The sequence below is a fragment of the Eretmochelys imbricata genome, chromosome 10 (genome assembly GCF_965152235.1).
Source record: "Eretmochelys imbricata isolate rEreImb1 chromosome 10, rEreImb1.hap1, whole genome shotgun sequence".
Taxonomy (NCBI): domain Eukaryota; kingdom Metazoa; phylum Chordata; order Testudines; family Cheloniidae; genus Eretmochelys; species Eretmochelys imbricata.
The window spans coordinates 77790847-77935025 of NC_135581.1; the positions used below are offsets into that span (position 1 = coordinate 77790847).

At 43.5% G+C, this 144179-nt stretch overlaps 4 protein-coding genes across 6 annotated transcripts; 3 read left to right on the plus strand and 1 right to left on the minus strand.

Moving 5' to 3' along the window:
- Window positions 1-10118: 10118 nt before the first annotated feature.
- On the plus strand, window positions 10119-41600 carry ANKDD1A (ankyrin repeat and death domain containing 1A). Of its 2 annotated transcripts, XM_077828061.1 has the most exons (15): window positions 10119-10239; window positions 19513-19616; window positions 21445-21543; window positions 22122-22220; window positions 24349-24453; window positions 26041-26139; window positions 27128-27226; window positions 29763-29861; window positions 30460-30558; window positions 31882-31980; window positions 32748-32846; window positions 35252-35347; window positions 37494-37695; window positions 39565-39696; window positions 40194-41600. In XM_077828061.1, exons 1-15 carry the CDS (start codon window positions 10206-10208, stop codon window positions 40253-40255), a joined length of 1527 nt encoding a protein of 508 aa, XP_077684187.1. In that variant the 5' UTR covers window positions 10119-10205; the 3' UTR covers window positions 40256-41600. The 2 variants fall into 2 exon arrangements, with proteins under 2 accessions (XP_077684187.1, XP_077684185.1); XM_077828059.1 differs by lacking the exon at window positions 10119-10239 and having other exon boundaries at window positions 19416-19616.
- A 144-nt stretch (window positions 41601-41744) lies between these two features.
- On the minus strand, window positions 41745-57968 carry SPG21 (SPG21 abhydrolase domain containing, maspardin). Its single transcript, XM_077828058.1, has 10 exons — window positions 57754-57968; window positions 53803-54002; window positions 53607-53700; window positions 48609-48770; window positions 46277-46357; window positions 45333-45478; window positions 44586-44694; window positions 43563-43670; window positions 42805-42945; window positions 41745-42417 (listed from the first exon to the last, which is right to left on the minus strand). The coding sequence occupies exons 3-10, from the start codon at window positions 53667-53669 to the stop codon at window positions 42295-42297; spliced, it is 933 nt and encodes a 310-aa protein (XP_077684184.1). The 5' UTR covers window positions 53670-53700; window positions 53803-54002; window positions 57754-57968; the 3' UTR covers window positions 41745-42294.
- Window positions 57969-70311: 12343 nt separating this feature from the next.
- Window positions 70312-103094, plus strand: CLPX (caseinolytic mitochondrial matrix peptidase chaperone subunit X). Of its 2 annotated transcripts, XM_077827685.1 has the most exons (14): window positions 70312-70478; window positions 77438-77598; window positions 79151-79268; window positions 85475-85629; window positions 86198-86357; window positions 86780-86821; window positions 88226-88402; window positions 92386-92550; window positions 92907-92995; window positions 93590-93754; window positions 94659-94958; window positions 96965-97057; window positions 97331-97437; window positions 101833-103094. In XM_077827685.1, the coding sequence occupies exons 1-14, from the start codon at window positions 70406-70408 to the stop codon at window positions 101921-101923; spliced, it is 1896 nt and encodes a 631-aa protein (XP_077683811.1). In that variant the 5' UTR covers window positions 70312-70405; the 3' UTR covers window positions 101924-103094. The 2 variants fall into 2 exon arrangements, with proteins under 2 accessions (XP_077683811.1, XP_077683812.1); XM_077827686.1 differs by lacking the exon at window positions 86780-86821.
- Window positions 103095-107022: 3928 nt separating this feature from the next.
- On the plus strand, window positions 107023-116550 carry PDCD7 (programmed cell death 7). The gene is made up of 5 exons (XM_077829339.1): window positions 107023-107874; window positions 110661-110799; window positions 112982-113218; window positions 113834-113921; window positions 114947-116550. Exons 1-5 carry the CDS (start codon window positions 107023-107025, stop codon window positions 115062-115064), a joined length of 1434 nt encoding a protein of 477 aa, XP_077685465.1. The 3' UTR covers window positions 115065-116550.
- The last annotated feature ends 27629 nt before the right edge of the window (window positions 116551-144179 follow it).

A 144179-nucleotide genomic window follows, 5' to 3' on the forward strand; every position in this document is an offset into this window, starting at 1 on the left:
TCAGGCCCATAAGTCATAGCGTAGAACGACAACCGGGACAAGGTGGATGCCAGATTGCTCTCCCCAGCGAGCAAGGTCTCACCTGCTGCTCTCCCCAGCCCACGCCACAACGGTGGCGGCAGGTTAAAGCATCGCCGTGCAGGAAAGGGAGTGGCGAAGGCTCCATTAGAGCAAGTGAAGGGGTGGATAACAGAGGGCGTCTAGACCGCATCTGCATCCCCCGGGTGCTCTGTACTTATGTGAAGGCCCAGTCCCAAGTTAAAAGAAAGAGGCCCCAATTTTCACAGGACATCAGCGTAAGAATCAATATGGGAGAAGATCTTTCAGCGTCTGCTGGCTCTCATGGGGCCGATGCAGGAAACCCATTAGCATGCCCCAGGTCGGAGCTGGGGAAATTATTGGTGAATACTCCGTTCAAAACTCAAATCTTTCATCCAGGGCTACCCCAGACCCTTGCCTTCCACAAGGCAGGCAGGAAAATCCGGAGAGTACTGCAGTTACTATGCAGATCCACCAGATGGCCCCAGGAAAGGACTCATTCTGCAGTACCTTTCTAGGGTACCTTTCTAGGGGGAGCGTAAGTGAAGATCTTAGGAACAAGAAAGAGGGTGACAAATAAATGGGGGCCCCGCTGTACACAGCGCACAGAGCACCCCTGGGGAAGGGCTATATGTTCTTGCAAGCTCCTCAGGATTTCAGTCAAGTTTTAAAATGAAGTGTTGGAAGGTCACTGAACGCTACAGATTATACCTGGATGTGGGGCTAACGCTCACGGGTGTCCGAGCAGGCCATTCATTGGGATGCTCACGGGAATGCTCCACAGAGATGGAGAAAGAAAATGATGTCCCCATCCTGCCCAGTCTCCCATGGAGACTTGCACTTGCTCTGGGGAGGAGAGGGGAAGGTCGCAGGGTGTCTGACCCTCCCCTCTACGTGGATGATCCATATGCAGCTCCCTGTGTTTTAATCTCTAGTTGGTGCAGTCCCCACCCCCATTGCCTGTGATCATTAGGACTCACTGATTTGGACTGGAGCCTGCTCATGACAGAGACTTCGAGGGAAATCCACGAGTCTGGTGCTGAGCCTGGTGCAGGGACTGAGAGGGGAGGCAACACACATCCCTGGTCCACTGGAGTTGCACTGACCTACACCCTGGCAGCAACAGCCCCTAGTGGTCACTCAGGCAGCACGGAACGGTCACAGTATAGACACACCCCAGTCATGATTCTTCCCGCCCCTGTCCAGAGCCCAGTGGCAACTAAGTCAGCTCAGCACCTCCAGGGATGCCCCCTGGGACATTCCCCAGCCTTACATCTGCTTTGCAGCCACATTTCTCCAGCACACCAGTCCAAAGCAACTGCAGCACAAGAGGGAATCCCCTACCTCCTCATCGCTGCCCTTGCACACAAAAGCTACCATACAAAGGACAATCATTAATACTGCTGAGTGGCAGCACATGTCAGGGCCCTGCAAGTCGCCTTCCCATTGGAGAAGAAATTGGTGACATGAAGCCTGGGTATTATCTTAATACAAGATGTTGCATTTATACTATGGACACCAGTCCTGGAACAGGGGCGATCACAAACAGCACGAGGGCAAACGTCTCTGTCAGAAACAACAATGCTCGGTTCCCAGGGAACAACCCCAACCCAAAAGTCAACTCTAGAAAGAATATGGCAGAAAATCAGCTCCCTTGGTGCTTGTCAGAGCTCCCACAAAGCCAAACAACCCAGAACAACAGTACAGCACTTCTCCAGAGATTACACACTGCTTGCAGACCAAGAAAAATAACCTGTGGGACCATGGGCAACAATAATAGATGCCATTGGAGGCCCATTGAAAACTAAATCCTCACCTACGAGGAAGTGGTATTCAGCATCAATATCTCATTCTGCTGTTCTTTGTCACGTTAACCAGTTATTCTGCCATTTCTCCCCATTTGATCAGCTATTCTGAGTGTTTCCCTTGCTGTAAAACACATGATGATGTCTTTAAGACAAAGTCAGGGAGAGTTTTAGCTAGATACTGCTTATATCCACAGGCAGCATTGTGTAACACATTTCTGGAGTGTTTTCTGGTACCACACAGAGGGGCTGTCACTGCATAACATTGTTACAATGTGTTTCGCATCAATACAATCTCCCTTGTACAGCATCACGTGCTAATGTCCCATGCCAATGATGACTTCATGCTTTGCTTAAGCAATTGTGATATCTTGTCAATTTGATACATTACTCCAATACCAGGAACAGCATTTTCTGTAAGCTGGGCAGTATGCTGCCAATTGGCCGGCAGGCATTCAAAGACTGGCAAATGTGAGTAAATTCCGCACACTAAGTCTTCCCAGGGTACAACGGGAACCTCCATTGTGAGGCATTCAATTCTGCAGACCAGGGATAGTAAGAAGGGCCCAATCCTGCAACCCCTTGCCCATAGGATTAGTCCTTGCTCATACAAGTAGGACCATTAGGCCCGATTCTCCTCTCACTTACCCCACTTCTTCAGGCTCTTTTTCCTTCTCTGATCTCAGCTCTGGTGCTACCTGGCTCCTCCCCGTACCTGTTCATGTTAAAACAGAAAAGAAAGTTAAAGGCAAAACCAAAAATAGGGCCAGCAAGTGTAACAGGAGAAGTGAGAACCCTTTGGGCGTGGCACCTTTCTCCCAGGGAAATCACTGGGAGTTAGGTGCCTAAATACCCTAAAAGGTCTGTCCCCTTGGGACTAGTGAGCTCTCAAGAGCAGTGGTCCCTTGTCTTCTCTTCCTTCTTAGATTCTTCCTGTCCCCATCTTATTTTTATTTCTCATCACATAAGCAATATGGATGGGACTGTACGACCTTTAGGACTCAGACATGTGGTGAAACCTGGCCCCAGTGAAGTCAATGGCAAGCTCCTATTGATTCCAATCGGCCCCTGTCTTTCATCTCAGTTCTCTCAGTATCTCTGCTCTGTTGGGTCTGGGTGAGCAATGGCAGATTACATTATGGGGGGAACCAATTTCTTACTGTGCTTCCCCCCTAGACATCCCCCATCTGAACTGTCTGGGCAACACTGGGGCCTTCAGCAGTTGAGAGGAACTCCTGACTTTACAGCTTAGCCAGTCCTTCCTGCGGTTGCCTCCTGGCCTTGGGAAAACAAGTGGAGCATTTCTGAGCTATAAGGACATTCACCAGCTGCAGACACATGGCCAAATTCTTACCTGCAGCAGTAAAATTCCACAGTATCACCACAACCATCACTGGGCTTACACAGCCCCCCATTCCCCCTTAGTACACCACTCACCCTCTTCATTCCTCAGCCTCCTCAGCAACCACAAAACCAAATGAACAAACCACCACACATGAAGCAGGTTATCCTCTAAATTAGGTCAGCATGAACTCAGCCTTCCCCACCTCCTGAGCTGGCTAGTCCCAGGGCTTTTTCTCCACCTGCAGGGAGGCCGGTTCTGTCTGATCAGTGAGCACTAATGAAATGCACCTGACTCAGCAATGGGCTCACTGTGTATCTCCATGCTGGTGTTGATCTATCTGCCCCTCAGAGAAGTGTAAAAACATAAGTGCCATAGTAGGTCAGAGCATGGTCCTCCTTGCCCAGTATCCTGTCTCTGGCAGCAGCCAACACCAGGGCTTCAGAGGGAGGGTACAGAACAGGGCAATTATCAGGAGATCCACCCTTGTCTTCCACTCCCAGCTTCTGGTAGTCAGAGGTTGAGGATCACCACCAGCATGGGGTGAGATGGCGTAACAGAGCCTGGGTGCCCTGCCACAGTCTCACACTGTGGGGCTTATGATGATGCCTAATAACAAACAAAATTACACCAGGGAGATGTGAACAGGAACAAGCCTCTAAGCATTTGACCTCTTCCAGACTGAAGGTCTCCCATGGGGGGCAGGAAAGGGTGGGAGGAAGGCAGTGTGGGGGATCACCAACAACACAGGATTTGGCTGTGGAAGGCTGTTCTGTGCAGGTGAAACGGGACAGAAATTGTAATTTACACATTCAGATCACAGTTGCCAGCTCTCACCATTTTATCCCATGGCTCACAGTACAAATAATCCTTAACTCTTATCTGGCACTTTTAATCAGTGGATCTCAAAGTGCTTTACAACAGAGGGCAGAGTCACTATCCCCATTTTACAGATGGGGAAACTGAGGCATGGGGCAGTGACACGCCGTGCCCAAAGTCAACCAGCAGGCCAGTGGCAAAACTGGTAATAGAAGCCAGCTCTTCAGAGTCTAGGCCATTGCTCTATCTGCTAGGCCACACTTTTTCCTTAAAGCCCCAGCTCTTGGAGTCATGTGATTATGTGAGAGTCTCAGTTTGTTTTAAAAAAAACAAAAGTTTCTAGCCCTTGACATGAAGACAGGACTCCAAAAGGCTCAGAAACTGGATGGCAAATAAAAAAATCCCCATTTTAAAAATAAAATCTCTCAATTCTTAAGACAATCTCATAATTATTGGGGGGGGGTGTCTGATACATAATTTTGAATGCTGGGGGCAGGCAATGTTGAATTCTTATCTGTACCTTATCTCAGCGTATCAGCCTGACTTGTCTTTGTAGATTGTTAGCTCTTCAAGGCAGGGACCATCTTCTCTTCTACAGCCTCTATCCTGCAAAGATTTAGGTCTGTGTTCACTCCACACACTGGGATTATGAGGTCAATGGGTCTACTCCTAGCACATAGTTTTAAACACATGCATCGCTCTCTGGAGGATCAGAGCCAATGTTTGCACAGCACCTAGCACATAGGGTGCCAATGTTAGCTGATAAACCAGAGAAGAAATACAACAAAATTACCCTTGCCTAACCGTGATACATCTTAAATAAACTCCCTGAACTAGATGTTCTGAGCCACAATGGCAGCCCCAGGACAAAAAGTTCAAGCAAAACAAGCTCTTCACTCATCACTGAAAACATATTATACAAACTAATGAACCCACACCAATGGGCCTCCTAGGAACTTCAAAGCTGCAGTGATTGACTTTGTATCAGAAAAGAAAAATACCTTCTCTCATAAATCTTTATTCTCTGACGAGTCAAGGTCTCTAAGTTGGCTGACTGAAGTTTTAAAGAAATGGCTATGTTGGGTCGCTCCAGTGAAATCATGGAGCCGCACCAGAATGAATTTGCCGACTGGGTCTATTTTCTCTTTAAAAAAACAAATCATAGAATCATAGAAGATTACGGTACGAAGAGACCTCAGGAGGTCATCTAGTCCAACCCACTGCTCAAAGCAGGACCAACACCAGCTAAATCATCCCAGCCAGGGCTTTGTCAAGCCAGGCCTTAAAAACCGCTAAGGAAGGAGATTCCACCACCTCCCTAGGTAACCCATTCCAGTGTTTCACCACCCTCCTAGTGAAATAGTGTTTCCAAATATCCAACCTAGACCTCCCCCACTGCAATTTGAGACCATTGCTCCTTGTTCTGTCATCTGCCACCACTGAGAACAGCCCAGCTCCATCCTCTTTGGAACCCCCTTTAGGTAGTTGAAGGCTGCTATCAAATCCCCCCTCACTCTTCTCTTCTGCAAACTAAACAAGCCCAGTTCCCTCAGCCTTTTCTCGTAAGTCATGTGCCCCAGCCCCCTAATCATTTTCATTGACCTCCACTGGACTCTCTCCAATTTGTCCACATCCTTTCTGTAGTGGGGGGCCCAAAACTGGACGCAGTACTTCAGATGTGGCCTCACCAGTGCCGAATAGAGAGGAATAATCACTTCCCTCAATCTGCTAGCAATGCTCCTACTAATACAGCCCAATATGCCATTAGTCTTCTTGGCAACAAGGGCACACTGCTGACTCATATCCAGCTTCTCATCCACTATAATCCTCAGGTCCTTTTCTGCGGAACTGCTGCTTAGCCAGTCAGTCCCCAACCTGTAGCGGTGCATGGGATTCTTCCCAATCCTCCAATTTGTCTAGGTCACTCTGGACCCTATCCCTACCCTCCAGTGTATCTACCTCTCCCCCCAGCTTAGTGTCATCTGCGAACTTGCTGAGGGTGCAATCCATCCTATCATCCAGATCATTAATGAAGATGTTGAACAAAACCAGTCCCAGGCCTGACCCGTTGGGCACTCCACTTGATACCAGCTGCCAATTAGACATCGAGCCGTTGATCACTACCCATTGAGCCCGACAATCTAGCCAACTTTCTATCCACCTTATAGTCCATTCATCCAGCCCATACTTTTTAAATTTGCTGACAAGAATACTGTGGGAGACCGTGTCAAAAGCTTTGCTAAAGTCAAGATATATCACGTCCACTGCTTTCCCCATATCCACAGAGCCAGTTGTCTCATCATAGAAGGCAGTCAGGTTGGTCAGGCATGACTTGCCCTTGGTGAATCCATGTTGACTGTTCCTGATCACCTTCCTCTCATTCAAGTGCTTCAGAATGGTTTCCTTGAGGACCTGCTCCATGATTTTTCCAGGGCCTGAGGTGAGGCTGACTGGCCTGTAGTTCCCCGGGTTCTCCTTCTTCCCTTTTTTGAAGATGGGCACTATACTCAGGGCCGCTGCGACCATTCGGCAAACTAGGCGGTCGCCTAGGGCACCAAGTGGTTGGGGGCAGCGGTGGAGCGGAGGTAAGCTGGGGCAGGGGGGCGCAGGGACTCTACATTTGCCTTTTTCCAAATATATCTCCTAACTCTTCCCTCTCCTTAGTCCATGTCCTTCCTGAAGCTCTTCTTCCGGTCAATGGCAAGGACTGGTATAGCCACCAGAGGGGGTCTGGCTGGACTGCAGCGTGGCTGAGTTTTAGAATTCCGTCATAAGAATTTTCTTAGACAAGAAGAGGAAGGAACATGGAGAAGATATGGGGGAGAAGAGAGATTGTAAGAAGACAGGCAAGAATAGGAAGTCATGTGATCTCTTCCAGTCAAAAGCCTAGTTGGGGAAAAGTTGGGGGAAGCAACAGGGCTGCAGTTTTTTCAACATTTTGCCGTGGGGGGGGGGAGGAGGGGTGTAATTAGAAATGGGTCAAAAGCAGGACCTTGAATCCAAACCCCTTTGAATACTGGGGTTGGGAGGTGAATTTGAATCCCCAGATTTAAATCAGGCATGATGGTTTGGGATCTTGAAGGATTCTAAAGTGCTTCACGAGCTACTATACAAACCCTCCAAAGCAATGATTTAATCCCCCGTTGAAATGCAGCCACCTCTGCGATGGCAGTTGACTAACAGCATACAGCAGCACTGCTCAACAGTTTAGGACAGGAAGTGACGATTCCATATCTAACTGAAACTGCCGAGGCAATTTAGAGAGGTAGGATGCAATCACCAACTGTGACTTGGCCCCGAGGTGGGTTAACAGCTTTGTTCTTCCAAGAAGTGCCCTGGATCCTTAATGACCTCCATTAGCAGAGGATCCCCTTACAGTAAGCAGGGGTATTGGTTCAGAGGTTGTCTACTGAATCAGCAGTACTCACAGCACTACCTTATTCCCTAAGGGTCTCTTATCCAAGTATCAACGCAACCTATCCTGTCGGGTCATTTGGCCCATCGTTGACCTCTGAGATAATATGTGGCAAGAGCAACTGTACACAGCAATTCTAGGACCGAAAATGAATTTTTCCAAATATTTGATGAATCAGAAAGTCCAAAAAAACCATTTTAGGTGAAACAAAACGTTTCATTTCAACAAAATCAAAAGGTTTCATTGCGATTTCAACCATTTCAAGTTGGTTTAAAAAAAAAAAAATTAAAGACAACTTTGAAACCAAAAATTTCAAACCTAAAAATCCAAACGTTTTGTTTAGAAAAAGGCTACCCGAAACATTTTGATTTTCTCTGATTTTTTTCTTTGTGACTGAAACAATTTGGTGAAATTGAAGCAAATTCACAAAAGGTTTCAGAGTCACCAAACCTACATTTTTTGCCAAAATCAAGCTTTGGCCAAAACCATTCACCCAGTTCTAGTGCAGTGCTTAATTTGTAATGAAAGACGTGCTGGGGCTCAAGCAATTAGGTGCCAGGGCTCAAGCAATGTTTTTACCTTCAGAACAGACGCAGCAAGCCCAGAGGTGCACTGCTGGGGCTATGAATTGCCAAGCCGAGAGGTGCTGAGGCTCAGCCCTGGCAAGCCCTGGCACAAATTCAGCACTGTTCTAGTTTCTAAGGCATTAAACTCAGAACAGCATGGAGAAAAACAGGCACTCAGGCAGGTACTGATGGATTCCTGATCCTGCAAACACTGATGTACACAGGTAAGAAACCCATTTAGTTCAGTGGGGTACTGGGCTCTGTCAGCAGGCTCAGAAGCGAAAGAGAAAGCGTACGAGTATGCTTGGCAGAATCCAATTTTTATATCTTTATCGTTTTGACAGAAAATCCTGGTGTTTATTTTTAAGCATTTTTGTTGATTTACATTGTCACAGTTGCAGGAAATTATGAGAGAGCTGTCAGGCGACAGGTCTTTCCTGACAGTTGAGATATATAATCCTTAAAACACCGAATCACCAACATCCCACGTCAAAACAGACAAAGCGCTTGTCTTCATGACGGCGCTAAAGCGGCGCTGATGTGGTCTGTCCGGCAGAGGTGAAAGTAAGCCGGTCCAGTCCGGCGTACTGGCAAGAGCCCATAAGCCGTGCAGGACCGGACCGGCTTCCCCAGGTGGCGCTTTAAAGGGCCCAGGGCTCCAGTCACTGTGGGGAGCCCTGGGCCCTTTAAAGTGCAGCCCAAGCCCCATTGCCGGGGTAGCAGCAGCAGGGCTCCGGCGGCGATTTAAAGGGCCAAGGGCTCTGCTACGGTAGCGGCGGCTGGAGCCTAGGCCCTTTAAATTGCCCCTGAGCCCCGGGGCTCCCAGCCGCCTCTGCAGCTGGTAGCTCCGGGGGTGATTTAAAGGGCCCGGGTATTTAAAGGCCCCTCCTCTTCCAGCTGAGGGCATGCCCCCTCACTCAGGACTCCGGAGTACTGGTAAGTCCTTTAAGTTACTTTCACCCCTGCCGCCTGGTGAAGACGCACCGTGTAAATGGGAGAGCGCTCTCCCGTCTCAGGAACGACTCCACCTCAACAAGAGGCAGAAAAGACGTTGGCGGGAGAGCGTCTCCCACGGGCCTATCGCCGTGTGGACACCACTTTAAGGCGGTGTAACTTATGTCGCTGCGGGGGGTGGTTTTTTCACACCCCGGAGCGACGTAACTTTTTACGCTGGTCGTGTAGACCAGCCCATAGTACATGCCCTTAAATCAAATGCCAATAAGTTCCGGACACAGGGTGACCAGACAGCCAGTGTGAAAAATCGGGACCGGGGTGGGGGGTAATCGGAGTCTATATAAGAAAAAGACCCCAAAATCGGCACTGTCCCTATAGAATCGGGACATCCGGTCACCCTATCAGGACCCAGCATTATTCTGTACATTGTAATTATTATGGATGGAAATATTTCCCCTCCCGTTTTCGGTACGGGGAAATCAACGGTTACCAACATTTACCAGAAAGGAAAGGAGTACTTGTGTGGCACCTTAGAGACCAACATTTACCAGTAAAGGCCCAATCTTTCCAGGCGGGCGGCCCAGCTGCCGGCTTGGCTGGGCTGGGCACAGGCCTTGTGGGGGGAGGAATAGCTCAGTGGTTTGAGCATTGGCCTGCTAAACCCAGGGTTGTGAGTTCAATCCTTGAGGGGGCCATTTAGGGATCTGGGGCAAAAATTGGGGATTGGTCCTGCTTTGAGCAGGGGGTTGGACTAGATGACCTCCTGAGGTCCCTTCCAACCCTGATATTCTATGACTCTATGACAGGGCCAAGCTCTCCTGGAGCCTCCCATTCATTCTAGGCCGCCTGCTTGGGGCTCCTGACTTCTTTGGCTCCTGGAGGGAGGAGGAGAGTGACCCGGGATGGGGCCACTTCCCAGCCACCCTCCGCTGGAGCCCGGCACCGCTGAGCCAGCCGCGTGGGGGGGGGCTCGGCTCCGCAGCGCGGCGCGGGGGCTGATTTTGGGGCGTCTCCCCCGGGTCTGGCCGGGGAGGAGCCCTCAGCCCGGGGGCGGGGAGGGGGGCACGGCTGGAGAGTGTCATTTGACACCATCTTAGCAACAAAGCCGCTGGCGGCTGCCGGGCTCGAGCGGCGCGGCGGACCCGCATCATGCCGGGGGCTTGAGGGCTCGCCGGGGCTCGGATCCCCTCGGGGCGCCGCCGGGACCCGAGCGATGCCGGGGCGCTGACCGGGGAGCGCAGCCCGGGCGCTCCGGCGGCTGCAGCATGGAGGACGGGCTGGGGTCCGAGGAGGAGACCTGTGAGTGGGACCCGCCGGGCGGCGAGCGGGCCGGGCGGCGGGGCTGGAGCCGGCCGGGCGGCGGGTGGGCTCGGGGCGGGGGTGGTGGGGCCGGGAAACGGGGCACGGCTCAGTGGAGCGTAGGTGCAGAGACGCTCCTGCACACTCAGCGAGCTCACACTCACGTTCACACGCGGACACGCTCAGCCAGAGCACACGCAGGCACACGCAGCAGGCGCACCCAGGGAGACACGCACTCAGCGAGCTCACACACACGTTCACACAGAGACACACACTCAGCAAGAGCACACACTCATGTTCACACACAGACACACTCAGCAAGAGCACACACTCATGTTCACACAGAGACACACTCAGCAAGAGCACACAGACAGAGACACACACTCAGCAAGAGCACACACACATTCGTTCACACACAGACACACTCAGCAAGAGCACACACTCATGTTCACACACAGACACACTCAGCAAGAGCACACAGACAGAGACACACACTCAGCAAGAGCACACACACATTCGTTCACACACAGACACACTCAGCAAGAGCACACACTCATGTTCACACACAGACACACTCAGCAAGAGCACACACTCATGTTCACACACAGACACACTCAGCAAGAGCACACAGACAGAGACACACACTCAGCAAGAGCACACAGATAGAGACACACACTCAGCAAGAGCACACACACATTCGTTCACACACACTCAGCAAGCTCACAGAAACACATACATGCCGACACACTCAGCAAGCCCCCACAGATACAGAGATGCACACACTCCCGCTCTTATTAATTCACACCGACACTCAGCAAGCTCACACCATCACACTCAGCAAGCTCACAGACACACTCAGCAACAGCACACACTCATGCTCACTCATATTCATTCACGCCCCGACACTCGGCAAGCTCACACAGATACAGAGAGACACACACTGAGCAAGAGCACACAATCATATTCACTCACACACAGATACTTAGCAAGCTCACACACTCAGCAAGCTCACAGAGACACACACATGCACACTTAGCAAGCTCACACTCGTATTCACAGAGATTAACTCAGCCAGCTCACACACTCATTCACACACACACTCAGCAAGATCACTCAAAGACACACTCAACTGACACGCACACACACAGAGATGAAATCAAATAAAAATGGGGGCGGGGGGAGAGAGAACCCATCGTTATCAGGAAAGGCAAATATTTTTAAAACTACCTTAAAATAAAACCCATTTGGAAGAGGATGGACTCTTTTACTCCTACACAAACTATTGTTAGTCTTTAGGTGGGAAAGGGAACGTTGCCAAAGTTGAGACTATGGAAATTACTTAAGAAACCTGCCCTTTGGGTTTCATTCATACATGAATGAACATGAAAATAAGACCAGGGATTGCTGTGCGAGGGATGCCATTTTTATTATTATGTTCCTGTTTGTCATTAGACTGTAGAAAATGGAAGTGAATTGTCATTATTTGTAAATCCATTATTGGGGGTTTTCTATAGCGCCCATCATCCTAGTATTTGAATGCATCCCAGGTAAATCAGGTTTGCATGTTGAAGTCCCTAGGGATTTAGGATGTTTTTTACAGAGCAGGAATTTCCCTGCAGTTTCTATTTTTGATGCTCTTTCAGAATGGCTCTTCAAGAGTTCCGGACCAAATTCTGCCCTCAGTTATGTCAGCATAAATCTGCACTATTTCCTTTAGAGTCAAGGGTTTAGCTCTAGATTGACTGTACACTGGGGTGATTTAGGGCAATTGGGCCCACTGGGTGAAATCAGGGAAGTTACTTTTTTAATATTTTATTTTTACAGGAAACGTTAGAAAAACGGGTCCATTCTTATGGGCTTTGTAGAGCACCCTGTAGACACTGAGTGCTCCATGCATTTTAAATAACTGTGGCATTCCAAATATTAAAGTAACACTCAGGGTATGGCTGAAAGCCAGAGACAATTAGACAGGAAATTTGGAAGAAATGAAACTCAAATCTTAATTCACCCCATTGTAGCAAGTGGGGATTGCATACATCTTTTATATGGAATTGGGTAGGTTTTGCGATCATTCTCAGTGCATAAACGGTAAGGCAAGTGGACTACAGTTTTAAATTTTCCTCACTCCTATTACTAACATATTAGACTATTGAAACAGAATTTTAAGCACCTAATTTACTTTGCATAATTTCTTTTATTTTCTTACTTTTGCATTTCTCTCAGTTTGGCTACTGAAATAAAACTGGTTAGTTTTCATTTTTATTTATAGTCAGTGTCAGCTTTTGGATCTTAGGTCTCCAGTAAAGCAGGTAATGGTTTGAACTAAAGAAACCTCAGAAAATTCCATTCATACATAGGCTTTGTAAAATCTGGACAGGGATCTTTTCTGTTTTTTATTTTCTGTAACGCATCATGCACTTCTATGATGGTAAATTTAATACCAATCATCATCCTATTTTCATCACATACTAATTCATGATCCCTCTAAGCACAGCATGGAGTGATGGTAACACTGCAAGGCTGAAGCAACCAGAATAATTGATCTTCTTTGTGTTCCACTGATTTAAATAGAACAAAGACCGTTATTTTAATACATTTTTGCCCACAAATTTCCTTTGCTGTTTTTCAAAATCTCTTGCCCAATAAGCTTTCTGCAAGTGATACTTTCAAAGCTGGAGGGGGGGAGAAACAAAGGGCCTGTGTCTGTCTGGGTGATGCTTTTGCCGGGGACAGAACTGGAATGGAGTCTTAGAACTTAGTAAGTAATCTAGCTAGATATGCGTTAGATTATGATTTCTTTAAATGGCCGAGAAAATAAGCTGTGCTGGAGGGAATGGATACTCCTGTCTTTGTGTCTTTTTGTAACTTAAGGTTTTGCCTAGAGGGATTCTCTATGTTTTGAATCTAATTACCCTGTAAGGTGTTTACCATCCTGATTTTACAGAGGTGATTCTTTTTACTTTTTCTTCTATTAAAATTCTTCTTGTAAGAAACTGAATGTTTTTTTCTTCTTGTAAGAAACTGAATGTTTTTTTCATTGTTCTTAAGATCCAAGGGTTTGTGTCTGTGATCACCTATGTAAATTGGTGAGGATTTTTATCAAACCTTCCCCAGGAAGGGGGGTACAAGGTTTATGGTGAGGATTTTGGGGGGGAAAGACGTTTCCAAATGACTCTTTCCCAATAATAAACCCGGTTAGATGTTTGGTGGTGGCAGCGAAAGTCCAAAGGCAAAACAAATAGTTTGTACCTTGGGAAAGTTTTAACCTAAGCTGGTAAAAGTAAGCTTAGGAGGTTTTCATGCAGGTCCCCACATCTGTACCCTAGAGTTCAGAGTGGGGAAGGAACCTTGACATATGACGATTGAAGCTAGTGCCCAAACTCCCCTTGTCTTCGGTGGGAGCAGCAGGGCCGTCCCCTCTAGGATACTACTGTTCCCCATTCAGCTTTGTGTTAATCGTGGCTCTGTTGATGGAAAACCTTGGCAAGGTGTTTTGGGAGATGGGGGGCGGAGGGTCGTGGAAAGGGAGGAATGAGCAAAAGGAAAGTTGAAGTTATGTCTCTGCCACTCATGAAGCCTGGCATATGGATTATCAGAATGTATGGCAAAGAGTACACAGTTGATGCTTAATTGGTACTGATAAAGATATAGAGAGAGTGCATATATAAACACACACTATGCACCCTCAGCTGATGTAAAACCACAGTGAAGTCAATGGAGCTACATCCATTTACAGCCACTGAGGATCTGGCCGAACAAATCTACCATCATCATGTGCCTTTAAAATCCCCAGCGCTCATCCATGCAGCAGATTTGTCAGGTCGAAACCATCCATCCAGTTCCGCCATCTGCCCTGCTATGCATCTCTTTGGCTTGACGGTCAGTTAGGCAAGATGGGGTGAGAGGGCAAGCTCCTCACACACATTCGCCCAGGTTACATCATCCCACCCAAAAGCATAGCTCTGAAGATCACACTGCTTCCTAAAAAATGGGTTTTGTCCTGCCCCAAAATAAGCAAAACCAGAAAGCTGAAGTTCTTCATATGCTGATTTGGAACCAATTTCTGATGTGTTTATAGCAGTTTAGCCAGTAGGGCACTGTCTGTCTCGCTCATGTGTGACTTTGGAAATCTCTCAAACTTTACCCTCAAACGCTGTCAGACACGGAGTATTAGTTTGTAACAATGAAACTGACCAGTTACTGTTTATTTCTTGTATTGCAGTAATGCCCAAAAGCTCCAGTCAGGATCAGGACCCCACTAGTTAGGTGCTGTACAAATGTAACAGAAAACATCACCCCTGCCCCCAAAGCGTTTATAATCTAATGTAAGACAAATTGCTTTAATAAATAGATGGGAAGGGATTGAGAGGATGAAGGTAACCCCGTTAATAACATACAGATACACTGGCTAGAGATCTCTTGCTGATTTGTTGCTCTCGGTTTCATTATATAATGGCATGTACATTTCCCCAGACTCCTGGTTTTATTGCATTCATTGTAAGGTGGATCATAGCTTTCTATGAAAGGCAGTACAGCTATATTAAGCTACATACTCTATTACACACGTAATGGTGACATATGGTAGGTGACGAATACAAATATTGCATAACTGTAGTGTTTGACAACATAGAATCACAGAATAGAATCATAGAATATCAGGGTTGGAAGGGACCTCAGGAGGGACCATCATCTAGTCCAACCCCCTGCTCAAAGCAGGACCGATCCCCTATTAAATCATCACAGCCAGGGCTTTCTCAAGCCTGACCTTAAAAACTTCTAAGGAAGGAGATTCCACCACCTTCCTAGGTAACGCATTCCAGTGTTTCACCACCCTCCTAGTGAAAAAGTTTTTCCTAATATCCAACCTAAACCTCCCCCACTGCAACTTGAGACCATTACTCCTTGTTCTGTCATCTGCTACCACTGAGAACAGTCTAGAGCCATCCTCTTTGGAACCCCCTTTCAGGTAGTTGAAAGCAGCTATCAAATCCCCCCTCATTCTTCTCTTCCGTAGACTAAACATCCCCAGTTCCCTCAGCCTCTCCTCATAACTCATGTGTTCCAGTTCCCTAATCATTTTTGTTGCCCTCCGCTGAACTCTTTCCAATTTTTCCACATCCTTCTTGTAGTGTGGGGCCCAAAACTGGACACAGTACTCCAGATGAGGCCTCACCAGTGTCGAATAGAGGGGAACGATCACGTCCCTCGATCTGCTGGCAATGCCCCTACTTATACATCCCAAAATGCCATTGGCGTTCTTGGCAACAAGGGCACACTGTTGACTCATATCCAGCTTCTCGTCCACTGTAACCCCTAGGTCCATTTCTGCAGAACTGCTGCTGAGCCATTCGGTCCCTAGTCTGTAGCGGTGCATTGGATTCTTCCGTCCTAAGTGCAGGACTCTGCACTTGTCCTTGTTGAACCTCATCAGATTTCTTTTGGCCCAATCCTCCAATTTGTCTAGGTCCCTCTGTATCCTATCCCTACCCTCCAGCGTATCTACCTCTCCTCCCAGTTTAGTGTCATCTGCAAACTTGCTGAGGGTGCAATCCACACCATCCTCCAGATCATTTATGAAGATATTGAACAAAACCGGCCCCAGGACCGACCCTTGGGGCACTCCACTTGATACTGGCTGCCAACTAGACATGGAGCCATTGATCACTACCCATCTGTTCTCTAACCTTTTGTAACTTTTCTGTTATCTCACAGACCACTATAGCCAACTGTTTAATGGACGCCATAAAAGCAGGAGTCCAAGAACTCTCATCCATCCACAGATATAGTGCTGTAAATGACAAGACAAAGAAACTTGCTGGTGTTAAAAGCCAGGGATGAGTTTCTAGGTGACGCCTGAACAAATATTGACTAGAATGAATCATAAATGACATTGTCCATCTGAAACTCTGACATTCCCAACAGCTAAGGAGTATGACTTGAGAGTTAGTTATGGGCAAGGTAGAAATTAGATTTTTCTCTTTCCAAATGTGATGCCCAATTCTTCAAAGCAGGTCATGCCTGAGAAGTCCTAGTACAGAGGTAATCCCATGACAGTCAGTAGGATCGCCCAGGAGAGTAAGGATAATTTACCTGAGTAAGGGCTTCTGGGATCCCCCACTTGTATGTTTATTCTAACTATTGTCTAGGATCCTCCCTTGACCATCACTTCAGGGCTAGCTGTTGGGACCATGCTGGATTGTCTAACATCCTATTATACTTTGGACAATGCCGTTCAGAGACTTAGAAAGGTGATCATTGCTGTCATAGGTAAAGCAAGAACTAGAAATCCCCATTTGTATTTGAAAGCCAGAATGAGGCACATTGTAGGAGCAAAGAGGTATAATTCACAAACCACATAAAGACTCAAGAGTGGGTTAAAATCTGACCATGCTTGATTTGACTAACAGAAATGTCAGAAAAACCAACCTTTCACTGGTTGGTCAACACAGATCTTCCCAAAAATTAAGCTGGACACTGGGTTAGTTACATGGCCCTTGTGCTGCGCAGATGCATCAGAGAATGTCACACTTCCTTGGGTGGATTCTTGAACAGGCAAATACTGGCCTATCACATCCTTCATCTTCCTTTTTTCTTCTTGCTGACATACATGTCCTGAGTCCGCTGTCCATTGTAAGAAGTCAGGGGAAAGTAGGTGGAAAGACAGGGAAGGAAATGGTAACATCCCACTAATTGTGGTGGAAAATCTAGTCCCAAATTCAAGGTTAAACCAATTTGGAACAATGGAGATGGAACACATGAAAACTTGAGCCCAGAACATATTCCCCCAGAGAAAAATCCATTGATGAGCCAAAGTTACGTAGAAAAATCTACAGCCTCTAGACCTGGTGTGTTCAGCGGGGGCATGGATTGGCCAGCTGTGGATTGGGCAGGGGCATGACTCTCCTAACCCTTGGTGTATCCTGAGTTCCATGGGGAAATCCCATAGATCAAGAGATCCTTGCAGACTGGGAGGCCCAGACACCCTGAGCCCCGCATCCACTGGGGCTTCTTCACTGGTATCTGGTCTAACATCACTGTCCGGGGGGAGGAGGTACAGAGTGGAAGCTGATACTCATGGCTCCGTCCCATTCCTGCTCAGCCAGCTAGCGGGACTCGAACAGTGCAGAGTTCATGGAAGGGGGGTTTTGAGGGGAAGCTGCTGTACAATAGATTTGAGGTGGATTCCTTGTCCATCAATGTCAGAGGGGATAATCTGGCCTCTGACAAGGAAGTTCAGGAGGCAACATCTGCATCTGAAGTGAAAAAAGCGGCCCCCAGAAATCTGTAATCCCAAATGGCAGAAGGATGGCAAGGGTGGGCCGTTGAGACCATCACTCTATACTAAGAATTCTCACTTTAATATTAAGGGGCAAAAGTAGAGCAGTGCAGAGCAGCCAAGATGGATCCACAATCTGCTGAAACAGGTTTAGTGTCTGAATTAATAACTTGTCAGAGGAATTCCCCTGGAAGAGCAGCAGCACAGACAGAATGTGATCGATGAAAAAAATCCCTCTGCAAAATGGCCAGACATGTTTCCTCCTTACAAATCCAGCTGTAGAGCCTCTCTGTCAAACATGCTGGAAAGATGCAGAGTCCAGAACTGGGGTTTGATCTCATTAGTTAGCAGGAAGGTTTATTCAACAAAGCAGGGAACTGGTGTGATGTGTTAACCCAGTGCCCCATCTGAAAAGTAAAGTCATTTAACTCGCTCCTACCGCTGCAGGATTAGTGCAGTTATTCTTAGCAGAAGTGATGTTCACAATAACCATAGTCTATTAACGTATTTAAAAACTAGTCCCTGCCCATGCTGGGAGATACTTAAGGAACCTCTCTATACTATGCAACGCTGCTGACTCATGTTCGCCCTAAAGCAGTTACTGCTTAATTAAGACAAGGGGCCAGATTCTTATTAACACTAAGGCCCCTTTACTTTGCTCTGGCCGTATAAAGAGGCCTTAAAGTGAGCATAGCTGTAATTTACACTCACTTTAAGACCCCTTGACAGCAGTGTAAAGGACCCTAGGTGTAAATAAAAACCAGGCTCTTCCTATTTTAATTACATATGAAAACCTCATTCAAAGAACATCAAGGTTGCAAAGTCAAGCACTCAGAGGTTAGGATACGCCAGTATTAAGGTTGCCCATGCAACCTTAATTCAGCCCCTACATGTGCATATGGATACAATCTTTAACTACATCATTACATTCAAAGGCACATCCCTGACACCAAAGTGACCCCCGGCCAAATTCCAAACCCCTGCTCCAAAGCATGGAGGCGCTAGATGTTCTCAATCAAATGATTGTAAGAATTTTTTGAACATGGGCAAAACACTGTATTTTTGCCCCCAATCTCATTCTCAGAGCAGCTGTACTGTTCTTGCTGAAACTTTCCCCAATATATTTCAGTTTAAACACTTAAAAGTTTGGCAAAGTTCTAAGCAATTAGAAACAGGGTCTTCTAATGGGAAGTGTCAGACAACCTTCCTGTAACAGAGAGAAAAGGAAGCATGGGGTTATAGCGGATATATGGGACTGGGGATGAAGAGGGGAGGAGGCTTATTTCCATCTCCGCCGCTGACCTGCTGAGGTGACCTTGGGTAAATCACATGAGCTTTCTGTGCCTCAGTTTCCTCAGCAGCAAAATGAAGGTAGTAAGACAATTACAGAGGGACGGAACAAATACCAGCAGAGGGAGAGTAAGATAGGGATGTGTAGGAAAGAGAGAAAGGATGTGTTTGCAGCTGAGGTTTGCAAAGAACGGGAGAGCCAAGAAGACAGAGAGGTGGAGGTGACGTGTTCTTCATGGCAGGAACTGCAGAGGAGAAGGCCCTTGCGCCTACAGGGAGGAGACTGTGTGGAGGGACAGAGGAGGCCAGTGCTGAATGACAGCGGGAGCGAAAGGGCCACGGGGAGACAAGATAGGCAAGAGCAAGTCCATGAGGCAGGTTTGGAAACCAGGAAGGCAATTTCAGTCTGGCTCCTGAAATGGATGAGAAGCCGGTGGAGCTGGAAGAGGACTGGGGTGACGCAGTCATGCTCCTGTACGTGTGGGAATGCAGGGAGCAGCATTGTACACACTGAAGTCTGGAGGGCTGGGACTTTAGCAGGCAATAGAGGAGGTAGAAGCCTAGCCAGTGAATTATCCTTCCTAAAGCCCATTTATGATGCGTGAGTGAGATGCAGGAAACATTCAACAGGAACGGCGATTACTTCTTGCTTCTGCTCAGCACCTCCACTTACCGTTCTGCCTGTCTTGTCTTTTCTCGTGCTTCAGTGCTTCATTCAGAAAAAGAATTCCACAATGCAGCAAAGCGGAACGACATAGCCAGGATGCAAGAGCTCATCAGGACAAGGGTTAACGTCAAAGCCAAAAACAATGTAGGTGCCTTTTGCTTTCTAGCTGCAGAGGGGACCCTCGGAGCTGCAGCCAGCAGAAAGCGTTAGCTTCCAAACTGTGTCTCCAGACATAAAAGAAACGTTACTCTCCTCATTAGTTGCTCCTCTGGGCAAAGCGTAAAAGCATCGACCCAGGGCCAAGTAGTCAATGGTAGAGCACATTCTTCACCGCATTGAAATCCAGGGAGTTGCACCCTGTATCAAAGTTGCTTCCCCAATGCAACCCCTCCTGGCTGGATGCGGCATTGCAGCATCTTTGCCTCAGTTTCCCCCCACTGTCCTTTGGCCTACTGCAGCCATAGCAGCGTCCTAGCTCTCCGGCCGCAGCACTTTGCCACAGAGTCCTTCACCGAAGTCCAACAAATGTAAACAGAACCAAATCTTTAGCCCAGCTGGGGTTAGCTGATAGCCATCTTGTCACAGACGTGCCGCTGCTGTTCTGTGCTGGCCGTCTGTCTAGCCACAGGCTTCTGTGCCTTGGTCAACCCCATGGGCTCAGGGGCTGGCACACTCCTCCCCTCACTCAAGAGTTCAGGCAGGCTACAGCTCCTCAGGGCCCCTGGCCCCAGTCAGGCTTCCGGCTCCCCCGCTGGAGTAGCCTGTCTGCTCCTCTCAGCCTTCCTTCGGGCTGCTTCCCAGAGAGAGGAAACGCTCCACTCCCCCTCACTTCACATCTCGGTCTTCCCCCTGCCAACTGGGCTCACCCAGTTTTTCGTGGGCAGGGGAAACAGTTCCCCTCTCACCCAGCTGGCCTTTATCTCTAATTAGTTCTGGCCCATTCTCCTGGTTAATTGGCCTCTCGGGCCCATGTTCACCCTTTCATGTATGGCGCAAACACCCCATGGCCTAAAAGGATTTGAAAGCTGTAAACACTGCGGAATGAGAGGAGTTGATTAGGGTGATTTTGAGGGGACATAACTAAAAATGACGTCGAGTCTCAGGATGTTTTCTAATAGTGAGGGTCATGTCAGTCTCCCTGGGTGATGACGCACAGAGTATGTTGCAGCTACAAAGACAGACATTGATCCCGGTACAGAACTCCCCCTGTACTGATCAGCAGAGCCGTGGGAAATTGGGGTGCACAAGGAATTCAGACTTGGGGCCATACTTGAAGATTTGTTCCATCCATCCCTTTATCCAGGTGCCGCCATAGCTCTCCTAAGCGCAGAATCTGAGCAGCTTGTTCTTTGGATGGTACCACTCCTTTTATGGGCTGGCTTTTCCAAGAACAATGTGTTTGCAATATGTGTCCAGTCCCCTATTCCAGAGCAGGTCCTTGCGCAAGAACCCATTGTACTTACTCACTGGATGGGGCGCTTCATGAACAAATGGGTCCCTCCCAAGTATTTACAGAAGTGCTTTGGAAAATTATCCCTGAAGGCCATAGGTTGAGATTGTCCCTCACTTTGTTTCCCTTCAGAGAGATCTCATGCATTTACCGTCAGTCCTACTTGCTTCCAACTCACTCTGGTTTTTAAAAGAAAGTGTGTTTCCCCACAATATAGAGCTATATGGCCCAAAGACCCTAGTGGCTCAATCCTACAGTCCTTGCATTGCAATGGGAGCTTTGCCTGCATTTAGATTCCGGGGTCTGGCCCTGAACCTGCAAAATCCAGGGTGTCCACTTGCCCTTCGTCCTCTGTTTCATTGCAGTACCTTATGGTGCAAGCTGCAGAGTGGTGCGTGAATACGCACTGTGGGTGACATCCTGGCCCCACGGAGGCAATAGGAGTTTTGCCATTGACTCTGCTGCACTGGGATTTCACGCTGTGCTTGTATCCACCTTCACTTTCCCTTTCCTCCTTTCCAGACAGACAGGACTGCCCTGCACTGGGCCGCTGGAGCTGGGAACGAGCAAGCCGTGCGACTGCTGCTGGAGCTCGAAGTCCCGGTGGACGACAAAGACAGTGTATGAGTGTGACTCTCCTTTGTAGCCTGTCTGCAGGGGTTGGGGGGGGTGGGGGATTTCTCCTAAATTTAATGTAGTGCTGGTAGAAGGCAAGGGATCCGCATCAGCCAAGCTTCCTTCTGACTGTCTCAAAACACTAGGGGTGAGAAGGTCATTCAGGGTCAATGAAATCCTTCACCTCTCTGCTGAGGCTGTGAACCAGGCTGCAAGGGAGGACCAGCTGGATGGGTGGTTTGTGGGACTCATCCGCTCGGTAGCGAATGGAGCCCAGCAAACCAAGCCAGCAGATGGGAACAACTTTCTGCCAGTGGGTATGAGATGGTAGCCTCAACAAAAGGCTGCTTAGCGGTCGCTGATGCAGCTCGCACCCAGAGCCGGGGTCCTGGTGATGAGACAGGAAGCTGGGCCAGAAAACGGGGAAACACTGAAACATTTTATTTATTTATTTAGTTATCTCCATTCAAATTTCCTTTGACAGCTGGAAGAATGACGACCCGCTGCAATGTCGGGGGGAGCGGGCGGGGCAGGGAAGGGCTAGTGCAGGAAGGGTGGAAATGGCTCTGTTTCCTTTGACACAGTTCGGAATGAACGCACTTCTCCTCTCTGCTTGGTTTGGCCATCTGCGCATTCTTCAGATCCTCGTGAACGCCGGTGCCAAGATCAGCTGTGTCAACAAGGTGAGGCAGCTTCCTCATGCACCCTGATATCAGCTATTCATTGCCAGTAGGTGACAGGGAGAGAGAGAGGAGAGAGGTAATTTCAAACTAGTCTTCTGTGTGTAATTACAGTGGGGAAAACCTGGGAGTGCTGAGAAAGCAGGAACCAGGAAATGACTAGGAAACCTGACCTTTGTAAGCACTGCGGGGCTGTCTACATTGAGGACCCTGTTGCAGGGGTTGCTTTTGAGCTTCCGCACAGAGCATGATAGTTGTACCCGTACCAGTGTCTTCTGAAGCATCTGTCTCATAGTTCTAATGCCATTAGTCCTCCTCTTACATGATTCCATGGCTGTCTGGGGGTGTGTGGATCTTATCATTCATTTCTGTAATATTATAAGAAGAATATACCCATGGGCTTAAATTGAGCTATAGCCCTTCCTCCTTGCCATGGGCAATAAACTCCTCCAGATCTCTCAGCAGTCAAATATGTGTAGCAAACCCAGGGGAATATGACGGTCCGTATTCTGTGCTGTATCACTGCTTTTGAGAGACGTGATTGGGTGTCGTATCGCGACTTCACATTCCCCCACACCCAGACTCATGCCATCTGTATACATGACATTCCTGCTGAAGGAAGGTCACTTCCCAGAGGAGTGTTATAAAATTAATTCTTGTTACATTATGTCACGGTTATGGTGTTTGCACAGTCTGGCTGCTCTGGTGATGAGGGTGTGACACGCAGGAGCATCTGTAAGAGGTTGATGGTTAAAGGTTATTACCTCCCGTGACATGGCAGGGGCAGCAGCCAGCGATTCCAATAGCTGCTGTTCCCTCTGCGATATCTGACATTCGACTCCATCCTCTCTGAAGAGGATCTGGCCTGGAGAGTGGACTTTTTAGCCAAGCTGCAGGGAATTTTGGTGATTCAACCTAAATGAGTTGAAGTGGCCTTCCCAGTTTGGAGCTGTTCTAATCTCTGCTGGAAACCTTTGAAACCGGCATGTCTGTGTGTTGGGAACTTGTATTTTTATGAGAGAGGTCCACAAGCCAGTACACCCACCCTGCACAACAGAGAACACGAACCTTTCACTAACAATGAAATCAGAAGACTTGAGCCATTTTTATGGCAACTATACAAAACAGCTAGACATAGACAGTGAGTTTATTATCGTGATGGGACAGCTTCTTTGTGTTTGTACATTTTTTGCCCAGTCTATGATAAACACATGCTGTAAACCCCCCTGACTGTGTAATGCAGGGAAAGATTTACATGGCATTAAGAAGAAACATTGCAACACTCACTACTATTATCAGCTGCTTTAGTCCCTCTCATCAGCTGTTGGTATTCTGTACTAATTTTAGAGAGGAGATACAGTATAATGGTTGGAGTGGGGGAGTAGCTGTCCAGGTTCTGTTCCTGACTCTGACTCAGTGTATGGCTGGGTAAATTATTTCATCTCTTCGCATCTAGGTTCATCTGTAAAATGGCTACAATAATTTTTGCTGCAAAGCTGTATACGGCTTTATCAGCTCAGGTTTGTATGGCACTTTGAAAGCGTAAAATGGAAGGTGCTATAGAAACGGACAATATTACAGTTGAATCTCAGAGTTACAAACACCTGGAGAATGGAGATTGTTCGTAACTCTGAAATGTTCGTAACGCTGAACAAAACATTATGGTCGTTCTTTCAAAAGTTTACAACGGAACAGTGACTTAATACAGCTTTGAAGCTTTACTATGCAGAAGAAACATGCTGCTTTCCCTTTACTTTTTTAGTAGTTTATGTTTAACACAGCACTGTACTGTATTTGCCTTTTATTTTATTTTTTGGTCTCTCCTGCTGCCTGATTGTGTACTTCTGGTTCCAAATGAGGTGCGTGGTTGACTAGTCAGCTCGTAACTCTGGGGTTCATAACTCTGAGGTCCTACTGTATTAATAAATAAGCAGTAGATGTGTTTAAAAATCAACCTCAGGTGGGCCAGAGCACGTCTGTTCATAGGAGCAGTGAACAGCCATCTGCAGCACATTCTGACCGAGCTGCTAGGTGGTGCCACCCAGGTTTTCTAACAGGAACAAGCTGTTAAAAAAAATCAAGCAATTCAGTTGTCGATTCAGTAAAGAAGTGTGGTTTCCTCCCTCTGCAGAACGGCAGGAACCTGCTGCACTGTGCAGCTCAGAGAGGGCACATCAATGTGATGGAGTTCATTATGGAGGACCTGGAGGACGTGCATGTGGATAAGACAGACAAGGTAGCAAGATGCTGGACCACTTCCAGTTTCATAGGGCCTGATCTTGCTCCATTGACATTAATGGGAACATTCCCATGGACTTCAACAGGAGCAGGATCAAGTCCTCAGGGCCAGATTTTGCACTCAGATGCACACAGAGGGCAAATCTGGGTTGTAGCTTTAAGAACATAGCAGGGCTGACTCCTCATTCACACCCAGATTCTTGATACCTTTACTGATGTTAAATAACACCTCACTCTAACAATACTGCATGCCTATGAAAGTCAATGACGCCACTCATGGAGTAAGGTGCTAGACAACATGGGCAAGGGAAGCAGTGTAGCCTAGCACACAGGACACTTGACTGTTACTGAGGAGATCAGGGTTCAATTCCCAGACCTGCCACCGGTTTGTTGGGTGACCCTGGGCAAGTCACTTCCCTCTCTGAGCCTCAGTTTCCTCATCTGTAAAATGAGGATAATGATACTGACCTCATTTGTGAAGTGCTTTGAGATGTATGGATGAAAAGTGCTATGTAGGAGCTGGGGATTATTAATATTACAGGTATCACACTCCAACCTCTGGTTCTCAAGCAAAGGCCTGCAGCAGGAGGTGAATCTTATATCCCACCAGGGCTTTGGAGCTGTGCTCTGGCTCTGCTCCAGCTCCAGGCAAAAACCTGCAGCTCCACTGCTCTGGAGCTGCTCCGCGCTCCGGCTCCTGGCTCCGCTCCAAAGCCCTGAATCCCACCTCAACGGTGATTTGACTCTGGCTCCAATCAGTAGAGAATTCTACAGCTAACACCCTCTCTCCCATGCTAGTCCCTTGGAGTTTCAATCCAGGTTCCATTAATTGAAGCCTGCTTCCCTAACATAGCTGATGCAGTGGGGCATGGGTAATAGTTTCCTTTTCTTATTACTGTATCTCCCACAGGTCTTTTACTGATTGATTGCTGCCGACGTGTTCAAGGTGCAGGCCTTTTTTTCAATCTGTTAATAAAGAAAGCACTTGCATTCACAAGGCACAACTCCAGCACCACATCCTGCCCTCCTGCACACAGAACCCTCACTGATGTCAATAGCAACCCTTTCTTTCCTTACCACACAGTTCCTGTAGTGATCCATTCGCTTTGCTGCTCAGAAAAAGTGGGTTGAACATGCAAATTACCTTTAGCCGAAACCTTTATTAAAATAAATGACTCACCAGATAATTGATGCTGCAGATCATTTTCCTTTTCTCTTTTTTAAACTGTAGTTTCCTTGTGATAAGCCTTTTACTTTCCCCTCTTCCTGTGAAATAAATATTGAGATTAACTTGCCCTTTTATTGTGCCAGATGAAACCAAAGTACACCAAAATGTTCATACCCGGGCGTGGTTCAGATCAGCTTGTTTCTATAGGATCGCCTCCAAATTTAAAACAAAAAATGTTTTGATACTGGTGATTTATATTATCACCTTTAAGTTACAGCACTAATAACTGGGGGTTGAAATACAACCAGCCTGCCAGGATATGAGTATTCACAGAGACATTATTTTTGGGCCTTTAGCAAAAATCATGGTGTTTGTGCTTTCCCAGTTTTCCACATTTCTCCTTTCTTTTACCTAAAGATGGACAAGACGGCGTTTCATCTGGCTGCAGAGCATGGGAGGTTAGAAGTGGTGGAGTTCCTGATTGGGTCAGGTTGTAGTCACAGTGTTAAAGACAAGGTATGGAAAGCAAAAGCCATTGGACAGGGCCAGAGAAATGTAACCAGGGACTAGATGGCTCGAGGGACTGTTAATGGGATACGGAGCTGGGTGGCTGGCTGAAATCTAGCGCAGGAGGGTTGTGAGCATAAGCTCATCAGCTAGTCGCACAGTCGTCTGCAGTGTCTGTGCCAAGGAAATTTCCGCCCAGCTGTTTGCAGTCCAAGTACACCACGGTAGTGGTGTAGTGGGGCAAGGACAGGGGTGACACGCTTCCCTGAGCTTTCTGGATGTCATAACTCTAAGGTACATTGTGATGAAGTTGCAACCTGACTCTACCAGAAAAAGCCGTCCCATTGGCTTGTCTGCAGGTAGATGGTAGGCCCCTAGTGGGGAGAAGGACACAGTGGGATTTCTATGCTTGGACCCAGACTGAGAGGAATGACAGATGAAAGGATCATCTGTTCAGTCACCTAGATCAAGGAATGTACATACTCCTATGATTTGCTGAACATTAGGGGCACTCCTATGTTATGGTTATGGGAGATGTCTCAGTAACTAGACAGATAAAGGAGACAGAAGACATTTGCCCCATTCAGAGAAGGTCCACGAGACCAATGCACCATCGCTCATGAGGGTGAAATCTGAGGCATTACTGACACTACAGTGATAACAAGATTCTGCTGCAATGGGGGACTGATACGTGTTCCATAACAGTAATAATTCACATCACCTAGGATATAAATTTGGGAATCTGGGAGAAGCATATTATTGTTACAAAGTAATGTTCTATGTATATTAAGAGACTCCTAGACCTCCCTTTGATGCACTAAAGCATTTTCATCAGAATTTGATAGTTTTTTTTCTTAAATGATGATTAGTAGATAAGAGAATGACTACAGGAATTGCGGTCAGACGAAATCACCCTAAATATTGGTTTGCAGAGAGTTGCTTTGTCTGGGTACTTGATCATGCAGTTTATTTACACCAAAGCAATGTTTATTTGCAGGAAAAGAACACAGCCCTACATTTGGCTGCTAAAAATGGGCACCCCACAGTGCTGCAGAAGATTGTGGAAATTGGACTGAGCCTAGAAGAAAAGAACATGGTGAGTGCAAAACAAACCAGACCAGAGCCTCCCTTTCATCCTTAGAGGTGATCTCCCACGCCAGCTGATTTAACCAACCCTACTGGCCAGGACTGATGGGGACTGTAATGAGGTTAACCGGGGCTTGTCTCTCTCTGGGGCGGCGGGGACCCCCACTGCCTCATTAAGTTTGGGAGGAGGTCTAGCAGGGAATTAGTCCGGCCAAAGGAGTCTTCCTCCACGGCCTCTGTGAGGGCAGAAACAACACAGTTAGTTGGCAGCCCAGGTCCTAGGTCAGGGCGGGGCAATCGTGAGTCAGGTGCTCAGGCCCTCTGGCTGGGGCTGGGCAAGAACAGTATATAACCAAGGAGGCAAGGTCCTAGGTCGGGGCAATGGTAAGTCAGGTGCTCAGGCCCTCAGGCAGGGGCTGGGCAAGAACAGTTTATCCACAGCGAGCCCAGGCCCTGGGTCCAAAGGCCTGGGAGAGGGGGAGATGGCCACCCGCGAGTTAGGGTGGCAGGGGGGATGCAGGCCCTCCCACTCCACTGCATCCCAGCCCGGGGCCCTAGCAGCAGCAGAAGACTGGCTGTGTCAGTGGGATCCTGGCCGCAACACACTGACATGGGTTCTGGCAGTGCTGCAGCCAGACTAGGGTCGGCTGCCCCCGGTCTACTTCCAGAGTCCCCCTCTTGAGGGACCTGGGTCAGGGTGGTGTCCTCGGGGGTTCCAGCACCACGGGTTCCTCAGGATCGCTGGTGCAGGGCAGGCTTGGCCACTCCTCCAGGTAGCTGGCCTGGGGCAGGCTTGGCCAGCCCTTGTGTCTGCCATAGGTCGCTGGGGCTTCCCAACCGGGAGAGAGGCTGGAGGCGTTTGGTCTCCCCTGCGGCTGCTCTCTCAGTGAGCTCTGGGGTTGGGTCTTTATACTTCTGCCACGCCTGACCCTCTAGGGGGTGAGCTCAGAACTCCCGGGCTCCGCCCACTCCGGTGTCTGGAGGGGCTGGTCACTCTCTGGGGCAGCGGAGACCCACACCGCCTCACTACAGGGACTGTATCTCGAACAAGTTTATGTAGCTATCTGGTTTTATTTAAAATGCACTGATCCAAAGTGCTGGGCATGTGTACAGAATATTGGTGAAAGACAAAATACCTGTTGGACCAACAGCCAAGACCAAAATCCCTCATTGTGACGCTTGTTTATCTTCTCACCCCTGCACATTCGGGATGCCTAAGCAGCTAATGAATTTTGTTCTAAAATAAATCTTGCTGAAACAATGTTGACTTAATCACTGAACAAATCACCCTTCTATCTGAGATCTTTCTCTCTACAGACGAACATCGAAAGTGTCTGTGATTGGAACATAGTTAAGGCTTTCTGGTTTTTTGAGGTTTATGCATTTCATTTTGGGTGTTTATTTTCTTAGCAATTTTTGATTTTTATGTAATGTCCAGAAATCGGGAGATTCAGGGATTTCTCTTTGAATATACAGTAATATATAGTGTAATGAGTAATCTCTTTGTAATGTTCCCTAGTGCAAAAACAGTACTGGTTCAAACAGCACTACGTTAAAGCACGTTAGGGAACCTTTAGTGCACACCAGCAGGGTCTACCTGGACCAATTAATGTGCAACACATTAACGTGCTTCAGAAATCATGCTCCCGTAGTCTGCATTACTGCTCCATGTAGACAAGCCCTTAGATACATGGAAGCATTTCTGCTGTTTATTGGACAAACAAAAACAAAAACAAAAAAAAATCAGTATTGGGGATATTTTGTCAGTTAAAACCTAAAATCAGAAGACCTAAACATAGTTAAAACCCTGGATAGCAAATCCTGGCTCAGTAAAGTCCTTAGCAATTGCAGGGCACACTACTAGTTAAGTTTATCAGCGTTCCCCTTATACCCTATTTAACGCTCTCTTTGCGGAGTAAATAAGATTCTGGTAAGGTGACATTTGATACTCCCTGGGAGTACATGTTTTAATTATTTTATTATAGTGTGTTCTTGTTGATGCACAAAAACATCTTTAGATCACATTAAGATTGTGACCTTGTTTAATCAAAGCTAGTAAATTACAGGGTTAGGCATGGAGTCCTTTTCAAACTCACTCTTTTGTACCTAGGTAGAATTGCACTAGCTAATACGTGTGGGTAAAATCACTTTGCTTACAGACCCGGGGGCAGATGGATTAAAGAACAGTGTATTAGATATGACTGATCAGAACATTCAGAGTCCCATGCTACATGCAAAACTGCCACTGCAGTCAGTATGGAGCGAGGATGTCACTGTATTGTTAGCGTGTGTGTGTTAATTTCCTTCCTTTTTCTAACTGTAGTCTGGAGGGAGAATGAATCCCTGGTCCTTAGAACCATGATTTTAACACATCAGGGGTTCGGAAGACAAGTTGCCAAAGAAGCCCAAGTTAATGAGTGGATTCTCCCGCCCCACAGCTGTGGCTCGTCCTTCCCTATGAAACAGAGAGTAACACTTGCTTTATTAGAGGCTCTAACAGCCTAAGCTAGCATGCCCATGTCAGGCTTGTTCTGCTGTGTTTCCAGGACGGTCTGACTGCTCTGCACTTGGCTGTGGAGGGAGGCCACTACGACTGCGTGAAACTCCTCTTGGAAGCTGGTTGTGACGTTAATGCCCAAACCCAGGTGAGCAGGAACGGTCTGAAGATGATTTTGTCTCTGAGCACCTCACGTTCGTGCTATCTGTAGCAACCGTGTGGCTGGCACAGCCTTTCACACGAGGTCAGCAATGCACACACAGGGCTAATCTCCATTCACCTTCCGGAATGCTACTCCTGTTAATAAAGTATCGGTGCAGGTGGAAAAGCCATTTGCCAAAAGGCGAGGCAAAACTCATCTGAATTTTGTATCTTAGGGAAGATTCCCTCTAAATGGGTCAGTCCTGCATTCCTTGTACCTCCAAAACTCCTGATTTCACTGCAGGGCATGGGCAATCAAGGCCATTCAACCAAATCGTTGCATTCCCATGTGAAAGTGGCTATGGCTTTGGTTGTGGAGCTAGCCAGTTGAAATCTATCATCCTAGTATTGTTGCATCCTTAACTGTGTGCACTGATTTCCTCCCTTGCTCCACAGTGGAAGGAATGCAGGGAGAACTCTTGGGGTGGCCTCTAAAACAACAGGGATCACTGGGAAGCAGAACGAACAGAGGCCCCGCTGGAAATACGTCCTTTGGCTTGATAAAAGGTCCCAACTAATATCAGCTGTGTTGCTGTCTTTCTCAGAAAGCGATGACCTGCCTTCATTGTGCAGCACTCCATGGCTATGAAGACATGGCCAGGATCCTTGTTGATGCAGGAATCTACATAGATGCAGTTAATCATGTAAGTCACATTAAATGGCTTTAAGCATTGATGAACAGATAGAGCCAAATTCCAGCTCTCTTTTCTTGGTAAAAAAATACGAGGCTCAATTCAACACTGCAAAAGTATGTATTGCTACGAGCCCGTATTGTGGCTAATCACAGCACTCCATTCAGCCAAGGCAAGATCTGCATCGGGGAAAACATGTCCTCTGATCCTGGGCCCTGCCTGAGAATGCCCCTGGGCAGCTCAGTTATGGAGTGCTTACCATACGGAGGGTCCCTTCATGTCGCGGGGCCAAAATTGGGTAGAAAACTGCTGCTCCCTCAGGCCACCCTGAGTCTGCGTGCACCTGTGTGTAGACTATCACCAGCCATTGTCAAGAGAGCTGGTTCCAAGAAAGCAGAGTTGAGTTGCTAGTTGACAACAGTAGCTGCAAGCTTGTTCCCACTGACTTCAGCGGGAAGGCGGCTAAACCTAGCCGTACATCATTCCCTTGCAGAACCTGGAACAATCCCGGCTGCAGTTTATACATTAAGCCAAAGGCTGCATGAATGGAAGTTAAGTTTCAGAAGTAGCCATTGTGTTCCAGCCAAGATGCCCTTGCTGTTAGGAACCAGGATGTAGGCTGTCTGGCCTAGTGGGCAGAGCAGGCATCCAGGTCAGAGAATGGAAGCGGGGGTAAGAGCCAGAGTCAACTGCCAAGTCCCAGAGCTAGGGGGTTGAGCCAGAGTCAGGACCAGTAATCAAAGATAAGGATCGGAGCTGGGGTCGGATACCAAATGCCAGAGCCAAGGGTGGAGCCAGAAGTCAGAACACGGGGGCAGAGCCAGGATTGGTAGCCAGCGGTCAGGAACAAGGTGAAAGGGCAGGAACTGGAGAGTGGCATGGATCAGACACGGAGCAGGAGCAAGGCGGGAGTGAGGAGCTGGTCAGGAGCAGGGCTGGATCAGAATTGCAGGAGGCAGGCAAGAGCAGGGGCCAACGTGGAGGCAGCAGCAGGAAGTCTGCACAGCTGCTCAGACAGCCCACGTGGCTCACTTCCTGGCTTAGGTAGCGGGTATGAGCCAATCAGGCAGCTGCAGGCCTTGGGGGCTCCGATAGACCGTCCTGTGGTGATTGACTTTCCAGGTTTAACAAGATGGTGCTTTGCTCATCTCCGTTGGTGCTGACAAGTTAGCGTCAGCAAGCCATGGCCCCCATAGCCCCAGGATGCAGACCTGCATCCTTGGATCCTTACATTCCCCCCCTACAAGCAGACTCCAGGACCCCAAGCTGTGTGCGAGCTAGAGACCCCAATGTCTTTTCCCCCTCATATGCAAATAATGCACCTTCTTCCCACAGCAACATGCATCAGCCATGCACATTGCAGTGCTGCAGAACTTCCCAGCCATTGTTAAACTCCTCATCGACGCAGAGTGCAACTTGGACATCCCGGATGAAGTAAGGCTTGGAACCCTTCCATCTCTGAGACGTGAACCACATTCACCGAGGTTTTAAATCAGCCAGTTCTGAGCAGGAGTGGGGAAAAGAACAACACTTTTAAATGTGGAAAACGTGGAAGTTCAGGTCCTGAAACATGAAAACAGCTGAATTGTTCACATTTTCCAAGCAAATGCAGGGCCTGGCCCTGCAAGTGCTCTCTGTGCATGGGATTCCTATTGAGTTCCTTGGGTGATCGAGACACAAAGTTTGCCAATTCAGCCCCTCACCTCTGAGCTGTACACAAAGAGAGAATTTCAGCACAGAAGGATATTTTGAGACAGTTAAGAATGACTGAAAATGGGGGGTAAGGTTGGATTTGGTAACACAAAAAGATCTTTATCACCCAGCATTTGATTTTAGTTATTATTCATTCTACTCTTGCAGTTATCTCAATGCACGCTTGCTTGCTTCATGCCTGCATCAAATTGCCACATTATTTTGTTTGGTTTCTTTTAAATTTCCTGGGATTTTCCAGAAGACCTTCAGTATGAAAAAAAATCATTACAGGGGTATTCATATTGACCTGTGGCCTTACTTGCCATAGAATGTTGATGGGAGAATTACATGGACGTTGAATGGGCATGAGGGAGTACGGAACATGCTCCTCTGTTCACACTTAGCCTTGTCTCCCAGTACTGTTATAAATGGCCATGTTTCTTCCCAACGTTCCTGGCCAGCATTTTCTCCCAGGTATTTCATCTTGCTTCTGCTTTCTTTTTACACAGAGGCAGCAGACACCACTCCATATTGCTGCAGAACACGGGAGACAAGACATAGCTGAGATGATTCTCATAGCAGGAGTTAACTTGAAGTTAATTGATAAGGTAAACATCCTTAGGGATGGGGTAGATGCGTGGGGATTGGGAGGAAAGCCATGTTTTGTTTGATCTCAGCCCATGAGTAAAACTGACAGTGTTCTTAACATACTAACATTTTCACGGCGTAAACAGTTAAAATAATGCTTTTTGGGGAGAGAGCAGAGGGTGTTGAATTTTTGAAGGGGATGTGAATGAGTCTTAGAAAAGTACAGGGTAGTTCACGCTTTGCTATGCAAAGTTCTCAGACCCAACTCCTGCTCCTGCCACATATCTTCACTTATACGAACTGAACAATGTTCTTCTGTAACAATCATAAATAACAAAGTATTGGGATTATAGTGCAAAGAAACATTTTAATGGGTAAAAAAAATAAAAGATCCAGTGTGTGTAGATCTGAAATACCCAGCATTCAGTGCTCTGCTTGCTGGGGAGAAAAAAGAAACCCCAGAACTCCAATTAACTAAAAGAATTTTAAGACGATCTGGCAAATTCTGTTCTTTGTTCTGAGAGTGTAGCTGGACATATTTGCATGTGTAGGAAGAAAACTCAAGAGCCTTCAGCCACAGGTTAATATCAGAGCTACAGTTCGCTATAAAGTTAAACAACAACAGGTTTTATAAACAAAAACCAAATCCAGTGACTTAGCCTTAGGTACAGAACCGAAATAACTGTTTATTGTTGCCACCATCTGGCAGCTCTTGGAACTAGAGCAGTGGTGCTCAACCTTTCCAGACTACTGTACCCCTTTCAGGAGTCTGATTTGTCTTGGGAACCTCCAAACTTAAAAACTACTTGCTTACAAAACCAGACATAAAAATACAAAAGTGTCACAGCAAACCATGACTGAAACATTGCTGGTGTTCTCATTTTTACCATATAATTATAAAATAAATCAATTGGAATATAAATATTGTACTTCCATTTCAGTATATCGTACATAGAGCCGTGTAAACAAGTCATTGTCTATATGAAATGTTAGTTTGTACTGACTTCGCTAGTGCTTTTTAAGTAGCCTGTTGTAAAACTAGGTAAATCTCTAGATGAGTTGATGTACCGCCTGGAAGACCTCTGTGTACCCCCCGGGGTACACGTCTCCCTGGTTGAGACCCACTGAACTGGAGGAAGACACTGCACAGAGAAAATGTGCTTGCTATATTGAGGACATTTTATCCTCGGTACAAAGTGAGAACTCTTCATTACCAAAAAGCCAACCCCAACACAGAATTCCTCTCCTGGTATGCTGCATTTATTTCTGATAGATTAGATAGATAGATATGTATTCCAGTCCCATTCCTATCTATGCACACACAGAGTTCATGCAACATACTGTTCATACATTAATAGTCAAACTGACCTGTGTCGTTTTCTAGGAGATGGTTTCTGTTCATACACGAATTGCAGAACTTTGTGGGATTACACAGATCAGTTCCGATTCATACACCTCAATGAATCTGTTGAACAAAGGGCCATAGTTTGTCTTGGACTTAACATGTAGTACTGAGTTGTGCCCTCGGAGACACGGGTGCAAGTGTTCGTTACTCCGTGAATGTCTGTAAAGTGCTTTGAAGCCCCCTATTCTCTCAGTGGTGAAATCGGAGACATTTCGGGCCAAGTTGTGGTTGCTCCTGCCTGAGGGGGAGAGGGCACGCAGAGAGGGCATGGTTGCTGTCGGAGAGAGGTATAGAGAACCTGGATCTGGGCGGGGCACCAGGCAATTAGCAAAGCTACCACTGGGCTCCCAGAGCGGAAGAGAAGGTGAGCACTGAGTGGCATTCAGCACTTAGAGTGACCAGCTGGGTTTGGAGAGTGGCTAGAGCCTGCCCCCTGCACTTAGTGCTCAGTGGTGCAGCAAGTGCCATTCTGAGACTCCTTCTCGCACCCCGTGGAGGCACTAGGCTTGCAAGGCACCCAAATCTACCTTGCCTATATAAATGTTGCTGATCCCCTTAGTTTGGCTTCTGTAAACCCTGCTCCTGTAACAACAGGTAAAAATAATTTTGCTTTATCCTCTTAAAGAGCTGGGAATAAAGTAATGGCGGATCACATTTGTCTAGCACCAGTGGTAAGTGGGGTGTTTCAGCTCCCACGTATGATGGAAGCTCCGTAATCACTGCAGATTGATGAAATGGCAGGATGGTCCAGTGGTTAACGTGCTGGCCTAGGACATGCGTTCAAGTCCCAGCTCCACCCCAGACTTCTTGTGTAACCACTGAGACATCACTTGTGTCTCTCTGGGCCTCAGTTTCCTATCTGTAAACTGGGGATAATAGCATAATCCCTACATTCAAGACTGGGAGGTGCTCAAAGACTATGGTGATGGGGGGGTCTGATTAGTCTCTTAAAGAGACAAATGGCAAATATATATTTTGGGCACAACATTTTTTTTTTTTTTTAAATCCCCTCAATTTCAGCAAGGAAAAACATCCCTGGATGTAGCTGCCCGGGGCAACCATATCAACTTGGCGGACATGATTATCAAAGCGGATCGATTTTACAAATGGGAGAAGGTAGGCATCATACACTGAGCCGAGTATCCTGAAAAGCATCCTTTCTATGGAGGCAATTCTCTGTGCTCACCGGAACGAGGGAAAGAGAAATGCAGAAGATCCATGGCAAACAGCTCTCTGTTTTCACTGCCCCGTTAGAAAAACAAACAACAAAGCAGCCCACAACTGTACCAAAGACTTTGCTTATTAATATAGGAGTCCCTGCTGTTAAATATCCCAGGCTGCACTGGGAGGAAGGGAAGCTGGATTTTCACAGATATTTAGTTACCAAAAGATCCAGACTGGTGCCTAGTGGGAGTTTATAAAGCACCTAAGCAGGTTACGCATCTAGCCCCCATTGAAAGTCAAAGGGAGTTAGACACTGTCACAACTCCCAGTCAAGTGCTCCCTCTTTGCCACTCACCAGACTGCTGTGAGGGGATCCCGCCAGTGAATCCCCCGATGTTTTAAGCCTCTGGAGTCTGAATAGATCCCATGCACTGTTCCTATCTTGGGACCCCTAGACAATGCTCTTGGTATCGTCTACCTAGCAGCCCCTCCTAAGAGCTCAGACCTCGCAGTCCAACTGCTTAGTCCCTGGAACCAATGCTGACCCCCCAAGATACGCTCATAGCTTAACACCTTCTTCCAAAACTCCTGCTGCGTGAGTATTCTGGCTATAGTTTACTGCTCGCAGGGGCACGTGCTAGGTGTAGCAGATAACGTACAGACACTCTGCACAGGATCCTAACACATTATTGCTCTTTCTTTAATAGCACGAGACACACAAAGTTCTAAAAAACAATAAATCCGACCAGGAATGCCCTGGAGTCTCCAGGAATTAAAGATCGTCATGTGATGAAACCTCCAAAACTACGTCCATCCAAAATCAGCAAACCTAGCACCTTCTTACCTCAGTTCCCCCACCACTCCAAAGTCTTCTGGGGGATGGGGCGTCTGGGGTCATCCAGCGTCTTCCTGTTGCAGTGCACGGCTTGGGTTCAGAAACACAGAGCCTTCTCCCCCACCTCACTTCTTCTCTCTTTGCCAGTCCATCTCCTTCCTTCTACCTGCCCAAAACTTCCTCTCCGTCTCCCCTCCACCCCACCATGAGTTATAACTGCCTGCTTTGTCAGCCCTGTCTCCAAGCTGGAGAATTTCAGCTCTCTCCACTCCCCGACTTCCTTCAGACCAGAGGAAGAAGTATCATTCTCCCAACTCAAACAAACCCATTGGCCCAAGGTGCTTCACAGAGTAGACCATGGCTGAGTTCTAACGGCCCAACATTGTCCCTTTCTGGGAGGTACGCTTGTCAGCATGGTAGATACACACCGACAGAGGGACATTCCTGATACCGCAGCTTTCATAGCAACACGATATCATCAGCCAGAGTTCTTAAATTGTAAATAGGTTTCCCAGATCACCCTCCCAAGCAGCACCTAACCTGTTTAGGCCTTCTTGTAAATCCCAGCAGGAGTTCTTGGAGGATGGTCTTGTAGTGAAGGCCTAGAGCCAGGCTATTGGATTCTATTCCAGGCCCTTAGACAGACTACCTGTGTGGCCTTGGGCAGACACTTGCCTCCATCACAGGCAGTTGTGAGCTTTCATTCATGTTGCTGAAGCATGTTATTCAAGAGCGTCAGACAGAAGGCGCTGTAGAAATGCAAATTGTTACCTACATGGGCTTCTGTAGCCAGGATGCCATTAACAAGATTTATTAACCCACGGAATTGGGCCAGGATGAAATAGGACAGTTAGTAAAACAGAAACATGCTGTGTCAGAATGAACTTAAGCTGCCCCAGGGGCAAGGCTGTCGGATATTACAGACCGGCCATTACAAACAAAAGCATGGTGAGTCTATTGCTGGAAGAGCACCTGGGCATTTTAGTCCAGGAAACGTTACTAAGGATGATGCTACTGCTAACAACCCAGTGTTAGTTTCCTGTTGTCATCAGAGCATCAGCCTGTGGAACATTATAGCCTCTAATCAGGTAATGCGAAGAGAGGGCATAGTTCAGCACAGCACTGCTAGCAGGAAAGTTAAATTGCTTTTTGGAAGTGAAGGGATTCATTGTTCAGGGTTGTGATATTGTGGGGGTGGGAGTGGTCTCTGACCCTAAAAGAAATGTGAAGCCTCACACTGAAACTCCTATTTTAACATCGTAGGACAGTCTCAACAGTGACTCTGACTCCTGGGTGGCAAAACACTTAACCTTTAAACAAGATCACAGGCTGGAAACGCAGCACATTCGCTCAGTGATGTGGAGATTAGCTACTAAATACCTCAAACCCAACGAATGGAAGAAGCTTGCACATTACTGGAAATTCACAGATGCACATATCAGAGCCATTGAGCAGCAGTGGGCAGGTATAAAGCAGATGGCCTCTCATCTCCACCAAGCATTTCCATCCCTTTAATCTATCTATTGCTAGTAGATAATTCTCCAACAGTGGCACTGGGCCACATGCTAAGGAAGCCACCTGGTTCAGATGGAGCAGCCACAAGATCGCGTTTGAAATGCTTTATAAAATAAATACGAAAATGTGTACTCACCTGAAAATGGCTAGTAGGAAAGTCCACAGCTCCTAAACAAGGGGCCTGCTTCCTCTCCCTGGCTGCTAGAGAGACAGCCCAAGCATAGGAGTCCTTGTCCCTAAAGGGAAACTTGATTGCTGTAACTGACAAAGCAAGAGAGGTCTGAACACCTTTCTACAGAGAGAGGGCATTTTCAGGCAAGCGGATAAACATTCCTTACTGTTCTGCACAGGGAGATCACAGACTTTCAACAGAGAGATTTTATTAGTGGTGCCCTGGTCTTAAGGGGAGCCAGCTTCCACCAAAGACCCTGGCCCCACTGGGGCGGTTTGTCCTTGGCTTGCCCCTCTGGTAATTAGGAGTAGACCTAGAGAAAAGCATTTGGAGGGCCACCAAAGAGAAACCTGCACTGCGACCCCGGCAACGTATGCCTGCCCTCCCAGGGAACAGGCAGTGTTCATTTTCCCTTTTGGCTCAGCACACGGAGAACTATGGGGGCAGTTAGAAGGGTATGTCAGGACAGACTGCATTCTGAGCTTGGAAATATCCCTGTGTTTGCAAATCACAGCTCTGAGTGGAAGCATGGAAAAGCCTAAAGAGTCATACATTTGAACAAAACATACTCAGCCAAATTCAGTCATTTACTTGCAGATGGCTTTCAGAAAACTTCCAGTTCAAGGGCCTGGGTTGCCATAAATAATTATATAAAGTCCCCCCCCCCCCTTTTTTTTTTTTTTTGCAGCCTATTCCATTAAATCTTTGACATTACTTTGGATGTGGTACCAAGGCTTTTAAGGGGCCAGATTTCTTGTTGAAACCAACCTATTTTGACCCAATCCTTTCAGCTAACCACAATTTCATTCACTTTTCCCTGAGGTCCGTGCCTTGTTTCCTACTCCTGTTTTGCCAGGGAGCAGCAGTTGTGGATTAAGAGTGTAAGCAAAGACAGAGGTGCTCTGAAATTCACACTATGAGGGTTACAAGAATGTCACTGCTGAGATATTTTCAGACAAGATGTAAGCATGACCCATTAAAAGAGACATAAATTTATCCCATCAGTAAGAGACTGTAACCCTTAGTGTGCCCAGATAGATTAGGCCAATAGATCGGAGTAGAGACCATTCTCTTTCCTGCAACTTTGTTCTCTCTTAGAAACCTTCTAAATACCTGTGCAGCTTTTGAGCTCTGTCCTTCCAGGAGAGCAGGGAATGCTGCCAGGGCAGCAGTTAAGATGTGTCCCCTCCTGCAGAGCCAGACATAGAACAGTGCAGAAAGGGAGAGAGAGGGCTCTGGTTTCAGGGACCTGAGAAAGTTATTCAGCAAAATAGCAGAACATGAAGTACTTACACCTACAAAATGCAGACTGAATCAAAGCTACTATAGCACCAACCCATTCTGTCCTGGCCGACAGCAGAACCAGTGTGCTATCTCAGTGCAGGCAGCTGAGAGTCCAAATGGTTTAAGAAGTTGGAGTTGCTGTTTAAAGAGCAGGTTTGTTTAATTTCCATCTCGGATCGCTTCAATTAAAAAAAAAAGTAGCATGGCTGGGCAGCAAATAGGGCCAAATTTACCCTCACATCCATTCACTCAGTTCCCACCACCCCTGAAGGGAGTTCCACGGGTATCACGCCAGAACTGGACGCAGTCTACGCCCACCATGCAGAGTGAAATATGGTTTCATCCATGTATCATTCTTACCAGGTACTAAAAGCTACAGGGAGCATGGCCACAGAATGTTGCTTATTTGGCTTCATGGTGTGATCGTAGCAGGAGAAAATCCAATCAAAGGACTATACGAAGGCCTGGTGGGGATTTGTAGAAGAGACTTAGCAGGTAACAATCCATCACTTTCCTTTTCCTTTGAGTAATACAAACTTAGCACCATTTGAATTAACCTTTTAATACATCTATATTTAATTTCTATAGCTGTTGCGTAATGTAAGTACAGCCAGTCCTTTTTCTAAATACAGAGTCTTAAGCTATTAACATCCTCAAAGTCCTCAGGAAGTTGTCTTTTCCCCGCCTTGTTTTATCAAGTATGCACATTTATACATACTGCTGGGCTGTTTCTCCTGCCGCTTTGTATCTCCCATTTGCCAGAAGCATTTACTAGAGCAAAAATACCCACACCCAGACACGTAGACCCTCCTTTAAGTAACTAGGATTAAAAACCAGACTGAGTAGACACCCCTCAGGAGTAAAATTAAAAAAAAAAGAAAACATCAGCACTGATGTTAAGCTGCCACTCAGCACAAAGGTACAAGTGATATTTCTCATTCTGCTTCCCCTAATGGGTGAGAGGAAAAACACCTATGATGTTTGTTTTACAGAAAGCATTAGGAAAAAGGCAAATGCAGAATCCACTTCTCCAAGGAAGTGTACAGCAATGTAACAACTGAAGGGGAAATGACTGTACGATGCTGCCTCAGCTGGTTTCCCCCTAGAACCACAGCGATTGAACCGGAATCATTGAACTATTCACTAAAAAGTGGCCATAAAACTTTTAAGGGCTTCTTTGTCATGACAAGTGGCACTTCTGCTGCTTCCACTTGAGTTCAGGTAAACGAGGAGACACATCAGCACATGCTAATCATTTTAAAACATCTTTATACAAATGTGGGGTTTATTTGCTGTTGCATAGATGCTGGTGACTATAATACAAGCTAGGTGAAGTCTCATTTGTGATACTGTGACTACGTTTCAATCAGGACTCTGATATTTTCTTACTGTAATTTGTTTACATCTCATTTTTTGTATGTATAATTTTTTTAATTTTTTTTTTTAAATAAGTTACAAAGGGGAGAACCTTTCTATTTAACATGTAGTAAGTTGTGTTCTTTACCCAAACCTCTTCAGTTTTTGTCTGTGTCACCTGTGGTTTATTGTTGGAGGAATGCTCAATTGTTTAGCTGCTGGTGTCAATACATTTGTTGTGGGGTGGGGAGGGGTGGGGTAGTTGGGGGGGGATGTTATCTGGACTGTATGAAAAAAAGGGATCAGGTTTTGGATCCCAAAGCCTCAACAGTTTCTCATTAGCTGGCATTTTAAAGGCTACAAATTCCATAGTGCTGTGCAATTTAATGTTTGTTATTTAGAATCTGCCCTTTCCAAGGTTAAAGTCATACTATAGATTTGAGCCATCTTCACAAAAATACACAATTTAGGGAAACCAAAGTACAGTTTTGTTAGAGAGTCAATACTTTTCCAATTCATTTTACCTTATATAGATGAACCACTTACTTTTTATGCTCTAAAAGTGCACAACTCAAAAGCGAGAGGGATTTGAAGAGTCAGTTCCCCTCCTTGGCACATAAACATCTGCATATTCCCTAAAGGGAAAAATGTCAGCATATGCACTAATATGTTATCACCACACAGGTAGCCTTGCCTTGAGTGCCAGTACATGGTTTACTCGATTTCGGTACAGAACAGATAATCACCTGTTATTTATACCAACCCTCACAAAGAGCACACTTTTCTTAATGAACACTCATCAATTTCTCATGTGAAGTTTTGTATTTTTTATAGTGTTTAAGGGGGAAATAAAATCTGTTCTCCAATAAACGAGAATATTTTTCCTGTAAGGTGATGGGTGATTTCTTTCTCAGTTCAATCTGTGTTTTATAAAATACTTTTTAAAATTCACATCCACATGCTGAAAACACTCTTATCCAACACAAGTAAATCAGAATTCACTATGATTCAAGTGGTTTTACTGTTCAAGAAACACCCTTAAAGCAAATCTAAGCAGAATTTAACATCCTTCAACAGACCTTTTCTGATGGTAGCTCTGCACTTTGATGCTATTTACATCCACATGCAGCTCTGAAAGATCATGTTAAGCTACAGTAATTCTATTTAGTCAATTAGAAAAAAGCCACTTGTTGAAATTGAAGTTTTATTGAAAACCATTGTTACAGCTAGCAAGAAAGTTAAAAAATGGTAATGCTTTATATTTCAGGTAGAAATAAAGTAACTAACTTGCAACATAACTTATGAAGCAAATAAGTGATGGCAACATCGGCACTTCAGCATTTTTTTAATCCAAATATTCAACAAAATTATAAATGCGCTTTTAAGTACACAACCTGCATGTGCAATATATACAGCTAAATAAAAATATAAAAAAGAAATGGGCTTCCGTTTTAAGAATGTGGTGGTGAAGACTTTGGTAGCAAAATGTATCTCAATTCTTTAAAACTGGAGTCTTCTCAAAGGTGCTTCCTTATATTCAAAGACAAGCTTAAACCAAAGTATCCTGTTACACTGCTGTAGATTACTGTTCTCGGTTGCATTACACTGAATAATATCAACCCTATTGGAGTTACACAGTGATAACCGGCTACCATAAGAAAAGGCAGATTGTAAACAGCGGATTATATACAGGAAGACAACCAGATTGGTTCACTGCTTTAACTGATCGTGAGAAAGCTACTGCTGCTCTTGTTCACTGCTGCTCTGAAGCTTGATTTTCTGGACTTCCAGTTCTTCTGCACTAACCATAGAAGGATCAATGGCTGCATATCGTGTACCGTGGAACTGCAATAAGTGTATCTGTTGGACAGGAAAAGGCACTCTGAAGCAGTAATACAGAGTTATGGGTAAGGTACAAGGTAAAAGGAAAGCAGCACTGCCTCCCCAGCCAGCAAAATCCTTGAACCGGTCCCCATTATAGTTCAGTCAAAGCACAGCATTCGTTCGTACACCAAAATTTGCTCCACCTACATGGAACACAAGAGCGCGGGTGGACTGCAGAGACATCAGGCACGGGAAAGCCAACCTCAAACCCAGGACCAATCAGCGTGGCTGCTGGGTAGCCCCGACCCCTGCTCACCAGTTGGGTTCAGTGCCTGCAGCTCCCAAAGGTTAGGGAACAGCAGCAGGTGAGGGTGTGAGAAAGATGGGACTCTGCTAGGAAAGGTTTGAATTTCAGAGGCTTACTTGGATGTAGACGTTGACTTCAGCACTTCTGCAGAGATAAGGGAAATTGCCTCCTGTTTTAAGGTGAGCTCTTCTGGCACTGGGGTACAGTTTGTACATTTCTTCTTTTGCTTCAGTTGAAAGTGCACTCTGATCAAACACCTTGAAAACAATCAGAGTAATTCTGAAGCCAGTCAAGTTTTTTGTAGCTACTTACCATAGCATACTAGAAGCGTGCTGCCCTTAGAATAATTCTAACAATCACCTCACTGCTTTCTAGCTTCTTTGTGGTGTGATATTTGCCTGACAGTGAAATCCATCTCCAAGAATAGAGCCCCCCGTCTTACTGTGTGAGGCTTTGCCCTCCAGTAATAAACCTAGGAGTGATTTCCTATATTGTTCACATCTGCCTCAGTTATTACAGTTTGACCTCAACATGACACTGAAATTGATAAGGATGGAGAACAGTTGTATCTTTAAGAGCAACTAAAATTTTATAGGCATGTCATAATCCAGAAAATTGAAGTCATGCTGCCCTAGTTTATAGCACCCTGAGCTCAGGGTGTACTGTGCATGATACCCCAATGACATTTTACATTTAATTCACAGGGTTGCATAATGAGTAGAAAGTAACATCTAACATGAAATTAGATCTTCCCTGTTTTGTTATACATAGGTGATGAAGTATTAAAGTTAACTCATGGAATAGCTAAATCCTACCCAATCCAGCCAGGTGAAGCAATAGGCTAAAATAAAAAATAAAAAAAAAAACAACTTACGTCCATAATAGTTACAGGAATGTCTCGAATTTTATGAGGTTCCACATAGGAGTTCTGGCAGTTGAGGGTAAGTCTCGAAGCTAACTCACTCTGGCTCAGGCTTTCCAGCTTTCAATAAATGGAAATAAAGACTATGAATTCAGTTTCACTTGGGGAGGTTTATGGTAACATAGCAGAAGAAATGGGCAGAACCCAAATTTTGCTAAGGAGCGGGACCTAGGTTAGGTGTCCAGTTGCCCCAAATTTGAGTGGCACTGCAACCCCAGGCACAAGGTCGCCACAACACTCCCTCAGATTTGGTCCACCGTGATGGGGGGGCAAGGAGGAGGGTGACCAGGCCAAATACGAACGAATGACTTTGCACCCTGGTGCACGGGGTCACAATGCCACTCAATTGTTCTGGCCGCCCCTCCATCATCTGGTCTGGGGGGGCCACCTCCCCCCACCCAATCATTGCACGCCTGCAAAGAAATATGGTGGCTACTGGTCATTTTTAAAAAGAGCCCTGACCACTACTTCCTTAAGAAGGGCTTAAATTACAGTTTTACATCCCTACAGTATCCCCTTCCAGGCATGAGAGGCAGACTTCAAAGCATCCTCAACTACATAATGACAGAGGCATCCTGTAGGGTCTCCAGTGTCCCAGGTGCTGCTTCTCTAGAGGATGCTAGGGAGTCAACACACTTCCACGTACATTAGCCTTCTTCTCTTGACTGGAGCTTGAACTTAACCACAGCTAGCTGGGCAAGTAACACTGTTTGCACGGCATCTTGAAAATATCAAGTGTCCCTTAAGGAACGGAGGCAAACAAGAGGCAGATCCTTAGCTGGTGTAAACGGTCATAGCTCCGCTGAATAGAGCTATGCAAAGTAAAACCAGCTCAGGGTCTGCCACTTATTGTTTATCCTTTATATTAGATAAGTAAAGATGGCAGCAGTGTACCTATAGCATAACATATATGCCATCTCTAGAAGCCAGGTTAAACATGCCCAACATTACCAGAATTAGACATCCAGGACTCACCCTATCAACCATGAAATCGATTCCATCTGCCATTACAGGATCTACAGGACCAGAAGCAAAGTTTCCAAGAACAATTTTCTTCAGCATAAATGCAGGCATTAGCCAAAAGCTGAAATATAAACAAGAGATCACATGACTCTCTTCAAGTTTAAAGACCTCCAAAAATAAAAAAGTTGTGTTTTCTGGTATGCATCCTCTCCTCTGCCCCCTCCCTGCTCTGCAAGAACACTTGTTTCATTTCAAATCAAGTGGTTTGTGCAGGACTTCACTAGGGCAATCATTACGTAAGCTTTTAAGATAACAGATGGAGCACTCAGTGTATAGGAATATAATACACTGAAAGTTATTGACTTTATCCTGCGAGAGTGTATTTTAAATGTATTCTTTGCCACACAGTGGTTTCATTCGAGCTTCTCTGTATATAGAGTTTAATATACCCAGGTAAGCAAAACAAAGATCTAGTCTTGACCCAGTCTTTCCCATGTCTGATTGTATCAGTCATCAAAGTTTGAGACAAAAAACAAAGAAACTTCTCTCCAATGTTAAAATTCCACGTTTCAAAATCCTGATTGTGAAAGTGTGCACCTTCCTTGTAACATCGCTTTTTAAAGTATTTTGCCACCTGCTTTTCCATTGCCTGCTCAGATTACCAGCAAGTAATCGTTTTTTGAAACTGCATTTGTCTAAAACTCTGACATTTTACTATAAAATGTCAATGTCAGTCTTTGACTTATCAATATTTCTCACCTGTTTGCAGTCCATGTCTGGTTAAAGATGGAAGTGTCACTGAAAGAATTACACAGGATCAGAGACTGAACTCTGGGGGATTTGTGTGTGTATTCAGCAAATTTTTGAGCCAAAAAGCCTCCCAAAGAAGCTCCAAAAAGGTGAACCTAATTTAAATCCAAACATAAGTACATGTCGTGTAACAACTTAAATCAATCCTGAATATCCATGTATAACATATTACAAAAAGCATAATAACATTACAATGCTATTCCTTTCTTTGTATCCTGACATAAACTGAAAGCTTATTAGAAATAACTGAAGTTCACAATTTTATTTTCAACCCCAAAAACCTAAAATTCCTCTCAGATATTGTAATTAAAAAAAAAAAGATACTTTAAAGACTGAAAATAAAGGCACAGGCAACATATTTGTCTCAAAAATTCAAATCAGGACGTTAGTATATTTATCATGCCAAAATCAATATGGTATGAACACTTATTTTAACCACTCTTCAATAGCTATTCCAGACTGACGATGCTGTGATAGGTCATTTACTACCATTACTTACTACGGGCATTGTTTATCTATATTATCGTAGCACCCATTGTGCCATGGACTGTCCAAACAGAATAAAAAGACTGTCTCTGCCCCAAAGACTTAAGTCATTAATTAATAGGATTAACTTTGAGGTTTTAACTAAAAAATGGAAATTAATACAAAAAAACACATGCAATTTAAAAAAAAAACAAAAACAAAAAAACAAGTCCTGACAGTAGTGACTAATGAATCAAAGCAGGACAACTTTTGGATCGTGTTTGCTTCGATTTTGAATTTCTGGTTTTTAATTAGCTTGCATCATAGCATAGACGTTTTCTGCATGTTTGTTCTTAATAAACTCTAGGCTTTTTTACCTAACATTTTTATAGCAACCCCACGTTATTTGCCAATCTCAGGGCACTAACTTTATCCAGTTGTAGGTGGTCTAGTAGTTTCCTGAATCCATCGCAGAACTCAAGGTGGTCCCAATACACTGGATACTGCAACTAGAGTAATAAAATAAATTAAACTATAGTCAGTAATCAAATGAAGCTGTTCTTTGAGCAGCTGCTCTTTCATATCTTCAGAAGCACCTTTCGGCTTTCTGCTTAAAAAAATATTTAAAGCCCTGCATATTAAAGCCTGGCCAAATAGATGTAGATAAGACGTTCAATGTGATTACTGGATGATGTACAACAGAATGAGAATTTTGCATACTAGACTGATGTTGTTTCTGGAGTTTCCATACCATACAAAATCAGCAAAACTAAAATCATTAGCTAGTAAAGATGCAGAGAGTCACTTAAAGCTACACTACTGTTTGCATAAATAAGGCTTCTACTAAAAAATTCAGATCCTCCCTGTGGAATTCACAGCAGCAGAGAGGCATCAAGATAAAGTGAGCTGTAGCTCACGAAAGCTTATGCTCAAATAAAGTCGTTAGTCTCTAAGGTACCACAAATACTCCTTTTCTTCTTACTACAACTAAGTCCTTCTAAAAACATCTTGTGACTTAATATTTTCAGACATGCTAGCTAGGCCAGTGAGTAATCAAGTTATATGCCTTTTCAGTAAACTCATCCTCTTAAGATAAAGTATGGCAACCCCTCATCTACTGTACAACTGACTTGTGAACAGGAGGCAGAGCTGAAAGGTTTCCTTCTGAAACAACAGACACTGGTCACTGCTGGAGGGAAACCAGATTGACCAATGTCTGATCCAGTAGAAAGACTTATAAATTCTACCCATATTAAAAAAAAAAACCATCAGCTTTGCTCCATTTTGAAAGATGGAAGGTGAAAGGTGCAAACTATGATGGAAGCAGACATAGAAAGGGGAATAGGACCAGAAGCGGTCAAGGAAAAACAAATGCAGTAAAGGCCTGAGGGGCAGAGACCCATAACTGCATGAGCACAGTTAACCTAAAGGCTCCAGTATGACTGAAATTACCCACTCAGTTAAATTTTTAAACACCAGGTAACACTTCTTAAAATGATGTAGATAAGCAGTGTAGTCTGGCTGTATTTTGACCAAAGTTACATCACATTATGTTGGCCTTTGAGAGAAGCCAACTAGCATGGTTATTTTCCTGACCAATATCAAGCTGAATCAGAGAGGAGCTAACAGAGATCCAACTGGAGACAAAGCAAGGCAGTGGGAAATGGTTGCACTGGAAAGACTGTCACCTGCAAACTTAGAATTCCTCTTATACAAAACTCCAAGAGAAAGTAATGAGTAGGGTTCTACCAAAATCACGGCCATGAAAACCCATCACAGACTGTGAAATCTGGTCTCCCCTCATGAAATCTGGTCTTTTGTGTGCGCTTCTACCCTATACTATACAGATTTCACAGGGGAGACCAGCGTCCTGACCCAAAAGGGGATCATGGGGGGGTTGTAAGGTTATTTTAGGTGGATTGCAGTATTGCCACCCTTACTTCTGTGCTTCTGCTGGCAGGGCGCTGCCTTCAGAGCTGGGTGGCTGGAGAGCGGTGGCTGTTGGCTGGGTGCCCAGCTCTGAAGGCAGTGCCCTGCCAGCAGAAGCATAGAAGTAAGGGTGGCAATACCATGCCAGGCCATCCTTACTTGTGCGCTGCTGCTGCCGGCGGCTCTGCCTTCAGAACTGGGCTCCCGGTCAGCAGCTGCCGCTCTCCAGCTGCCCAACTCTGAAGGCAGCACCCTGCCAGCAGCAGCACAAAAGTAAGGGTAGCTGTACCGCAAACCCCCCCCTCCCCCGACACACACACACAACAACCTTGCAACCCTTCCCCGCACCCCCCCCCCCGCCCCCTTTTTGGCTCAGGGCCCCTACAATTACAAGAACATTTAAATAGCTGAAATAATGAAATGTAGGATTATAAAAATCCTATCACCATGAAATTGACCAAAATGAACTGTGAATTTGGTAAGACCCTATGAATGAGACATCAGCAAACGTCAACTCCTGATGTTCATGGAGTAAAGAAAAAAACAGATCACAGAATTAATTCACTAGGTATAAATCTAATATACATTTTTGTATGTTTCACCTACTCATTTTTGTGAACACAGGTTTGGTTTAGGCCTAGTTTTGCTACCCCAGAATATACCTTAGTATAGGCTTCCCTGGAGTTCTCTGCTTTGATTCCTCCAAAAATTATGAACTAAATGGACTTAGAAGCTGACCTTTCCCAGATGCATCTAAAAACTTTGGTTTTATTTACTGTAATGTAAGAGCAAACAAACACTGAATTTTGACGTAGCATTGAGAATACTCACAGCAATAACTCTGTAACCCCATCCGGTCAGTGCCAAAATCTGCTGGAAAAACACATCTGCAGTTCCACTTACAGGTGGAAGAAATATGAGTGGGCACCTGATGATCTTAGGTCCTGCATCATATAGTGACCACACTTTACTGTCATCATCATCTACTATGATCTGGAAGAAGAGAATTTAGTGAAATTTGTATAAGCGTGATACCAGATATCTCCCTTTCAGTTTCTAGTAACGTTTTTCACAAACCTGTGCTACAAGATTTTTCTTTCAAACAAGTTCACCCTTTGCTCCCCTTCAGAATAAAACTTTTCACCCCTTGCCTGTTTAATAAATGTGATGTTTACACTGTATGCATACACACATCTGGTTGTGAAACAGAAAAGAAGCTGGTCAGACTATCTGATACAAGCTAGATTACTTCTGGCACTTGCACTGGACTTCAGTTGTTCAGAACATCACAAACTTCGATAAGACAGTGACTGTTCTATTAACTAAAACCATACTGTTCAGAGATAAAGTAAATTGTCAGGTTGCAGAAATTGTTTTAGGTAGGAGTCTTTTAGGTAGGAGTCTTTTCCTTACCAATATACAAGTTACATAACCCCAGCTGAGCTAATGTTTGGTTTGAGTTTACCAACTTCCTGAATCAGGCACTCTGGTCCCCTGTATCAGATACCAATTTTCATACCTAAAATTACTGTATAGGAATAAATCATGGGAACATCCCAGTAGTCTGTTTACAAACAGGACAGACTCTCAGAAGATAGTATACCATAAGTAGCAGCACATGCTTGGCCAGGAAGAAAAATCCTTCTGTGGTGTGACTAGCCCCCTGCCTGCTAAAGGCCTGATCATCTATACCACCAAGAACATTCTCCGACTGTGAAACAACATCAAAGTTCTGGTTTGGAAGGACAGCACCCTGCAACTGACTCATTTTTTCTAGGCCCTGATATATGGAGGTAGATTGGGGTGGGCCAAGAACTTGCAGCTCTGGTGACTATTCAACACTACTGTCTTAAATAGACCCAGAAAATTGTGATCACTAATTTGAAACAATGGAGGTCTGATTGTAAAACAGGGACACTGTACAGAGGATACCCAAAGTAGTACAAGCTGGAATGGGACAGAGGGAGCGGATTTACTGTCAAGGAGGAATTCACTAGAATGTTCAAGGGAGAGAAGTTGGAGAGGCAGAGCAGCACAAGACCAACTGAAGCAGTGGCTAGCTTAGACCCCGGCCACTACTGCTGCCCTTACAGGCCAAAAACCTTCAGACCCTTGTGTTCTGCGTGTCTTATGCTAGGAATTCAAGACCCAAGAATGAAAATCCTACTCAAATGCCATCTTTAAAGAATAAGAGTTTGAGAAGTCTCAATCTCCCATTTTCAGGGTTTGCTTTTCAGACATATTGCTGTGTATATTTAAAATGTTTTTTTAAACGTACAAAACTCACCAGTAGTACAGGACTATAGGCCGAATAAACTCGGTGACCATAAAACCCCCAGACAAAGCCTATGCAGTACAACAGATGCATGACCTCTCTATTTATGTAGCTGTGATCCATTTTAAATTTACAACTTATTCAACTGGTAGCACCAAAAGCTTTTTCTCATTGTCATAGCAGTACAACCCCTCTCTCGATACGCCGGGAATGCCAGATCACAAATCCTAAAATCTGCTAGGCTGACGACAAATCTGTGGTTTACAAGGAAGTCTGTACTTGAGGTTCAGGGAGCATGTGATTATCACATCAGTAGTTTTTGTAAGTTTCCAAGCAATTTAGAAAGGACTTACTGCCAGGACTTCTCAGAGCCCTGGAACTGCTAAGGAACTCACATTTCTATTTTTACATTAAGCAAAAGAAAGTTCTCCTCTGCTATGTAAGATTATTAATTGAATCTGCTCATCATGGCCCTTTGTGTTTGTGTAACAAGAGCATATCTTCATAACTTTAAAATGAAACATACCTTACACTGAGTACTTCACTTGAGGATATTAACAAGTGTTAAAGAAATGATTAAGACTCAATACATGTGATAGGGAACTGAGGTCCAGAGAGATTAAATTACTTTCCCCAAAGCCAGACAATTAGCAGCACCCAGAGTGTGGCAAGCACTTGTACCATTTGAGAGAGTCACATAATATGTAGATTTACTGTGATGTGTTTGCATCTGCAATAAATGTTGCACAGTTGAGTCACGCTGATTAACAGCTGATTCAGACAGGTTACTGACCTTCTTCTGTTCTGTTATACCACACTTGATTGATCATTGAATTTACATTTTGGGTGAAATCTAGCTCCAGTGAAATAAATGGCAAAACTCCCACTGACGTCAGAGCCAGAATTTCACCCTATGACTGTCTCAGAGCAGGATAATATTTTACAGATAGCCGGTGTGACATTTTAAAGAGACGGAACACTCCGCTCGTACAGCACCTCCTACCTGAGGCTCTCAAAGCACTTTATGAAGTTGAGTTCATTTATCCTCTGCATTCTCCCCACCCCCAGCCCCATTTTACACTCAGGAAACTGTGCTATATGCAGTTTAAATAACTTGCTCAAAGTTTTGCAAGGGCTTCCTGAATGACACAAACAGCACAAGGGCTCCTGGCTCTACCCACAAAACCAACTTTCTTCCCCACCACACACATCTGCAAGTCACAACTTGTACCTATAAAGCACTTTTCTTTGTAACACTGTAGCGTAACTATGGGAATGACTTCTCACATTTTGGAAATGCAATCACCAGTGGGATGGAAGGCAGAAGCCATTCTCCACCAGAAGTACTAGTAGCTTTAAGGAGAGGAAGTGAAGAGCCATTTCTCCAATTGGAACTGCAGGGTGAATTTTATGTAAGCAGCATAGTTATCTGCAGTGGACTTTAGCCAGTACGCCACAGTAAGTACTCAGCCCTGATCCCGTTGCACTCTTTGGTTGTTACTGATCACAGGTAGTAAGGAGTATGGCTATAAACAGATAGCATCACTCAAACTAGGATCAGAGGCAGAGTGAAAGACAGTCTTTAAAAACTGATTTAATTTTCAGCATCCCACTAAGCCTCTTTCTAGAAGGAACTGGCTTCCATGTATTTATGATCTCAGCAGGAAGGGGGAGAAGTAGCAGTGACAACACGTGACGGGTGCAGGAAAAGCAATGAGAAATAGCCTAATATCTCCAAGCCTCTCATCCCCACTACTCCACAAAGACAAACTGCGGGAGCTCACTACGTTGATCTGGTGGCAGCACAAAACAGCAGCTAGGACTGGAGGGAAGAACTAACTATGCTGCTTTCTTGCCAGCCCTGTTTACCCTCTCTCTGCGTCAGAGAACCTTGCCTCCTCCTCGCTGACCGTATTGCTAACAATCACAGGCAAAGAGGGAAAGGTCTTATTCCTAGAAACAACCCCCACAATGTAGTATAATTAAAATTGAGCTTTTTCCCGTCAGAGACCAAGACTGGCTTCTTTAGGTTTCACCCACTACCCGTATTCATCACGATGGTATCTTTGACTCTGCCTACTTCAAAATAAAAAGCGACAATCAGTCAAGAAAGTTATGCACATACTTTGAGGCTCAGATAAAACCCTCCTCACTGATTACCCTGCAATTTATACATATTTTTATCTAATAAATCAATCAGCAGCAAGTGGAGAGTTATACTTGCTCAAGAGTTTACATGCAATGCAGTTCCTGTAGAAAGTGGCACAGTATTCCATACTCACTGACTCTTATGGGTGTTATTTCCATCTCATTAAATCCCCAGTATGATGATATGCAGGCTAAATTATGACCTCATTTCACCTATGCTATCTCTCGGCCTACAGGTTAAGTGCAATTACATCTGTGCATACCCATTTTGGGCATAATCTGGAGGCAATGGGATTACAAAGAGGTAATTTGGCCTGCAGCACCATTATTACTCTTAATAATGTGTGAGATGGAAAGAATCCATAGCTTGACTGTCAGAACCCAGGATGAATTTGTGAAGCTGACAGCAAAAGTATTTTACCAATTGCAAACGGAATGAATTTGACATGGAAATCAGTGAGATACAATGAGCAGAGAATCCCACATGCCTTTTATTTAAAAAAAAGTCACTTCTTGGGGAGAACTGCACATGTAGATTTGGGACCAAGCATAAGCTGTATTTAAGAACAAAGATACCCACAGTAACTGTGGTTCAGATATGTTGTCTCTACATAGTGACCTGGGTGAAATGCAGCCCCTAGCATACTGGGCTGCAAGACTCGCTGCAAAGCAGTGTTCTTTGGGAATCACATAAACACCCTTTTGCAGCACTTAATGTCCAGAGCAGGGGTAATAAGAGGTCTGCACATCCCAAACACTTGCTCTGGGCAAGCTGGGAAGATGGTTGGATAGCGAGAACATGCAGAAGCTCTCAAATCCTCACCCACCCAATTATCGCAAATAGTGATTTTGCTCTCCAATATAGCCCATGCATCTTTCTACTTGTGGGAATCGAGAAAGCAGCTCAACCCTGAGGAAGGTGAGCTGAAACCCAAAACAAGCAACAAATCTAGATGAGTTAAGACAGTAGTGCTGTGTAAGTATATGAATTGCTGGGCATAGAGGGAAAGCCAGCCTCAGCCCCAGCAATGATTGTACATAGCAACCCTTTCAGCTCCACAACCGTTTTCTAATCTCAGCTTCAAACGTTTCTGGCCACAATAGCACAGTCGTGGCCCCCAACAGGCACTGCTTTCCAGAAGGCTCCCAAAGCTCAGGTGGCACCATGAATCTCACTAGAGGTAACACACCACCTCCAATGAAAGCTACATTAATATAAAAGTACTTGCTGAGTACTCAAATACCATGGTGATGGGGGCCATGTCGATACCTAGGTCTGCCACCTCCTGTGACTATTTTCCATTACCCACAAAGACCCATTGCTTAGGCAATTTCCACCCCTGCACCCCATGACCCTTCAGAAGTAAGATACCACTTCATAAACAGACAACTAAAACCGTACATACCTTCTTAAGAGGAACTGTACTTCTGAACCAGTTATAGTCAGGAGAGACTTTAATCTCTCCCATGATGTTTAGATGAAACTGAGGTTGCGTAAACCTGAAACACAGACATGTGATGTTTCAGATCAAGAATGTAGGTTTACACTAATCCAGTGCATAGAAGCCTCATTGTGTATACAAAGGATACGTTTGTTTTTACCTCTTCGCAGTTGACTGTCCTCCCTTGTCAGTCTTCCAACTTGTGCCGTGTTTACTTATCCTTAGTTTTAGTTATAACAACTTAGGGATAGTCAGAAAATGTAGTCTCTTGATCGAATATTACTAACCCTCTAACTAGGAATCGATGGTGTCTTGTGCAATACGAACTTTTCATAACAAAGCATTCCAGTGTAGCAGCTCCTGAAAGGAAGACAGCATTGCAGGGTTTAAGATGTTTGTCAACAGTAAGTTATATTTTAACATTTTTTAAGCCCGTTTATCAACTGCTCCAAGGTAGCCTCTATTTGAATTTGTTGGTACTTCGCTCACAGTTCAGACAATGGACTGTATAAGTAGTTATGTTTCATAGGTCTACAGTCCATTTAGTCAAGCATTCAGACAACACCTCTCATTTAAGTATAATTAACTTAAAAGCATCTTAAAACATGTTAAAATGCTCTCTTCAGATTACGTGATACCTATTGTAAAGAACAGTCGAAACTTCAGGGCTTGTCCACATAGGGAAATTGACCAGAATAACTATCGCAAAATAGCTTCCTGTGTGGATAGCATTCCAGAATAAAAATCACTTTATTCTGGAATAATTAGTGTACTTCTAAAATGAGAGTATTATTCTGGAATAAAAGTGATTTTATTCCAGAACAAAGTATCTACATGGCACTATTCTGGAATAGCTATTCCAGTCAGTTTCCCGATGTACACAAGTCTTAATAAGATTACCTGCACATTCTGAATATTATATATTCTATATGGGATCCTACTTATTTGTAGTAATGAAACTTACATGACTGACAGGGGACCCACATTTCACTGCCTGATTAAGCACTAGTTGATTAAGAACTTCCATTTGTACAGCAAATGATGCCAGATAATTTTTTAAGTTCATAGTTGTATGCTGACTGCTTGTTAACTTTAGTTTGCAAGGGAAATCCTGCTACAGTGATTCTTTTCATGTGCTTACAAGAATATAGTGGATAAGGAATGCATAATAAGTTTCCTTTTATTAATTATCATTACACAATTATAATTAATGGCCACTTGTTCATTTTTCTTAGTAGAATAAGGCAATTGCTGATTCTGCAACAGATTCTGGTCAGTTTCCCTGAGGGCTAGTCTAAACGGTGTATAAAATCCATTAAAAACTAATTCATTTTGCACCTGCACTAAAGAGTTAGTTACAATTCACTTTCATGTCTTCAGAACTCAGATGCCCATTCTCCTGCTGTTTAATGACATGTGAACTCTGAAGGAAGGGCATATTTCCCCTCACCCCACCCATCGAGAAAAATGCACACCTCTTACCTACAGTTTTTAGTACTGTAGAAAGTCTCATTTTCACTATACAACAGATTCAGAGTTTTCCCATCCAACTGTGTTGGCTGTCATTTCAATTTTGGCTAAATTACTGTTTACAGCACATATTTTACCACTTGTGCTACTCTGGATGCACAAAAAAGGTATAACAGAGGCCAAATGCCTCTTCCACCCAACAGACTGCAAAGTGCAACAGGCTCAGACATTACTGGAATGGGAAGGGCAGCTGTGCATTAGAAAAAGAAGAGTAGTTCATTCTACTAATTTGCACCTGCCAAAAGTATGGCATATGGGATGGGATGATGCAATGAAGTACAGCAAAAATAGTAACTACAAACAAAAAAGTACAATGAACTTTATCCTTTTGTACTATATTTATTATTTGCATTATAGTAGCAGTCAGAAGCCCAAGTCAGGATCAGGGTCCCACTGAGAAAGACCTTGTATGAACACATGTAAGGAAATGCTAAACAGGAAGCATTTGTTTAGTCTGTTAAAAGGAATGGCATGCTAAAGAATAATTTTGTTCACTACAAAAGGATTAGAAATCAATTATAGCTATATCAGTTCTCATCGTTCCTCTCCTATCTGTTGTTTTAGTACCATTATTAGGTGATGGTGATAGGTGCCAGTTACAACTTTGGACACAGGGTTCCTCAATCCATATCTTGGGTACAGGCAGCATCTGTTCAAACTTTTCCCTCTTATTCTCACTGTCCTGTCAATGTACCTCAACAATGACCTGAAGAGGCCCCCTCATTGGACTGATAAAGCATATCAATCTCCATGCCCATTCAACCCTTAGGATCACTACTGAGACTGCTAATAAAGATCCCAATCAATGCGTTTTGTGTAGTGGACAGCTATCTGCTAGCAATTGGATTGAGATCCTCAAACTCACGTCATGTAAGCAAGCCATCCATCAATTGATAACTAAAGCCAACCACCACCGCAAAACATTTCCCCTTAAATTTGCTCGGTTTTTAAAGTTTGCTCTGACCATGCCTGTACCCCTTTTGTGTTTGTCTCTCAAGAGTGCTTGTGCAAATGAATTTCAATGGTATGAAATTCGCTTTCGGTGAACACTCAAAGCAACATATGCAAGTGTGCACAGAAACAGAATAGTAAGTTCACACCCATAAGTATTTGTGCCATTAATGTTTGCACGCTCTTTGAAGTCATGAAACAGAAACAATGCCAGGAAAGGTAGCTGGGAAATCAACAAACCAATACAACTCATATGTAGTGAATATCAACAACTCTCAGACTAGCTAATGACCAAGCCAGTGTAGTTAGTGTATTTGAATTTTAAAAAAATGAATATTTTTAAACAAATACATGTAGGAAAATGTTGCGTGTTGAGGTACATCCCATAAGCAGAAATAGAGATTAAATGTGTCGGATACATTTTTGAGACTCATTCACACCACCTCTCTAGTAACTTTCAATCACTAATGGTCTGAAGTGCTTTTGAGCCTGTTACAGGAGAGGGAAAGCGGCATATATTCTGTGAATTGTTTGGACGTCTGTTCCCCCAAGCTGCATCTGATCTGCCAGCAACAGACCCATAGGAACCGCTACTCAGCCCACCCATCAAAATGTTTGCTCTCCTGACGTTTCTTGCTGCATCAGCCATGCTATTCCTGCTCCCATGGACGCAAAATCTGAATCAGTAAAACTTTGTCTGAAACAAACTCTGCTCACATTGGTACAGGCAGCATAGTCACAACAGCTGCAGGCGCTTTAACTTACTAAATAAATTAAAAGTGTCACCGCAGAGAGTAAACACAGACCTTTGGGGATACGAGATTACAGGCCCCAACCCTCTCCGCATTCCTGCCCCCCATTCACTCGCCTCCCGCAGCACAGGGGCCAAAAGCCTTCTTCCCCCTCTCCTCCCCCAGGAAAAAAAGGAGGACTTGTGGCACCTTAGAGACTAACAAATTTATTTGAGCATAAGCTTTGGTGAGCTACAGCTCACTTCATCCCCTCCCCCAGCACAGGGGGCCAAGAGCCCTCCTCCCCCTCTGCCCCCCCATTCACTCCCCTCACACAGGGGGGCCCAAGAGCACTCCTCCCCCTCTGCCCCCCCATTCACTCCCCTCCCCTCCCCTCGCACAGGGGGGCCCAAGAGCCCTCCTCCCCCTCTGCCCCCCCATTCACTCCCCTCCCCTCCCCTCCCCTCGCACAGGGGGGCCCAAGAGCCCTCCTCCCCCTCTGCCCCCCCATTCACTCCCCTCCCCTAACACAGGGGGGGCAAGAGCCCTCCCCCCATTCACTCCCCTCCCCTCCCCTAGCACAGGGGGGCCCAAGAGCCCTCCTCCCCCTCTGCCCCCCCATTCACTCCCCTCCCCTAACACAGGGGGGCCAAGAGCCCTCCCCCCATTCACTCCCCTCCCCTCCCCCAGCACAGGGGGGCCAAGAGCCCTCCCCCCATTCACTCCCCTCCCCCAGCACAGGGGGGCCCAAGAGCCCTCCTCCCCCTCTGCCGCCCATTCGCTCCCCTCCCCTCTCCCAGCACGGGGACCAAGAGCCCCGCTGTGGCAGAAGAGAACGGGGGGTGGGGGGGGCTCTGTGAGGGAGGGTCCCGCGCGGGCGAACCCCCCCACCTCCTTACCGGCTCCTCCCGCGCGGCGCTGCAGCGGGGGGTGGGGTGTCTGTCGCCGAGCCTCGCTCCCGCGTCCTCCCAGTGAGGAGCGGCCCAAGAGCCCGCTTCCGGGTGCTCGGCCTGCGTCCGGTGGGGGCGGAGGGAGCGTACACGCGGACCACGTCATCACACGGGTGCGCGTTCCCCGCCACCGGCGTCCATCGCTACCGAGGCGGAACAGTGGCGACACGTGACCTGAGGTCTCGGCAACGACCTCGTGGGCAGGGCTCACGTGACCGAGACGAAGCAGCGGGTCATATGACTGGTTCAGCGGGTCACGTGACCCTTGGCCGCTAACCCTGCTGGCCGAGGGGCACCCCCCACCACCCGGACGCTCAAAGAAGTGGTGACTCCCTTGCTTCCCACGTGGGCCTCGCTCACCCCAAAGTGCCCCCTGGGCCCGAGTCCAGCGACACTGGGTGGCGTCCTCCGTGGTGACTCTGGACCAGTACTGCCAGCCCCAGGAGTTCAAAACCCACAAATCAGGACCTCCCTGCAACTTATGAGATTGGCTTAAAGATCCCCAGGTTTCATAAAAAGAGAACAACTCCGGTGGTTTTTTTCTTTGCCTTTCTGGTGTTGGAGTCGTTTAGGGTGCGCTTAGGACGAGTTTTAAAGCTTTTCTCTGTCTACAAGGGCTAGACACTTATTTAATGAAAGGTGAGATTCTTACCTAATAAACAAAAAGAAAAGGAGTACTTGTGGCACCTTAGAGACTCCTTTTCTTTTTGCGAATACAGACTAACACGGCTGCTACTCTGTTACCTAATAAACATGACTCCAAGAGCTGGGGCTTTAAGTAACCATGAAAATCACTGCAAGACTCCTGATAAAATATGAGAGTTGGTCTTATTGGGCTCTAATCTGAACCCAGCCCCATTCCAGTGTCTATGGATAGCAGTTTTTTATAATGACTTTTTTTAAACTAGTGAAAGCCAGTAGAACAGATAACCTTGCAGATATTTGTGTACTCATATGAGGAACTGGAGAGGGGAGCTCCAGCACTTTTATTTCTATCAGTGAGTTCAACTCTACTGCATGGTCAATAAGAGTTAGAGCGATCACCTTTGTTGGATGGAAATCAGGGAAAATGAAATGAAAATCCGGGAAAATGAAAAATAAGGGACAACACTTTATTTAAGAGATGTTTTAGGGAAACACCATTTCCCTTAGCATATGTATTTTTCTCTCAAGTGTACATTTCTACTGCCCTCAAGTATTTGATGCAATTATCATCAGCATCAATTAAATGTTCAAAATAGTACTTACCAGTTTTAATACATTTCAGTACACAGGTGGTCACCCCAATGAAATAAGGGACCCTCCCTTCAAGTAAGGAACATGTGGTAACCCTAATAAAAATGCTCCGCTTAGAGCTATGTGAAGTTATGCTGTACAAAATTTAAGATTAAAGGCTGATTTTTGCTCTCAAATGATTATCTTGCAGCTCCTGTGGTTTTCAATGAGAGCTGTACCTGTACATCTGACACCAGGATTTAGCACAGCCAAAGACAGGGTTTTGCTGTTGTTTTTACAAAGATTCTGATGAATGTTCTGTTTTTACTCTTTTCAAAACTGGCCATTTGGGATTTGATTATAATGGGCAGAACATGATGCTTCAATTCATTTTGGGAGGTACCATTCTGTATGTATCAGATTCTGAAAAGGCCCTCGTCACATTATAAGATGTCGGTTGATTACAACAGCTGCATAATTCAAATGATGCATCATTGGGGTGAGGGGGGCAAAATATTTCCTTTGGACACAAGATACATTAATACTCTGAAAGTGGGCAGTGAATTTGTATTCTCTACCAGGAAAGCCAAGGACCTAGGGGTAAAAATCCTTTGCTATGTGTTAGAAAGTGAGCTGAAGGTGGTTGAAATGTATTTTAACAGCAAAAAAAAAAGAAGATAGCAACTGTTCCCTGACCCAATGCTGCAACAACAGGAAGTCCTGATGAAAAAGAGAGAGCCCACATTTTGGAGGGAAGTAATTAAAGGTGACCTAAGGGACCAAGGGGGGAAAGTAGGTTTGTGCCCTTTTTCTGCTTTATGCACATCTCCCATTGAACTCTGCCATGCCTCAAAGGGCAACATCTGGAATTTGTGAAGTAGAAAAGCAAATTACCAGTAAAGGCTTTCCAAACCAATGTTTACTTTATTCTGATTCCTGTGAGCCCCTCGCCCATTATGCTTGTGGAGAAGGAATAACTCTGGACTGCTGCTGCCGCCTAGAGGAGAGAGAGAATATCATTATTCCTCAATGCAATGTATTGCAATTTATATCCCTGATCATGCTCTTATGCATATGCTGACTTCACATGTGAATAGTCTCATTAGTTTTAACAGAACTACGAGTGCATACAGTTAAACGTGTTCATACGTGTTTGTAGGATTGAATCTTATTTTAGATAGTTTTCAGAGTAGCAGCCGTGTTAGTCTGTATCCGCAAAAAGAAAAGGAGTACTTGTGGCACCTTAGAGACTAACAAATTTAGCTGATGAAGTGAGCTGTAGCTCCCGAAAGCTTATGTTCAAATAAATGTGTTAGTCTCAAAGGTGCCACAAGTCCTCCTTTTCTTTTAGATAGCGTATTTCATACAAACTATCATCTGAACACTACACTGGATTTTCTGGTGACAAAAGATTTCTGAAGACGAAGCTTTGGGCTGAGGAAGCTATCATCCTAATCTTATTTCATAAATCTGGACCACTTTCCTGAATTTTATTCAAAGTTCAATTCAAGTCTAATTAAAAATAGCGATATTAATGCCACAGAAGTCCAGGTTTAGCTAATTATCTTAAAATGTCTGAATGAACTTTGGTATACATTTGGCAACAAACCTTCATGTATAAAATAGCACACATACTTGAAGCCAACAGTACCTTTCCCCCAGACCTCCATGGTTTATGAGTGCAAGTCATTCCATTTCTATCAGTGCTTTTCAGTTGTTGAAGGCACTTCCCCTGCTTGTCCCATTCCAGGCCTTTCACAAGGAGCTCTGTAGATACAGCATTAGAAGCAAACACTTGACGCATGGGACCTATCTGCCCTATGTCTGGCTGTAGATAGTGCTGTTAAACCTGTATTTCATAAGGCTCAAAATCCATCCAAAATTTTATCAGAAACTACAAAAAAGCAACTAGTATTCATGCTGCATATGGCAGTGTCTCTCTATATCAGGGGTTCTCAACCTTTTTCTTTCTGAGGGTCCCCCCTCCCAAATGCTATAAAAATTCCACAGCCCACCAGTGCCACAAAATCTGGTTTTTTGCATATAAAAGCCAGGGCTGGCCTTAGGGGGTAGCAAGCAGGGCAATTGCCTGGGGCCCCAGGCCACAGCGGGCCCTGCAAAGCTAAGTTGCTCAGGCTTCGGCTTCAGCCCAAGGTGGCAGGGCTTGGCATAGGCGTCGACTCCATGTGTGCTTCAGGGCTGGATCACACACAGGGGAAAATTGGTAGGTGCTCTGCACTCACCGGCAGCTCCCCACCCCACCCGAGCTCACGTCTGCTCCGCCTCTGCCTCCTCCCCTGAGTGCACCATGTCCCTACTTTCCCGCTCGCTCCCAGCGCTTGCCGCTGGGAAACAGCTGTTTTGCAGCAGCAAGCGCTGGGAGGGAGAGGGGAGGAGGAGGAACACGGCGCGCTCCAGGAAGACGCGGGGCTGGGGTGGGGATTTGGGGAAGGAGTCCAATAGGGGCAGGGAGGGGGTGGAGTTGGGGTGGGGACTTTGGGGAAGGGGTTGGAATGGGGGTGGGGCAGGGGTGAAGTCGGGGCAGGGGTGAGCACCCACCAGTGCTGGGAAAAGTTGGTGCCTATAGGGCTTGGGGACCCAGGCTTCAGCCCCACACAGCAGGGCTTCAGCTTCCTCCCCTGGACTCCAGTGAGTCTAACACTGGCCCTACTTGGTGGACAGGAGGCATCAGATCCATGGTTGAGAATCGCTGCGCTATATAACTCCGCTATTAGGGATGGACAGATGGTTTGCAGGTGCCCTTAACACACAAAGGGATCAAGTAGTAAGTTTCTTCTTCTGCCCCATTACTTGAGAGGAAAGTCAGGACCAACTCATTGCAGTTCATCCATATGTGGCCAGTATCACAAGCTCTGCAAGTGTTGCTCAAATGCAAAAAGGAAACAGAACCCCCCAGCATCTGTCAGAGGTAGGTACATTCTACCCAGGATAAGTCTATACCATGTATTTGGGGGTTTGACCCATGTCTCTTTGTCATTTTTGTCCATTCCTGATCAGATTGCACGTTGTCCAGGGCATGATGTTATGATTTACATCTCTTTCCCCAAAGCTGTACACAGTTTGGCCTCATTTTTTTAAATGTAAAATCTTTTATCAGTTCTGACAATCTGAGGAAAGATCTTTCTCAAATTCCTGGGTATTTTAGATATTGAAGTAAAATATATACACCTCCCCATTTCAATTTCTCTTGGGTCATATTATATTGTGTGGTCAATTCTTCCTGGGTTTTCACCGTTTACTATTTGTGTCTCCAATTTGTACCTTCATAATTATGGTTCTGTGTTTGGTAGAGTCTGCTTTAGCTTTGCACGTTTCACTGTAGTGCTGCGGGCTGGTAGAGTGACAGTTCTGTGCAAGGATTTGTCACGGTGATTTAATGACTTGAGCCACATTCCGTTTGGATTTATTGTTGGAATTTTTTTTTGAGCTACTAGTGCTTTGAGGGAAGTGAATGCTATTTCTGAGATGGCACCAGAAATTTATATTGATTGGGGAGGAGAACTGATCCAATTATTCTCTCCAGTCATTGTTGCAAGAATTGCTGTGTACACATAGTATTTGTTTCCAGAATTATAGCGGTAGGTTTTCATAATGCTACGGAGATCAGTCTGCTGTGCCCCCTATGATCAGACACAACACTGCAGGTGACCCCTGCCTCAGTTTTCCCTCAGACAGGGTATAAACAAGTCCAAATAGACCTTTGTAGTATTAAAGAGCACCTTCTTCCAAGGGTCTCATTTATGTAACAGAAAAGGACAACATGAAAACATGAAAAAGCTTCTGTCGGCTACTTTTCTGGAAACTCTCTACGTGTGGGTTAATCAGTCTTATATTTTGCTCCTCTAGCCCCAGAGCACTCTCAGGCTGAATTCCCTGACTGGAACTTGGGCCTCTTCTGGGCATTCAGCCAAATGCTAGTCTTCTCCTGCCGGTGCCTCACGCTTTGCTGAGCCAGTCTCCCGTAGCTCCCCAGGAGTTCCCATGCCCAGTTTGTTCTCCTAGGCTACTTGGGTCCTTGTCTGCAAGCACATTTTGTCTGGGCCTGTTCCTCTCTCCATAAGCCTCTGCTCTCCAGAGAGATACCTTTGGAATAGCTTCCTAACCAGCTTCCCTGAGGAGGCTCTGCTCAGGAGCGTCCTCTGTTTGGTGGCTTTCTAACTGAGTCCTAAGGAGTCAGCCCCTGAAATTTTGTCTCAATAGTGCCTGTTAAGGCTTTGTTCCCATTTAGTGGAATGGACTGAATAATTGTAAGCTGGCCCAGGAAGGACTAGTGCCCGGACCAAACTCTGTTCAGGTCATTCCTTCAAGACACAGTTTTATTTTTCATATATAAGATTCACAAATACAGTTGTGCGAGCTGGCAACACTGTGAAACCGGGGTAAATAGTGAGGTGCAAAATTTGCAGATGATACAAAACTACTCAAGATAGTTAAGTCCAAAGCAGACTGCGAAGAGTTACAAAGGGATCTCACAAAATTGGGTGACTGGGCAACAAAATGACAGATGAAATTCAGTGTTAATCAGTGTGAAGTAATGCACATTGGAAAACATAATTCCAACTATATATATATAATGATGGGGTCTAAATCAGTTGTTACCACTCAAGAAAGAGATCCTGGGGTCATTGTGGATAGTTCTCTGAAAACATCCACTCACTGTGCAGCGATGTCAAAAAAGCTAACAGAAATGTTGGGAATCATTAAGAAAGAAATAGATAATAAAACAGAAAATATCATATTGTCTCTATTTAAATCCATGGTACGCCCATATTTGAATAATGCATGAAGATGTGGTCGCCCCATCTCAAAAAATATATATTGGATTTGGAAAAGGTACAGAAAAAGGCAACAAAAATGATTCGGGATACAGAACAGCTTCCATATGAGGAGAGATTAATAAAACTGGAACTTTTCAGCTTGGAAAAGAGACGATTATGGGGGGGATATGATAGAGGTCTATAAAATCATGCCTGGTGTGGAGAAAGTAAATAAGGAAGTGTTATTTGCTCCTTCTCATAAAACAAGAACTAGGGGTCACCAAATGAAATGAATAGGCAGCAGGTTTAAAACAAACACAAGGAAGTATTTCTTCACACAATGCACAACCTGTGGAACTCTTTGCCAGAGGATGTTGTGAAGGCCAAGACAGGGTTCAAAAAAAAACTAGATAAGTTCATGGAGGATAGGTCCATCAATGGGCAGGGATGCAAAACCATGCTCTGAAGTGTCCCTAACCTCTGTTTGCCAGAAGCTGGGAATGGATCACTTGATGATGACCTGATCTGTTCATTCCCTCTGAAGCACCTGGTATTGGCCACTGTCGGAAGACAGGATACTGTGCTAGATGGACCTTTGGTCTGACCCAGTATGGCCATTCTTATGTTTTGTTATTTAGCTTATTGAAAAACTTGAAATGATTGGGTCCTTTGGCTGTTTGATGGCATGATGTGGCCAACATCTTTCTTATTTCTAATTATGTTGTATTCACACATTTGTACCTGAATATGACTTGATTTCTGTTTGTAAACTGACATAGCTATTTCTTGTATCAATTCCCCACCACCTTCCCAGTTCACTCCCCTTTCCTGCATTCCCCTTAGTTTAAATCCAAAAATAAAATACCAACATAACATATAAATCAGTCCCCAAAGACCATGCTTTGCTGAACCCTGAACTCCTGTACTCTCTCCATGAACATTTGAGAGGTACAGTCCAGAGGAGATACATTCTCCACTTATGGCACTTCAACCCTCACCCTTGGGGGTAGATTACCATCTGATTGTTTAAGTTACACAAGGGAGATTTACAGAGCCCATAAGGCCCCCTCCCCTCTCTATTTTCTCCAGTCTCTGTCACCTGTGGATCACCCCCTCCCTCAACCCATTGCCCACTTATTGTCTCTACTTTTTAAAATATTGGACATAGCTATCCGTTATAATTGTAAGCAGAGTCAGGATGAGCTCCACCCTGACACCTAGTGGTGAGGTGTGGCAAGTTGTGGAAAAGAACTTCAGGGCCAATCTCATTTGAATAGGCACACCCACCCCGCCTAGAATGAGGCTATAGCTGCCCAAATGGTCACTTTGGCTGCTGTGGGATCCCCAGTGTCTCTGTTATTGGGACAGGAAGAATAAATTGTTATTACCCTGATTATGGGAACTGTGCTTGGAACTGTACTTGGCCTTTTGTTATGATGGAGGGACTCTCCATCAACTGAGTAGCAGTCGCTAGGCAAGGGTCATGGGTTCCAAAATGCTGTCAATAGAGAAAGGTTGAGAAGAGGTATTAATACTTGGTGGCATGGGCTCCCTGGTGAGGGCCTTACATGTTAATTGTACTTCTTCCTTTCTTCACTGTGGAATATCAGAGCTAATTTTGATTCCATTAGGAGTCTAGTTAAAGGCTGCTGAGCTCATTTTGGGCTAATGGTGTACCAGCACGGAGACTCCCCTACTACAAGCTGAATTCACAAAAGAGGTGAACTGACTAAGAGCTGAAATCACTGAGTGTTGTGTTAAGTAGTGGGGGAGCTTGAAGATATATTGTGGAGCAGTTTGTGGGATGGCTGGAGTGCCTTGTGGACCGGCTGGTAGAGCAGTTCATGGGACGGTGGGAGCTGCTTGTGGGCTGCGGAGCTGAGCCAAGCAGTTCGTGGGGCGGCTGGTGGAGCGGAGCGGAGCAAAGGCCTATGGAGCTGCAGGGCAGTCAGCTTCAGATTATGTAAGGTGTCCCTTACCTCTCTCTTCCCTCCTGCCCCCATCTCCACCCAGGTTGGGAGGTAAAGCTCTGCAGATAAACTTTCGAACTCTGGGGCTGCCCTCACCAGGGACAGAGACTTTTGGGTCATTGGACTTTTGGGACTTTGGGTGATTTGGGGTTGCTGGACTCAAGAACCAAAGGGACAGGACATGCCCTAATTTGCTTGGGGTGGATTTTTGCTCATGGGTTGTGTTATGAATCCTGTTGGTGGTGTTTCCCCAACATAATGCCACATTGTTTCTCTCTGTTATTAAAAGGCTTTTTGCTACACTCAGACTCTGTGCTTGTGAGAGGGGAAGTATTGCCTCTTGGAGGCGCCCAGCGGGGTGGTATATATTTGTCCCAGATCACTGGGTGGGGGCTCGAGCCAGTTTTGCATTGTGTTATTGGAATGGAACCCCTAGATACTAAACCCGGTGTTGCTGCCAACTCTGACGGGCAGAAGGGTTACATAATCATCCCAATTAAAGCAAACGTCATACTGTTTTCTTTATAACATGAACACAGTTATTGTTCAACTGTTCATTCCTAATGACTCCCCAAAAGTCTCTTCTGGTTACTCTTTGGGTACCTAAGTCCTTCTGTTCAGCTTCACTTCTGCCATTGCCAGTACATTCTCTAGACCCTTTTGTCTTTTCTTTTCTTATCTTCCTTTTCTTGGGTTTTGATTCTTGCGTGTGTGCGCATTCTGTCTGCCTGGGGGTTAGTTGTTTGGGGAGGAAGAAGGTTGGCAGTGGGGGGGATGGAACAGGGATCTGCGCATTTCTAGACAACTCCAGCGACAGCTAGCCTAGTAGCGAAAACATCCAGAGGAGTGAAATGCAAAGGGATCTTCTGCATGAGATTCAATCAGAGGGAAACCAGAGAAAGGGAATAAACCCTTGACAGAAAGGAGAGGGGGAATGAAGAAAGTTAAGAATATGGGGGAGAAAGAAAAGGAAAGACAATAAACGGGGGGAAAAAAGGAGAGGAAGCAAACGAAAGGCTAGGCAATTGGTGCCGTGGAAATGGTGACCCTGCAAAGCAGTGTTCGATTCCTTGCACCAGTTCTCCCGGCCATCTTTTATCTTGAGCCGACAGGTTAGTGAAAGGGAGAACCCAGAGCCAGTGGAAAGACTAAACCCAGGCAGACAAAATGCATGCACAGGCAGATAGAGAGAATCAAAGTGACGTTTAGAGAATTCAGAACCAGCAATTGCAGCAAAGCCCCTCAGGCATGGTTTGGGGGGGTTGCTGTCTGGGAGCTGAGCCCTAAGATGTAGAGGAGGGGTGACCCTCTGGTACAGGGGTGGGCAAACTTTTTGGCCCGAGGGCCACATCTGGGTATAGAAATTGTATAATGGGCCATGAATGCTCACAAAATTGGGGTTGGGGTGAAGGAGGGGGTGAGGGCTCTGGCTGGGGGTGCGGGCTCTGGGGTGGGGCCAGAAATGAGGAGTTCAGGGACTGGGAGTGGGCTCTTGGCTGGGGCAGGAGGGGTGGGCTGTGGGGGAAGTGAGGGCTCTGGCTGGGTGTACAGGCTCTGTGGTGGGGATGAGGGGTTTTGGGTGTAGAAGGGTACTCTGGGCTGGGACCAAGGGGTTCAGAGGGTGGGAGGGGGATCAGAGTTGGGGCAGGGGATTGGGGCATGGAGGGTGAGGGCTCTGGCTAGGGGTGCAGGCTCTGGGGTGGGGCTGAGGATGAGGGCCTTGTGGTTCAGGAGGGTGCACTGGGCTGGGACTGAGTGGTTTGGAGGGCGGGAGGGGGATCAGGGCTGGGGTGCAGGGGGGTGGCTCAGGTGGTGCAGGCTTCGGGCAGCGCTTACCTCAAGCACATCCCCCCTCTGACTCCTACACGGAGGTGCAGCCAGGCGGTTCTGTGCGCTGCCCTGTCCACAGGCGCCGCCCCCGCAGCTCCCATTGGCCATGGTTCCCAGCCAATGGGAGCTGCGGGGTCGGAACTTGGGGTGGGGGCAGCTTGCAGAGCAGAGCCCCCTGGCTGCACTTATGCATAGGAGCCAGAGGGGGGGGCATGCTGCTGCTTCCAGGAGCCGCGTGGAACAGCCCCCGACCCTGCTCCTTGGCTGGAGCACCAGAGCGGGGCAAGCCCCAGATTCCACTCCCAAGTGGGAGCTTGAGGGGTGGTTTAAAATGGCTGGTGGGCCAGATGCTGCCTCTGGGCCGTAGTTTGCCCTCCCCTGCTCTGATGGGATTTGATCAGCACAAAGAATAACCTTTTCTATGTCTGAAGAAACCAAACTGCCCCTTGTGGACAGCGCGGAACGGAGTTCCACAGGAGCCTTGTCTCAAGGTAATGTCTGCTCTGGGGGAGGCAGGTTTGCTTTGCTCAGGACAGCTCATCCCTGCAGGGGCTAATGGAATCTGGACCTTGTCCCCAGGGAGCAGAACCTCAAAGAGAGGGCTGGAGGGGCAGCCAAATGCCCAGGTTAAGAGGTAGGGGGGGACCCCAGCCCTGCCCCATGTAATCAGGACAGCCAGAAACCTCTTGGCAGCCCCCTACCAGCTGAGAGACACAAATAGCGCCGGTCAATGATAATAACTCAGCTGCCAAGACTATCCAGCTGGAGAGGGAGCACCCAGCATGGCTGCTGCTTTTTGTTCAGCAGCTGGGACTATTCTCTTGCCTGAGCAGGGTAAGCATAGAAGTTAGTAATGGGGGGCAGGTTTAGTAGAGTCCCAAGGAATTTCCCAGCTAGACAAGTCGGCTTCCCATTCCTTGCATGGGGGTTTTGATCAGGTAACATTTCAGTGGCCAAAGGCTCAAAGACCTGTTGACAAATGTTTTTTCCTGCATCGCCCTTGCCCAGGGAGTGGTGCCTGCCCTGGTCACTAACGGTTTTTAACTTTTTACTGAGCAGAAGATCATAACTTTCCCCCCAAGGGCGTTTGTGTACCCTCCCCTCTTCCAGCTTCCCTTCCCCCATTAGATCTGGCTTTTCACCCTGTGCCCGCCACCAAGGAATCAAACTGAGCCCCAGTTATGTGCTAAGCATTTATTCTGCCAGAAGGGGCTCTAGTCCAGTGACTACAGACTTTTCCAGACTACTGTACCCCTTCCAGGAGTCTGATTTGTCTTGCATATCCCAAGTTTCACCTCACTTAAAAACTACTTGCTTACAAAATCAGACATAAAAATACAAAAGTGTCACAACTCACTATTACTGAAAAATTGCTGACGTTCTCATTTTTACCGTATAATTATAAAATAAATCAATTGGAATATAAATAGTGTACTTACATTTCAGTGTACCGTAGATAGAGCAGTACAAAATTTTAGTGTTGTACTGACTTTACTAGTGCTTTTTATGTAGCCTGTTGTAAAACTCGGCAAATATCTAGATGAGTTGATGTGCCCCTGGATGACCTCTGCGTGTCCTCAGGGGTACACATAACCCTGGCTGAGAACTACTGCTCTGCTCAAACCCTTGCTCTCATTCACAGCCTCTCTGGCAACCAAGACCCTGGAATGTGCTTTCTTCCGACTAGGACAGGGGTGGCCAACCTGGGGCTCCGGAGCCACAAGCGGCTCTTCAGAGTTTAATATGCGGCTCCTTGTACAGGCATCGATTCCGGGGCTGGAGCTACAGGTGCCAACTTTCCAATGTCCCGGGGGGGTGCTCACTGCCTGGCTCTGCCGCAGGACCTGCCCCCACTCCACCCCTTCCCGCCCCCTCGCCTGAGCCTGCAGTGCCCTCGCTCCTCCCCCTCCCCAGCCTCCTGCATGCCACGAAACAGCTGATCGGGAGGTGCAGGGATGGATGGGGAGGCGCTGATCGATGGGGCTGCCCGTGGGCAGGAGGCGCCGGGAGCCGGGGGAGTGGGGGAGCTGATGGGGGGCTGCTGACGTATTACTGTGGCTCTTTGGCAATGTACATGGATAAATTCTCGCTCCTTCTCAGGCTGGCGACCCCTGGACTAGGACATGGGACTAGGGCAGCAGAACGTAGTGAGAAGAGCGTGGAATGGATTTTATTCACACCAGAGCTGCTGCTTGTGAGTGATGCTGTCATGGGCAGTGAAAGTCGTGAGATTTGTCCCCGACGCTGTGACACTTCTTTCCTCGCTAGGGAAACCAAAACGTCCCTAAATCTAGTGACACAGTCGCTACGCCGGCAACACCCGGGTACCATCACTCTTCTCCCTACATCAGCAGGTTGACCCAAAGCATCACAAGGTGTCTGCCAACAGGCGGCGCCTCACCACCCCTGCCACTCTCCCATTGCCAGTTCCCCCACCTGCACTACAACTCCCGGCATGCAAAGCCCCCCTGAACTACAGCTCCCGGCATGCAACGCTCCAGCGAGGCGGAGGGTCGCCGCCGGCCGCCCAACTCGTCACTCCTAGCGCGCCGGCCTACGTGTCCCAAGATGCAGTGCGGGCCGGCACGGGTTGCTTCGCAGGGAGCCGGCGCTCGCGAAAGAGGAGCGCGCTGGCCGTGACGACACACAAGCGCCGAGCGTGGTGACGGTAGTTGGGGGAAGGGAGGGGAAAGAAGGGGAGGGGGAGGGGCGGTGTTTACTCGGCAGCCGTGTGAGGGGGGGCGGCGCGGGAGGCTGCCGGCCGGAGGCCTAGTGAGCAGGTGCGGGGCGCTGAGGCCGAGCGGGACCATGGCCGCCTGTAACACCTGCGCTGCTGCCGCTGCGCGGCTGCTCGGCTCCTCGCTGCCTTCCGCGCACAGAGGTAATGACCCCGCCCGCCTGCGAGCCCCCACTGCCCGGGGTCCTCTAGAGAGACGGGGCCGGGTACTCCCTCTCCGGAGACCGGCCCCTGGGGCGTACCCTGCTCCCCCCACCGCTCCCCGGAGACCGAGCCCTGAATGCCAACTCCCGCCGAGCCCCCCTCTGCAAGATCCGGGCCGAGAGCCCCCCGCCCCGTGGGACTGAGTCCGCTGGGGGGGCATCACCGTCGTCCGGACCGCGCCCCAGTGAGCGCCCCCCGCGCTGGGGCTCCCGCTCCTCCCCGAGCCCTGGCCTGGATCCTCCCGCAGAGAATGGGGGGCGAACACCCCCTCCCCGTGTCTCTGCGGGGTTGAGCCCCGGCCGCACCCCCCGGGTCCCCGCTGCCGGCGCTGCACCGCCCCCAGCACCCAGCCCCAGCCCTGCGCTCGGCGGGGGGCTGCTCTCACGCGTCTGCCCTGCCTGTGCCTCGCCCCGCTGCATCCTCTGTCACACCAAGGACTAAGCCGCTGTTCAGTATTTTCCAAACGACGGGGCGATCGCCCCCCAGATAAGGAGTGTCGGTGGAGGGAGGTCCAAAGGAAGCGGGGTGCCCTGCGTTAGCCACAGTGATCGCTCTCTAGCCTGGGCTTCGTGACTCTACATTACCGGTGTCCATAATCTAGTTACGAACGGGAGGTATCGCAAGCTCAATGGTGGGGCTGGAGTCGGGTCTAAAATGAGGGATCTAACTTGGTTTTTGTTTCTTTGTATAGCTCCAGTCGATGGCTCTTGTAAAGAGGGTAGTTTGGAGAAAGGGGGTGGGGGGAGTAGGAAGCATACCTGTCATTGAACTATAGAGTGCCAAACATGCTTATAGCAAGAGTTCAAGCATTGAAACGTGTTTGTAGGATAGCTCACTTGAAATGGATTTGTCGTAGAACCAATGTACAATTGGCAAGAGATATTAAATCTCCATCCAGCTAGCTTTGTTGTGGGTCAGTGCAGAAGCAGTGTTGGGGATACTCCTATTAATTCCTGTCTAGGCTTTACTGAAAGAAATCACCTCCCTCAAGTCACTATGTGCAATGTATTTCTGGTTCTTACAGCCAGTGGCATTCTAACCAGACTTCTGTGTTGCTCAATCTTTGTAGGGTCCTTAGTCAAGCAATAGTTTACTCTTTCACTTCTTCTTTTTTTTTTTTTTTAAGTCCAAAAGGCCACTTGGTTAGTTCAGGCCTAAATGTATATTGAGTGGCTAGAAGAAAGGTTTACAAAACTAGTATTAAGAGAAAAGTGCAAATGGGTTTTAGGATTTAAAATATTTAATTACTAATGAGAATGGAACATCATGTTGATGAATAAACTTGTGACTGACTGGCAAGAACCTTCAAGTTTATTTTCATAGTTTAAACTAGAAATGCAAGAATTAAGGAACATAAATGTTAATAGTGTAAGGTGGTGATAGTATCACAGGTAAGGATTTTTAAACCTGCCAGTGCCTGTTTAATGCATGTGTAGTGGGCACAGCGTTTTGTCAACCTCAGTAACAATAGCTTAATGTGGTAGTTCAACAAGGGCTAATCATTACATTGCAATGACCCATGTAGCCGATTCCATATCTGCCAGTCCAGCATGACCTGCACTGGGAGGTTCAAATCAATATTTTCAACTGTGAACTCTCTACCTTACACGAACCCTCTAAAAGCAAATAAAGTTTAAAAGGTAAAAAGTTCTTGTCAGTATCTGAATCAAGTATTTTCTATAAACAGCATATCCAGTGTTTTTCTTTATTCAAAATACATAATGTAAATTGAATCTATAAAGAGAAATGAAAAACTAGAAATTTCAGAGTAACAAAAAATTATTTTTGAGTCCAATTTCCTGTAATAGTTGTAGAGGAGACTATTCACATTTTGCCATATAATAATGCCTGCAACTCTTATCCAGTATCCTAGGTGCTTGTGGTTGGCACCTGTTGCAGTCACTGATGGATCTAACCCTGCAAATGGTAGAAAATTCAAGGATGGTCTGGTGGTTAGGGTGCTAGTTTGGGACTTGAGTTCAATCTCCTGCTCCATTTAGAGACTCCACATGTGACTTTTGTGTCTGTGTTTCAGTTCCTCATCTTAAAAATGGGATAACATAATTTTCCTACATTACTAGGATACTGAGGATAAATACATTAAAAGATTGTGAGGTACTCGGATACCATGGAATAGTACGAAGAACTGAGATAGTGGTATTGCACATTATATAGCTGCTGTCAAACATAGCAATCACTTGAGTAAAAGATTTTATTTTTCATGCAGTACACATAAGGATTTAGCAAAACATACTCTACTGTGTATCAACAAGCTTTTCAGTTTTGAATTGATTATTTTTAACCAATCACAAGTTTCTTCAAAATAAATTTTTGCTATAAACGTGAAATAGAGGCAGGGGAAGGTTGAATTGCTCAGGTTTTGACTAAAATGTGGAGTGAAAATAAACCAGGTATTTGACTGGAATGTGGAATATTCTTGGAAAATTGCACTTTATAATTACTTACATTTTATGGAAATGGGTGCAGTAAATTTCTTCCTATTTTACTCTTTAGGTACATGTACAATAAACTTTCTCCAAAATAACCAATTTTGAAATTTGCGAGATGGTTCTGTATCATGAAAAGCCTTCTTCCTATCTAACCAACTCATACTGGTGATACCTAACTTTTCCTTCTGAACCTATTTACACCCTCCTAAACCCAGCCTGGGTGAAAAGATAATTCTTGCAGGGTGCCCTGAAATGCTCTGCCAACAACTTTCTCCCAGCCTTTCCAGACTGCTGTACCCCCTTCTGTGTGTAGTATATAGAGCAGTATAAACGAGTCATTGTCTGTATGAAATTTTAGTTTGTTCTGACTTTGCTAGTGCTTTTTATGTAGCCTGTTGTAAAACTAGGCAAATATCTAGATGAGTTGCTGTACCCCATGGAAGACCTCTGCATCCCCCCGGGATATGCATACCCCTGGGTGAGGACCACTGAACTAGAATGTGTCAACTGCCATGGTATCATAGCTAATACCACACAGTAAATAGTATCACAACCCAGCAGAATCTTTTTAGATTGATTGTCATGGTATTTAAAGTAACGCTTGTCAAGGTTTGAATAGCAAAACATTTAACTGTTAGTGTTACCACTTAAATAGTGCTTTTCAACTTCAGAGTGTTGTAAAAATATTTTACTGAAAGGACACCAACTTCAAATTCTGTATCTACTGTTTTTTTCAAGTAATCCATAACCCAGAGGTGGGCAAGCTACGGACCGCATCCGGCCCATGGGACCGTCCTGCCCAGCCCCTGAGCTTCTGGCCTAGGAAGCTGGCCCCCGGCCCCTCCCCCGCTGTCTCCCTCCCCCGCAGCTACGCCGCCGCGCGCTCATGCAGGGCAGAGTGGCAGTATGTCTGTCTCCAGCCGGGTGGCACGGCTGCCAGACATGCTGCTCTGAGCAGCATGGTAAGGGGGCCCGGGGATTGGATAAGGGGCAGGGGATCCCGGGGGGCAGTCAGGGAGCAGGGGGTGGTTGGATAAGGCAGAGGTTCTGAGAGGTGTCAGAGGATGGGGAACGGGGGGGGGGGGGGGGTTGGATAGGCATGGGAGTCCCAGCGGGCTGTTGGGGTGGGGGGTGTGGATGGGGTCGGGGCAATCAGGTGACAGGGAGCAGGGGGGGTTGGATGGGTCAGGGATTCTGAGGGAGCAGTCAGGGGGCAGAAAGTGGGAGGGGGCGGATAGGGGGCGGGGGCCAGGCTGTTTGGGGAGGCACAGCCTTCCCTACCTGGCCCTCCATACGGTTTTGGAATCCAGTGTGGCCCTTGGGCCAAAAAGTTTGCCCGTCCGTGCCCTAACATTACAGTAACTGAAAGAGAAATCTTTTTTTGTTTTCAGTTTACTTTGTGCATTTGCCAGCAGTTTGTGTATAGTTAGTTTCATGATTTCCCTTAGCTTCACAAAAAGAAAAGGAACCCTTAGATTCAGTTTGCTCTCTTATTGCAGCAGGCAAGAGACATCTTCAATTGGTTGGGACTAAGGGTCAAGTACAAACACAACTATTTTTTTAAATATATATTTTGAGTTGATAGTGTCCCTTTTAAACATATATCTTAATTACCTTAATTTATGGTAGTGTTTTGCTAGTAAACTGTTTTTTTTAAAAATCCGCAAATCTGATTTGATTCAATATCACTGGTTGTGACTTTGCAGTAGCAGATGTTGGCAGGGGCTTTTTCTTTGACCATATGTATGTCTGTGTGTAATACTCTTCCTTATTATTGTCTGTCCTTGTATTAAAGTAATAAGGTGTCATTTTCAAAAACCCTCCTCTCTCTCAAAGGACACCAAGAATTTAAGCTGAAAGTCCTAAGAATGTTGTTTATTAAATCATTTAAAATATATTCTCATAATGAAATGTGTGCATTAAGGGAATAAAGTGTAATGTTGAGGGGAATTGATAGCCAGTGAAAAATTCTGAAGGTCAAATATTGGAACAAAATTACATGTCTGTCTTTGAACTTATTTTAACAAAATCCTGATAAATTAAAACGATAGACTTAGATTTATGATAAACTGTCTTAGAAATGACTGGAAATCATTTTCTGTTTCATTGCAAACCAACTCCACTCATCCTATCATCCATATTCTCTTCATTTGTGTGTCCCTGCTTGAGAAGGTTCTGCTGAGATGATAAACTTTCAGTGGATGAGATTTCTTCCCAGGGTTCAATCCTCCTCCACCTACCCCAGTCCAAAGTTAGCTGGAATAAAAAAAATAGGAGCTGATGCTGTACTGCTATATCATTATTGTTAAGTAGCATTTTCCTGTAGGTCAGCCCTTAGAATTCCCCTCACATTGTTTACTAGTTATGTGTAGTAGCTCCCTAACATGAAATCTAGATCTCAAATGTATCATTGCTACTTGAATTTTGTACCATTTCTTGTATTTTAATCTATGTAAAAGCTTCTAAAACTGTAGGAATAGTGTAGGTGGGCTCATAACCACCCACATGTGGAGTATTTCTCCCAGGCTGTTGCAAGACTACCAACAGTTTGGGTAGCCTAATGGATGAGTTTTTTTCATGTTGGAAATAAATCATTTAAAACAGTCAAAGTTAAAAATAGAGTATTTAATTTAAAATTTGTACCCACTGTTTATAGAAGATAGCCATGCTGCCAAACATAATAGCCCCCCTACATTTCCCCCTTAAGAATTTGTTTCTTCAAATCTGACCTTCTGAAAATTCCTGGAAACTGACTTTTGGAAATGTTTACAAGTAAGTGTCAAGGATTCTGATTCTGCCAAATGAAGACCAGTGTACTACGCTGCTAAGACACTTACATGGTACATTTCATATGATTAGGAGACGTTTCAAAGGTCATTTCATTATTATCTCTGCAGTTACCTCATTTCATAATACATGTTAAAGGTTGATCTTTTTTTCATCCTGATTGCGCTTTTCTGTAACTGTCACTAGCATAATATAACCTCAATTACCTAAATGTTGCTGGGGACCTGAAATAATTTTGGATTAGCAAGAAAATCTTTGATATGACAGATATTGAGGTGGGGACATGATGCTATCTTGGATAACTGACGTTTGGACATTGAGAGCTGAACTGTAGTACTGTTTGCTAACTAACCACTATTGATAATTTGGCCATGTCCGCGCTACAGGCTTCTGACGGCCTGGCTATGGTGGTCAGAGGCATGAGGAGGTCTGATCCCTGACAGACCTAACTGTGCCAACTAAAATCCTTAGTGTAAAACCTGCAAAACTGTGCTTCTGTTATACATTGAATAGGTTATTTTTATGGAGTGGGGTTTTTTTGGGGTTGAGGGGTGAGGAACTAGAATAAGCTAAATTAGCAAAAGTGCAGTTTTGCCAGTATAAGCTGTGTCTGTAGGAGGAGTGTTTTGCTGGTATAAGAAACTGGTATATCTATAACAGCAAAGCGTTCCTAGTGTAGACATGGCCTTGATTAATCACTATACAGTTTAATCAAAATCAGGCCTGGGCTGGGATGCCATCAGGATTAAAAAGGAGAGCAATTTTTTGTTAATGTACTTTTTTGTTCAGACTAGAGTTGTTGACAAACTTACACTTATTAAAATCATTAAATGACTTTGTTGCCTCTGCTAATGTGTTAGATGAGAGAATGTGTAATAGTATATTAAGTGGTTATTTTTGTATTGTGATTACATTTTGGACACACATCTAGAGGACTGATGTTAACTGAGTACAGCTGACTAATTGTTGTTTGACTATAATGCTAGTAGAAATCTTCACTACACTATAATGGTGTAAAAAATGGGATCTACATTGTCATTTTCAATCTGTATTTTTCCTCATGGTAGTATATAATGTTGTGGGGATGTGTGTATACACAGTGAGGTATTTTGGGGATACTATTTAAATTTTTATTATTATACAATTCAAATGCCCATTGTATGTGAACTGTCTGCTGAATTAACCTGTTAACTTAATTGAAAATATATTCATCCCTGTGAAGACTTTAGAAGTAGTGTTCGGTGTTCTGTTGACTTAAGTCAATCAAACCTGTATTCCTTCATCTATCTGTAGCTCTTCTTCTGCTTCAGAAGGAACTTTCAAATAAATCCTATTTGGAATTGTTCTGAAATGCTGGTGACTTTTTGACCAAAAGGAAAGTCATATTTTCCTTCAAAGTCCTTTTCACTGCCATATGATAAGGACTCAGGAAATTGGGAAAAGGGGGTCTCAATACACAATATATTAGCACTTCAGATGTCTTCTGATAAATGGTAAAATACTAGCTAGAGTGGTAACTATATCTTATTCTCTCTTACACCATAAAGCAAACTAATAATAGATAACGTGGCGCATTTTCCCTATTTTATGCAAAGAGTTTGTTTGAATTGTGGGGAGCAAGATGTGTGTCCCACAGACTTACAGGATTTGTTTCATTTCCAGGTATTACTTGTGGTCGTACTTGTCTCGCTGTTTTAGGAAGAATTGGGACTTTTGAAACTCGGTCTCTAAGAAGGATTCCTTTTAGAAGTTTTTCAGAAACACCAGCATACTTTGCTTCAAAAGATGGCACGAGCAAGGATGGTTCTGGCGATGGCAATAAGGTAGTCTGCATACACTACCTATTGCTTAAAGGGATCTCTTAACCACACTCCTTTCTGAAATTTTTACCTACTGTTACAAGTTACCCTTCAGATTACTGTAACTGAAAAGATTAGAGGAAAAATATTTTCATTGTATGGTTTGTGCCTTTGACAGTACACAAATACTTTTATTGTCACTTTCTCCCAATTGTTTGGGTCTTTCAAACAGCAAAAAGTGTGATAAATATTTTGAAAATATTGTGAAATATGGTTATAAAATCACAAACATTTGCAGGAACTCACATAGAAGTGGTATCTGAAAGTCTTTTAACACTTTTTTAAAAACTGACTACATCTTATTTTGGTTTCTTTAAACTAAACATATTATGGTTTTCTAATTACTTCTGTAATATGTTGCCATGGAACTAAGAAAGAGTGCTTTGTGGAAAAGACTCATTTTAGTCTTATATGTTTAATTGCTATTCTTGTTATGAACTTACTTATAATCTTTGTTTTACCCTGTTCTTTGTCTTGTACCTGCAATTAATAATCATACACCTGAAGAATCTGCTTACCTGATGGGTTGTTCCTTAGTCAGCAAGTAGGATTTTGGAAAGTGTATGGGGTACTTCAATAACTTTTCCTTACACTGATATTTCGTGGAATGTGAAGGACTAGCCATGGGGCATGGACAGATGTGTTAATTTTTCAGAGGCTTCTGTGTGTGAATATATTATTTTTAAAGTCAGTCTATAGCTGTTATGATTACAGAGAAAACCTTCAAAATGTAAAGAGGGCGTAACCAATGTAGTGTTGTCTATATAAGTTTGCAGAGACCCTGAAACAATAGTTTTGAGATGTGGACAGCCCCATCTTTCAGTGAGTGCTAATTAAGATATTTCAAGTGTCAGCATTGTTAGGTATTTCCTTGCTAATCAAAGAATGTTAAAAAAAAAAAAAAAAAAAGAGAGAGAGCGATAGAGAAGATATTTCTATTATTTCCCAAAATGTGGGATGTGCCTTAATTTAGAAGTTGAGATGGATAGGCCTTTAATAACGTGTCGTGGGACTGCAGGAGGGCACAACTAGTTTAATTTTACCAAATTGGGGCTCAGCTTTCAAAAGTTTGGGAACTGATGCCTTAGTGGTTAGAATCTAAATTTTCAAAAGGGACTTGTGATTTTGGATGCCTTAATTTCTGAGTACTCATTTTGAGACACCTTGAAAGGGCCTGTTTTTGAGAGGATGGGTGGCCAGTACGTTCTGAAAAACCAGGTGTGTCAAATGTATTTCAGGTTGAGCATCCAAAATCACTAGTCACTTCTTCTGTCTCTTGTGACATGGTGCTTCTTCTGGCTTGTTGACAGGAAAATGTTAGCCTGTTTTTAAGCATAAAATTTTGAAACTCTCTTACTGTAGCTGTTTGAAGTCTTTTTTCAAATACTGAAAATAGAGTTTTAGCTGCCGATTTTTAACTTTTTTCATTATATACTGTGGTATGTATAATGAAACAAATCTGAAATTCATTGTCTGGAACTAACAATTGAAATATTATTTTATTGTTTCTCATTAGAAATCTGTCAGTGAGGGAGGCAGTAAAAAGTCCAGTTCTGGAAGCTCGGGGAAAGGAGGAAACCAGCTGCGGTGCCCAAAGTGTGGAGACCTGTGCACACATGTAGAGACCTTTGTGTGTAAGTGTTAACAAAGGATTATTGTGTTCTGATTTATATGGGTGATTCTCCATTTCTATAAAACATTGACATTATTGCCAAACTAAAATTTTAACCATTCTGTTCCGATAGCTAAGTTTTATTCTGAATACTGAGAATTTCAGATACTTATGCCATGCATATAAATATCCAGCTATGATGGTGTTAATCCAGAATAATGTCACTGACATTGTAAATCAGGAGGAACTGCATGAGTATAATCAGGAGCAGAATTCGGTCAACAGTATGCAGAGCAATATTGTGAACAATGTAAGCTTATTTTAACTATTACATTTTGTATCTTAGTGGAAGAAGTGTTCATGTAGACAATATTACTTCAGCTCCTAACTGGCTTTCTAATGAGCATGTGCATGATTTTTTGCTTATTTACCATTAAAACCTTTTTCTTAAGCAATAGGAAGAGTAGTGTGAATTGCTGATCCACTAAGAGAATCACCACATTTTAGAATATATTAGAAGAAATATATGTTTTGGATCTTGTAGGCCAGAATAAGAGCCATAGTGTGTTCAGAAGAGTAGTTGAGTTCACAGTGAATGGGGAAAAAAAATCTTCTAACATCAAATGCCAGACCACCACTGAAGATCAACCTTATTTTTGAAGTGCAGCCTTTGCCTTCCCTGGACACTTGGTATACTGTACAGCAAGAATTTTAATACATTAAGTTTAAAATATTTAGAATTAACTCTTTTAAACAGAAGATTAAAGAGGTTGTAGCACACCAGAGATGTTGAATGGAGGAGCAATGGGGAGAGGAATACAACTATAGGATTAAAAGTAGTCGTACTTAAAAGCACTTTGGACAGATAAGCTGAGGCAGTAGTGTAGAGCAGCATGAATCCCATGCCTTAGGGTCTACTAGAGTGAAGCACAAACTCTTGCTTACCTAGCAAGTGACAGAGGTCTCTAAAAATTGGGTTGTCAGAGCGCAAATATTCATCAGCTGCTTTTAACAAGACTTAAGGATGAAGGTCTCATGAATAGCCAGGTCCGTGCTGTTAAGGGTTAAAAACAAGGTCAATTTAAAGTCCCTGTATAGAGTGCAGGGTAGGTGTAATATCACAGATACCTAAACTAAAAAACAGATTTCTGATGCTTTGTTCTGAACAAATTGTAAACAGATAAGCCTTGATAGGAAGGTACTGCAGTTATCCAACTTTATGGTCCCAGGGACATGTCTTGGTGTTGCAAGATAGTCCCAAGATAGATAAAGGATCACTGTGAAAGAGGGACTGATTTTCAGAAGTGTTAAGCTCCCGCAGCGTCTGTTGTTTTCAGTTAAAAAGGTATATGCTCAGAATTTCTGCAAATTCGGCCCTAATTGCACAGCTGGAATAAACACTTCAGACCCTGTTCACCATATGGGACTTTCCACAGAAAGGGTGTAGTTGAAAGTGAGGAAAAGATTCTTAATCTGACTCACCATCTTCTAAAGGCACCCAGTTGTAAACAAAGACATCAGGAAACTGAGTCTCAAAATTACTATCTCCACCTAGGTTACCACCAACACCAGGGCTGATGATGGGGTTGTTTCTGTGCATCCAGCTGGAAACATCATCCAAGAACTGCTTCAGAGCAGAGATCAAACTTGTTGGGTCCATGGACAACAGAGAGACATACTTTAACCTGTGTTTAGAAGTGATCTTACCATGAAGCTCATACTCTTATGGTGTAGGAGATAAGCTTGCTTGATGAGATATTTTCAATTTAAAAAGAAGACCAGAGCCAGACTGGAACCTAACCAGGATATCATGGGGCACATAAGACTAAAAACCAATTACCTTTCCTTATCTGGAGAATTGAGGCTGATGGAAGTTTGAGAGAACTCAAGCATCAAGATACAGTGAGAGGATGGCCTCTTTTGGGCAATTGGATGTTCCTAATTTCTCATCCCTCTTGAGATACTGGGATTTAAAGAGTCTTTTTAGACAATGCAGCATTGCAACAAGTAAGAGTGGAACCAACTCTTTTCTTTTGTTTAGGGCTTGTTAGAGAAACAGAATGGAGGGAGAGCTGTCATTGGATTCCTAGTAACTATGATCTTTAAGAAAATCAGTTGTAGTTGCTAAAATTTTTCAGATATTCCTTTAAGGCTTACATCAAAATTTCTTCCTGAATCCATTGGACTCCTTACATCTTTTTCCAGTTCTCTTTCAAGCTGTTAATTTGAGTACATTTTTTTCCTAACTCAGTCTGTTTTTGTTTTACTCTACTTATTTTCTTTTCTGGGTTTATTTGCACTATAGAATGCAGAATAGCTGTAGGGAAGCAAGCTGTGTTCTTGTCCTCTTTAAATTGTCAAAATTCCCATCCAAGTTCCATTCCCATTCCATTAATGGGTGGTTGTATTCTATGAAACAGACTGTAACTTCATTTTCAGCTAAGCCTGTAATGCCACTACTTTAAAAAGACAAAACAAACCTGTTGTTTTGACTTGTAAATCTTCAGTGTTTTAATTACATATTTACTGACTAAGGAAAACACATTTATCCAGTATGTGCCCCACACACTTAAAAAATTAAACATCAAATTAACTCTGTACTCATCTTGAGATGATTAACAGAATGCTAAAATGGAATTGAGTCAAATAGCTTCTTTATAAATGAATCAAGTTGCAAAGAGCCATTGAGTGGTGGAGTGACAGCTTGACATTCCAGTGCAGCTTGTTTGTAATGTGCTTCTTCATCACATTGCTGCAAACCTTGCACAATAGTTTGTGATTCTCTGCTATTCCAACACACTCATCTTCTTGGGCTCTTTGGAGGGATCTTGGTGGTTTTTACCCATTTGTTCAACGCTCCTTGTACCTAGCATTAGGTATCAGGCTGTGTGGAGGGAAATCCTGTGATCAGTGCTTCCCTCAGTGAGATGAAAATTCATGCCTGAGAGGTGAAGTCAAAACCACCTGTACCTTTTGAGCCCGAGTACTCTTAAAAACAGGCATTGTCATCACCTCGCTCTGCTGGGATGAACTCCCTGCCCTTTGCATACTCCAGAGCAGGGTTTTCTTGTCATGTTGAAACCTGTTAGGAAATTAGTGGATTTCCTGCCCCTTTTTCCTTGACATCATGCTCTCTTAGTTACTACACTGCAATTGCTCTATCTCCACCCCAGAGTGTAGATTCAAGCTTTTTAAATAATACTATTGCCCACATGATATGTGCAAAAACTTGATGTAATGCTCTGCTGTGGTGTGACATGGCTTGCACCTTACCACTATAAATACTGACTTGTAGTGTGCACAGCCTTCAGCATGCCATGGGAGCCAAGTCAACAGCCAAGCTTAACGTCCTTTTCACTACCTGTTGTTGTATCTAAACGTTTGCAGACCTCATCATGCCAGTGAAGTTATTTGAAACTGGAACTATTGCATAGACATTTGTGTGTACTTATTAATATAACGTTATTGCTGGCTCTGGAGATCTGCAGAGCTTCTTATACCTCCTCTGTCCTGAGGAAATTGCTAAAAAGTGTGACCTTCTGTGAAGCTGGTGATGTAAAATGTTCTGCCAGTTGCCATTGACCTTATCGTTTTAGAGTCTAAAATAAGTGAAGTTTACATTTACAGCGTCTGTGAGGCATCACGACAGTGTTCAGCAACCCAAAAAAACACACCAAAAAAACAACCTCCCACGGTTTTCTAGTAGTTCTGGTTCCTTCCTATTTGAAAATGAGCATTGCTGTGGAAACTAAGTGATCTTATTTTCCTTTGTCACAGCTGTGGGAGGGAGCATGCACTAGTGTTCGGAGCATGAAACTCCTAGTCAGAAGATCTTGGTGCTAATCTCAGCTCTGTCACTGACTTGCTCTGACCTCAGAGAAAATCACCATTGTGCCACATTTTTCCCTATCTGTAACATGGGGGAAGTAGTTACCTCAGAGGGGCATTGGGAGGTTTAATGTTTGTAAAGCACTTTGAGATCTTCCAATGAAAGCTGCTGTAAAAGTGCAAAATATAATGCCTCTCCTTTATTTTCCTTTTGTTCCCATGCTTAAGAGAGTGAGTATGCATCCGATGCAGTGAGCTGTAGCTCACGAAAGCTCATGCTCAAATAAATTGGTTAGTCTCTAAGGTGCCACAAGTCCTCCTTTTCTTGTTGCGAGTACAGACTAACACGGCTGCTACTCTGAAACCTGTATTCGTGTTCATTCTGTGGTGCTAATGTTGAGTGCTAGCATTATGTGAGGGAGGAGAATGCTCCCCTGGTGCTTGTAGTCAGTAAGGATGTCCGGGATGTTCTGAGTTTGTGCAAGTGCACACACTCTTGCTGTGATACTGGCAATCGATAGTGCTATCATAGGAGGGTAGCTTGCAAGTGAGTGACCTTTGCTCTTCTTCACTTGCCCCCTCCCTCCTATGATATCAGCGGTTCATGTTGTTACCCCGGGAGTGTTCCATCTCCTCTGTTCACTTTGCTTAAAGGAATAGGATTAAGAGGAATGAGGTTTCCACAGTGCAGCAGCACTTCGATAATCTGTTAAAATGAACAGTTTTGTATATTTTTTTTAATAAAAATCTAATTTTAGTTTTGCAGCTACAGAATTTTGAATCGTATGTATCTTTTCTGTTGGATGAGTTTCTCCTAACATCTGCTCTATGGGAAGCATGAGCACGATGTCAAAAATGCTTTGGTTCTTATCATAGGTCGACAATAAAATTACCCAGAATTTGGCTGTGTAATCTGTTTTCTAGAGACTTTTTAAAAGTTCAGAAGATTGTTATAGAGTTCTTCACCTGGTCATTTTAATAAGGAGTAGTTATTTGTCTAAGTAGGTCATACTGCACCTATTTGGCACACTTAAGAGGACATTCAAGTGCTGGAGCAGGAATTGACACTTATGTTGGATTATGGTTCTGTTCTTTGAAATAATCTAGAACAGATGCCATTTTCTTTGCTTTTCTGAAACAGACAATAGCTTTAATAGTGCAAGTCCACAAGTTATTATAAAGTATTTCTGAATCTGATTTTTTTGTCTTCCTTTGAAGTCTGAGTTGCTGCTGTCCTAAAAATTGATTCCCAAAGGCAGCAAAATGTTCTTAAGAAAATCTATTATTTGTTCTTGAGGTTTTTATTATGACTTCTCAAAAAAAAAAAAATCTAGAACACTATTAGTTAATTTTTTAAGTGATAACCAAATGTTGCTCACTGGAGAGCGGAAGTCATATGTATTATACTTCACATTTTCCTATAGTCTAAATGTGTTAATTGAAAAATTGTCACTACTGAGTTAGTATATTTGGATTGAAGCCATTCAATATACTGCCATGCTACATTAAAAGAAACTGAAATACTAATTAGATATAAATTGTTCAAAATTGATTAGACATTCGTTGACACAAAGCAGAGTTTTGTATAGTCTGTGGTCTTATGGAAAATTTCCAGACCCCAATGTCCACCTTTCGCGATAGCCTGATTAATTCCATGCAGGGGAGCACACATGAAGGGGGCACTGTTGCTTTTTCAGCTTGTGGGCCAGGCCCAGTAGTTGTTACCTCTCTCTGTGTATTGTGGATTCAGTTGTGCTAGTCTGTTCAGAGCCAAATTATGTGCCTTCCCCTGTGCATACAGGATTACAGAGCTCCCTGTGTTTTTTATGCTCCCTCCACATATCTCAAGTAGCATGAAAGGGGTTGCCACACTTGGGTGAATTTCATCTTTTGAATACAGTTGTTACTGAGCAGAGCACCAAACTGGAAATAGCGACCTGCCTTCTTTTCCTAGGTCTGTCACTGTCTGATCTTGGACAAATTGCTTTGCCTCTCTGTATGAATATCACCATCTGTTAAATGCTTTGTAAAGCTTTTGAGGTGAACAGATGAAAAGTGCTGTGTAAATGCAGAGTATTTACTAATATTGTCTCTAGATTTGATGTTATCCTAACTTAAAATATACTTGGAGGCAGAGGAGGGAATTAAAAGAATGTCCCACTGTATTTTCCACCGAATGCATCCGATGAGGTGAGCTGTAGCTCAGGAAAGTTTATGCTCAAATAAATTTGTTAGTCTCGAAGGTGCCACAAGTACTCCTTTTCTTTTTGCGAATACAGACTAACACAGCTGCTACTCTGAAATTTATTACAGGTGTTTATGTTCTGTGTAGCATGAAAGTAGAAAGTTGAATGAATGTCTAAACAGTCTCTTACCACTTTGTTTTACTTTTTTTTATAGCTTCCACCCGTTTTGTGAAGTGTGAAAAATGTCACCATTTTTTTGTTGTGCTGTCAGAGGCAGACTCAAAGAAGAGCATCATTAAAGAGCCTGAATCAGCAGCAGAAGCTGTGAAATTGGCATTCCAACAAAAGCCACCTCCTCCACCGAAAAAAGTATGGTTCTTAATTTCACTGCAGTTTGCTTATCTGCATTATAGCATATTTGAATGTTAAACTTTGATACAGATTTTTAAAATTAAAACGTTCAATTGGGACATAAATCCAAGAAATGATAAAAAATTAGTTCTCCCAGATTTAAAGATTTTCTGCTTGTATTCTATAGGACATAGTGAAGTATTTTATTGAAGGAAAAATTTGTTAGTTTCATAATCTTTGGTTGTATTTATGTATTGGATAGTTAATACTTAGTTCCATGACCTTTATTAGTTTATATCACAGACCATGAAACAAAATTTAAAAATCAAATCTGTTTAGATCAGTTAGTATAGCCTCCATTTATGGGCCATGCACATTGTGCTCCAAAAGCCTTGGAGTTCAGCTCCTTTTATGCATTAGAATTTCAGAATTTGATGTCTCTTAAACTCAGGTTTTGTTCAGTTTTAGATATCTGTCTTCTGTGTTAATTTTGTACCTCTGGCACCCTGTAATGCTTTGATGGTGCATGGGTGGCTTAGAAATATAATTATTTTTATTTATTTATTAAGTTAATTTTACTTTTTAGATTTACAACTACCTCGACAAGTATGTTGTTGGTCAGTGTTTTGCCAAGAAGGTGCTTTCAGTTGCTGTGTACAATCATTACAAAAGAATATACAACAATATCCCAGCTAATCTGAGACAGCAAGCAGAAGTTGAAAAGCAGACTTCTTTAACACCAAGAGGTTTGTAGAATGTTTCATATTTTTCTGATAAAGTATATTGTCTCTGTGGACTTTTTTCCTGTACTCATGCAATATTGCCATATATGGTGCTATAATAAATGCAAGCAGTTATTGTACATGTAAAACTTGGGATGAATTCAGTGGCATGTGATACCTGCATGAAGAATATATTATTGGCTCCTTTAAATGATTTTGTTGGATATATAGACATAAATGCTAGATAAAAGCAAACATTTTCAAAAACTAGATGACTAAGTAGTCCCAAATAGGGAGCTCTTAGATCTGACAAATAAAAGCTAACATGGGGATTTCTTGTTTGTAAGACGTTGATTACACCATGAAATGTATTCAGAAGAGGGCAAGAGGTGGAGCAAATATATATATATTTTTTTATATTACTGTTTTCATCCTCTCTCTCTTAGAATTAGAAATAAGAAGACGGGAGGATGAGTACAGATTTACAAGTAAGTGAACTCTCCTCATGTCCTCCTCTGCAATATTTACTCTTGAAATTAACATCCGAACAGTAGTTTAGTGGTGGCTTGGTTGAAATTATGGGCCAAATCCTGCTTACTTTTATTCAGACAAGTAGTCCATTGACTTCAAAGAGCATTTGTGACTGAGGCGGACAGGATTTGACCTTGTATATAATTCTACATGGAAGGCAGGTAAAGTGTTAACCCACAAGTTTCTAAATAAGTATTTGTACCAAGAATTAATCTTGATTAAAAAGAGTGAAAGTTTAGACTTATTTACTCAGTCTGAAATATTGGCAGTATATTTTCCTTGAATTTCTATCTGATGCCAAATGTCTAAGGCAAAGGGAAATGTGAATCACTGCCTAGTAGGTAATGCCTCATGCCAACTTTTGTATAGTATTAATCCTTCAATGCTATGTTAATATATTTGCTACAACGTAGTTGTACTCTGAAAAGTAACTGTCAAAATGGCATTGTGCTGTTCCATGTTTGTCTCATTGACACCTGGTCACATTTGCTCGGCTCACAAGTTAAAGTATTTTTTCTAACTGCAAGCTGACTTTCAGACTGGGTTCTTCTTGCCTCATGCACCATCCATCATCTGTAATAAGGCTTCTGCAGACCAATTTATAATCCTAGTTACACCTGGTCAATTCCATTTTCTTTCAAGTACAGATTTCTGCCTTGCAATTGGAACTAGTTAAAATTCTGCTGATGGACGAAAAGGAATAGAATCCAGTTCACACTCCCATCTTTCTGTTGACACTGCAGTACTAACGAATAAAGGAGTGTTTAAAAAATAAAGACCTTAATTTACCACTAAATATTCACGGGTCACAGATCTGTTAGGAGTTATTTTTATATAGTCAATTTTTAGAGTAGAACTGTACATTGTTTTTGTGTATATTAGTAGTTTGCCAGTTTTATATAAGTTCTTATACTTTTGCCAGCATTATGGAATCTAAGTGCCTTTTGTTTTTATATATCTATTTATGTATAGGAGAAAATACTTGGTAACTTGCTTTGTGTGTGGACTAGGAATTTTGCATGCACTTGTTTAATATACTAGAATGCTTTAGATAAGTCACTATACAATTTCTATTTCTGTTTGAAATATCTTCTCAAATATGTAAAAATCTGCTTATGGAAACATACAGTATGTGAATGCAGTTCCTCTTTTTTTGGTGTTTATGCTAACTGTGTTTGTTGCAATCCTGTCTGTAGACTGCAGTACTTTCTTAGGTAGGATTACTGGCTCACAGAACAAACCACTGAAAGATTACAAGAACCATCAGTTAAAATTTTAATTATGTGCTCAACAGTAGTGTCAGATTCTGCCAGTTCAGGTTAAACCTGGTTCTCAAACAATGCTTTTATTGTTAATTTCAGAACTTCTGCAGATTGCTGGAATAAGTCCCCATGGTAATGCTTTAGGAGCATCAATGCAGCAACAAGTGAACCAGCAGATGCCTCAGGAGAAACGAGGAGGTGAAGTACTAGATTCAACCCATGACGACATAAAGCTTGAAAAAAGTAATATTTTGCTGCTTGGACCAACTGGGTCAGGTATGTAACTTAACACTTCCCTAGATTTTGAGTACTTTGGGAACAGAAGATAAAAATATTTTTATTATGTTACCAGTTGAGTGAATAAAACCATGGCATAGAATCATAGAAATGTAGGACTGGAAGGAGCCTCGATAGGTCATATAGTTCAGTCCCCTGTTCTGAGGCGGGATTTAATGTTGTCTAGATCATCCCTGACAGGTATTTGTCTAATCTCCAATGGTGGAGATTCCGCAGCCTCCTAAGGAAGTTCGCTCCAGTGCTTAAACACCCTTACAGTGAGGAAGTTTTTCCTAATGTCTAACGTAAATCTCCCTTGCTGCAATTTAAGCCCATTACTTCTTGTCCTGTCCTAGGTGGATAAGGAGAACAATTTTTCACTCTCGTCTTTATAGCAACCTTTGACATACTTGAAGACTATTATGTCCCCACCCTCAATCTTCTCTTCTCCACACTAAACAGATGCATTTTTTTCAATCTTTCCTCATACGTTACGTTTTCTAGACCTTTAATCATTATTGTTGCTCTTCTTTGGACTTTCTCCAATTTGTCCACATCTTTCCTGAAGTATGGTGCCCAGAACTGGACACAGTGCTCCAGCTGAGGCCTTTTCAGTGCTGAGTAGAATGAAATAATTACTTCTTGTGTCTTGCTGACAACACTTCTGCTAATACATGCCTGCATGATGTTCGCTTTTTTTGCAACAGTATTACATTGTTGACTCATTTAGTTTGTCATCCACTATAAGCCCCAGATCCTTTTCTGCAGTACACCTTCCTAGGCAGTGATTTCCCATTTTATATTTATGCAGTTGATTATGCCTTTCTAAATATAATACTTTGCATTTGTCCTTATTAAATTTTATCCTATTTATTTCAGACCATTTCTCCAGCTTGTCAGGATCATTTCAAATTCTAATCTGGTCATCCAAAGCACTTGTTACCCCTCCTATCTTGGTATTGTTCCTAAACTTTATAAGTATACTCTCTATGCCATTATCCAAACAATTTTTGAAGATATTGACTAGAACCAGACCGAGGACAGATTTTGAGGTCCTGTTTTAAGAAATTTCAGTCTCCGGTGGCTCTTTTTTGCAGCTGGTTAATAACAGGAAAAACAGCAGGAAGTAGAAATGCTAAACTCCAGTCTTCGCTGTATAGTATGTTCTTATCCTAAACGACAAGAAATCTATATTGAAACATGCTGCATGTTGAAGTTCACTTAAAAACAGATTGAAATTAACGTTTCCTCCACGGAATAAAGTTAGCATTTAATTCTGCACTTCAGACCTGGGTACTGCCAGCTTATATTACACCTCCCTCCTTTCCAACTACCTGTCTGATCCAGTTTGCTCTCTGCCATACTTCAAATGCATACATTTTGATGATTTCTTTCAAGCACAGGACAATGTTGAGTGTAATCATTGGACTACAAGACAGAAGTACAATGCACAGTTTTTATATCCTGATAATGGTGCCTGCAAATCATATTTTCAAAGGTCTTCAAATCGAAGAAGACAGGTGACCATCTGGTGTTACCCACAGGTACCTCCGTACTGTGGAATGAGAGTGGCTCATCTTGGTCAAAAGTCAATTGTACTGCACGCTTCAGGCAGTTTTCCAGAACGATCATATAAATACCTTGCTAGAATCCATTATAGGAATCATACCTCAGCTACTAGAAGTGAAAAACAACAGTTACTATAAAGACTGATAGCGTGGAAATAGAATAGTCTGGAATCAGGTAGGGAAGAAAAAAATCAAAGCGCACTCTGCGTGGATGAAATTCAGTATCAGGAAATTCTGTGTGCTCAGAAAATCAGTTCTTTAAACCCAATTTGTTGTAGGTGCTTTATTTTGCATGTCATAACCATATTTATTAATGTGTCTACTTGGAACCTGATCTTCAGAGATGTGGAATACCCAGTGCAGTCTGGTTGTATTGTGTAGATGTTCCCACCTCTTAGGAGCAGGTTATTGATGAATGTAGTGACTTAGGCCTGGTAAATGCTGGGAACTTACTTCAATATAGCTATGTCTCTCAGGGGTGTGAAAAATCCACAGCCCTGAGAGATGCAACCTAAGTTCCCCGTAAGCTGCATGGCCATGCAGCAGCCTATTTAGTGCTGAGCAAGTGCTCAAGGAACCCGCCTGGGGACTGGCGGGGGTAGCGGCGCATCCCCGGCCCCACCTAGCCCGGCCCGGACCTGCCGCGGACGGGTTGGGCGGGGTGGCCCGGCCCGGACCCAGCCGGCGCCAGACCTGATGGGGAAGGGGCACCTATCCTGCGGCCCCAGCCCCAGAGCTGCTGCAGCGGGAAGAGGCGCCTCCCCCCCCCCGCCCCCACCAGCCCAGGTGCTGCTGCGGGGGAAGAGAGCTGGGGGGAGTCCTGTCTCCCTGCCAGAGCACCCTCCTGCACCACAAGTCCCTCATCCCCAGCCCCACCCCAGAGCCCGCACCCCCAGCTGGAGCCCTCTCTCTCCCACCCCCACCCTCTGCTCCAGCCTTGAGCCCCTCATCCCTGGCCTCACCCCCGAGCCCACACCCCCAGCCAGAGCCCCGGCCCTCAACCCCTCATCCCCGGCCCCACGCCAGGGTCCGCATCCCCAGCTGGAGCCCTCACACTCCTGCACTCCAACCCTCTATCCGAGTCCTGAGCCCCTTCCCACGCTCCGAACCCTTTGGCACTACGCCCACCACATGAGTTTTGTTATGGGCACCAATGTGACGGTCACGTGTCATACATCATCTCCATATTGGTGCCCGTAACAAAATTAATTCCATACATGGTTGGGAAAAATTAGAGGGAACGCTAGACGCAGCTATAGTAACCTAACCCCCAGTGTAGAACAGCACTAGAATTCTCCCATTGACCTAGCTACCATCTCTTGAGGAGGCGGATTACCTATGTTGACAGAAGAACGCTTCCCGTCAGTTTAGGTGGTGTCTGCACTGAAGTGCTACAACAGCGCAGTTGCAATGGTGCAGCATTTTAAGTGTTGTCAAGTCCTTAGTGTGAGTAATAGACATGCATGTCAGTCACTCCATAGGGAACTGACTTCCTGCTTGTTACCTTTTTGGTTCACTCATTTTAAGGCATCGCTCTTTTGATTTTAATTCACTCTAACACTAGAGGAAAAATAGTGCCCATGTGCATAGCTGTAATTGAAAAAATCTTTTAAACAACAAAATGCAGCTGCAAAGACAGTCTCTGTGATTCGTACCCCTAAATGGCAGCTGCAATTGATGCATGGTATTTTATGACTCAGTGGTCCTGTACCCACCTGTGCTTTGCGTTGCTGGGAAGGGAGAAGAAGGCTATGTTACTGAATCTTCCTTCATTACTCAGTTTTCTCCCCTTAATCCGTCATTAAAACCATGTTAAAAATATAACTGTCAAGTAGCTAGAAAAAAATATGTTGCAAAAATATGTTGCAGACTTCTCATGGTAAGCTCAAGATGATACGTCCTGGTTAGAAAAAGATGCCATTTCACCTTCTAAGCCACAGCTGTTGTTGGGTCTAAAAAGGAAAAATTATATTTCAGTTTTTAAAATATGTCACTGAATAAACAAATGAGGTTTGCACAGTGCCCTGAAAGTTAACAGATGAATGGCAATAACTTAACATTTCATTTATATGGCACACTGTTCCAATATTTAAACACACAAACTTGTGTTAACTGTAGTGTATGTATCATAGCAATCCTGAGCAAAGTAATAGATTGTCATTAAAATGTATGCAACTTGGCAGAATCAAAAGATGACAGCATACATTGTTTGATAAAGCTAGCTGACCCAGAAAACTTTTGTTGAATGAATATATGAACATTTTGGCTTCAATTTAGCTGTCTGATGATAAAGAATACCACACTAGTTGTGTTCATTGAGGAAAAATGTTTTTGGTCTTCTGTACTGCCACAGAAGTAAATTATTAATATTACAGAACAAGTAGTAGGGTTTTTTGTTTTTTTTTTAATTTTTAGGTAAAACCCTGCTGGCTCAGACTCTAGCTAAATGCCTTGATGTACCTTTTGCTATCTGTGATTGTACTACCTTGACTCAAGCTGGCTATGTAGGTGAAGATATTGAATCTGTTATTGCAAAACTACTGCAAGATGCCAACTACAGCGTTGAAAAAGCTCAACAAGGTAAACTTGAACTATGTGTTCTCTGATGTTTGTCCGCAAAATATGCATAACCCAATTAAATTCTGTAAGTTGGTGTCAAGAATCATTTTAATAATTTAGCATTCTTGGTACGTATACTTGACTCTTATTTGATTGATTAATAAGAATTTTCAAAACTTAATTTTTAAAATTAATTTACTATTATGAACAGGTATAACAAGTTATTCCTTTATACAGCAAGTTGCTTATGTAACATGAAGCATTCTGTAACATTGCTTTAGTAATCTCTTCTTTTTAAGATGGCACTCTTCTCTGTGCATAGATGCTATTTGTAAGAGAAATATAATCTTCTCTAAATATATTCCTTCTGCTTTTAGGAATTGTTTTTCTGGATGAAGTAGATAAGATTGGCAGTGTGCCAGGGATTCATCAGTTACGGGATGTAGGAGGAGAAGGCGTCCAACAAGTAAGTATGCAGTTATTTTGATGTCAGCCTTGTAAATCAAATCGTTAAAGTACATGAAGTCTCTGATATTGTCTTGTCATGTTGCAGATATTGTATGTGTATAGATTCATATTTCATTAAATTCTAGGGTTAATCAAAAGCCCCTTATCCCCCATTCTCCTGTCCACCTCCCCAGAAACCCTCAGTGGAATTGTTTTATTAGAAATCATCCTTATCTGCTTTCAAGTATCAAGTTACATAAACTAAAAAACATGACGTGCAGTTTTTTCACTTTCTCCAAAACCCTTCATCACCGATGTCTCATGGAGAAATTTGAAAAACATTTTTAGAAACAATTCTTCTCATATGGGAGGTGGCATGTAGAAGATGAGCAATCTAGGTTTAGTTCCCATCTCTGCCCCTGACTGTTGATGTGGCCTTTGATAAAATTCTCAAGTACTCGAGACCTGTGGGCCAAGTCCTGCTTGTCATAATCAGGTGGTCAGTCTCATTGAATCAGGTGTGAGTAGGTTTACAGGATTTGATGTGCATTCTGTTCTAAAGCTATAATGTGGATTCTTTATTTACTGCTTTTACGTCTCTGTTTTTACTTAGGGCTTGTTAAAGTTACTAGAAGGTACAATAGTAAATGTTCCAGAAAAAAATTCCCGTAAGTTACGTGGAGAAACGGTTCAGGTTGATACAACAAATGTCCTCTTCGTAGCTTCTGGTGCCTTTAATGGTCTTGACAGAATCATCAGCAGGAGGAAAAATGAAAAGGTGAGAACACATAGTTTTAGAATAGCTCTTTTTAGCTGTATTGAAAGAATGTATAGTGGCTCTTTTGCTAATGTATTTTTAAAACCCTCTAACTGCACCTAGAAAACTGAATTCTAGTGCTAAAAAGTTAATTGTGAAGGTGTTGTAACGTCCCTTAATTTTTAAAAATGGGGTACCTATGTGAACCATTCCATTGGGGAGGTGTCCTACCATCACATTTCCTTAAAATGTATGATATGATGCGCAGAAAGCTTGAAGCAGAGAGCAAGCATTGGAAACTCTCTCTCTCTCTCTCTCTCTCACACGCACACACACACTCTTTATATTTAATATTATATTTAATCCCCCTTATTTATCAGCAGTTGGAGACACACAACTGCTCTTTTTTGGATGACATAATAAGCCTATGTAGAGCTATATTATTGGGTCAGTTTTCTATTTCCAGCAGATGTCTAAAGTTTTTACCCCAGCTTGCTGGGTATTTGTAAAGCTTTTTGGTGTAGTTTTTTTATCAGAGATTCATCTGTTTCACTTTGGAAGAGTACTTTTTATTGTTAGGGTACTCGTATCCCATAGCTACTTAGTACGAAGTATGTAATGTAATCATATTTTAATTTATGAAAAGTATATATAATTCTTTCATGCCCTGTCAGTAGTCACTATTTGTTAGTGCCTTGCTGAGAGAACTAAATGTTACAACAGGTTTCTGTTGATTCATACAACATTAAAATTAAAGCTCTTTATACATACATTCTTGAAACAGTTAATTTGTAATTAAAGCTGATTGGTCATTTCCGTTTTAGTGCTGTCATTGGTGTATTTTAATATGCATATGCAACCAAATTTATATAAAGCAAGCATGTAACTGTAGCTCTTTCATGAACATGCAGTGTTTATTTTGCAGTATCTTGGTTTTGGCACGCCATCTAATTTGGGGAAAGGCAGAAGGGCTGCTGCAGCAGCTGACCTCGCTAACATAAGTGCGGAGTCCAATACACAGCAAGATAGTGAAGAAAAAGATCGCTTGTTGCGGCATGTGGAAGCCAGAGATCTTATTGAATTTGGCATGATTCCAGAATTTGTGGGACGTTTACCTGTGGTGGTTCCCCTGCATAGCCTGGATGAGAAAACACTTGTACGGATTCTTACTGAGCCACGAAATGCTGTGGTTCCTCAATACCAGGCATTATTCAGCATGGACAAGGTTCGATTTTTTTTTTTGTCTTACTAATTGACATCCTTTTGGTATCCTTGTTATGGAATTCATGTTAAGGCTTTTTCAGTATAAAGATATACTGTCTGCTTTATGACTAAAGAAAATAAACTCATCTTATCAAAGCATGGTAAGTAATGGAAGTTGCATAAATCTCCACTCATTGGGAGAATCCCTATTCATTGCCTCAGTGACTACATTAGTTGCCAGTGCTTGGAAATTTTGAGGGATAAAGAGATTAGCAAGATCTTATTACATTTATTGGGCTTCTCTTAAGTAATCAAAAAACTATGAGAAATGTGTACAAATGTATTCTTTCTTTTCAATATCTTAAGAGCACTATATCGAATTTGGCCAACCGTGTATGCTGTAATTTCTTGTAAAATTGCTGAATTTTCAGAATATCTATCTTCAGTGTAGGAAAACATTGCCTGGTCTCACTAAAGATATAATGGAATTACTAGCATTATTCCATTAGCTAGATATTTTTGTGTTCTATTTTGGAAACAGGTTTCAAAGCTACTTTGATTTGAGTAGCTTATGGCTTGGGGAATGGGTTTTCTCCTAAGCTGCTATGCCTCCACTATTTGCTTTCTCAGAAATAGGCCTTTTAATCGTAGTCTTCCCCTCAGAAGTGTTAAAGTATGAGATGCTTGAAATTCTTTCTAGAAACTGCAAAAGTTCCAAGGCACGTGCTAAATTTCACTAAATCAGCTTGCCTTTATAGTAGCTTATTTCCTTCACTCCCCATCCCCACATTTGTTTGTTGTCTAGTTAGATTGTAAACCCTTTGCAGGGACATTGTCTTCATACCTGTCTCTATAAAGCACCTGGTGTATTGGTACTATGGAAAAAATAATAATCTGTCCTTTTTCTAACATGTATTATAACCTGTTAGTGCCTAATTCAAGAGCCTGATCTATACTAGAAAATTTTACATTGTTTGATGCTCCTGCAGCATTTGTAGAACACTGTTCACACCCATAGAAGCCTCCAATGTTCTTCCCACAGATTCTTTCAGAAGATTTAATAACTAGTTACAACTTAATTGGTTCAGTCTGAACCAGTTTAGTGCCACTGTGGATGAAGACAAGTTGAAACAGTTCAACTCGTCCTCCCACTACAGTCCAAGCATGCACAAGTGGTCTTGCGAAATCTCCCTGAATGGGCAGAGGGCTTTGCAATGGAAATGTTTTAGGACAGCACTGGTGTGTGGTTGCAAGGCAAAACTTAAAAGTAATTGTCTTAAAATTAAATGGCTTCTAGGGAAACATTTTAACTGGTTTGTACTTAAATTCAATGGTTCTGTTACAAGTGTTTGGATCTGTAGTGTAGACAAGAGGCCAGTAGTAAATACACCGGTGCAGAACTAAGCAAATGGCCTTCATAACCCATTATTCATCATTATTGCTTTGTGTTGAATTGCATCCTAGTCTCAATATGCAGCCATATTGAAATGGTAGGAGAAAACATACTGTAATTGCAACTGAAAAGCAGATAACTGAAGATTTTTTTTATCTATAATACAAACAAACTGAAAATTATCTGCAAACCATAATTTATTCCATTCATGACAAGTCAGCCCTCTAAATTAGGTGCAGATTTGTCCCATGTTTTTTTAATACACACTAGTATTAGTATGTATATAGTTGTGGTTTTCCTGTTGCTTTACTTGCGCAGTTCAAAGAACCTGTCCAAAAGAAAACTTTAAAAAAAAACCAAAAAAACCCTGAAAGGTGGGAGGTGCAAGAGCAGAAGATGACAAAATCATTAAAGAGCTTCTGTTAACGTCTGTTCTATGGTGAATACGTTGTTTGGGTAAAATTTCCAAAAGACAAATTAGAAGTGCTTCTTAATGAACTAGTTATTTAATAATATTTTTATCAAATTATTTTGCAAAATGTATTTATTGTTAAATGAAAGATGGGTAAACCGTGGATTTAGGAAAGTTACAAATGAAATATTTAACAAAGTGTAATGTATTCTTATGTATGTAGTGTGAATTGACTGTGACTGAGGATGCATTGAAGGCTATAGCCAGACTGGCGCTAGACAGAAAGACTGGTGCAAGAGGTCTTCGATCTATAATGGTAAGTGTGCAGCCTTTTTAAGGGGGTATTGTCAGCCTCAGTAGGTGTAGATAATGTATTTTGAATGTAAGTATTCTTCTTGCCAAGACAACTTATGCTAAAAAAGGATCTCTAGGCGGGATATTAAGATCTACAAAGTAAATTTCTTCCTAATGACAATAGCTAGTCAGATTTCTTCCAGTACGGTATCCACTATTATGAAGTGACTTTCAGAACTACTTTTGTGCAAAGCATTGTATATGTTCTTTTTTTACTTCTTCTCTTTACTCATAGGAAAAGTTATTGCTGGAGCCCATGTTTGAAGTACCCAATTCTGACATTGTATGTGTGGAGGTTGATAAAGAAGTTGTGGATGGCAAAAAAGAACCAGGATACATTAGGTAACATAGGAATTGCAATTCCAAACCAGACTAATAGTCTAGACAGTTGTCCTAATACCTGTCAGTCATCCGGTGCCCCATACAAATGTTTTGTTTTTGTTTTTTTAAATAAAATAAAGTTCTACACACATACCTGTTCCAAAAATAATCTTCCAACTTTGTGGATATCATACATAGTTGGTAGATATAGGGCACTTAATGCATGTTCTGTACTAGTGATTTTGGATTTTTTTTATTACTGTTACGTATTAAATCTAAATGTATTACATTCTGTTTTTAACTCTTCCCAGTGTGTGTTTCTTTAGAAACAGAGGGGAAAAAGTGCATGATGAGTAAATTATGAATATATCACTAAGGCTGTTTCAGTGAATGGTAGTGTCATATTTGCTGAAAAGAAAAAAATTCTGTGCTCTGTGAGGGCCCCAGGACACTGGAGCTTGCTCTCCCTTCCTTGGTTGGAAATAGCTGAATTTGATGATCTAGGCATGTTGCCAAATACATCTGTCTGATAATATTTTTGAGATGGCAGAGGGTATGCTTGCCACAGGGATGAAGGGAATGGGATAAAAAGGTGTTCCTGCAGGTAGATGTCTGGTTGGCTGAGTTCCTGTTGAAATTACTACTTTAATTCTGCTGGGATTTAATGGTTTTATTAGATCTTGGATTTTTTTTTTCCCAATCTAAATAAATAGCAGATGATGTGGAGAGGGGAGAGACAGTTTTGTGTTTTAACATATAGGACTGGGAGTCGGGGTTCCTGTTTCTGGCAAGATTCCTTGTGTGATGTTTAGGAAGCTGCATAGCCTCTCTGTGCACTGGAGATGTAACATACAGCACTGGTAGAGTTCCCCCTGGCTGGACACTTATCAGGCTGCTGTACTCAGCCTCTCACACTGGACCTATGTGTTCTTAAGCTTTCCGGGGTCTCTGTAGGCATCAGCACTGTTTCTCTCCTTGGCCTCTTGACTCATTTCCTGTGCACAAGCACTAGAAATGGGACCACGTGGCCAAATAACCCTAGGCCCGGTATCCCGTCTTCCAATAGAAGCTAATGCCAGATGCTTCAGAGGGAATGAACAGAGCAGGGCAATTATTACACGATCCATCCCTGTCGTCTAGTCATAACATCTAGCAGTTGGAGGCTTATGGACACCCAGAGCACTGGATTGCATCCCTGACCATCTTGACTAATAGCCACTGATGGACCTATCCTCCATGAACTTATCTAATTTTTTTAAACCAGTTATAGTTTTAGCTTTCACAACATCCCCTAGCAATGAGTTCCACAGTCTGACTGTATGTTGTGTGAAGAAGTACTTCCTGTTTTTTATTTTAAAACTGCTGCCTATTAATTTCATTGGGTGACTCCTGGTTCTTGTGTTATGTGAAGGGGTAAATAAAACTTCCTTATTCACTTTCTCCACACCAGTCATGATTTTATAAACCTCTATCATATCCCATCTCAGTTGTTTCTTTTCCAAGCTAAATAGTCCCAGTTGTCTTAATCTTTCCTCAGATGGAAGCTGTTCCATACCTGTAATCACTTTTGTTGCCCTTCTCTCTACTTTTTCCTTTTCTGATGCATCTTTTTTGTATTTTTCCATTTCTTAGTACAGCCAGAACTGCATGCAGTGTTCAGGTATAGGCATACCATGGATTTATATAGTGGCATTATGATATTTACTGTCTTATTATCTATCCCTTTCCTAATGGTTCCTAACCACTTAGGTTAGCTTTTTTGACTGCCGCTGCATATTGAGCAGATGTTTGCACATTATGGTAGCCACGATTATTCCAAGATCTTTCTTGAGTGGTAATAGCTAATTTAGACCCCATCATTTTATATGTGTAGTTGGGATTATGTTTTGCAGTATGCATAACTTTCCAATATCAACATTAAATTTCGTCTGCTATTTTGTTGCCCAATCATCCAGTTTTGTGAGATCCCTTTGTAATTCTTCACAGTCTGCTTTGGACTTAACAATCTTGAGTAATTTTGTATCATCTGCAAACTTTGTCACCTCACTGTTTACCCCTTTTTCCAGGTCATTTATGAATATGTTGAACAGCACTAGCCCCAGTACAGATCTCTGGGGACCCTGCTATTTACCTTTCTCCACTCTAAAAACTGACCATTTATTCCTACCCTTTGTTTCCTATCTTTTAACCAGTTACTGATCCATGAGAGGACCTTCCCTCTCATCCCATGTCTGCTTACTTTGCTTAAGAGCCTTTGGTGAGGGACCTTGTCAAAGGCTTTCTGAAAGTCCAAGTTCACTGTATCCACAGCATTACTCTTGTCCACATGTTTATTGACCCCTTCTAAGAATTCTAATAGATTGGTGAGGTATGATTTTCTTTTATAAAAGGAGCGTTGACTGTTCCCCAACAAATTGTGTTCATCTATGTGTCTGATAATTGTTCTTTACTACTTTAGATTAAATCCTAGAAAAAACCTTCCTAACTGTAAGAACAGTAGGACAACAGAACAGACTGCCTAGGGAGGTTGTGAAAGCTCCTTTGCTGGAGGCTTTCGAAAGGAGGCTGGATAGCCATCTATCTTGGATGATTTAGACACAATAAATCCTGCATCTTGGCAGGGAGTTAGACTAGATGACCCTTGCAGTCCCTTCTAACCCTGTGATTCTCTAGTTTCAACCAATTTGCCTGGTACTGAAGTCAGGCTTACTGGCCTGTAATTGCCAGGATCATCTCTGGGGCCTTTCTTAAAAATTGGCATCACATTAGCTGTCCTTCCAGTCATCTGATACAGAAGCTGATTTAAGTAAAAGGCTACATACCACAGTTATTAGTCCTACAATTTCATATTTGAGTTCCTTCAGAATTCTTGGGTGAATACTATGTGGTCCTGGTGACATATTACTGTTTAACTTACCAATTTATTATTAACTATTAACACCTTAATTTGGGATAGTTCCTCAGATTTCACACTCCCTAAAAAGAATGTGTCAGGTGTGGGAATATCCTTCACATCCTGTGCAGTGAAGAATTCATTTAACTTTTCCACAATGGCTTAAGTACATTCTTCTCCAGAGTTCCACCTGGAAGGTACTGTGGTTTTACAGGTCACCTCTTCAGGGACATGTGAGAAAAAACAGGCACTCTCCCAGGCTTTATAAGGGTTTCTAAACACAATTACTTTTTACTTGGGTAGAATGAGAGAGACACATCTAGACATTATAACCTGTATGCTGTCCCCTGTTTGTTTCCTCACCGCTCTAGAGCATTCTCTGGTCTTAGGACAAAGTTTCTGGGGTGCCCAGTATTCTTCTGCACATGGCTTCTCAAAATCATGGAATGTCTGTCTCTCTGCCTGCCCCCTCTAATACAGCTAGCTTCCTCCATCCTCAGTAGATCCAGCAGTAAAACGGCTCCCTGTTACAAAGGCATGCCCCTCTCTCCTGTCCAATGCTTTGTCCAAAAGCCTTTCCCTTGGTTCTATGAGAATCCTTTTTAAACCCCTGCTTTGTCACCCCTGCCCCTTTGTCTCGTTTGGTGATTTTTCCACCTTCCCCTCCCTGCAGAGAAGTTCAGGGAACTGTTCCTCTGAGCTCCAGCCAACCTATTGTCCCAATGGGTTCCCGCCTGAATAGGCAACCCATTACAATTTAACAACTCAGCACCATCCCTGAGCTAGAAGGTACATGACACAGCACCTGCCAACTGGTGGCTGACTCACTACACCAGCAGTTCCTGAACTGTGGGATTTGAAGTTGCGCTATCAGCTGATGGGGCGCAGAAATCCCTAGTATGCAGAGGATGCCATTTTGCTTCACACAGCATGACCTTGCATGCATGATCATGTGTGAGGTCATGCTCTTCAAAATGGCATCCTCCATGCTGTCTGGAGTCCCATGAGGAAATATTTCACTGAAGTGGTGTCATGCCAGCAAAAAGTTTGGAGACCTCTTCTGAACACATTAAAGCATTTCATATCATCAACCAGCAGTCATAAGTTGTACGTAGACAGATTCCCAAAAACATCATAGGAGACAATACTATTATTTATCAAGTCAGTATTCGGGCTTAATTCTGAGGAGCTCAGTCTGCAGGTAGAGAGGGGATTGTTGAAGCGCGAAGTGTTATCTTCAGTAATACTTGCGCTAAGTGTTAGGAAGTGCACTGCAAAATAACTGGGAGCCTGCAGTGTTTATTGGAAAGTTAAACTTTACCCTGTTTATTTCTGATCATTTAATTTGTGATAAAGAATGTAAATAATTTTTCCTTTTCAAGAAAGTAAATAAGGTTTAATCAGTGAATTACCTTCCCAAGAGACATTTGAGACCAGTATTTAAAGCAGCACACATGCCATATCCAACTTGAAACGATGCTTTCTGGAATACCTGTTTTGTTTTGTTTTTTTTTAAATTGCAGGGCTCCGACTAAAGATACTTCTGAAGAAGAGTATGACTCAGGAGTTGAAGAGGAAGGCTGGCCTCGTCAAGCAGATGCTGCAAACAATTAAATAGTGTCAATGTTCTCCTGCATATAGTGTGTTTGGTTATTTTTAAGATCATTATCTGGCATTACAGTCTGATACTGAAGGCATTGGATCTATCCTGGATATAATACATGGTCAAAAAAGTTAAAATATTTTTTTAAAAAATCAGATCATGTATTGTAACATCACATTTGATTTATTCAGTGGACATTATATGGACTTCAGTAGCATAACGTTCAAATATAAATTGTACATTACGTTTTGTTCAGTTTTTAAATAAATGTGCTTTAACAAACAATTCTAGAAAGCAAAGACGGTGTTGCTTAAACGATGCAGGTGTCGCAAATAGTTACATTTTACAATAATGTTACTCTACAAATGGGAAAACAAGTTTAATATAAAATAGAGGATAAGCAAACTTAATTTTGCATATATTTCATTCGGGTTAAGTTCATTCACTGTAAATGTCAGTGTTAGATTTATGTCCATTTGGAACCCAGATGGATGCTGGAGAGACTTGTTACATTTGTCATGAAAAATTCCCTAGAAACTAGATTTTGAAAAAAATCAGATGTGTTTTATTACTTTTTAATGCAGCTTTGCTCAAATGTAACACTAACTTGTTACAATAATTGGCTGCAGTACCAAACGTCATATCATTATTTACTTACCTTAGCATCACATGTACGTTTTAATGGATCCTTTAGAATACTGTGAAAGCAAGTGGAACCAGAAGTCTGAATTTCTTTTGGAAGGAAACAATTTACAGGAAGTAGTAGACCATGTGCATTTAAACTTTTAAAATGGCCTAAAAATTTAAATATTAATGTTCTATATAGTACATTTTGTTTAAAGTATTGGAACATGATATCATGCATCAGTTTTTTGATGCCAGATATTTGCCCACCTATCTTCTTATAACATTAAGAGTTGAAAGAAAGTAAAGTGAATGTATAGTATTTTTGATGTAATCAGTAGAGACTGTTCACGTGACAGTGCTTTTTTTTTTAAGTTACATGCTTAAATGCTGCATCTTGTGGTTTTTTTTTCTCGGTTTTAGACTTTCAGCAAAGCAAAAAAAGCCCTAACTTTGTTTTACACTCTAATTAAATTGATCCTTTAGGAAAACATTTGTAAAACACTAAGGGACTTGTATCTTTTTGATTATTTCAGAAATTAAAATCTATGCTGACAACTTCGCTGTTTTGTTCTTCCTAGCAATATGTGGCTCTAAGTTATACTGACTTTTTTGTTAAGTTTTGAGTCAAGCTAGTTAATTTAATTAAAACACCCCTACTGTTTTTAGGCTAGAAATACAGTGAATGTGTTAGATCAGAACAGGTACTGTTCTATTGGCCCACGCCTTCATTTCTTCACTCGTAGTTCAGAATTAACATGGTTTAAGTCAGTCAGGTAATACATACATGGTTGTATAGAATGGGACACAATAAATAGAGATTTAATCAGATGCAACAGAATTTCTGTTGCAATTTCTGTTTTTCTTCTAGTTAAACTACCCAGTAATGGTTCAGGAAAGGCTGCTCTCAGGGTTCAGGATACTTCCAGGAGAAGCAATGGTAGATTATAATATAGACTTATCTGACAGTTTTGGTAACTTTAACCTCATTTTCCTTTTTGTAGAATGAAAATTCAAATTTTAATTCTGTTAATTCTTTTTTTAAATGATTGAGAAATGTTTTAGTGAAAATAATTAAACAACTTAGCTTAATGTGTAATCAAGAAATGTTTTTAAACAAATGCAGTAGAACTACAATTTGTACTTCAAAAATAGGTTTGGCATTTGAATAAAACAAAGCAAATATTCATGAATTACAGATTTCGGTAGTTGAAATATGAGACTTAAGTAATGGCACATAAATGATTACGCATTCTGGGAAATGTTTTGAGTTGAGTTCAAGATCCTTATTAAAAAGCTGAATTAAGTTATATACAGTATTTACATATTGAGCTTTCACAGTTGAGTCCACTTACATATTTTTAGACAATTTTGAATCTATGTAGTAGAATAATGGTTCTTTGGGAATTATGCAAGCTAATCACAACTATTTTCATAGTCTTAAAATTTAAAGGTACATATAACAAAAGTACAATAAAAAAGCAAAGTAGCTGTAACTTGGGAAAATGAAATCTGTTTAATATAAATTGCTTTCGGTTATCCCCATTATTATTGCCAGGTAAATGCTTCTTCTACTAACTGTTTAATTAAAAAGTTACCTAATTATAAGAGGTTCTTAAGGGCCACCCTCTTGCATCTTCATGCTCATTTGAAATCTTGTTCTCAAGTTGATATAGTGGGGAGTGAGCCTTTTTAGAGCTGCCTTCTGTATAGTCAGTTACAGTCAGTAATTGCCTTACTGAAATGCTTGCTCTATTATCTCTTCGGATACTACTGAGCCAAGAGAAATGTCAGACTTAAATGAAATGCTGTGTCCAGAATAGCAATAAAAAGGCTAGAATGACGGTATAAGTGAAGATCAGTGCTTTTTTTTTTTTTTTTGAAACGCATCAAGCCAATATTTGTGATGGAAAGAGGGAAGAAGAGTTTTACATGTGTATACATCTCCATTGAGAAAGTACATTGTATTAGCAGTTGTGGCAGTTATCTGTGTCAATTCCTTGCACTGTGATGGAATGAGTTGCATAATGGACCCCACCAAAGGTCTAGGAGAAGAGGTTGGATTTGGCTTTTTGCAAAGAGTTTTACAAATTTGACTATTTGTTCATTACTCTGGGGACACAAATGTGTGAGTGGAAATTCTAGGAACCAGCTGGAGAAGACTTTCAGCAGGCTTCAAAAACATTTCAAACTAAAGCAAATCGGTTCTGCACTGTTGTGGATCGAGAAACTGAAAAGGTTCAATTAGACCCTCACCTCACTGTTTCATTTAGTACTGTCTGTGCAATCACAGCTTCACTGCTCCTGGACACTGAGCTGGGGATGGGGTTTATGGGAATGGAATAGATATCCATACTCTGCAGCTGAAAGGATTTAGAATAGCAGGAGTGTGGCTGGGCCAGGCAAACCTACAGCAGAGCAGTTCTTCAACTGCTAGTTTGGCTAGAATGAACATATTGAAGCAGCTGAGAGTAGACTGGTACACTATAACAAGTTTTTGATCACTTCTCTGAAGCAAACTAGTAGCTAATCGTGTCAACACATGTATTTTTCTGACTTGGCTATATTAAATGTCTTGTAACAGTCAAATACTACATAATGTTTTGTAATTACTTCTGTTGTGCATTAATTCTGCTCCTTCTTGTGACGTTCTACTGTTGCCTGCTACATCTGTGCACATGCAATAGTCTGATCATTGCACTCTGTTAGGTCAGGGGAAGAGAATTTGCACTCAAGCAGCTGGCATTGCAGATGTATTGAGGCCAGCTATGTAGCCCCACTTGACCATTGTGATTCTAGTTGGCCAACTCCAAGGTGGAGTCAATTAAGGCAATGCCATATACTTGGGCCCCTACCAAATTCACAGTCCATTCTGGTCAATTTAATAGCCATAGGAGTTGGAAATTAGTCAATTACATGTTTTCAGATGTTTACATCTGAAAACTCATTGGTGGTGTAACCTGGGGGTCCTGACGCAAAAGAAAGTCATGAAGGAGGGTTGCAAAGCGGTTGTGTGTGGGGGGCAGGATTGCCACCTTCACTTCTGTACTGAAGGCAGCAGCACTGGAGCCTCTGGCAGTTGCAAGAGGTTCCAGGAGGTAAATGTGGGTCTGATCTTCCCCTGTGCTGCTGGGAGCACCACAACTAGAGACTCCTAGCTGCTAGTCCCAGCTGAGCTTTGCTCTTTGCCTACACTGTGGTTCTCTGCGGGAGATCAGACCGACCTCTGGGTACCTCCCCCAGCTGCAGGGTGCTCCCAGCTGCACAGGGGAGATCAGACTTACCTCCACCTCTGGCACCCTCCTGCGGCTGCAGGAAGCTCTGGGGCTGCTGTCTAGCCCAAGAGCTTCCTGTAAGTGGGGTAGGTTCAGGAAGGTGGCTCTGATGTGCCCGTGAGCATGGCTGTGCAGAGGAAGAGTAAGTCCTATACCTCCCCAGACTAGCAGCTGGAGCCAGGGACATGATAGTAGCCCCTCAGATGGGGTGCCCCTAACCCTACTCCTTCTCCCTTCCAGGAGCTAGATTTCACGGGGGAGGCCTGATTTCATGGTCCATGACATGTTTGTCACAGCAGTGAACTTGGTAGAGCCTTACACTTACTCCAGGGCTGATTGTGTGAGGTGGTAGGTGCTTGACTGGTAGGTGCCAGAGTGCACAGGCTACAGGATCATTCTCTGCTCGTTTGCAATAACTGACCCTGTGTCTGCTTGAGTGACAACGTTAGGGGTAGAAGGGTGGCAAGAAAATGTGATTTCATTTGACTCATTATTGGTGTGGTAGAGCAGATCTCTTGGAGCAATGCAGGGTCTTGGTTGCTCAACTCTATGACTAACTTCCCAGCATATATAAGGAGCAGCCCTAGTGCTGAGGAAGATAAACCTATCCACATCACAAGCCTCTAAGGTGTCCTGTAATACAGCAGGAGCTGCTGTTAAAGCACAAGGTCTAATTTTTGGGTTGTGGGAAGGGATCACGCCCATGCCGCGCTGCGCTCTCTGCAATGTGGGACCGCCTCTAGCAGGCTCCAGCAGTAGCTGTGAGTTAGGAAAGGCTGGGCCCTGGTTTCAGAAATGACTTTGTTGTTGCAGCTGCTTTCGGCTGTCACTGGCTGAAGGGAGCGGATGGGGGAAGAGGTTAGGGTGAGTGATGCCCATTCATCGGCCCTTTACACACCTCTCCCTTCACACGTATTTCTAGGTTCCCTAATCTATGTATTCACAGCCCTTGCCCAGACCCTTCTTGCTCCGCCTGCATCGCCCCTCTCACCTTTCCCCCCATCTAAACTCAGGGCTCTGCTCAGACCCCGCCCCTTCATAAATATTCATAGGCTGGGCACCACCCCCCGACGGCCATGTCCATCAACCCTTCCCCGACCGCTCCTGCGGCAGCCCCGGTGCTGGCTCCTCCCCGCCGCCGGGGGGCGCTGTGAGCGGCGCAGCCCTGCCGGAAGCGCTCGCGCCGGGGCCACGGGAGAGCCGGGTCCCTCATGGCTCAGCCGCCGCTGCCCTTCGCCGCCCGCTTTGCGGGGCCGCCGCCGCCCCCCCAGTACCGCTGCTTCCCCCCGCCGGGGGGGCTGTTCGCGCCTTCCCCCGCCGCGGGCCCCTTCCCCGGAGCCCAGCCCCCGCCGCCCTTCCTGCCGCCCCCGCCGGGGGCCCCCGAGCTGCCCCCCGCCCACCGCCCCGCGGGGGGCGGCGGCCCCTACTTCCCCGCCCCCGGGGGCGGCTGCGGCCCGGCTCCGCTCGGCCGGGAGGCGGCCCCGCGGCTCCTGTTCGCGGCCCCGGGGCCGCCGGCCTGGCCGCCGCGCCCGCCGCCGCCGCCGCCGTGGGGCGAGGGCAGCGCCGAGCCGCGGGGGGAGGCGGCCGAGGGGGAGGCCGCCCTGAGGCAGCGCGATGAGCTCTGGCTGGCCCAGTTCCTGGCCCAGAGGAGGCCCCGGCCCCGCGGCTTCCCCCCGCCCTCGCCGGGCACCCCGAGCCTCAGCCAGGCCCGGCAGCTGGCGGCGGGGGCCCTGCGGCCGGTGGCCCAGCTCGCCGGCCTGTGCCGCGCCATGCGGCAGCAGGAGGCCGCCGGGGACGAGGCGGGCTGGGCCCAGGCCCAGGCCCGGGCCCGCGCCCTGCTGAGCGAGCTGCAGGAGCGGGTGCGGCCCCTGCGGGAGCCCGGCTACCTGGGCGAGCTGCGGCGCAAGGCGGAGAAGGCGCGGAAGCGGCGGCTGCGCCTCCACAAGAGGAAGCAGGAGGCCGAGGCGGCGCGGGAGGAGGAGGCGGCCCGGGCGGCGGAAAGGGAGGCCAGGATCGACCAGTGGCGAGCCAAGTGTGTCCAGGAGGTGGAGGAGAAGACCCGGGTACTGCGCCCCCCCCCCCCCCCGTACCACTGCCTGGGGCTGTCATGGAGGGGTGCTCAGGGGTGCTGGAGCAATTCACACCGTGGGGGTGCTGAGAGCCATTGAACCAACCTATAAACCCTGTCTATAGGGTTGCCAACTGTTGCGAAGAAACCCAAACGCCCATGTCCCGCCCGCTTGCCCACCCCTTCTCTGAGACCCGCTCACTCCATCCCTTCTCCCTCTGTCCACCTCCACCTCTCACTCACTTTCACCGGGCTGGGGTTGGGGTGCAGGGGTGGTGTGTGGGATTCAGGCTCTTTGGGGGGGGGAGTTTGGGTGCAGGAGGGTTTTGGGGTACTGGCTCTGGGATGGGGCTCAGGGCTGGTGTTGGGTTGCGGGAGTGGGTGAGGGGTGTAGGCTCCGGCCAGGTGGCACTTACCTTGGATGGCTCCTGGTTGGCGGGCACAGAGGGGCTAAGGTGGGCTCCCTGGCCCCGCGCGGAAGAGGCTAGCATGTCCCTGCAGCCCCTGGCAGGGAGGGGGACAAGGGGTTCCACGTGGTGCCCCTGCCTGCGGGCGCTGACCCCGCAGCTCCCATTGGCTGCAGTTCCTGGCCAGTGGGAGCTGCAGAGTCAGCGGTTGGGGCAGGGGCAGTGCGCAGAGACCTTCTGGGGCCCCCCATAGGGGCTGCAGGGATGTGCTGGCCGCTTCCGGGAGCAGGCCAGGGAAAGCAGGGAGACCGCCTTAGTCCTGCTGCACTGCCAGACTTTCAGCAGCCTAAAATCTACTGGTTTGGTTTCAGTAGCCTCCGGGAGATAGAGCCCGATTCCGGGAGACTCCCAGTGAAACCGGGAGGGTTGGCAACCCTGGTAGGGTGCTGCCGCACCCCCTGGTTTGAAGTGGTTTCCGAAACTACTTCAAACCAGGGAGTGCGGCAGCACCCCGACTTCCAGCACCTGTGGGGGTGCTGTGCTTTTTGAGATGGTCCTGACCATTGGTAGGCCTTAAAGATCCATTGTGGGCATTGACTCCACTGCTCTGGCCAAATCCTGACATGGCTGATTGCATTCAGTCTACATAAAGTTTTCCCTGCACACAGTTCTTCCTTTTTTGTCCTAAACTATTGTGTTGCCATGTACCAAGTGGCTAAATTGGAGAATGCACTGATCCTTGTTGTATCCCTTAGCTACCTCACTGGCGTGCTCGTATGCTTCCATGCTTTGCCCTCCTTTAATGAAAGTTCCAAGAAGTGTGAGGAATTATTATATGCATCCGATGAAGTGAGCTATAGCTCATGAAAGCTTATGCTCAAATAAATTGGTTAGTCTCTAAGGTGCCACAAGTCCTCCTGTTCTTTTTGTGAATACAGACTAACACGGCTGCTACTCTAAAACCAGGAATTATAATTCTCTTTTTTTTTTTTGCAAGTTTTGCAAGAAATTTTGCAAGAAATTTAGTAACATTCTTACAGCCCCACTTCCTGGAGTCAAGGGATTATGTGAAAATCCTTGCTTTCAAATTTTTTTTTTAAAGTACATTTCTAGCCCTTGTGCTTGCAGAGAAAAGCTTGAGAATGTGACCTGAGTATCCTCTAGATGCTCAGGACGTGTCTGCACTACAGCAGCTCGGCTGTGTAGCTGTAGCGCCATACTGTAGATGCTTCCTACACAATGGAAAGGGTTTTTCCACCGTTGTAGTTAATCACCTCTCCAAATGGCAGTAGCTAGGTTGGCAGAAGAATTCTCTCACTGACTGAGCCATGTCTACACTGGGGGTTAGGTCAGCTTAACTAGCATGCAGGGATGTGAATGTTTCACACCCCTGAGTGATGTAGCTGGGTAAGGCTAAATTTTAATATATCAGGCTTTAGAAACCAGAAGGCAAAGAAGAAGAACCTAGAGTGAATTATTTTTTAACGCCATGATTTTCTGAAAACTTGGGCTTGGCAATACTGTTGTTGACCAACTGAAAGCTCCATTCATTTCCATAGCATAATTCTCACTGTAAGCAGTTTGGAAAAGTGTTTCCCATTTTTTTAGCTCTCCATTTTATTTATATAATTTTTTTTCTTAAAGCAAAAGATTTATCCTGCATTAGGGGCCTGAAGAGGGGTGTCATAAGAGCCACAATGTCAACACTATGCCACCAAGGAGTTACTTAGGAAAGCAGATCCACTCACTATACAGTTGTGTTGTGTTACTAGAATGCTACAAAGCATGCAGTGTAAGTTTCAAGATCTGACCCTATACATTTAACCTTGTGCTCTGCTTACAAACTAGTACATCAACCCTGGGTGCCAAATCCGGACCACCAGATGCTTTTGAATGGACCAGGAAATCTTTTTATTTACTTATTACTATCATTTATTATTATTATTTTTATATTATTTTCTTTGGAATCTGGAGTTTGTTCACCAAGACATTTGGATCTTGACAAAAAATAGTTGATTACCCCATAGTGCATCCTACCATGGGACTTGGATCCCAGTTTTGTTTAATCTACATACATTATCTATCATTTTGATGATCTGAGGACAGAATTTATTACGGTTTATGAATTTACCAGCAGCCTCTGATACCACTGCTTTGGTGTTACTCTGCTGCTCTCCAATTTTTTAGGCTTCTTTGCCCTGTTTTATTTCTTTCCATTAAAAGTGACACAGTAGGCAGGTGACTGATTTACTTCATCTCCATCATTGGAATATTGTTTTCACTTATTTTTCCCTTTATTCTATATGAGCTTTCTTTTTAATTCTTGCCCATGTATGTAATTTCATGTTTTCTCTGTACATTCTTCTGTTCACAGGAACGTGAACTTAAAGCTGCAGCAGACAGTGTCTTATCTGAAGTAAGGAAAAAACAGGCAGATACAAAGAGAATGGTGGACATCCTGCGTGCTTTAGAAAAGCTTCGAAAACTGAGAAAAGAGGCAGCAGGAAGAAAAGGTAAATTATGGGCACTTTGTGATCTATGCAGAAATACAAGAAATAAAACATTTTTAGACAAATATTATATAGGGATTCAAATATAGCTAGCAAATGTCTTAATTTTGCAAAACTCCATAATATTGAGAATTTTCCATTCTTGCATTAGGTAGTTCCTTTCTTCATGATTACCCCTATTTCACTGTTATGGATTAAAGGCTTACGCAACATGAGTAAGGCTGGCAAAAGCTTGCCCTGTGTAATTATCTGTGTAATACAAACTCTCTACTAAAAATGGGATATGATAATGGTGCCTTCCAAGCTCTAAAACTTCTGTTAAGTTTATGGAGACTTCAAATAGCCTATAAGATGAATTGGTGCCCTCGCTTCGTAAATAAAGGGTATGTCTGCACAGCAATTAAAAACCCGCAGCTGGCGGGCTATGGGGTTGTTTAATTATGGTGTCCACGAGCTGGGACTGTTCCACCTCCCATGATCCTAGGACCTAGGCTCCAGCCCAAGCCCCACAAGCCTGAGTCAGGTGACATGGGCCCGCCGTGGGTTTTTAATTGCAGCATAGACAATACCCAGGTGGTCACTTGGGGGTTTTATTTGCAGAGGTCCCCATAAGGCAACTTTATGCTTAACTTTACTGCTCTGAGTAGTCCCATGGATTTTAATTGAAATCACAAATCAGTGGGACTTCTCATTCTAGTAAAGCTAAGCATGTGCGTGAGTGTTTGTAGGATCAGGGCCTTGGGTCGCAAGGTATTTTTTTTGGTTTTGGGTCTTTTTCTTTCCTCTTTACTGTTTGGGTAAAACTGTTCTGCTCTCAGGATATTTCAGCAGAATAGATATTTCTAAGAACAATAAGCTCTTGGAGACCTGATTCAGCAAATCCCAGGATCAGGCCTTTAGTGGGTTTTCCGAAGGTATTTTGATAAGGACTTCTCCAGTAGCACCAGTGTCTTTTTACTTGCTCCTGACTCTGCCAAATTAGTAACTTCAATAGGTTTCCTGCATTTATTCCAAATGCTTTATTTAACAGGTTCAGTTGGTGAGACTTTCTTAATGACTTGCTAATACAGTAAAAGCTGTGTTATCTGGCACTTTACCAGTCGAAAAGCTCTATAAATCGGCATTTCAGGAGGGAGTGCGGGGCGTGGGCTCTGGGAGGGAGTTTGGGTGCAGGAGGAAGCTCAGCGCAGGGGGATGGGGCGCAGGAGGGGTTTTGGGCTGCTGGATCCAGGAGGCACTTACCTCAGGCGGCTCCCCACAAGTAGCGACATGTCCCTGCTGCTCCTAGGCGGAGGCATGGCCACTTCCAGCCAGGCGGTGCTGCGGGCTGCCTCCGCCCGCAGGTCGTGCCCCGAGCACTGGCTCCGCAGCTCTCATTGGCTGGTGACCACAGCCAATGGGAGCTGCAGGGGTGGTGCCTGCGGGTGGAGGCAGCGCGCAGAGCTGCGTGGTTGCGCCTCCACCAAGGAGCATTGACCGTAGCCAGTGGTGTCTGCGGGGGTGGTGTCTGTGGGCAGAGGCAGCGCACAGAGCTGCCTGGCCAGGAGTGGCCACACCTCCGCCTAGGAGCAGCAGGGACACGTCGCCACTTGCGGGGAGCCGCACGGACCCGGCACCTCGACACCCGTCCCGCAACCCGAGCCCCCTCCCGCACCAAAACTCACTCCCTCTTAGTTAACCAGAATTTTTGACTTACCAGCACCTCCCATTCTCCCAATGTGCCAGATAATAAAACTTTTACAGTAATAATAATAATAATGAATAATTACTTTATATTAGGTGGTATTATTAACAATCGTAAGTTATATTTATTTAAGCAGTATGTGCTGAGTGTACCCAATAACCAGACTATCGGCCATTTTGTACATAAATAATAAACGTCATGAATAAAGTACCTGGCTAGTGAGGATTCGGAAGATACTGCTTGAGCAGTTACCTTAAATTCCATTCTTATAGGATAGTATCTCTGAAAGATTGTTGTGTGTAACTGTAGTATTCTGCATGATATACATTTCTTTCCAAACTCCTTCTTGACCCACGTCATTTTATTGGAGGATAGTCATGAGGAAAATGGGTGACCAGATATAAGTTAATTGGAGATTCTGCAAACTCCACTCTCAGTATGAAACTGAAATTAGTACCATTTCTGTGATTGAAAATTATAACTTAATTCACTTCTGTATAGGTGTCTGTCCTCCACCCTCAGCAGATGAAGACTTTGAACATCACATACAGAGGCTGAGGACACTGATCAGAAAACGCTCTGAACTGTATGAAGCTGAGGAGAGAGCATTAAGAGTTATGTTAGAAGGAGAACAGGAAGAAGAGAGGAAAAGAGAAATGGAAAAGAAACAGAAGAAAGAAAGGGAAAAGCTTCTACAGCAAAAACGTGACATTGATTCCAAGTTATTTGGGGATCCAGGTACATTTCCGCATATTTTAGTTCAGTATTGGGGAGGTTTTTTTTCAAAACAAGTCAGATTAAAATGCAAACACAACTTTGCGTGGAAAAGCTGCCATGTGCTGAAATTACTATGAAGAGCAGGAGACAAGATACACAAGTTCATTCATGCCCTTTCATTATCATGTTCATAGAATTGGAAAATTACTTTATGTAGGAGGAGTATAGTCACAGTATCACAAACTATGATTTCACCAAACCTTACAAGCCAAGCAGGATTAGTCTGAATTTGGTATTTAAATGGAAGACGTCCCACAACATGTTGATACGTTAGTATTGGTGATTCAGCAGGTGTCATTACTCCTTTTAGTACAGCCCCAATACCAGTGTGTTCCCAGGGAGGGAGGTTGCTACTGGAAGTATTGTCTTTTGTAAGAGTGGAGAAAGTCCTAACCACTTGTAGGCATCAGAAATCCCATAATACTTTTTGTAACAAGAATATATTAATTAGCAAATAACTTTAAACAGTAATCACGGAGTGACAAGTGTGATATGGCACCTTTAAGGATCCTAACACTTTTTAATATTGAAGGTCATATTTTGTTGAACAGTTTTCTTATGTATGTGTTTTAACAGATGAGTTTCCTCTTAATCATCTACTGCAACCCTTTAGACAATATTATTTACAAGCTGAGCATTCTGTACCAGCCCTTATCCAGATAAGGTAAGAGCAAACATCTTTAGTTTATTAGTGGTAATGAGGTGGTAGTCTGTCATGTAGAGATTTGTGAAGATAAAATTACATCGTCTGTTGTTTCATTGCCCACCAGAGTATAAAGTTTATACCATGAATTCTCATCAGATGACTTTGATTATAAAATTGGCAGCTCTGTTTGCCTAACTCCGTTTTCAGCTAACATAAATGTATTCCCACCCAAAAAACTTCATTAACATAGAGTTATAATTGCTGAAATATATTTCCTCACAACACCCTGAACATTAAAAAGCAAACAAATAATAAATTAAGGCAACTTTCACACCCAATATTAATTTCAAAGCAGTAGCTCACTACAATCATAATATATAATCACACCAACGCACTTGTGGTTGCTAAAAACCTCGTTTTCAAGTCAACAATATTACTGCCCTCTGCACACAAAAAAACCTTGTGAATCTTCCTGGAACACTTGACCTGCTTTTACATGGGAGCATGCTTACCTTCTCATAGGAAGTTTAAAATTAAGTTTTACAAACTTTACATTTTATAAAGTGCATAGACTTGCAATATCCAAGCTGCCATAAAACCAGTCTGGAAATGAAGGGTCTGTGTCCTCCTCCTGATCCTAAACTATTGTATAACTGTGTATAATGGTGCAACCTATAAAATGAAGGCAGCATACTTACTAGGGTAAAGTACATGATTTAAAAAAAATATATATTGATGTCATTTAAATTTAATTCAGGAACGTTATGCTTTTGACTCTTTAAATATGCTGTAGACTTCAGCATAAAGTGTAGTGAATCTCCATATATAATTGCTAGAAACTTGCATGCTCACTCATGCTCATTTCGTGTTGGTTTAAAAATGTATCTTCAAGTTTTTGCTTTGAAGATGTAATTCAGAAGTACATTTTATAGTGTTTGTATATGAAACAGTATGGAAAAAGAACATGTATGTGAATGTATTTTATTAAGGTGTGTGAGATGGAACAGAACAAATGCCTATCTTAATCTTTTTTTCTGTTAAAGGCATGAATGGGATCAGTATCTGGTACCAGCTGATCATCCTGAAGGAAGCTGCATCCCTCCAGGCTGGGTCCTTCCAAGTCTCCCTACCAGTGACACCTGGGCCACTGCTGTTAGATAATTTTATAAGAAGTCAGTCTGAAGTGGTAGGAATTTCACATATAGGTAGGTAGGTCCCAAGTTTTCCTTGAAATCTACACCACCACTTCATTTTTTTAATTGTAAAGCATGTGGCAAGATACTGGAGTTGGAATTTCCTGAAGAAAAACGATAAGGGAAAAATGTTTTCCACCTCCTGGATTAACAGATAAATATCCCAAGTGTAAAAGCTAGTATAAGCCATGTTTGTTGTTAATGTTGTGGTGCTATAGAATTACAGTTCTGTTATGGGCCTTTATTTAACTAGCCTTTGGATTTGAGTGAGTTTGTTTACAATTTGAGGGCATTGTAAGTGGGCTTTTGTAAGATACTTTTGCAGAGCATGTGTGTGCAATCAAAATGCTCACGTTGGACATCAGATTTAGCTGTTTCCCTAGCATGTAAGCTTTCAGTTCAGCAGTCATCTCTTCTCTCTGAACTCTTCTGGTTGTAGAGATAGTGAATGAGTATCGCCAAAAGAGGTGAATTTCCATAGAAAACTAGTGTTGAAACAAATTTCTATTCCAAAAGTAGCATCAAAGTCAGTGAACACTCTCTATCTAAGGTTTGACCCTGAAGTTCCAGATCTCTTTTTAAAACAAAAAACAAACAAACAAATAGTCAACACCACATAATTATAGAAGTGTAGACATTTCAAAGAGTCACTGTGGTCAACCTGAGTTCTAGTCTTCACTCTGCCACTGGCTTGCTTTGTGGCCTTTGGCAGTCAATAAGCTCTTTTTGTCTATTTAAGCAAACTGCAAAATTATGAATAATTTCCTACCTCACAAGGATTAATGTTGTATAGTGAGTTTAAAATGCTAAGTATTACTTGTATTGATATGCCGTTTAGCCATTATACATCAAACGTAGCTCACAAATTTAAGATTATTTTCCCAAATAAAAAGTGTGAGCTCCACAGATGGCTACTAACCTGCCTGAAAGAAAGAGGCCAGCTTTTGGGCATTATACATGCAGTAATAATGCATGCAGCTTTAAAAATCTATCTCTTTGATTGTCTCCTGTTCAAAATCAGTTATTTTTGCTTAATGAAGGGCTTAAAGTCTTGTTTTCAGTTTTGTTATAAGAATGAAAAGGTTTTTCCCCCTCTGGATAGTCATGTGTTGCACTGTGTCCAAGAGACGCTTTGCTTATAAAACCTGAAATTTTGTATGTGCTCAATCTCCTATAGACTAGACACTCGAGCCTAATATTCATGTGATACCTGTTCCATTGACATTGTATTTGGGTATGGTGCTAATAGAAGTATCTTGACAATCCATAATTGTACCGTCATGCTCAAAAAGGTAGACTAGCCATGTGACTGTATATAGCTTGATAAATAAGCCTACTAGGAAAAAAAATGTAATAAAAGCTGAAGTCTAATTTATTGTAATTGTTCTTGCTAGTTACTTGCTTTCTTTGTAAGTAGATACTATTTGTAAAATATAGTTTGATCAAAAATACAACTCTCATTTTGTAAGTGCATTTTATACTTTAAAGAAATAAAAAATAATGGAAACTGTCATAAATACCTGTTCTCTGAGGGGGAAATTTTCCATGGACCAGAGGACCAGCACAAGCCTTTGCATCACTTAATCTCCATAGTATGGGGAGGGCTGCTGGCAGAGTAGCCATACAGGCAAACATCCACAGCTCTTTTCCCTAAGCACTACAGAAGGTTCTGTTTTGCAGCTGTTTTGTGTACAGGCCAATATATAGGACAATGATGGGGGCATGGAATGGGATCCGTGTTTATGCAGGTTCTAGTTCTACCTACCAGATCTATGCAAGTGATTCGGAGTTGCAGTTGCTATTCCAGCCCATAGGCTTCAACCCTGTATCTTGGCCCCAACGCGAGGGAGTGGATTTAATCTTTCCAACTCACTTACATCAACTGTATAGAAAGTATCTACTCAGACTCCATGTGATGAAATTCATTTCACCCTAAAACTGCATCAGGAAATCAGCATATGGTTGACTAAAATATAGTGGCATATTCAACACCATTTATGTTGTGGCTTTACAAGTAAATGTAAATGTTCATAATTTTTAACTGAAACTTGTGCCCAGAGTTAAGATCTCTCAGTATGGGGACACTGAGAATTACTTACTTGAAAGGGTTAAAATGAGAGTGTGACTCTTTTTTGCCAGAGAGAATGCAGCAATTGTTGCTTCCATGTGTATTACCTTAAACACCATATGATGATCTATATCATAAAGTAATTAAAGGGAATGCCAGGGTTTCTGGTTTACAAAAGGGGGGGAAAAAATTGCTCTTTATAGCTTCCTGTTACACAGGAAATCTTTACCCTAGAATTTTATTTGCTCTAAAACAGTGGTTCTCAAACTTTTTTTTTTTTTTGCGGACCACTTGAAAATTGCTGAGGGTCTCGGCGGACCACTTAATGATCTTTCCAAATGTTTGTACCGTTAGCTAACTGTTGTAAAGCGCTTTGGATAAAAGCACTATATTAAAAAAAAAAATCTAATTTTTTTTTTGTTATACAAATAAAAGCACACAACTCATAGTCTTACCTTTCTAATGCAATGGATGTGCCCTCTCTTCCCCACCGCAGCAGCCCCTGAGCTAGGGCTGGGAAGGAGGGGGGATCTCTCCCCCGCTACAGAGCGGAGGCTGGGAAGGAGGGCCATCTCTCCCTGGCAGCCACAGCTCTGGAGCTGGAAAAGTCACCTCTTTCTCTGGCCACCGCAGCCCTGCACATCTCAAATTCCCCCCTCTTCTAACTCCACTGCTCCCTCACACCTACCCCCTGTTCCCCCCTGTTCCTCCCAAGGCCACCCCCTCACCTTACATGTGTGTCTTCTCCAGGGTCCATGCACCTAATTAGCGGAGCCACGCCTGCGCAGCTCCACTAATTAGGTGGGTGGCCTTTGTTCTCTTGTGTACAGCCATCCAGGCGTACACCTTAGAGGGAATTATCCGCGGACGACCTGAGTGGAGCTCACGGACCACAGTTTGAGAACCTCTGCTCTAAAACAAAACTTCAGTTCTATAAAAACAGTGGCAGCAGCACTCTCAAATTATAAAAGGTAATGAGTGACCAGAGGATGTTCAGCATAAGTGGTTAGGCTCCTTATTGTGTCAGAGGATATGGTGATGCAGGCTAACTGATTAGACAGCTATAATCTAAAATTGTAGAAACGTAACTCAGACAACTGACTTTGTGTGTGCAAGCATTTAAAGAATTGAGCAGTGGATAAACAGCTAGCGTATGTAAAACAGCGCAAGTTTCTCTACTTCATGGGAAAAGCTGCATGATTTCTTTTTAAGGTACGCATAACTTTATACTTCTATCTTGTTTATAAACATAAAATTTAAAATGCCAGTTGATATACTAGAGAGCAAAATATACTCCAGTTATGTAGTTTTAATATAGTTCATATAGATGTCTGTTCCTTTTCCTTGTTAAAATATTTTGATTTTCAAATGAAGAACACGTGTTTTGATGTTTGAGCTAACAACTGAAGAGGAACTCTTAAAATATTGTGCCACTTAGTAACTATTATATCCAAGTTTGTGGTTTGATTCTAAAAGAAGGTCTTCAAATAAACACTCATCTGATGAAACCTATGAACTGAGCTGAGTCCAGAAAGGCATTTTCCTGCTACCTTGTGAGGTTTAGAAAAATACTGTGGCTCAAAAGAAGGTTGATCATAAATTTCCATGGCTCCTTTGGCTCCAATTCCATGTTTGGTCGCAATGCAATTTCAATTTTGTATAGTTGTAAGACATTCTGTCCACTCCTGTACTAAGTGTCATCTTTTTTTAATTGACTTGATGTGTATTAATTAATCTGTCAACCTGGATCCTCTAGTGTGAAACTGACTAAGAGTGATGTGAAGATGTCATTTGATGAATGAGTTCAGAATCCTTGTTACAAGTGTGTTTTGGTATAAATTAGTATTTACTGGTAACTCTGCTTTTATCTTTTAGGCAGGCAGGCTTCCCTGTAATCTTAAAAGTGGAAGCCTCAGTTATATTTATTTTTTATAGTATATCATAATGGTCCATTTGGCATTATAATCTAAGCTATGAACCTCTGAAAATATTTGTAGTACTGACAGACCATTATCTAGTGTGTCTCTAGTAGTCATCACTCCTTAGGTCTGATGTACACACAGTTTTTGTACCAGTATAATTATTTAATGGGGGGGGGATTTTTTTTAATCAAAATAGTGATACCAGTACAACTCCTGCTATGAATACAGTTCTACCAGTATATTTCATTCTCCTTGTATGGGAATGGCCATACTGGTATAAAGCACTTTTATATGAGTATGACTGTATGATACAAGGGGATTGTACTGCTTTAACTATAGTTAAAGTGGATTAACTTTTGTGTATAGACAAGCCCATGTTTTGGCAAATCCAGGATAGCAAATATTTCAGACAGATGTCAGAACACCAATTGTTATGTTCACAGTGGCTTTAGGGATTGCATTAACTCTCTTCATTTAATCCATAAAAGTGACTTTTAAAAATCTTTCTTTAGGAAAAGGTAACAAAATGTCCTTTTTTTCCCATATACATACCTGACTGCCATTGACAATAATGGAAGTTGCACCTATTTTGAGAGAGAGACTCTGTTCATTATTTAACCCTACAGGAACATCCTTCTCTTCCTGCAGTATGCAATGTCTGCAAGATAATATTAACTACATAAGTGTGGACTCTTAAGTATATGTAGTCCTGGTAACTGAAAGAGCAATGTTTCACAATCATTTCTTTTCAGATACAGTTTGGCTCTGTTTTTCTGTGACACTTACGCAAGCTGTAGCTTATGCTGAACCTCTTTTAAGTATGGAGCAGATGGTCTGTGCCTGTGTAGGATTCCAACTTGTTGCACGTGAAATGTATTAATGAAAATACACGTGCAGCATTGCAAAGCTGGTTACTGTCCATCTGGCTACAACTACAGCCCTGGATGCACATAATCCTTGTATTAACGATCCAAATAACAACCCTTCTGTAATGTTAATATAAACTGGGTATGTTAATTAGGTCAGTTGCACCTAGGAATTATGCATAGGAACATTGATATTTTAGTCTAGTAACAGCAGTATTTAAATTTGTTTCCTAACAAATGGAAGTCTGGCTGTGAGTTGATTAGGTGCCTCTTCTTTGTGAGATCCACATTGTTCATAGGTGCTGCTATGTCCTCTTTGTATAAATTCTGCTTCCTTTTTTGATGTACTTATCCTTACTAATGAATAAACCCTCCCTCTTATTTGGAAAAATTATGGGCAGAACAGTTTTGTGAAAATTGACATGATTCCAGCTACTTTTTATTTTTTCAGAAAGATTATAAGTAATTGCTGTGTAGGGATTTTTTTTGTAATAAGTACAGACTTTAGATTCCTAGTCTTGTTAGAAGTCTTGCTATCAAGACTTGCCAGTTAACGTTATGCAAAACGTTATCAGCCCATCATAGATAAGACATTAGGGAACTGGGATTCTTCATCTGCCTATGCAACAGAATCTTTATTTTTCACTTAACTGAGTCATTCATAGCCTAAATCTATTGGCACTATTGTAGGAATACTTTCCATGCCACTAATCCCAGTTCACCAGATTCCGCCCTTCTCTCCCTGCCATTCCAACCCTAAAAAACCTTTACCACACTAAACATTATTTGATTTCTTTGTAAAGTTTATCTAGATAATATAATAGCAACATCCCTCTAACAAGAAATGTGGTTGTTATCTCAGCCCTCACAATAGCAAGGTCTGGAAAACAATGTGGGCAAAACCTCCCAAATGAAGGGCTCCAAAAAATGACCGGTATGGCAGAGAGAGATTTTAAATCACGTAGAAATAAACTGTATGGGCTGACCCTCATTATTCTGCTTTTTTTAAATTTAAATAACTCATAGGAATAAATGTGAGTGTGCTACATTTGAGTCAGGGGCGGGCGTTTCTCCCCATGAGGCATAGCTGGAGAAAGGGATGCGTGTGCGCCCAATAGTAATGTCAGCAATTCTCTCCTCTTTCCAGTAATCTCATCTGGATTTGTGTGCGTCGGTTAAGATGCCCCAGTGCCATCTCAGCAGTCACCTTCCACCTGCTCTTTAAACCCCTAGTGGGCCAGCCATGTGCGGGGAAGCCCTTGGGATTGTGCTGCGGAGCTCTGACCTTGCTGCTGGGTCATGTCAACTGGGCTAGGAGGACATCTATTTGTGCTTCCACTCTACTGTTCCCTGGCCACTGGCTGCCAGTCCATGGTTGAAACTGCCTACCCCTCCCCACAACCCAGGGTCATCCTTAAACTGCATAAAGGGTGGAGAGGCTGAGCAGTGGCTTCCTGAGATGCCATTTTAGCCTGCATCTCCAGAAGAACTGCCAGTTGGTTCCTTCCCTGTTCTCCGCTTTCTGGTTGGGAGAGGGAATGGAAGGAAGAATGGTGGGTGGGTGGATGGATGACGTGAGGAGGTATGTGGCAGTTGAGAATAGACTGGGAATAGTGAGGGGACGAAGAAAGAGAAGTGGATGGAGAGTATTGAAAATATATGGGGAATTAAGCTTGAACATAGTGGCGGATGGAAGTGGAGAATGAGTGAGTCTTGATCATGCTGCAAGTGCAGCTGAAGTCTAGGTGACTTTTAGTGACTATATGCCACCTGTTCAAGTTATCATCACTTACCATAGGTATCAAAACAGAACACTTGATCAGTGGATAGAAGAGAGGACTGTTGGCTGTCAAAGATTTGGAAAGCCATTTAAACTAACAAACTGAAAGTTCACATATGCAAATGATCAAATGAGTTGCAGTTACAGGCTCTCCTCTGGAAAGAGGATAAAAGAATAATTGCATGCTGGTTCTTCATAAGAACTTCTTTTGAGGTTAGAAATATAGGGCAAGAAGGTAGATCAGCTGGCTCCAGGCACGTTCTGGATGTGTATAGATGTGCACTGCGTTGGAACTTAGAAAGTCTGTTTAGCAGAATGCAAACTGGCAAATGGAAAAAAACCTGTTTCCTTTAGAGCAACAGCCGTGTTAGTCTGTATTCGCAAAAAGAAAAGGAGTACTTGTGGCACCTGGGGGGGAGAGAAAACCTTTTGTAGTGGTAAACACCCATTTTTTATGCTTTGTGTGTATAAAAAGATCTTTTATACTTTCCACAGTATGCATCCGATGAAGTGAGCTGTAGCTCACGAAAGCTTATGCTCCAAATAAATTGGTTAGTCTCTAAGGTGCCACAAGTACTCCTTTTCTTTCTGTCTCCTTTAATTATCCATGGCAAGAGCTTAGTTGTCCATTCCTCAGCGAGCATAAGGGCGGGGGGGGGTGTGTGAGTGGACAGACCTGATTCCGCACAAGAACAGTATGTCACTAATGTAGAGTTGAGCACTGACCATATGTGGGTCATAGGTCAGGCATGTCCACATGTGCAGCAAAATTACAGGGCGTAAGATCAACAGTCTGAGTTCTGTGAGTGAAGTGAAGAAACTGTGTTCACACGTTCATTCAATATGAATCACATGTGGGTTCTGCAACAGTTTCTATCATCCAAAACCTGAACCCTTGAGATTTGGCCCCTATTCTGTGTACATCGCAAATTCCTTCATCTAATAATAAAGTTTAGTCCTTTATGTAAATATTTCTAGTATCTGACACCAAATACAGTTCTTAAGATTTTCAGTGTTATTCATAGTGGACGCTGCTCTTCTACTTTACCAGAATCGGCAGCATATAGTGCTTTTCACTTCTCTCTAAACTATGTTCAAAAGCTAAATTATTTTTATTCAAAGTCATTAAAATATATCTACTTTGCCTCTCCTTTCATGCCTTTTTAAGGATGGGGCATGTGAAATGCTATTACCCTACTGTTTCACATTAAATTTACTGAGACTTCTTTTTATTCACTCATTTTCTGTTAGATTGCAAAATATCAAGAGACAATATGAGCTGTCTGGATGACGTACCTTTTAAAATGTCCAAGAGCTTTGAAGATGACTCTGCGGAAGGCACCAACTTAATCAGTTTAGCCGACTTTGATATTCCTGACTGCACTGAGATCCTAATGTGCACAATGGTAGGTTAGTCTCTGTTCTTAGAGCCTTTGTTAATTTTGATCTCATATTAATATCCATGATATTAAGAGTAGCTTAGTATTTTTTTCCCACTGAAAAGGAAAAAAAATCCTTGAAATATTTCTTTCCTGGACTAAACAGACAGCTGTTTTTGCAGTCTCATACAAGGCCAAAGATTGGTAGGGCAAAGCCCAGATCCTGCTTTGGCCTGTGCCCCAGGACCTGAAAGGGAATTTTGGCCAGTCAAAACTACCCACGCTGGCTAGGACATATGCTGCAGTGTGGTGTATTCTGACAGACTTAGACCCTGTTCACGTTACAGTTGAACATTGTGTTTAAATGCACACATTGGTTGCTAGAACAGTTTTGTCTGTCATAGGAAACTACTGTGGATTTTCCCCATTGGCTGGCTGTAGTACTTTTTTATCACTATCATTTTGGTGGTGGTTATTCCAGAACCCACTAGGGCAGATTTCCTAGGTTACAGTTGTTGCTAGCACAGTTTCAACCATAGGATGGACAGGATTTTAATTGGAGTCCTCTCTGTAAAAAGAACTGCTTTGGTTTCAGAGATGTTCCACCAGTTCTCACCAATAGGCGGGGTCATTGCACTTTATTCTTGGCAAGCCTGTCTTATGTAGGACTCTTCGTAACAGAGATTGATGCTGTTTACTCTTGCCTGGAGGAGCTGCAAAGTTTTAAAAACCACATCGCACTTCTTCACTAGTTCATTGTTGCTCAGCTCTGCTTTGCTCCCTATTTTAAATATCTCCAATATGCTAAGAATAGTTTTTTTTGAAGGAGATTGCTGCATCTGTGCCTTATGCACCATGTGTAAAACTGGTCATTGACGACTGAGAGGTGTGCAGTCTCCTGATTTTCACGTTTGTGTTTGCACAGGCATACCAGTTGCCTCCTTCTCTCAAATTCTGACCTTCATATTTTACTTTGGAAAAAAACAATATTATTCTTCACTTGAATTTGATAAAAGCTGCAAGATTGGATCTAAAAATCTTTCCTCAAAGTTTGGTGTGTTTTCGCTCTGGGGATTTGGTTCAGGTCCATCTCCAGTCGTAACTCTAGCAAGTACTGGGCCTAATTGTATGTAAGTGGTAATAACAGAACTTGTGGTCTGACTATGGGATATATTTGTCTGACAGCCCATGAGAGTTCTAGTCTGGCGAGCTCCAGGGCATGATATAAGATTTATTTGTTCAATCAGGTCTTTAGACTTACATCACAAATATATTTACATTTTAAAACAAAGTATATGAAAATAGTACCTCTTCTACTTCTATGCCAACACCCTCAGTCCACAGTTCTGTGTTTCCCCTTCCCCAGTACTGTAGGTGATAAATACTTAAAACAAAGCATAAGGTTTTGATTGTGAGCTCAATTCTGGAAGCTATTTGGTTTCTAAGCATTACTCAAAGATTAAAAAAAAACCCGAAGTTCCAGTGTGAATTTATTTGAGTTGGATGTAATTATTTCTGAGAGGCGGATACAGGTCTATGTTCAGGATTACAGATACTGGGGCAGACTGTGGATATTGGCATAACTCCCTTGCCTGAGATGGAGCTCTGCTGATTTACACCAGCAGAGGATGTGGTCCATTGTGTCCAGTCCTCCACCCCTTAATCTTGCAATTAGTTCTATTGTAAGCATTACTCAGGTGAGTAAGAGTGAAGGTTTGAACCCATAAAAGTCTTTTAACTGACATCACATCAGGTTATTTTTTTTAAATACTGAATTATTCTGCTTACTGCTATTTTACAGCATGATTTCTCATTAGAAAGAAAGGTGCTTTACTGGATTGAGGCTGCTTCTGGGCAAGAAACTCCTTGGTATGGAGTTACTACTGATGCTGTGCCAACAGCTCCACCTTGCTGGCTGCTTTTGGTTGATCCTAAAGAAAACTATGTCATCAATACACAGAACGAGGAGAGAGCTGGTGGGAAAGCAAAGGATGGTGTGACACACACAACCTCTGTTCGGAGATGTGTAAGCCTAAGTGCTGCTGATGTGAAATATGGCCCTTCCACAGCCAGAGGTGCACCATCTGAGACGGAAAGTGAGGACTGGTACTCTGAAGAGAATGAGTATTCTGAGGACGATGAGTATTCCTCAACTACTGGTGAAGAAAGCAACAAAGAAGAAGAAAACATTTTGGATAACAAATTTGTTGAAAGCGCCATGCCTCAGCATTCCAGAGTTCACCAGTTTAGACCAAGGACTTCTCCGGTATTGTTAGATCCACCTTCTGAAAACTGCTGCCATGAGCCAGTTACCGCAAATCTGATCAAGCAGAGAAGATCCATGATTTTATTTAATAATATGAAGAATGAGTTGGAAGAAGCCAAAAAGAAGTTAGCTGCTTTAGTGCATCCTTTAAATAGAGCATCTGTTGAAAGGAAACTGGCTCCAAGACCAGTTTCTCTCTACCAGCGCTCTCGAAGTAGCAGAAATCTTAGATACGGACCTGCCTCGGATGTATCCTTGATGGGAACTTTAACCCCAACACCTCCACCTACCCCTTGCTGCAGTCCCAGGACAACTTCTGCTGCTAGATCAATACCTCCAATAAGAAACCATAAACCCACAGTTGCGGTAAGATACAGCTTTTTGATACCGTGTACCTTTGTCAGTGCTACCGATAGTAGTCACACAGCCCCATGTAAAGTGGGGTGAGAGAGAAAGAAGACAATGCAAGCTATATAGCAGTATTTCCCAAACTTAGGAGCTGAGGAAATCATAAGCATTTGGCCTTCGTTATATGTTGAGGCTGAAAACACTGAAAAAATTAATTGAGGAAAGTCGAGTAGTGGTTGGGGGACAGGCTTTCACCAGAGCTGGTCTAAACTTTTTGCTGAAAATTTTTTTCAATGAAAAAAATGCCTTTTGGGTGACATTTTTGTGAGACGGTTTCCATTTTCATCAAAGAACTACAACCATTTTGATTATTGCCAACTGGCAATGAAAAAACAGTTTTCAACAACGGAAATTTTTTTAGGTTTTCAATGAAAACCTGAAACTGTAAACAATTTTTGTTTCTTTGACATTTTTGGCAGGAAATAAAATACATTTCGCAACCATCTCTTGTTGTATCCCACACACAGCTGCCTCCTCAGTTCACTCTTTTGGCAGTTTCAGAAGGGATGCCATGGATTGAATGAACATGAAGACTAAACTACTTTCTCACCCCTAAGGTGCAGCTCAGGGTGGAAGTACTACACTATAACTGTCTCTTTTGTCCCTGTTTCGTTGGTAGAAAGACCTCAGCTTTCACTGCTGCCAATTCTGGCACCTCTTACTTGCACAAAATTCACTTTTAAAAAGTCTAAACAGGAAAGAAATAATTATGAACTAGTTCCATAGTTACATTATAATGTCTGATCATGTCAGCATAGAGTAAGTACCACAAAATGACAGAATGAATGTTGCAGTTTCTGTCATCTTAAATTTTCAAATACTATCGTAACTACTTGAGAGATGTCAGACTTTTGTTACTTAAAAGCCACAGGTACAGTGACCAAATAAATGAAAGGCAACCTCAAGTTATATTTACTTGCATGAGATTTAGAGAGAGTAATTATGGGGTGGTTATATGCCTATGCGTACTCTTGTAAACTAAACCATTGTTAAATTTAATTACTTATCCATCATCCCAATCTATTCAGCTATCTTACATCATACTGTATTCCATAAGCCCCTAAACGGGGTGAGCACTTCTCAGCATGAGACATTTTCTAGGATCTCAGATGGCTTTGTCTTTCTCTCTTGCTTATGGTTTTATATCTTTATACACACAACACACTCTTAAATAGGAGATCAAGTGTTTAGACGGTCACTCTTTTTAAGTCTTCGCCACCTGACTATCATCTCATTGATATTATAATAATTTCCTGCTTGGCCAACCAACGACAAGTAAAGAGCTTATTGGAGTTAGGAACAGGATTCCCTGAGAATTAGAAGCTGGATGTGATCAGTTTACCATATCAGCATCCTTTGATCTGTATTTGAATCCATGCCTAGACTTAATTAAGTCTAGTCTCATTTGAAGGGAGAGCCTGTGGACAAATTGTTGTAGCTGTCCCCACGTAATAACTAGATTGGGTTCTTTTGTTTGTTTTTATTTTTAGAGTGCGCAGCTTAAAGTTTTCCCAAATTTCCAGTGTGCAGACATTATCATCTCGGTCTGTTCAGAGTTTCCCTGGAAACATAAATTTTGATCTCAGTAAGGTCATTTGAAGTTAACTTTAGAATATGTTTGAACAGGATATATAACACACAAATTCACATGCATGATAGCTAACCTGTACTGTAATCATTTATTTATACGCTCTCATACAGAACCAGAAGGGAATTGTTCCATTTATTGGAATTTTCCTCTATTTGCCCTGTCTAATGAAATTATGTTAAATGACAAATGCCAAAATGATGCTTTTGAACCTCCACAATTACCTTGTTGTTCTAGAAGAGGAGAAAAAGTATTCTTTTAATAGTTCCACATAGTACTAAATGTTAGTATCTTGTAAATGAATGTGTTTTAATTAGCGAACATAAAGTATTGTGTTTATTTTTCAGTCCCTCAGCCCCTATTCCTGTCTTCCACCCCCTTCTGGGGCTCTGCGACATCCAAGTTCCCACAGAACTCATCCAGATTCAACAGCTGACCTCCTCTCGGCATTAAGCCAAGAGGAACGTGACCTTATTGAGCCAGTTATAGCCTTGGGTTATCCGATACGCAGAGCAATCCTCGCCCTTCAGAAGACTGGAAGACAAAGTTTAGGTCAGGTTAGTGGAGCCAGTATTGCTTTACTTAAATGGTATGGAAAATACTTGATAAAGAACAATCCTGTAAGAAGCTTCTTAGTGCAATATCATCTGGTAACTAGCCAAGTCTTAAAAGAGACGCCCAGTTCTGCTTTTGGGAAACTGTAGTAGTTTATCATACGTCCTAATAAGAACTGAAGTAATTCAGGATTTTTGCCTTAGATCTTCAGTTTTTAAGTAATAAAATTGGCTTGCATTATGTTCAGCCACATTCCCATAGGTAATACTAGTTGCTGTTTTACTATTTTATAGTGTTCTATTTATTATATAGAACCAAAAACCTACATTGGTGACCTAAAGCACAGTGTTATTTTGAAGTGAAGATTTCTTGTGTTCATGGTATGGAAACATTTTTGCTAACAGATTTTTTTTTTCTCAGTCATTGGATCAATATGATTTATCGCCATGGCTCATCTAGTCAGAACTGGAGTGTGTAATTCCCACTAAGATTTCTTGCTTTTTCACCAGAATTAAAGAATTTGTTTCAGAATGGTGATTAGTCACTGGATACGTACAAATAATGCCTTGGCATTATACTGGGTCATGAAATATTCTAATTTGTCACCAATGCATACATATCACTTATAGTTATCTTACTGGATGCCTCTCTGCACTAACTAATATCTGAGCACATGCCAATCTTTAATGTATTTATCCTCACAACCCTATGAGGCGGGAAAGTACTGTTATCCCATTTTACAGATGGGGATCTGAGGCCTAGAGAGTGACTTGCCGAACGTCACACAGGAATTTTGTGGCAGAGCAGGGAATTGGAACTAGGTCTCCCAAGTGACCGGCTAGCACTCTATCCACTAGATCATCCTTCCCAGACCAATTCTGCTGTTTAATGCAAGTATTTCTGTAATCCAAATTGGTGAATGTTATTTATTCTACTCACAAAGACTTAAAACAAGCCACATACAGAGAAGTGGGCAAAGTGCAGCCTACGTGCCCTATGGAGTTAATGGAGTCATGCAGTGTGCTCCTGACCATGGGTGCCACCATCATCTTTAATATGGAGGGTACAGCCCACAGAGGCTATACATCCCAGCAGGCAGTGCTTCATATTACTGATGAGGTTGGCTGCAATCTGCTCCATTTTATGCAAATTGTCTGCGGCACTCAGGTTCTCACAAAGTTACCAGTGCAGCCCTTAGCTAAATATGTGGTTGTATCCTTCTGCTCCCTATACTGGTCTCTCTCTTTCACCAGCATGATTTCCTCTCTCCCCTCTGGTTGTGTAGGGGCACAGCCCAGATGAAATATAATGGTTAGCTATGAAGACTTCCAGGCTCAAATTACCGGTGTAAGTCTGACCAAATTAGGCTAAAGACCTTGCTGGAAAAATTTTTCCACCAAAAATTAAAAAGAAAAGAAAAATTAAGACTATTCATTGCTCCTTAGTGTCATGTTGGGCTGCAGTGTGGTGCTGACAACTACAGGCAGGGTGATTGACAGTAATATCATATGGTAGCCAAAAATCACTGCATTCTTTATGGTGTTGAGTAAATCTGCCAGAAACTACCCTGATTCCCAAAGCAAGATTTTTCAAGCTTTAGCCTTAAAGAGGCAACATTCACCCCAATTTTGACAAAAGAACATGGTTAAAAGGCTCATACAGGGATAGGGATTGCTATAATGAGTCAGTGGGCCATATAATCCAGTATCCTGTCTCCACCAGTCACCAGTACCACATGGTTCTGAGGGATATGGAAGAATTCCAAAGTGGATGGACAATTGTGGAATAACCTGCCCACAATGGAAGTCTCTTCCTAACCCCTATCAGTTAGTGGATGGCTTATGGCTGACAGAAGTAACAGTTCTTCAAAACTTTTTGATAGTCCTTGTTCATTCCCTTTGGGGCACCTGGCATTGGCCACTGTTGGATACTGGGCTAGATTGACCTTTGGTCTGACGCAGTATGGCTGCTGTTATGTTTTATGTTTCTAATGTAACTGTTCTCATTATCTGCCTAAATGCCCATTTTAAAAAAAACTTCTTCTAACTCTTGGCCTCAATTATACTATTTTGTTGTAGTAGAGAGTTCCGCAGGCTGATTATGCATTGTGTAAAAAAGTTCTGTCAGTTTTAAATTTGCTGTCATTCCACTTATTTGACTGTCTTATTGTTCTGGTGACACAGAATACTTTAGGGATGTTTTTAACAGTGGATTTCCCCACCCTTGGTCCAGAGCTTGCTCCCAGGGAAGAATAATGGTTTTCCCCCATCCTTCATTTTGAAGCCATCACTTTTCTCCATTTTGGTTCGACCTATTCTTGCAGTCAGTGCCATTCCTGTGCTTCATCTCTGGCTGTGATGCTGGAACTTACAGGCTGCTCTCTGATTTGGCTGGCAAGACACTGGGAATTTAAAACCAGTGTACAGTGCATCCTGTTTTAAGCAGCCGCCTGTGGAACCATCAGAAATTGGTGGCCTAGGAGAGAAAGGCCTTTTTTGTGAAGGTCAAACAAACTTGTAATGGAAATCTTGAGAATACATTCAAGTGAATGTGTAAGCTATGGGCTTGTTAACTTGTTTGAGTCATTGCATTGCTTTTCTCTGATATGAAAAAACAAATATTGTTCTGCATAGCATGACAGGTAACATAATGAAGGGGGGGCAGGGGGACAGATGAATTACCGAGCTACAAGTGTACTGAAGAACTTCAAAATTGGTTTGTACCTTAGTATGTTCCATAGATTATAATGCCAGAATAAAAACTCTGTTAAGAAGTTTTCTTTGATATAAGACGCTCGCACTGAGGCTACCTGGTGTTTATAACCATCCTCAACCTTATTATAAGACACAGGAAAAAACCCAGAGAGAACAGCTTAGGATAGATGCAAGCATTAAAACTGTGTATGTGTTTAGTTTTAGTTTTGGAGAACATGCCTGTCTAATGTTTTGTGGGTGCATTAATATTCTTGAAAACCAAATGCAAAACTTGTTGTTCCTAAATACATTCCTCCAGGATAAGCTAGCTACATTCTTTCTCCACCTCCACAGGCAAAAGATTAGTCTATACTGTACCATGAAGGTTGATAGGTCACAATATTTAGAAACCTGTTTTTGTTTAGTCTTACTGATGTTTTTTTATAATGCTGAAATCATCCTGTTTTGCACAAGTTCCACACCGTGCTTACACAAAATGTCAGATTCTCTGAATTGTTTGCTTCTGCAGTGAACATTGTAAGCCAAATGTCCCTGTTAATGGTCAAAGAAATACTGTCAACAGAACTGGCTTTTTAAGAGGGAAGGTCATGAGACAAATAAAAACAGCAAGTTATTCACGTAAATGGCAAGCAAATAGAGGCTGTAATATTTGATTTGATAATAGCAAGTGAATTTAGGTTGTTCTTGTTAATCCTCACTGCGGGAGAAATGAGTATTCGGCCAAATTTTTTTCTTAGCTTTAGAAACTTTTTTTTTTTTTTTTTTTTGGACATTTAGCAAGTTTTATGATCTTTTAGTGAATCCTTCTACTGGCTTTGATGCTGTTAGTCTGGCGGAGGGCCACTTTGTTTCTTTTACTAGTAAAGACTTTGTAGATTATAAGTCAAATTCTCCTCTGGCATCAACAGACACAACTTCAAGTGAAGTCTATGGAGTTGCACCCTCTTACATCAAGTGGTGAATTTGGCCCTGGCTATTTTTACCGTTGTATATTTCATTTATTGTTTGTCACATAAGTTTTTGGGCAGTGAATGGCTTATGTGGTATTTATAAGATACCACTGGGAATTGTGCTGTCAGCACTCCAAGAACAATGAGGAAAGCCAAAAATAACTGTTTGCTTTCAGTAATGACAGCTAACAGGCCTCCATTGGGTTGAGGGGCATATTCTGCTCAGAATTCTGGAGCAAGCCGTTAGAGGGTTGAAGTTTTGAACATCAGGAGTGACGCTGTGAGCATGGCAGGTTAGAATTCAGCACCACCTAGCTCTTTAATGGTACAGTCTTTAAAAAAACAAACTTTAAAATACTTTTTTCCCCCCACATCAAGTCGAGTTCAGATTTCTGGATTCCCCGGGGGAGGGGAAGTCTCTCCATTTGTTCATATTTCCCACACCCAGAGAATGGGAAGATCTTAGATGATTATCTTCTCCAGGGAAGTGATGAAAGTCCTGCTGCCTGAGTCACTGAAAACTCATAGGAACAAAACATTAGGCAATGAACTGAATGGAACAAGTTTGTGTTGACTCTTTCCCATCTCTCTTTTTTTAAATTTGTGATCCTCTCTCTACTAAAAACTGGTGCAAAAATACAGCTGACCTTAATGGAGACTGAAAGACAAAAGGCCCAGTTTCCTGAAGTGTGGCTGTAATATACAGTTTTTGCCAGCTTGTGGGATAATGGTACAATGCGCAAATTACTTATATTCCATGCTTTTCTTGTTACAATCCTAGTCTATTCTCCAATCCCAAATTCAATCTGAACAGTCCAGCGTTAGCACCATTGGGCACCTAAGAATTTAGGCCTGATTAAGAAAAACATCCAATTTTACACTTTTTTTTTTTAAGTAAAGGGCCAAATCCATAGTTGATATAAATCAGTGTAGCTTACTCAGGCTACCCTGATTTGCACCAGCTGAAGATCTGGCCCACCCTGAGGGAATGTTTGCATAAATAAGCCTCATACAACACCAGGGCTGAAATCCTGGCCCTGCTGAAGTCAATGGCCAGAATTTTATGAAGCAGGGGACCCAGCCTCTCAACCAGGAAAGCTGCACTCGAGGCCTTTAGGGATTTTCCACCACGATGGAACAATTTGTTCCTTCCTGTACATCTGGCTCTGGGTAATAAGATCGTCATCCCCTCGAGGAGCTCTGGTGACACCTCAATCATAAGAACAACCTCCAAGACAGAGCCTCCATATTGCAGGGCTTTGGAGTGGTGGGCAGGCAGACTCCTTCAATCAAAGATTTCATATACAGGCAGTAGATTTTGATTGCTGCTCACCCTCTCTCCCTGAGGTTATATTAACTCAGTTTCTTTGTTTTTGTCTCTCTGTTGTAGTTTCTCAGTTACCTTAGTGCCTGCGACAGGTTGCTGAAACAGGGCTATGAAGAGGGGCAGGTGGAAGAAGCCATGGAAATGTTCCAGTACTCGGAGAAGAAGGTTAGGTGCCTTCAAAGCAAAGAGTCATGTTGCTTAGGCCTTGTATTAGAGGTGGGACTGAATCAAACCCCCAGCACGACCTCCAGAACCCCTTTCCTTGTGGGCTACACCGAGCTGTTGAGGAATCCAGCTCTGCCTCACACAGGGAGTGCAGAGTATTTGTGAATGGCTCCATTACTGCCCCCGCCCCTTTCAGTGGAAACACTATGGTTCTATAGCTCCTGCACTGATGAATTCTATACTGCCTGGGCACCAGCCTCCCCTGTGGCCCATCTACCTACTAGTTCCACAATGAGTTGCCAAGGCCCCTATGCAGGCTCTCCACTCTGTGCCTTCCTTTCCCCAGACGGCCGAGCCATGGCACCGTGACTGTGTGTGAAGTCACTTTTGGCCAAGGGTGTTGGGAGGTGCCCCTAACAGTGTGAAAAGCTGGCACGGAAGAGGAGAAACACTACCTACCTTCGGGTCTGGACTGTCTGGCAGAACCCCGAATTTCACAACATGCAGGATTGTACCTTTCACTTCTGCTGATTTAGTTGCAGATGAGAGGCTGTGGAAAATACTGAGGCCAGTAAAGATCTGGTGCAAGAATGAAGGGTATGGGGCGGGGGGGGTGGGGGTGGGAAATAAATACCAGCTTGTGCTTAGTATATTTTTCTGATTTGATGTATCTTTTTCATGTAATTATTTCCTAATATAGACTGAAATTCTATTTCGTTACTCGATAATAGTCATAATTTTCCCCCAAACTAGGAGTATTTCACTGTTCTGTTGGATAGGGGCCACTTTAGAACCAGACTGACCCCCTTTTGGAATTGGTGAAGTGAGTGACTGTTTTATCACAAACAGTATTGAAATAAAGAAACAATAGTTGTTACCTGCCGTTAAAAGCTAGCCTCTTTGTCAGTTCCATCCATGGCGTGTGCCCAGAAAAAGGACATTTTCTCTCTTTTAGAGAGATGGGACCAGATTTACCACTGGTGCCGGCAGGTGTCACTCCATTAAATCAGTGGACAGGTGTCCACTTTTATCTGTGGTGAATTTGGCCCAGGGTTTTCAAATTGTTCTGTTCCCAGTTCTGCATGGGCAGCCCCTGCAAGTATATGGAGCCTCATTGACTTCCCTGGGGCCCTGCCTAAGCACAGGAATTCACCTGAAAGGAGCAGCATTCAGAATCAGGGCTTTACCATCCACATTCTGTGCCATTGATTTCAACATTGTTCTTTAAATGTAATTAATCCTGCTAGTTCATATAGATCGATTGCATCCTTTCACATACTGCTGCTTCTGCTGAAACCTTACAATGAATTCTCCTTGAATCGATAATGATAAAATAACTTCCTTCTTGTTCCTTTTCCCCCCCCCAGGCAGCTGAATTCCTGCATCTTTTAGTGCAATTTAAGGATATGGGTTTCCAGCAAGCTGAAATCAAAGAGGTTCTTCTGCTTTATGAGAATCATAGAGATAAGGCACTAGAAGAGCTGATGACACGAACACAGGGATCAAATCTCTGGTAACAGTGACATCTTTTCATCTCTAGATTGACCACCACCATAGACCCATGTGTGTCAGTTTCATTCTAGATGCAGGCTGTTAATTTAGTGAAAGACATGACTATAGCCCCTCAGAAATAAGCCATTAAAGTTGCATCTCATTCTCGCCTCACTTTCTGTGAACATCTATTACAAGTGGCTTTGTCACTGTACCATAGCAGTGGCTTTATATCAGAAACTTTTTTCCGTACCCCCACTTTCCACATGCGCACCTTGACTATCTTATCTCACTGTTTTGGATAAAATGGAATTGGATCCAAGCCCCCATGTGGCTTAAATTCTGCAAAAATCGGGACATGGCTTACAAGGCTTTGCAAAACATGGCCTCCTCAGTACAATACCAGCAAATATAGCCAGATGTGAACTTTACACAACACAAGCCAACAGAAAAGGTTTCTGTTTGTTTTTTTTTTTAATAAAAGCAGGACATTTCCCCAGAAAATTAGTTCCTGTTTTCTTGAGATGAGTCCTCCTGTCTGAAGTGTGTAACCAAATTCTAGATTTCAGTCTAATAACATTGGCTTCCCATTTAAAAGGATAAAGGTAAAATGAATACAATATTTAACTGAGTGTAAGAGAAGAACAAAGGCTTCTGTTGTAATTTTGTTGATAACTAATATATCATGTTTATCGAGTAAGATGAAAAAAGACTTATGCAAGACGTATGCCCTGCATGAACAGGAATTTTCATGAAATTTGGAAGAGAACTGAAGGAAAGATTCTGCTCTGTGTCCAATTGAAGAAAGTGCGGAGAAGCAGCACAATTCCAGAAGGTGGGAAGTGGTGGCTCAAATAATCAAGTTTTGCACAGTCTTTGAGATCTGGAAAATTTGGATGTAGGCTTTTTTTCTGGTGTAACTGACATACAAAGAATGTAACTGATCCAAATCACCTTCTTGGATGTCTCTCTGCCCTTTGCAACTTCACAGGGATAATGTTGTCACATAGATGAACTCAGGCATTTGATTTTCCTTTGAATTAGTCATAGATGTAATTGCTTGTGCTTCTTTTTATTCTTAAATATGTTTATTGTGTCTTTTCCTATGAAAATGCCAACTGGCACAACTTAGCAGGGACAGTCCTTAATTAGTTGCAGAATATTTACCGTTTTCCATTGTGTCCTTCCAAAAGCTTTCATAGTGCAATCTATTTCAGCTGAGTTAAACAATCTGTTCTTACATTTCTCCACCATGTTCCCATTTATAGTTTTAAATATCGTTGTTTAGAAAATGCCCCTCTGTTACTGCTTGATATCCTACCACCCTCCTGAGGTGTCACAGCAGGGCTGGAACACCAGCTCTTGAAAGAGAGGGTGATCTCATGTTAAGGCCCTAGACCGGAACAAGGGGACCTGAGTTCAATTCCCAGCTCGGCTACAGGCTTCCTGTTGGACCTTGTACAATCTCTTAATTCCAATTATGAAATGGAGGTAAACTTTTCCCACTCTTTGTCTGTTTTAAATAGACTGTAGACTCTTTGGGGCAAAGACTCTCTCTTGTTATGGCATGCCATGGACCAGGTACACTTCTCAGAAAGTCTTGATTGTCTCGTCTATGCCTGCGTCACAGATCCTAATGAGTTCCCCTGCCTGGCCACATGCTAGGGTTGCTGTGAGGGGAATTTAAGCCTTTGTCCTCTGGCTCCCTGAGGTATTTCAAGCTTCTAGAGCCTGAACGGAGCTCATCCCCTGCCCCAATCTCAAGGGCCCTAGGCACAATCTCTATGCACAGACCTTCTATCTGGCACCCTCTCCAAGGGTTGGAACCTGCTGACCATTCACCTAACCCCTCTGGGCACAGCACTGACCCTCCAGATTTCCTGGTACTTAAACACATGCCTCATCATGCATCCCATGAAGTGAGCTGTAGCTCACGGAAGCTTATGCTCAAATAAATTTGTTAGTCTCTAAGGTGCCACAAGTCCTCCTTTTCTTTTTGCCTCTCCCAAAGTCCACCCAAAAGGTGCAAAGCTTCTAGGTTACAGGTTAATTCTCTCAAGGGCTCGCAGTAGTTGTGATGCAGTCAACACATACGTTGCCCAGTCAAACATTGCTATGCTCTTAACGGATAAAGCCCACAGGAGAGTACAGATCATACAAACCCTCCTAAATACAGTGTCCCTCATGGGCCTAAGCTTCCCTTGGGGTCTTTGGGAATCATCTGTCTTCCCTCAGGCAGGCAATGTCCTCCACCCCCATGCCTACCTTGCCCCTGCAGCAGACTTCCTCACCTTCATCTGGGGAAAAATGTTTCTCTCGCCCAGTCTCCTCCGGTGAGTCTCTTTAGACTCCCACTAGGGTCACCTACTTTTTTTGTTCTCCTGGTAACTTTCCATTACTTCCACCCTACTCCCTTCAGACAACCGGAGGAAGTGTCTTCTCCCAGCTAGAGGAAACAAACCCGTTGTCCCTAGGTGTTCTGTTTTGAATAGATGATTGCAGCTCACTCACCGTGGTCTCTGGCCAGCAGAAACTATGACACAACCCTGCTCGTTCATGGTGGAGCCACGTACAAGTAGGCTTCCCGTGACACAGTAATGTCATAAAGTCATCCATCACTCAGAAGTGGTACAGACAGAACCCGCAGTTCATCACAGACTAGAAGGGAATCGCTTTGATTCCTAGGCTTTTTATGCCTTCCCTTGGTATATAACTGCAGAGAGCAATATGGCTGTCCTACTGGAGAGATGCTCAAGCTACCGATATATGTTGTAAGTACAAAGCACTGAAACAAACAGGGACAATTCTGAAACCTTTACTCATGTGAGTAGTCCCAGTGAGATCAAAGGGACTACTTCAGTGAGTAACTCTAAATCTGCATATTAACACTTGGTCTCCAAATCAGAACACGTGCTTTAAAAAAAAATTAGTTTGGCCAGTAAGTTAGTTCTGTGTGTGACAGGAATTCTGCAGCCGTATCCGTCACATACATACTTTTCCTTTCTTCACTTTCTTGCAGAAGTTTTTCACTTAGTTACACAAACATTTATTTTTGAACACAGTCCTTAAAAGGCAAGTCCATTCTACAGACAGAATTTTTCATCCCATTTATTGTTGCCAAGATGATGTCACTTTAGGAAAAAAAAGTCTTGCAAAACGTTAACATATGATTAAAGAAACAGTTTAAAATCTAACTTTGTATTCAGAGAAGTACACATAATTAAGATGTAAAGGAATAGATAACCATTGTGTGTTCCTCTCCAATGACTACAAAACATTCTGACTGCAGTATCTTTTGGGTAGGAAATAAAATTTGCAGATGGTTTTGTGCCCACTTATGGTAGAAGGGGTGACTGTGCCTAATGGTCTCTGTTTGAAAGTTTGTGTTGAGATTTTTTTTTTTTTTTGGCCTTGTATAGCTGATTTTTCCCCACCTGTTCTTTTTTGAACAATTCTCCTTTCAGCCCTCCAAAGCTGGCCGTTCTATGTTCAGGTGGCTTATAGAGGCAATGGGTAGCTGACTCATCAGTTTTACTTTGTTGAGTGTTACTTTCACTTTAGCTTTGTGGACAAGTTAAGTTAATCAATGTATTCTTGCCTTGCGACATCACGTCTTGCACACTGAATCCTAACACAGGTTTCTTCTCTAAATGTTACAACTCTAGGACACTCTGTATTTTAGTCATGTGTATTTCAGGAAATCTAAAAGCTGTGGACAAAAACAAATGAAGGGAAGAAAAGGTGTCTACAGGGGCTAGAAGTTGTCTTGCTTGGCCTCTTTGAGGCTATACTTATAAGGAATGGAAAAAGCCTGCTGTATTAAACTATCCTGGATGAGTTACATAAGCCTGTAATAGTTATTTTAATTACTCTAAAAAGGGGGTTACGCGGATTACTCAGCTTAAGGTGATTTTAAAACATAATGCCCTATATGTGCTGCTGTTAGTTTAGGAGACAACTGTGTTAAGTGTTAACTGACTTCAGCTAAGATAGGACATAACTTTGCCTTCACTGAGTTTATACTAGCCCATTTGCAAGTAATAGTGGCAGGTTTCCAGTTGTAACAGTTTAGTTCTCTACTGGAGGTTTAAATGCAAACACAGGTACAGCCTGCTTCTCGCTCGTAACATTGTTGTCAAATAATGCGTGCAATTATAAAAAGGTTAATGGAGCAGAATGACTGGAGGAGCACTCTGCTTTCTATCTTTGTCATACATGGTCTCATATCAAAAGGGCTTTCTACCGATCTTTAGCATCCTTGTACTAAGTAACATCTCATTTCAAAATAAAAAAGCAAAAATATAAAAATCAAAGCTGTTTATTATTTGAATTGAAAGCAACTGAACTAATGAGAGGAAGGATGATGGGAGTCCAAAGATAAAATCATGTCAACAAAGTGTTTACTAAATTGAATGTCCTCTGCGAATTCACAAGTGGATATGAATATCTTCAATGCAGATACTTTACTCCCTCTCTAGAGAAGGGTTGGCTCATTTTCAGAGCAACCAGCTATTTTCAGGATACCTGAGAAAGACATGCAGGGACTGACAAATTAAAAATGCCTTGACCTGAGACTAAAGGCCTTGTGATTGCATAATTTCTACTACTTAAAATGAAGCGGCCAATTAAGCATCAGCAGGCAGTGGGGTGTGTTACAAATTGTTGTAATGAGCCATAAAATCAATATCTCTGAGTCCCTGGCTTTTAGTGTTTAGCAGAGCTATGAATTAAAGTTCCTACACTTGCCTTTTGAAGGATAGCTATAGAGCCCCTGAAATCCAGCCACTAGATAGCAATCAAACCAGCACACAAAAGGGTGGCAACGTAGTCCTTAATCATGATGACTACATCTATGAGGCCAAGGGACAACTCTCTGACACCCCCTACCATAAAGAACTCGAAGACCCCATAAAACAATTTACACAGAAATTTAAAGATACCATCAAATCCTTCCCCAAAACATTTCCAAGACAATTTCTGCAACCTCTTCCCCCGTGAACTCACCCCAGGGACCTTCTACATGCTTCCCAAGACATATAAATAAGGGAACCCCAGCAAACCAGTCATAGTTGGCCACTGCAATCTTACTGAGGGACAGGAATCATATAAACCATCTTCTAACCATTCATCACACTAAGGGACAGCTTCTTCCAAGGTACTACCGACTTCCTCCAGAAACACTGCAACATTAACAATCTTCCCCTATCCTTGCTACCATGGATGTCACCTCCCTATACACCAACATCCCTCACCACAGCAGCATCACTGACTGTCTCAAATACAATGCTCAGAAATCCACCCCAAACACATCGCCAAATTCATCCATTTCATCCTCTTTCACAACAAACACTTTGTCTAAGCCATGGGTCAGGAGTATGAGGATGGCTCCCCAATTTGCCAACCTCTTCATGGGCCACCTTGAGGAAAACTTTCCGGAAAATGCACCATGATCGACTGAGTTACATTGATGATATTGTCATCCTGTGGACAGACAACCTAAACTTCCTCATAGATTTCCACCACGCCTTCAATAACCACCACCTATCCATCCAACTCTCTCTAGAACACTCCCACACCTGCATCAACTTCCTAGACACCATGATCAGCTTAAACAATGGAACCCTACAAATGACTATAAACAAGAAACCCATGGATCACCACATTTACCTTCACAGATCCCGCAACCACCACAGACATCCCAAGAAATCTGTTATCTGCAGCCAGGCACACTGATACCACAGAATTTGCTCCAAAGAGAAAGTCTAGGGGACATACCTAAGCACATTTAAAACCACCTTCGCTAAACCAGGACACTCCATGAGAGACGTAGATCACGTTGTGGAATGGGCCACCCAAATGCCAAGGGAGAACCTGCTTCCATACAGGAAAAAGAAACCTCCCTGGCCACATGCCCCTAGTTGTCACTTACTACTTCACACTGGAACGTACATGGGGTATCATCAAACAACTACAACCCATGTTTGATGGGGATTACATCCTGAAAGAAATGTTTCCTGAACCCCTTCTTCTGGCCTTCAAACAACCCCCTAACTTAGCCAAGCTCAACATCAAAAGCAAGCTCCCCACAGATACACCAACTCAAAGTGGCACCAGATCCTGCCATAACAATACATGCAAAATCTGCAGACATAACACCTCTGCAATGATCATCAATATCCCCCCTCCACAACAGACCTTTCAAGATTCAGGGGTCCTACACATGCCTATCATAACATGTGGTGAACCTCACCCAGTGCAACAGATGCCCCAACACCAACTATGTGGGTGATACCAGACAACCACTAACCTCCCGAATGAACTGACAGAAAAATTATACAAGACAAACCCACCCTCTCACCTGTGGGCGAACACTTTTCACAAAGCGATCACTCCTTATCTGACCTCTCAGTCCCCATCCTCAAAGGAAATCTGCATAACAATTTCAAAAGGCAGGCCTGGGAACTTAAAGTCATAACTGTGCTAAACACTAAAAACTAGGGACTCAACAGAGACACTGATTTTATGGCTCATTACAACATTTTGTAACATTCCCCACTGCCTGCTAACCCTTAACTGCCCACTTCATTTTACATGGTCTCCTATAGCATGGGTGAAGCCTTTACACTTAACAATGTGTCCCATCTTATATTTAGCTTAGATGCTCTGGTACCTTCCCCAGTTCTGAAGAAAAGCTCTGTGAACCTTGTATGCGTATACCTTCTACCAGCAGAAGTTGGCCCAATAAAAGATATATAGTACTTCACCTACCTTGTCTCTCTATAGAAATAGTGCCTAGCTATATAATTATTGGCTTCACTGGCATTTCCATTATAAACTTCTTTACCAAAGCATTCATATTGCAGCCTTACCATTTTGCTTCCAGGCCAAAACATGACACAGTTGGAATGGAGCTACATTGAGTATTTGGATAGAGGCAGTAAATGAAGTGTTTTGGGCATCTTTGTCTTGAACTGAACAAACAAGCTTTTAAAATTTCCCAGAACGTGTCTGATCTGATCTGTCTGGACCAGGGAAATGTTTGGATTTCACAGTTCCCTTGCATTCCTGTGCAGAACTATGCTAACATTCTGAGGAGGTAGGGTAACAGCTGCAAACAGATACTGCTGCAGACTCGTTCTGTGCATTGTGCAATGAGGCCTCAATCCTGACTGGGGCGTCTAATAGAAGTAGTAAAAATCATACTCTAGAGATTCTCTTGCCACCTGTAATATTTGTGCATCCCCATTTCAAAAGTCATGCTTGTGACTGACCGTGTAACTCTTTGTTGTTTGAAATGTTCATCCTGAAAGTGCATAGCTGAGGGCTGGAAAGTTCCTTGTCGTGTTGTGCATGACTTTAAGACAATACTAGCAGGAAATGTTCACACCTTTGGTGTAGATCTTGTTTCAATGAGCAGAACTCTAAGCTAAATCATGAGGTGGAAACTTTTCTGCCAAGCGGAGGTGAGATGGCTATTTTTGTGTTTCTTAATTTGGTAAAGTCACAACTGGCAAGTGCAAACTCATCAGTAGTATTGAACTTGGTTTGATCTGGCATTTCACTCTGGGCAGACATCCAAATGACATGACCTAATGGTGAGTTAAGGCCCATGCAACACTTAAGCCTTTGAAGTACAGTTAAGTGTGGCTAAAGTGGTCTACAGGCCTTGTGCTGCTGCAGAGGGGTGAATGTCACTGCTTACACAGAGATCTCTTGGCTTCCACGGGACTGCTTGTGCTGATACGACTTTATCAGGAGGGAAAGAGGCAGCAGCTGTGAGGGGCCCCACCCATTAAGCAGTGATAATAATGAACAATAATGAACAAATGCTCGATAATGAACTCCCTGTTCAGAGGCAGGAGAAACAAGGATTGGACCCTTGCTGGGTTTTCCGATGACATGAGGTGCTCCGACGAGATTGTGATGAGCACAGATAGCTGTCCTGTGCAAGGAGAATGCTAACTTGCAGCACAGAGTAAAGTTGGAAGCAGAAAATGGTGGAAGGGAAAAAATAAATTTCCAGTGTAGGAGTCAAGGCAACCTCACTGAGACCCTGATCGTACCTGGAGTTTTGCCTAGGTGGCACCTACACCCACACACCTATTTCATCAGACGCATGGAGTGAAAAATACAGAAAGCAGTGTAAATATTACAGCACATGAAAAGATGGGAATTACCTTTCCAAGTTGGGGGGGGGGTCAGTGCTAATGAGGCTAATTAGCACTGACCCCCCCCCCAACTTGGTAAGGCAACTCCCATCTTTTCATGTGCTGTAATATTTACACTGCTTTCTGTATTTTTCACTCCATGCGTCTGATGAAGTGGGTTTTAGCTCATGACTAAGCTTGTTATGCCCAAATAAACTTGTCTCTAAGGTGCCACAAGGAATCCTTGTTGTTTTTTTTTAAAAGGCAGTAACTGTTATGACCCACATGGCTGCATACTTGAAAATGCAGGGAACTTGGCAAGAGCTAGAAATCCAAGAATTTGAGGTGTGCCAGCTGGCATTCTTTTCTGTTCTATTTAGATTCTGGAGTCATGGAGGGTTAGGAGTCTACTCAATTTGTGGAAAAATGGTTGTGTAATATTTTGGCTCTTCGTGTTGATCACCACTTTATATGCACTGATAGGCAGAGTCAATCCAGCCAGCTGAGGGCTCTTCTAGCAATGCTGTGTGTGTAAGGTTTGCAGAAATGAGAGAGAGAGAAGGGGGGTAACAGTTCTCCAAATACTCCAGATAAAAGGGTATTAATTTGGTGTGATACAGTAATGATTTTCCCAGCTCTTAGCCTCAGAACCCAAGAAAGGAGGAAAGCAGGGGTGGAAATTAAACATCTAAGTGTTCAGTGACCTGCCTGATGAAACTGAGTACAGCATAAAAACTACACGTTTGGCTCGTTGTATCTGGAAATAATGGTCCCTTTGACAACACTGAATGTTTATGAGTTTGAAGGTGAACCCAGACTGCTCTTCTACTGATATTTTTTCCTTTCTTATACTTTCAGCAGCCTCTGTCTATCCCAGTTTATCAGGTCCTAAATATATCCTTCTTGGCTAAACAGTGGCTTTTTGAATAAATAGCCTTGTCCTCTGTTGAAATCCTTGACTTAGCTGGCCCCGCAACTTAGCAGGTGTCTCAGAGAAAAGAGAATAATCAGCCAGTGCAGTTTTTGACACTATGGGGCTGATTGCTGAGGGGCAGCAGCTCAACCAACCCTGGCACTTCAGCACCCGGGCTGTCATCTGCGCAACCAGTTGGGGGTGTGAGTGTGCACCAGCAGCCATGCGCCAGGAATGCCAGAAAGCACCAATAGGGCCTTGAGCTCTGCAGGGGCCTCTTGGCGCTATTGGAATGCAGCTAGGGCCGGAGTTTCAGAAGGGCTGAGCATCCAAAATCCAGTCACAGTCAATGGGATCAGTGGATACGCAGGCCCACAATTAACAATGAGAGGGGCCAGGGTAAATCCATCTCCTTGGCCCCTCTCCAATTCACGGAGAGAACCAGGGAAGTTCCTAGTCTTCCCTCTCCTTGTACAACTGAAACACAGATCTACCCTAGGCCCAGCCAACCACCGTACACATCCTTTGCCAGTGCCCGCCCTGA

Bases quoted from the DNA above. Each gene is read 5' to 3' on its own strand.
- ANKDD1A (XM_077828059.1), top strand. From the start codon at position 19,416: ATGCAGGAAACATTCAACAGGAACGGCGATTACTTCTTGCTTCTGCTC. The intron at 21,544-22,121 runs GTATGAGTGTGA...CCTTTGACACAG, and splicing joins CGGTGGACGACAAAGACAGT to TTCGGAATGAACGCACTTCT. The intron at 35,348-37,493 runs GTAGGCATCATA...TTAACATCGTAG, and splicing joins GATTTTACAAATGGGAGAAG to GACAGTCTCAACAGTGACTC.
- SPG21 (XM_077828058.1), bottom strand. From the start codon at position 53,669: ATGGGAGAGATTAAAGTCTCTCCTGACTATAACTGGTTCAGAAGTACA. The intron at 45,479-46,276 runs GTTAGTGCCCTG...GATTTAAATTAG, and splicing joins ACCACCTACAACTGGATAAA to GTTCACCTTTTTGGAGCTTC. The intron at 42,418-42,804 runs GTAAGCCTCTGA...CCTGTCCAACAG, and splicing joins AAGTCAACGTCTACATCCAA to ATACACTTATTGCAGTTCCA.
- PDCD7 (XM_077829339.1), top strand. From the start codon at position 107,023: ATGGCTCAGCCGCCGCTGCCCTTCGCCGCCCGCTTTGCGGGGCCGCCG. The intron at 110,800-112,981 runs GTAAATTATGGG...ACTTCTGTATAG, and splicing joins AGAGGCAGCAGGAAGAAAAG to GTGTCTGTCCTCCACCCTCA. The intron at 113,219-113,833 runs GTACATTTCCGC...GTGTTTTAACAG, and splicing joins CAAGTTATTTGGGGATCCAG to ATGAGTTTCCTCTTAATCAT.
- CLPX (XM_077827685.1), top strand. From the start codon at position 70,406: ATGGCCGCCTGTAACACCTGCGCTGCTGCCGCTGCGCGGCTGCTCGGC. The intron at 70,479-77,437 runs GTAATGACCCCG...TTTCATTTCCAG, and splicing joins GCTGCCTTCCGCGCACAGAG to GTATTACTTGTGGTCGTACT. The intron at 86,822-88,225 runs GTAAGTGAACTC...TGTTAATTTCAG, and splicing joins GGATGAGTACAGATTTACAA to AACTTCTGCAGATTGCTGGA.